A 138,512-nucleotide genomic window follows, 5' to 3' on the forward strand; every position below is an offset into this window, starting at 1 on the left:
CGAGAGTTGCTGCGTGCGATCTGATGCCACACTGTACACGGAGATGATATGATCCCATAAAGGGACAATAATCACGTGTTCACTTTAATCTGTGCGTGCGTATGCTTCTTACAGCATGCAACGGCCGCAGCTGTGCATGCACAGTGTTCGTCAGAGGACAAAAGAACATTAAAATTTCTCTCGGTGCACTGTTTCTTTTCCTTTTTTTTTTTTTCTTTCTTCGTCTTCACTGATCATTCATGCTGCTCGTGTCCATGTGATTCCCGGGCTTAGGCAAAGCTGTGAGGAAATGTGTCGTCTTATTATCTCCTATCAAATCCTGAACGGATCAGTTCAGCCAGAGGAATCCATTCTGGCCTCTGTCCCAGATAACTTATGTAAGATTTCTATATAGAATATGTCCCAGAATGTTTATATAACCATGACTGACACAATACTGCAGTCAGATGATGCACACAATGTGGAGAATAGTTTTTTTAGATTTAGATTAGAGGAGCCCAAGCTAAAGTCTGGATGTGTATTAAATGTGTGTATGTGTGTGTGTGTGTGTGTGTGGATGCCTGTACAATATTTTAATCCAGAGAGAGCTGTTGGCCACAAAAGCATTTTTTTAAATGTTCACCCCTATACGGAATTAAGCGCCAAACGTCCATCCTCTTTCATTTTTGATAACAATAATCTTTACAGGGCAGATTTCACAGAAGTGAATTCAGGAAAAAAAAAAAAAAAAAAGAAAAGAAGAGAAAAGGAAAATAGGGAAGTAACGTGAAAAGAACAGAAAATATGAGGAGAAACCTTTCAGAGAGCAAGCAATCCCTCGAACAGCAGGTCACCTGAATGATTCACAAAATGATGACCTCAGTTTAATAGCTGTCCACACTGAGCCGACTACATGGCTAAGATGTAATGTGAAATAGAATTTAGCACAGTCTTTTTGTATTTTATCAATAAAAGTTTACTTATAAAATTATTTAAATTCAAGACTTCTTTCTAATAACAGTATTTTGCATGTTATTTAGGGACAGACGGGTTGTTTAGTTGAAATGTGTGTGTGTGTGTGTGTGTGTGTGTGTGTGTGTGTGTGTGTGTGTGTGTGTGTGTGTGTGTGTGTGTGCAAGTTGGACTGTATGGCCCCGACACTGGCTCTGATATATATCAGTCACATGAGTACCTGACAGTGCTGTGTATTAATAAATCTATAGTGCTGTCCATGGTGCTGATGTGACAGACGTATGCATCTCAGTTCCCTCGGTCACATCTAATATTCGCTAAACTATATACTATAAATACTCAATTCTGCACCATATCGTGGCCTAGATACTCTGTACTATGTGCTGTATAAAGTACAAAATGAATAAATAGCAATATGTAGCCGTGAAAGAGCGAGAGGATCGCAGAGACGCACTGCTGCCAGCCACAGACCAAGCTTCCTTCCTTTTTACAAAAGATGTTTGGTGTAACCTCTGGGTGAGGAAGATAATGTGACCGACAGAATGAACACAGAATATGTATTCATAACTTTAGTTTTTAAAGTTATAAGAGTCCTCTTTGTTTCCAGGCTTTAATGACAGTGCATGAAAAAAAATGTTTTTGTTTTTTTTTTGTTTTGTTTTTTTCTTTGTTTAAAATCCAGTCATACACCATCTGTTAGAATAAGGGATTATTGTGAGGTAAAGTGATGATCTGAGGCAGCGTGCCTGCGGCTGGTTGGTGGTGGTTAGGGTGCAGCAACATCTGTTTTCGGTTTAATTGTTTTTCTTTGGGTTTAAGTTTTGATCATATCATTGTGTTGGATCTTTGTGTTGGAAGGTTTGGGTCAGAACATTAAATCACATTTTTTTTTGTGTGCTTTTTTTCGTTTTTAAACTGATGATTAGCACCGCTGACAGCAGAATCCATCTGTTTCGGCGTGCAGAGAGAAGAAAGGTGGCAAAAATTGTTGGTGTTTTTATCAAATATGTATTTCCAAATGTGGCTTATGCAAGAAATGATTAATGATGCATTAAATTGATCCTGTTTGAATTTTAATCTGCTTTCTAATGATTGAGTATGGGGCTTTGTTTTTCAAGCTTCAACAAAATATGAAGAAATAACAGCAAATATCAGACTAGACGAAGCTGAAAAAAAAGTCTGTTGGGGTCAAATAAGAAAATCTTACCAGTTTTCCTTCTCTGGATCTTCTGACCATGTCCGTACAGTGAAGATACCTCAGTGGCAGTGAGAACAGCTGTAATAATGGAAGTTGCCCATTGAAACTCGACTCAGAGTTGAGCAGATCAAACTCACTTCAACAGCAACCGTAGGTATACAGTTATTTTTGGCAGAGGTGGGCTTCCATAGCTCACACACTTAAACTCTCCTTCATTAAATCTCTCCTTGCTTGGCGTGTGCTTAGGGCTGGGCAATAAATCATTAAAATCGATTAATTCAAGTTTGAGGTTTAGGACGATTTAAAAAAAATAAAATCAATTTTCTCTCTAACTTGCTCCTCCGCCGCTCCTCATGGGCTCCTGTAGTTCATGCAGATGTTTTATTTAGTTTACATATCTAAATACTTTTTGTGAACAAAAGGCACCGCTTGCAGAATAAAGCATTCAATGAAAGTTATGCTAACACTTTATGAATACCAATATGGAAGCTGATCTGTTTTTATAATAGCAAGCAATCTGACATGCTAAATTGATGTTTACAAAAGCATTTTATCAAAAAGGTGCACATTCTTTTCAAAATTATGCACTTTTGTTTGTTTTTTCAAGTGGATTCGAAGGTGCACTATTTACAATGGCAGGGCAAATTTGTTTAGAACAAAAGCATTAAAATAAATGCAATGCTTTTAATAATTTCTTTGTCATTTAATGTTTGTTTTAGAGAAGGAAAGAAAAATTGAGTTAAATCATAAATCGAGGAGATTCAATCTTTAAGGCCATATCGCCCAGCCCTGCATGTGCTGTGTACACAGCAGAAGTGCCTCTTCTCACATTTGGCAGTTAACTTGCTATAGACTTTGAAGTGATTTGTGGACATTCATTTCCTCGCAACGCAGCGGAGGACTTATGGTGTGTTAACTTGAGAGCAGGGATTAACTTCTTGTTATTGCCACCAACTCAGGAGACAGCCTATCGCCATCCCCACGGACATCATAAGCAGTATTTACCAGACTGTGGCCGAGTATTCTCACTTCCAATACGCTGCTGATGTTCAATAAGACTCTTGTCAGCTGTGGACACGAACCAGCTGGGTGATTTAAGGACACAGAGAACTTCCCGAAGCTTTGAGATGTGTGGAGGGGTTCACTCGCACACTTTTCAAAGCAGTTTGTCAAATTCCTTTTGTGGTTTTTGTGCCTGTAAGCCTGTGTAATAAAGAGCGGGTGGTATTTGAATTGGAATATTTAATACTGTGTAATTACAACCACTGATGTACCCTTCACCCCGCGATAACCTTTATGTACGTGGTGGTAATTACCTCCAGTATCACCAGCAGCTTGTTCAACAGTGTTTCGGGCTCTTTGGCACCGAGCCTCGGCCTGATTTGTCAGTTTTCAGAGTCATGTGGAAGTGCGGCTTAGCCCCGTGGGGCCGAGCATGAAGGCATGCTGCTGAGGTAACAGAGATGTCAGGCCTATCTGGCCTCGTTTACTCCGGGGTTGTAAACAGTGTTTGCACGAAGGCTCGAACCGTTTGTATTTTTAGCTCACCCTCACACGGGGAGAATGACAGCGCTCAGGGGAAACGTCTGTGAAATGCCAACTTTTCTGTTGCCTGTGTGATCCGGCACAGTTCAGATTAGAAGACTGCAGACTCGCAGGCTTGTGGAGTCATCTGTTCTTCTCGCTGTGCAGAGCTCAACAGACCACCGGCAGTCTGGTCAACAGCAGCAGCAGCAGCAGCAGCAGCAGCAGCTGATCATCATCCTCTCTGTGACCTCCCTCTGATAATACAGCACAGATCAGCTTCTCTGAAAACAGAAATGACTCTCAGAAGTGAAGCCAGAGACTAATGGAAACATTTGATTGCTGTGTGGAATTTAAGAACAACAGTGTTGCAGTTTGATTGATTACATTTCGTGTGTTTTATCGACTGACAGATGTGGCACACATTTTTGGACATTTTAAGACTTTAATTCACTCCACCTGATTGATACCTACTTTGCCACCCTGTGCATCACCGGCGGTCTCAGCCCAGAGACTATACAGATGGAGCTTTTAGCTACAGCTGGCGAAATAAATCAAATGTGCATTGTCGCCGTTGACTAAACAATAAAAACAATAGTCAAACACATTGCAGGAAGAAACAAATCCCACAATTCTGAGTCTGTCGAGCAATTTATGATGCATTTAGACAGGGCCTCTTGTTCCAACATTTCAGTTATTCCCCTTGTTCATCTGCTGTCCCCCCTCCAGCCCTCGCAGAGAATATGTTTACCTGTCTCATCGATCCTTTATCTGACTGAAGTTAGAATCTATCGCTGTGACATGGCTCTGATATATGAATAACTTAACCGTGCTTGATGAATCCACAGGTATATCCACGGTGCTGAAGAAAAAGCCTACCTTGTAATTGTGCCTTTTCCTCTCTCAGGTTTCTCCCTGCTCTTCTGACAGGTATGTCTTGGATCCAGTATTCCCCTAAATATATGCTATAGACCAAATCTGGCTTGTTCTGTCTTTTTCTCTGAGAGGGTCCAAACTGAAACTGAGCTGCTGCCTATCATGTTGTATTGTGAAAATGTGTAATTGGGTACTAGGGGTAATACATATTTAACGAGAATTTTCATCTCACAAAAAATTAAACAGTGATATTTAATTTTTGCCACTATAGGTAAATCAAACCTTACGAAGGGCTGACTTTGGCCTATGGGCCCCACTTTGGGCAGCTCTTCAATCAATACTTGATTCTATTCTACATTGTAGTATGTGAACTTTAAAGAGTAGTGACATCAAAACTGATAAAAAAAAATTTATAGCAACGTGTAGTCGCGTAAGAGTTGAAGGGTCAGAAGACACTGTGATTCCTGCAGTGTTTCCCTGTAATAGTCCTATGATCATTCAGTGAGTTCACTCTCAGACCAAACCACCTCTTTAACAAATACTGAAGAGGAGATACGAGCACAGTTACAGTTTTACCTGTAGGGAATCAGACAATCACATATGTGGAACAGTTCTTTGAAAAAGATCTAAATCGATGCTGCAACACTGCACAGCCTTCTTTCTTGTCAAAACCTACATGGGCCTACATTGCCCACAATGCAACATCATCACTGATAGTTCTCTCAGAGTTTAGCGTGTGCTGTGCTAGTCAGCGGCTGATGTTAACCTCTAGCCGTCAGCCTCGATCAGCTCACGCCAACATCAATAATACATATTTTTCCTCTGGCCTTGAATTTGAACATTTTTGCCTTGATAATAATGGAACAGCCAGGCGACACTTGAAAACCTCAACAGCAGGTTGTCTTTCTAGAAATCATGACCGGGTTATTCAAGATAATCCCCAGACTTTGTTGTGAGCACTACGCAGAACTACTGAGTGTCATGTCTCCAGTGGCTTCAGAAGTCAAAACTTTTATATTTTACCCTAGTGATGTAATCGGGGGCATGATGGATTTGGCTTCAGACTTGAGTTGTAGAACGGGAGGCGCGTTCGGTGGTTTAAACTGGTTTGAAAGATGTGTGCCTGTAAGAAGAATGGAGGGATTGAGTTGCAGTCATTATTGCATTGCATTGTGGGGAATGTAGGGCTTATTTGTGCTGTTGGGGTCATCCTCACTAAGAAGGTGGGATATCCAAGGTTCTGCCATTTCCTGTCTTTAATGAGGTCAACTCTTATGAGTCAACTAACTTTATTGCTGGAGTGGCCCTTTAATTAATCATCATCATCATCATCATCATCATCATCATCATCATCATCACTGAGAAAAAGGCTTAAATTCAGTCATTTTTGGGTTAAATCTAAATCTATCAAAGTGAAGTCTGCTGCTATCTTTTGTTTCGGATCGGAGTGGGAACTTTGGCCCCACATATGTCTAATAATCACCCTGCGGATGATGAATTGTTACAGGGAGATGGAGGGAGGAGGAGAGACAGGGGGAGACAGATATAAGAGAGGAGGAGACAGGGAGGAGGAGGGAGTGAGACATCCACACTGGATGCGAGCGAGCATCAAATCCTCTGACAACGTGACGTCCACGAGGCTGGGAAGAGGGAAAACGCGTGGAATGACGGGAAATGTGGCAGTGTGGCTCCCGGCTGGGCTCGGTGTGGGGCTGCTGTGTGTGACCTGCGCCTCAGCGGAGATTAGCGGTGACAGCGGAGTGGCTGATGGGAGCTCTACCTGAGCAGGTGTGTTTGGAAGCTAGCTCGCGCACCCACCCAGCCCTCCTCCTGTTCCTCCACCTCGCACCCATGAAGTTTTCGGTCGTCCGCGCGCCGCTGCACCCCTCTCACGGACAATGACGACGTCTCGCAGGTGCAGGACCCTGCTGTCAGTGAGCTTGAACTTCTTCGCCCTGTTTTTCTCCATCACCGCCTTCATAACGACGTACTGGTGCGTGGGGACCCAGAGGGTGCCCAAGCCGAAGTGCAGCAAGCTGCGGACACACCAGTGCATCGACTACGGAGTGAACGAGACGGACCCGAACAAGGTGGTGTACAGCTGGGAGACCGGGGACGACCGCTTCCTGTTCAGACAGTTCCACACCGGCATCTGGTTCTCCTGCGAGGAGAACATCAACGATGAAAGTAAGACGAGAAAGTGTGTGTGTGTGTGTGTGTGTGTGTGTGTGTGTGTGTGTGTGTGTGTGTGTGTGTGTGTTGTAGTAGTGGAATGTCACTAAGTACACTTACTCAATTAGTAGGCTGAATATTTGAGGTACCTGTACTGTACTTTCACTATTACATAGCCTACAACTGTACTGCGTCAGTACAGAGACTGTAAACTGCTTTGTGCCCCTGCTCCCTGTCCAGTGAGAACCACACATCTATAATGAAGTGACACTGGATATAAATGTAACCTAAAAAATGAAGTGTTGAGAAAATGGTGCCATTTGAAACCCTCTTGAATGGAAATTACACTGTGAAGCTGAAAACAGGCAGCACAGCACAGCGACACAACAAACAGGATGACTTTATAGATGTGATGCCTTGCTATAGGGAAAACTACTTAACAACATCGAAAGTTCTTAAAATCGGCTCAACAGTAAACATTAAAAATGCATCATACAGTTTAATGTTGCATACTGATTTATTTTGTTCATATGTGGCGGACCCTGCCACCTTTCTAGCCTCAAACCGTTGTTCTGGGACCTAAACAAACAGCTTGTTTATTCAGTTATGGAAAGAAATAAATATTCTTATTACTACCTCATTAATATTGTAATTATTAAAATTTAGAATTACAACATAGCGCCCCTTTAATACACGAGTATTAATCCAATTAACACAATATAATGTAGTAAAACACGGACCATTCATACTTTCACATAAGTATGGTTTTGATTGCAGTACTATACTTGTAGTGGAGTTCCCACAGCAGTATTGATGCTTCTTTTTTTTACTGCAGTATTGTTCCACCAGTGGTGTGCTGTGTACGTGGCTGCTGGGCTTGCTTAACTTTACACATAACCACTTGACACAGTTATTACGGTTATTTCATTTGCTTATATTCATGTAGGAAGTGCAGTGATTTGTTACGCTGAGCTGTTTAATGTTAAATGACTGGCATTTGCTTTTTTTCCCCCCACAGAACATAATGTAGAAAAAGATGCTTGGAGTAATCTGTAGTGTAACTATTCTGTGTATATATGAATCATATAAGAATGTGTATATATGTATCAGCCCATATATGTATATCAGAATGTTTGTACTCCCTAACATTGCTCTCTGCATGAGCACCAAAATTCCAGTATTGGTCAGCCTTCAGTATTTAGAGGACACAGTGAAATTGTTTTGGCAAGGAAAGAACAAAAAAAAAAAACCTATATATTCTTGGTTTTGATATCTTTTTCTATTGATCATTTCTTTTTCTGTTGTTCAGTTGTCTTAAATTGCATTTATTCCTTCATATTGTGCAGTTTCCATTTCACTCTTTTGTTTGATTGCTACAGAACAGATCATCGTTGTCATCATCATCATCATCATCATCATCATCACAGTTATACAGACTCCAGCCATTCACAATTCAAAACACAATACATAACAAACAGTCTCTCATCTCTGAAATCTATCATTATAGCTCTCTCATCTGTCATAATGGCACACTCAGTTCAAATGGAGATTACTGGCTCTTTTTCTTTCATTCCATTTCAGGATAATCACTCTCCATTAATATCAGTGTACTTATCAAATTGCTGGTACAGTTGCTTTGTTTTTTTTTTTTTGGCATGAAACACAGAACCAACAGCAGCACATGGGAGCTGCAGGGTGAAGGGTAAAAAAAAAAAAAGAGAAGGGGGGGACAATCGCACTCCAGATGCAGTACTGTCCTCTGTTCAGGGCTTTAAGTGGATGGTTGTTGCACTTGATAGGAGCAGAACGTGATTGCTTCAGAGCTTAAGCCAGAGGGAAGCAAAAACAGTGAATGGAATTCGATCAGATTGGAGTATACTCATTTAACAACAAGGGGTTTAAGGGTGAGGAGGAGTTTCGTACCATCAGAAGCCACAGGAAGTTCAGGTCAGTTCCAAGGTGTGATCACGCCTGGTTTAATTTCTCTGATTAGTTCACTGCATCTTTATCAAGAACACTTCCAGCGTCCTCCTCAAACTTGATAAAACACCACTCTGACATTAGCCTGTATGTCTTTTAACAGTGCTAATGATTTATAATTTTATGACGCTGAAGACTAAGAATGAACTACACGCTGAGATTACTCAAGCAGGAACTGCTAGCACATGTCTATCTCATCAAGTGGCTGTACGATGGAGGGGGGGCTGAGGCAGCTTGCGTTAATAAGGATTATGTAACGGGGGCCTTGATGAGTTTTTCCTCAAAACAGCTGTTGCCACCCTTCTTCTACCTGATTAAAGCGCTCCACTTACAACAAATCCAGCGACACGTTCCACTCGACAGATGACAGAGGGGAAGTGTCACATCTGCAGGAACGTGCTAACTCAAGGGTCATATTATGATATCCTGTTTGTTAGAGTGATGAAGGCGCTCTTTATGTCTCACAGTGTGTTTAAGGTTTGGCCGGCGAGAGCGTTACTACAGTCCAGAATGATATTTCTGTTCTGTTGATATCATTGTAATTCTATGCAAAGTTCCTGTAATTCAGTAGGACGTGAAGCAGATGTTGAGCGAGCTCTGCCAGCACACCAGCTGGTGACACTGGAGCTCAAAAGCTGTATTTCTGACTCACCTGCCTCTTATTTAACATTCTGTCTATTCAATTTTGAACTTATGAACTCTGAATTTGGTGTTGCACTGTGACCATGGGGCAGGAGGTCATGCTGTTGTCCGAGCCAATCCAGTGAAAACCACCTGGATAGAAATTGGGAATTAAACACAGATTAGGAGCTGGACCGAGGACTGTATCAGTGCAGTCCTAAGAGCATAGATTTTTATTCAGTTTGTTAATCCTCAACCGGTCTCCTCTGACATAGCCTCTTCTATACGCTTCCACAATCATATTACTTCATATTACCCAATCATAAACCGGCCTTGCCTTACTCACATATTTCTGTGAATCCAATAACAAGTATTGGCTAAAGATATGACCGCTGCCTCGCTGGGCGAAATCATGATAACATGTTGTTTTTGTTCTGCAGGTGAGATGTGCCGAAGCTTCATCGACTTGGCCCCTGCATCAGAGAAAGGTGAGTGTCCACCGGTCATCATCAGGAGGTCCTGCCAGGATCAAAAGTTCCACAACAATCCTACCGAGGACAGCCAGGAGTTAGCTTCCATCTGTTTAGTAGAGTGTAAAGTTCACACGGTGAAGTTTCTGATTGAAAGAGGTTAGAAATAAGACTTTTTTCTCTGATCGAAATAAAACTATTTATATTGGGGCAGCTAAGAGTATACTTGGGGCAATTAGATGTCTTTTCTCAGTTACCTGACCAGGTAAGTGAAAAAACGTCAATGTTGATTGAACCCTGCAGTAAGGAAATCTATTGTTCAGATTTCCCAGGAACTTTAAAATTATTGATCGCCTACTTCTAAATGTAATGTATATCTGAAGCCTGGTTTAGAAATCAGTAACAGAAGCAACTGGGGTACTTCCAGTATCCAGTTTATTGTGTCATTAAGACATTCTTATAATGGCTAAAAGAAACACAATTGTTTAAGAAACAAATGAAGTCAAAATTGTGTCTTAAATGTGAACATTCTCTGGTTTCTTTACTCCCCTGTGACAGTTAACTAAACAGCTTGGGTGATGGACACACAAGGTATTGCAGGACATCATCCAGAACGGGGCTTTGGGAAGCTCTCATTGACATTTTTCACTATATTCTAACAATTTGTAGACCAAAAAAACGTAACAGTAGCCATTAACAATAATTAATTTTGATCCACTCACCTATGAGGGACAATTGTTTCCCTGTACTGATAATACTTTGTGTTTTAGTTTGCAGAAAGCACATAGCCGTCATTGTAGGCACTGCCTTGTTAATGTGAAACCGTGGGAACACCGATGCTGCCACACACATTTTTTTTTTTTTTTACCTCAAGGATTTTCAGCTGTGGGGACACTGTCATTTGAGAAATGCTCACTTCCTGTCTCGCTCTCTCTCTGAAGACTGAATAGCAAAAAAGACTGCAGTAAAGACCAGTTACACTTGGCACTATCCACTTACCAGTGTCTATTTTAAGACTGATATTAAAAGAATGATTCACAGTTCAGTGTAATTATTGCCCCCATTCAACATTCGACATGGGTCATTCTGTATAAGTAAACTGCACATGAAGTTAGTGTCATATATTGTAAGTTACGCCACTCTATAATTGGAAATGTTAACATATGATTTGATTTCTTGTGCTTATTCTGCAGGGATGCTGTGGCTGTCGCTGGTGTCTGAGATGTTGTACATTGTTCTGCTGGTGGTGGGCTTCAGCCTCATGTGTCTAGAGCTGTTCAACTCCAGCAACGTCATCGATGGACTCAAGCTCAATGCCTTCGCTGCCGTCTTCACTGTGCTCTCAGGTATTTTCGTTGTTTCGAGCTGAAAGGCCACAAGTGTTTGTTTTTATTGCCCGTGATGCACTTAAGGCAAATGTTTGTGATCCCAGTTTCAACAACTTGATCAAGGACTCCCATCTTGTGGTGAGCAGGGCGCGATAACAAAGCAAAGGTCCTCTGCTTTCAAAATGGATGTAGATGAGAAGAAAAATGGCATTCTTTTCCTTTGTCCTTGTTAATTATCAGGAGTGAATACAAAATAGATTGTGAATGTATGACAAAGCAGTGTAGTTCATAACAGACTGAGTGATTTTGACAAGTCATAAAGTGAAGAAGTGTTTTTCAGTGTCTGACAAGATGAAAAGCTCTGACAGGATTAGAGAGGATATTTGTTTTGCACAATAAACTCTCTTTCAGAGAGAACCAGAGTGCTCTGTTAGGATGGGGACTGGCATCACGTTATTTCAGTGAGTGTGAGTGCGTATCTGTGTGCACATGAAAGGACATCCTCACCCTTATTCTGAGGAATTCTTTGTGCATTTTCTGTTTTTGGACCGTTTGTCATGCAGCCAGCTGACTAACCACATATGTCATTGCAGGTCTTCTTGGCATGGTGGCTCATGTGATGTACACACAGGTCTTCCAAACCACTGTCAGCCACGGCCCTGCTGATTGGAGGCCCTACAACTGGGACTACGGCTGGTCCTTCTGGTATGACTCCACACATCACACAGCAAAACTCAAACATTGTTTACTGTGTTCTTTTCAAGGATGAATGATCTGGCCAAAAAATATCTATTTAACCCTCAGAGACCTAGACAGCTGCCAGCGGCTAAAAATAGCTTTTGTTTTAAAATGTTTAATAGCTTTTGAACCGCTAATCCTATCCATAGGCTTTAAAACCTTGTGTAATGCGTTTCTCAGCTTTTCAGAGTTATCACAAGTCTTGTTGGAGCTTCAGGGGCTCATTGGTGAGCATGATTAAGCCATCCAGTCTGGCATTAATCATAAAGGAAACCCATGTGGAGTCTTCCACAGGGCCAACAGGCCTTGGTTGTGGCTAGGCCACTTGGTGTTCATGTTCAATGGATCATGTATTTCCCATCATCTCTTATGATTAAGAACCTTTCTATTGACTGAACATTTTAGGAAACATGTTGGATGGATTTCGCCTGTTTTTTTCACTAAAAAATACCTTGGATCATTATATAATGAATGGCTGTAACTTGCTTAGGAAATGTCACATGTCGAGAAAAATTCAGTCTAAGAAGTCCCTGAAGTTCTGTCTGAAGCCCACGATAAAAAAATGTACTTAAAGGTGTTATTGGTAACATTCAGCCACTAACTTTAGCATTCCATCTCCCCCTTCCTTTGTATTCATGTCACAGCACTGATGTTGTTTGAGTCATTTGCTCCCTCAAGTGGATACCAGTTTATTGCACTAGCTAAAGAAGATATTGCCAGCTTTTACCATGTTAACATTCCCAACACTAGCTAGTATGTTGGGTGCATACTGTAGAAAGAATGTTTTTTTTTTCACAAATTTGCAACTTCCAAGAGTGCTGATCACTGACAAAACACAATTACCACGTTATAGTAACGTTGTTACACTACTGGCTGACAAAACTTGTCAGAAGCTGACCAAAATAATCATTTTTGACCTGACCAAATGTTTTAAATTGTTAATTCATAATTACAGTAATGTTTTAAAGAAAAATAGATTTTCATTCTCCACCTCTCTGCAAGCTCTGTAGATATGTTACTACTTTTATATGAGTTGTCTCCATAACTTTTTTTTTCCATCAGTTTGACCTTTAAGGTTTTTCTGAATCAGGTGATGTATGGCACTTGATGCTGACTGCTATAATAGGGAGGGAAAAACAACATATACAGGAGTAAGGTGCTCCAAATATTGTTCAAAGTCTGTAAAGGTTAATTGCAATCACGATCTAAGATTCAACTGTAATCTTTTTCTCATTTTTACAGTGGCCTTTGGATTTTTGCAAGAGTCCAAATAAATGTAATGAATTCCTCCATTTAAAACCCAATATTGCATTAAAGATCCTTATCTGCCATGCCGCTAGCTATAACTCTTGATTTATTATTTACAGTATGTCACCCAATGAAGAGTTATGTGAGGTTATTGATCCAAGACATCTCGTTGGCTACATCACTCTATTGGCTTATTCAAGTAGCGCGGACCTGCTGGTCAGGAACAGAAGTGATGGCGCTTTAAATACCACAATCTCTACAACTTGCCTGAGGAGGATAATGAGGAAGCCTTAAAGATCAGTCACAATCTAAAACCATCAGATCTGCCAATCCTGCTTGTTTTGTTTTTGTTCACCAACAGCATATGATGTACAAACAGTCAGCTGCCCTGCTCTCACCTCTCCCCAGCATCACTGTCGCTAATGAAAAAAGCCCAAAGCTCTCATGTTACGGCAGGATTAGGCTTTGGCATCCAAAGCCCCAATACAGGCGTGATTGGAATTGCATAAGGGGATAATATTTCACTCCTTTACAATGCCCACAGTATGCCGAAAATTCCTTTCAGAGGCTAAACAATTCTGGACCTCTTGTGCGTATTAACCGACCTGCATGAACAATACATAAGACGGTGATTGGAATGTCTCATCTCACATGTGGCCTGGCGTGTTTGCAGGGAGCAGAGGGACTTAAAGCGATTGAAGTTAATCTCTGAAAACAAAAATATTGAGGGAAAACTCACTGTCAAAATGCAATTGGGATCGTGTCCCTACATGTCTGCTCGCCATTTCTTCATCACAACAGCCAACAGCAGTCACGTCGTGTGCTGAATTAACTGACTTTTTCTTTTCTTTTTTCCTTTTCTCTATCAGCATGGCATGGGCGTCCTTCACCTTCTGCATGGGTGCGTCAGTCACCACCTTCAACTCCTACACGAAAACTGTCATCGAGTTCAGGCACAAACGCAAGACCTTTGAGCAAAGCATACGCGAGGAGAACGCACGGGAGGCCTTCGGATATTTCCGGGAACACTCCGTGCACTCCATCTCCAAATCGGTGGAGGTTTATTCCAGCCAGACCCCAAAAAGCGGCAGGAAAACCCCTATTCCTGCAGACTCTCTGGACCTGACGGACATTGCAGCATCTCTGGGGGAAGAACAGTGCTGAACGGGACAGGACAGCAGGCAGTGGGATTACTCTTGATGTGGGTGAAAACAGGATGAAAACCTTACAGGATCTTAGACTACATCATTAGCTCCATCTTTTTAACACTGCCTTAATCGTGGGTGTGTCGTTGGCTTCAGTAGTCACACCGGAGTTTCAAACTATTAATAACTGGGGAAGAATGAACAATCTCATGGATGAAGGTGTTTTTTTCCCACAATGTAGATTGTAGAAATATACCCATTGAAGTAGAGTGAGGGTCTCTCAGATCAACTAGCCTTATTAAATCAATAAATCAATGCAAAGACAGGGTGACAGTATATCTGGTTTTCATTAATGATGAAATAAAGCCACAGATTCTTCTCTGCAAATGACGTGCCTACATTTCTAAATTGTAAATAAGTTGTGGAATGTAAGTGTGCAGTATTTTTGTACATAGAACAGTTCTGTAAAATTGTCTCATTTTTGTTTTGGATGTTAACAATCAGTAACTTTTATCATCTCACATGCTGCAACGTGCATTTTCAAAACACATCTGTGTTAATAACATCAGGAAAAACTGATGGAGAAACTCGTCAGGAACAATCAACCGACAGTGTAGCGTCACACATTGGCAGTTAAGTTTGTCATTTTCATTCGATGTCTCTGCTTTGATTGGAGGAAAATAATAATGCTGTGAAAATGTCTCTTTTCAGAGTGTTTCAGGAGAATATACTGGATATTAAAGTCATTCTCCACTCAAAAATGTGTTTTCTGTTGGTCCTGGCAGCGATCTTCTCAGAGATTGTCTTCACCCTGCGTTTGTCTTTCAGGCTACAAATATGCTCTGATTGCGGGCAGATTTTACCTTAAACCCTAATTGAAAGAGTGCAGGCAAGACTCAGTTGTAACAAAAAAATCCCCAAACTAATATTTTTTAATTGATAATCAATATATATTATCTGAGAAGAGTTTAGAATGTTAACTGTCATTGGGGAAAATTCCTCTGTGCTCACCTACAAGTCTGATTTTAAAATGTGCATGTACTGCAGTATCTTGTGACAAGACAATGTTTAAAGCCAATAAAGATACGATATGCAACTCATACAATTATAATGTGAAAACATACACTGGCCAATGGTCCTCTCAGTTAAGTAGTGGAGATCTTGCATCCACTTTCAATTGTGGGGAAAAGGAGTGGATATTATTATTACAAGTAGTTAAGTTAATTATATTTTCTCAGACACAACTTATTTTTATGTCTGAAAACATCTTGAGGGATCTTTAATGACTGACTGTAATGTTTGACAAGACGGTCATTGTGTGGTGGAACCCCATGTCTAATCTGTAGTGTTGTGTTCATAATGCCTATAGATGGCAGTGTTGTCTCAATGAACCATGTGTGCAAAATGACATTTAACTCATTTAATGATGGTGACTACTTTCTTGGTTTAGTTGTTTGTTAATGTAATGCACTGAATAATGATAACTTTATTTTTGTCATTTATTTACTTTCTTTAATCTAAATTTCTTATTTTATCTACATTTCACAGAGAATATTTACAGTATTAGCATCTTATGTTTATGATACACAAAATACATTATAAATGGCACAAGATCATGCCTGGTGTATGTATTAGGGTTGAGCAAGTCTGCGAGTGTGAGTATCCACGTCTGTACTCTTAATGATCTTAAATCCTCTTGGGCGGCCGACTAAAGTTTATTTATTCAAGTTTTTTAAAAAAAGCAAATAGTCTATTTAATAAATAATAAATATAAGAACTTTTGATCAACCTTTATCAGTTTCAGGCTTAAATTAACAGCTTCTTTTGATTTTTTTGAGCACAGATACAGAAGTAATTAAGTAGTTTGAAGAGACACAGATGGTGATGGTGTGCTCGCTCATCCTGTGCTCCACTTCAAATTAACCCTACAAGGCTCGTACACTGTCAATAGAAACATACTGTTCAAATGTACTTGTTCAAAAGGTGCATGAAGAGGTGGACCGGCCCTCTCTCCTGGTCCTGCTACAGCAGCTGTTTTAGTTCTTTGCTCTCCTGCAGAACATCAGGACTAAATGTATTGCAATTTAAAAAAAAAAAAAAAAAAAATCACCCAATTTCTGAACTTGGAACTGATTTTCATATATATAAGTGTCCGTCATCTTAAAGAAGTCCGCCATGTTCTTTTCAGTTCTGTTCCTCTGCCCACGCTAAGATAAAGTTCAGTAACCGTCATCGTACTCGTTCTGGGCCTGCTGCCGGGCCAGCATGGCCTGTATGAGGGCGCTGGAGCCTGCAGGAGCCTGGTTCTGTGGAACCTCCTCTGCCCTCTGCCGGGCCTGCATCACTTGCATCATAACACCCGACACGGGGGATGGCAGGCCATCTGTGTCTCCGTACTCGCCTGCTCTTTGTCTGGCTTGCATGGCCTGTGCGAGAGCGCTGGGTGTGCCGTCGGACAAACCTCCTGTGCTGAAGTACTCATCTGCTTCTTGAATCTGGGACATCTGCCTGGCTTGCATGGCCTGCGCGAGGGCACTGGAGGACGATGAGTGTGTAGTGTGCATCTGGTGCAAATCTTCGTCCTGGTCTTCAGCTCTCTGACGGGCCAACATGGCCTGAAGCAGAGCGCTGGAGGTGGAGATGTCTGAGGGTACGGGAACTCCACCGCCGCTGTGTCTCTCCTCTTCCTCCTCCAACTCTTCAAGCCTCTGGCGAGCGAGTAAAGCTTGAACCATGGCGTTTGAGTTGGACTGACCGCCTGAGGGGTGGTCGTCTGAACGCCGGCTGCTCTGCTGAAGGGTCAGGGGACATTTACAGTGAGGTTGATGACAGCTCTCAGGGTGAAAAGTGATATTGAGTTGAGTTAGCATTAAATATTTCCAACAACTAACCTTTTTCTGATTCTTCTGTTTGGGTTTTTTTGGATTGGATTTCTGGAGGTTCTGGAGCTTTTCCAACAAGAAGGACTTGTCTTTCCCCTCCTGGTGACAGAAAAGAGAAAACAAAGTAAGAGAGGAAACAGAATAATAGTTATAACTGCAAGTGAGAATGAAATACGGAATTAGTATAAAACAAAGGTGCAAATGGACACATTTTTAGGGATAATACTCACGTTAACAATCTGTTGTCTCAGTTGGCCAATAAGCTGCTTGCGGCCTTGCGTGACTTGCCAGAAGATGTATATTATGACCCTGAGGAGGTAAACATGGTCACACACGTCACATCTTGGCAACATACTGACACAAATACATGAATGCAGACACGACCAAGCTGCGTAAACACATTGTCCATTTAAAAGTCAACTAAATGTCAGTAATTGTACTTCAACACTGGAACTGTTTTTATGCCACTGAGCAACATAGTTAGAGTGCCTAATGTCCCAACAAAACTTTAAATCAATGATCTGAGAGAGGACTGCACTGGATGTGACAATATCATATGCTCAAAACACCTAATTTTCCATTAAGCTGACATTATAGCCTCAGTTAATTTGTTGCTTTCTATGATATCTTCGATATGCAGTAAATAAAAAACAATAATTTACTTCCCTTTCCAATCAACACCAAACATTTGCATCATTTTTATATGGCTCATATAATATGCCTACGTTTAAAACCATTACAGCCTTTACATACATTAGAGAAACAAAATATCACTGTTGATCAACCACTTTGGTCCAGACTGAAATATAAATCTACTGCCATACAAATACTCATGGTCCCCAGAGGATAACTCTTTGCTGTTTCCGTGTCTTCTCCTCTGCCACCACCATGATCAGCCTCAGCTGATCATGCTTATCGTGCTGCCTAAGTTAGCATGCTAACATTAGCATTCAGCGCATAGCACGCCTTAGACTGGGTAGGGCCTCATAGAGCTGCAAGCATGGCTAACTACTAAGACACTGAAGTTCTGTGTAATGTGTATCTTACTTTAGTGTTCCGCTGATGAAGATTGTGATACGATCAAAAAGTACAGCACAGCTTCAGCGTGAATCTTGAGGTAAGATTTTTTTAGGGTCAGTTTTATTTATTTTATTTTTATCTTTTTTAAATTAAACTTGTTCATTTACAATCTTCCATGACAACGGAGCGAATTCCAAGCTCCAAAACAGCCAGTAAATGGACTTTGAGGTGAGAACGTTAACTTCTGATAAGCACATAATGAGCCATAAATTGTGGTTGTTTTTGCGCATTGTTGATTTTGATTTGTTGGTAGATTCTATCTGAATCAACACAATACATACAGCACACACACACACACACACACACACACAACACCTGCAGTATGCACTTACAAGATGATGAGTGTGATGAAAAAGTAGAATATTTCACTTCTGATGATATTTTGGTAGATCCAGACGACCCAGTGAGAGCTGGAGATCACCTCAAGCTCATCTATCCAGAGACCAACCACACTGAAGGTATTGTTGAGTCTCCGGAAAGGCCCACACTCCTCTGAGGGAGTCAGGCTGCAGAGCAGGAGAGAGAGACGGATAAAATGAGAACGAGGATTGCAGCTTGTGTCGAAAATTGTTGTTTGCATTTGATTGTGCGTTAATGTAATGTACGGTCGAAATAGGTCACATCCTCGTACCTCCAGGCAGTGTATGCAACCATGGACAGGGCTCCCACAAAGAAAGGGAAGAAGAGGAGGGCGATGAAGATGGTCTGCATCTGAGCTGCTCGGCCTGACCGCCGCGGAGGCTGGCAGTTCTGGGTCAGACTGACCTGAGGAAATGGTAAACAGAAACTGTCTCATTATTTTTTAACTTAATAAACATCGCATTTATTTATCTCCATAGTAAAACACGAAGAACTCATCAGCGCTTTGACGAGCTTCTGCTTCAAAGGTCATTCAGCGTGTTCATGAAACATTCAACAACACCAGCTCCAGCCAAGCTCGAATTACCAATTGTCTTCAACTCATTTACTCTTCCGCGATTAATTGGCTTTTCATTGTGAGCAAAAGGTTTGCGCCATAAATCCAAAGCCCTGCCTGTCTTTTCCATAACACAAAATAAAGCACGCGCTCAATGTGATGAAAGGATTTTGATGAATTATTGAAGCAGGTGCTCACACAGAGTAACGTGAGCCTAAAACAGTGTGTAGAGCAGCTCAGGCAGCGATGGCATTGTGTCTGCCTAAAGCAATGTGTCATCTTGGCAGTTCAGTTTACAGTCACCATGGCCTCTGAACATGAAAGGCTTACCTTCTTTAAGTAAAACACGATGAAAAATTTGAGAATCTGGATGGCAGGCAGCAGAGGAGAGAAGTAGATTCCAATCCTGTGGGCAGAACATTAGGGTTGAAATAATGTAAATTTTATTAGTAAATTAGCAGAGACCAGGAAAAAGAAAACACAAATCATGACTTTAATTGTTCTCACCAGGCCAGAGTCTGTGCGTAGATGAGTTCAAGAACATTTCTGGCAATGTCAAACTCTGGAACCCCCAGACGTGGTAATAATCTTGTCCCAACAACACTGTTATTGAGAGAAGATGAATAAAAGTTAAATCTGAAGTTAACATTTTCCCATTTATATGGCTGTGAAGGATACAAACAAACTCTCAGTGTGTTGCTCACTTGCTTAGAAACTCTCCAAAGAAGGATCCCAACATCAGAAAGAGGAAATCAAAAATGACCAGACGGTACAGAGCCTGTCCCACCATGGACTCCCAGCACTGTGGGGAACACATTGAGTTAATGTCAACTGATTAATATTATTGTTTTTAAAGATTGGAATTAAATGTTTATTTTTGTCAAACGTGCCGAAAACTTCTCAGCCACCACGTTCATCCAATGATAGCACAAGACAGCCAGGATGGACATCTTGAGAAACACATTTCTGTAAGTGTGTAAAGAGGAAAAAGGTGTCAAGCATTAAAGCTTAGAGACATAGTTTGACATTTTGGGAAAGCGCTGATTTCCATTTTTGCTGAGAGGAGGATCAGACTGGACCACTCTCATGTCTGTCTGTTAAATATCAAGCAGTTACTTAGTATTGCCTAGTGTAATAGACACATCATACACATTATATCAATTCAAATTAATCTGAAAATTTCGTATCATTGTATCATATCGTATCGTATCGTAAGGAATCATTGTGTCATGTTGCATTGTCGTGTCGTATGATATCGTATTGACTTATAGCATTGTCACATCCTATCATCGTATTGTAACATATCATCATATCGTAACATCGTGTTGGACCATTGTATCATATTCTATCATATCGTATTGAATGAGTAGGTTTTTGGGTTGATTAAAGGGAGTAGGATGTAATGGGGGAGCTTTTAAGTTGCTAAAGGTCGTTTTTGCTTCAGTCAGAGCCAAACTAGCTGTAACCCCATAATTCAACTCTTTATGTTAAAATAAAGTATGAAGGTAACTCTAGCAAGAAAGCAAAAAAAGTGCATTGCCCAAAATGTCAAAACCGTTTCATTGTTCTCGTGTCTTTAATTCATGTAGCTTACACAATGCCCCCCCCAATAACAGTAACTACAGTTCCTGCTTTCTAACCTGATGACCAGAGCGTAGATCTGCCTCCGCTGGCTGGAGTATATCTCAAACTTGTTGAAGAGGGAGTAGAAGAGCGGGACAACCAGGTTAATCAGAGACACCACAAAGGGGACCAGGAGAGTCTTTGCCTCCTGGAGCAGAGACCAGTTGGCTTCATCTTCTATGTGCTATAAAGATAACACATGGAGGACAGATCAAGATAGCGTTAGACGATGAATACTGTGTGCAATGAAATAAATCAAACCCTGCGCTGCTGGTAAATGATATTTTACACATCACACGTCAGCAAGTTGTAGGTTTATGACGCACTCTGTTAAAGAGCAAATAAGTTATGATGCCATAAAGTCCGCAGTTTCTCTACACATGCACCCAAAGGGAACTGTCTGTTGATATCGACTCTAATAGAACAACAAGAGTTACCTCTCCAAATAGAGAGGAAACTGTTTCTTCTGTTCTCTTTAGTCTTCATCCAACAAAAACAATTACCCCAATTTTAACAAAAAAAGACCAATTATCCAGTCTTCACTTGTGTACCTGCTGTTCATATTGGCAGAGATAATAGATGCTAGCTCCGCAGCCAACAGCCAGGCCGGTGGAGAGAAGCCAGGAACCGAAATGAATCCCGAAGTGCTTCAGCTTCTCGGAGAGGGTGAGCAGCTCCCCCTGGGCCTTCTCTGACAGAGACTCCTGAAGGGATGGCGAGAGGACAAACACAGCGATTAAAATTAATGAGACGTGTGTCGTGCCTTTAAACAGGAATTAACCTCTGAAAGCTAATTGTCTGACATATTGTTAAAATATAATTTGCAGCCGGGGCTTATTATTGAAATGCAGCTCAACGCTTGGAGAAGCATGTTATAAAGTATGAATAAGTGGATATTTATTGTGCGCTGTATGTTAAACATGTCATCCAGAGTTGCCTTCTTCAAATATATTTCAAGACAAGTAGAAGAAATCCCATTGCACCTCTCTCTGTCCTGACACAAAGCAGTTGGTGACACAGAAACAATCACCTGTAGTTGGATGCGCAGGTTGTTCTTGCGTTGTCTCACCGCTCTCTCATTGGTTATACTGAAATCCCAGCTGCACAGGAGCTGCCACGCACTGCTGGAGGCTGGGTCTGCTAGTACGTAGTTCTTCTTGAACGAGCTTGCCATGCTGCATGAGGAAAGAGACAGATTGCAAATAATGATAAGGTGCAATTTTGTTGTATTAAAGGGGCACTATGTAGTTTTGGAGAAGAAATTCATACTCAGAATTTTATTAAAATATTAATGAGGTCGCCAGAGACAACAAAACTACATGCACCTTTAAAAAAAAATACTGCCAGCCTCAGAGACAGATTTAAGGTTAATTTCAAGGAAATGAAAAATATTGTGCTCTGCATCAAATGTTATTACCACTATTCCACAATGATGAAGGCAAATGCACTGACCTGAAGATGAGTGCAATTCCACACAGCACCATGTAGACTGTGATGGTGAAGAAGTAGGCCAGCTGCATGTTGTACTCCACCAGACCCACCAGGGTTCCATTGCTGTAGCCGCCGTAGTACATGACGGTGTAGTTGAAGTAACCCTGGAGAAACCACAATGCGTTTAATATACATTGGGAAAAAAAAATTCACTCATACTGCCATGATCATCTTAAACTGCAGACAGAATCTACTTGTATTAAATATCAAATAATGAAGCGCTTTTACAAATCTATATCTGAATTAAGCCTGCATTAACTGATGTCTTTGCCCACTTTGGAGCATCACTGCAAGCTGGAAACAAAACACTGATGTATAACTAATGTGACAGCACAAAGTTGCCAATTTAAACATCAATGAATCATTTGGCCGCACAGATTCTTTAAAGCTTTAAGCTGACCTTCTGATCTGTAAGAGGAATGGAGCGGTGGTGTGACATCTAGGCAAGGCTGCTGCAAATAAGCGAGAGACCATTGTTTGCCCACCTTTTCATCTTGTGATTCTTAGCGACCATCTGGACATGTTGCAGCTGTCTCTTTGCAACAACAAAACTGGATATTTTCGACAAGACATCAAGACATATTCCAGCTGTCTGTGACAGCAAAACCAGGTATTTCCAAACTCTAGGCAGGTGTTTGTGTCTACACCTAGCCTCAGTTGAAACTCAAAGAGAAACAAAGTTTCTGCCAACATTTATTCTGGCAAGAGGATTGATCATGCACTGTGTGTGCATCTTGAGATTATGCTATTAAGAATAACTGTGATCTAAAACAGCAACGTTGCAAGCTGTAAAACCAAATCAATACCCTGTAAAAAGGTAATAACTGAGCTGAGGGAACTGCAGAAATGACCCCTTTTCACATTAACAATCAAGATAAGTGATTACAACAGCAACAATTATTCACAAAAATGTCTAGATACTCTATTTATCAGGGATCATTTTGACAGTTGTGACTTAACAACAGGCTAAAGGTATGTGGTGGTGTGATAAGAGGTGCCACTTACAGCTCCAGTCAGTAACTCCAGTCCTCTGAAGCTCACATCCACAGGTATGTTGGGTGTGGGGTCGGAAACAAGCAGCGGAATGGTGATGAAGCCAAAGTTGACCAGGAAGGAGAAAATGTTGAACATGAGCAGCCATCTGAGGAACAGGAAGTAGGAGAGGACGCTGGTGCCAAACCTGCCGCCTACCTCCTTGATGATGCCTTGCCACAGCTCCAGGCTCTGCTTGGCTGACCTTACACTGTAGCCACACCTGCGGAGAGACTGAGAGGACAGCTTGTGACATGATAACACACAATCACAAGTATGGTATACCAGCTTATTGTTTTATCATTAATGAAAAACTCACCAGTGACACATTCTCAGTGCAGTCTGCGAAACATGTGAACTTGCGGGATTGTTTGGCAGATTTGAATGCCAGTACTTGGCTCCTGTGGGGGTAAATTAGAACATAATTAGTATGTTGAACATCTATATTTCCTGTTGAATTACCAGTTCTGCTTCACTGATAAAAAAAAAAAACCCTATGCACTTCCATTTAAAAGGTCACATATTGTAGAAAGAGAGCTTTCCATTATAAACCAGGTCTTGGTGCTATATAAATTCTGTGAAAGTATCAAACAGTTTAAGCCATGGAGAAATGCACACAGCCCGTATTCAGAAACTGTGACTTTAAACATGCTGTTAGGACTTCTGTGAGGTTGTGATGTCACAACTACACAGTCAAAATTCTCAGGCAAGCCTCCAGTACGGCCTTGGTTGCAAAAACACCAGCAGAGCTGATGCGAAACATGGTGGACTGTGCCTGGTCAGGCCTGTATGAGCTGACCAATCAGAGCAGACTTTTGGGGGAATGGGGGAATTAAAGAGACATGTATTGAAATAGAGCGTTCAGAGGGAGGATGAATAGGGGTGCTGCAGCTTTTAACAGTATACCAAATAAATCTGGAGTACCCCTAATATTCTATTTTTCTCTTGTCCCTCACCCTTTTTGACAAAATTGAACTCCAATAAAAACTGTCAAAATTATATTTAAATTTACTTTCTTTTGCGGTGTTTTGTTCATAGATGTCTCTTGAAGATGGGGAAACATCTTTTTTAGTAAAATATAATGTTTTAAATAAGTATTATTATGCAAGAAACCTGTGTCCCACAACTTGCATGCAACCCTGTTACCTTAAACTTTTTAGCATGGTAAAAGAAGAAGAAAAGAGTTAGCCACATGATAGACTGGAAGTGACATCTTCAATCAGTTTCCCCCCAGCATGGGTAGAGCAAAGGTATGTCGTCTCTTATATTTTTAATATTTTATAACATTGTCAGCCTTGCTTGAATGTCTCACTTTACCTCACGCAACCCTGTTGTGCATATTTCCAGAATAATCTAAATACTTAAGAAAAAAATAAAACAACTTTACTTCTATGCTTATGTAAGTTTGTCGTCTTGGTAAATGCTAACAGCTAGCTAAACAGCTAGTACAGATTTGTGAGAAAAAGCTAAAATTAGCATATATTTGCAACCCTGTTGGTAACAGGGTTGCAAATACCAAGCAAATACAAAAAATGAGCCAGTAAAGCTTTTTTTTTATAGTTTATTACCTATTATTGATGAATATGTAACAGAAAATTGTAACATAGAAGTTTAATTTTTTGAAAATTCTGAAGCCCAAATGTCCTCCAATTCTGGAATGACACAGCTAACATTGTTGATGTTGCCAATATTAGCTAGTCATTGCCAGCTAACATTAACATTGTTAACGACTGTAAGCTAACATTAAAGTGCCATTCAAGGGCATCACAGTACGCCGGGAACATACTGTAGAACTCAGTCATTCTTAATTTTTTTAAATTATTTTTACTACCAAGACTGTTGAATGCAGGCAAGACATAGATACCATGTTATATTGGCTCAAACAAAGCAATTATTTTGGACACAACAAACATTTAAAAATTACTAATTCACGATCATAATATTTGTTTTAAGAAAATAGATACTATTCTTTACAAGCTCTGTAGATGTATTATTTTTTATTTAAAATTTATATTTTATAGTTTTCTGGTAAACATCCAAATTTAAAGTGTGAACCTAAAAATGAGAATAACATAGGACCTTTATGTAACGTACCTTGAAACAAGATAGCAGGGTAAATATGTGTGTCAGCTTTCATGTATGCAACTTCTCCAGTGATCTATATTGCAACACCACAGAACCGCCTTACCTTTGCAAACAGAAACCTGGGTTTATGGTTCTCAGCAGGGTGTAAAGGTTAACTCAGGACCTAGAATGATACTCACAAGGAGGCACTTTAACCCACCTGATTTGCTTCTTGTCTTCAAAGCTCATCGGAAGGTCCCGGATTGCCCGGATTCGGTCCCGCGTTGACAGGGCGACGAGTTCCTTGACCAGGTTCTGTTCCTCTGTCACACACAAGATGACAAGACAAGCCCTTCATGTTACCTAGTCATAGGCTACCATCCAGGATGCAAACATCACACATCACATTGCAAATACCCACAGCAAGTACTGACACCCGTCTGAGGATCTTACCATTCTCCATTTCATTCCTGATGGCGTCTTCTGTGAAAGCCATATGGGCAGGATCAGCAGTGGGAAACATGCTCATCCGTCTCATTGTGATTCCTCTCCATCTCATTGTCATGTTCCCTGGAAGAACAAACAAAGAGAGAAGAATGTGTTTTGCTGTTCGCCAGTGATTATCACGGATTCTGCATTGAGCTTGTCATTTAAAGGTGACATACAGAGCAGGGTGACGGTCATCAACCTCTGTATTTTTAAATGAAGTTGCTCACACAGTTCAACAATTATTCTTTTATCAGAGCTTCATTCTTGCTTCTATAATTTCATGATTAACAAGTGCACATCTACTTTGAACCTAATGTAAATACAATGATTGAAAGCACAGCTGATAGCAGCACAATACATATGAGCTAATATGGTTCCGTATCACTAACTTTACATGATCTTTATTCCTGATTAAACCTGTTGCCAGCTACTGCAGGCCAACTGCTGTTCAGCAGCCTGACACAATTTCTAAGCAACTACTATAACAGCTGTGACACTGATATGAAATGTGGGTACACTGATACAGATAACCGCTCTCAACAAATACGACTTGATTCCCTTTGGAATCCACAAGCGATGTTGCTATAAAGGAGTGTGCCAACACAAACGTGTCGAGCAGGTTCAATGTTAGGCAGTAGACTAGTTTAGCGCGTTAGCATACTATTTGCTATTTAGAACTAAACACAAAATAAAACTGTGACAGCTACGTTACCAGAATTCATCCTGAGTAAAATGTGATTGTTTGATCCGAATTTCATCAAATCCATCCAAGCTTATGAGACATTTCATTGAACCACAAATGTGAGCCTTAAAATAGTGCTGGAGGAGGAGTGGTAGTAATACGAGTAGTATCCTTTTTTGTGGCTCACACAAACGTGTATACCATAGTTCATGGCAGTCCATCCACTAGTTGCTGTGATAATCCAGTTTGGACTTAAATGATGATGGGGCAGACTTACTGACAGACATTGCCATCCCCAGAGCTGCAAGCATGGTTAAAAATGTGAAATGATGTCACTTCATGTTGAACAACATAAGCTGAAAGCTCTGAAAGCTACAGTCCATAGGCCTTTTAATTATCCACAGATTAAGTTGCAGTACGCCACTCTAACACAGTGTCGTTAAAAATGCCTGCTGATGTCAAAAAAAGGTCCCACTAATCCCCCATTCCCTGTTTTTTATTTTTCTTTGCCAACTTCCTGGTACTCCCTGTCATTTGGCACTGTGAATAGCTGCCATTAATAATTACACAGTTGGGTTTTGTCAAGTTGATTAAATGCCAAGGTCAGCAGGTCAACGTGATTGTCACATTTATTTTGAATTATTACAGGACTGAACAACTTTTTGTGTGTGTGTATCCATAGCAACATTGTAAGAGATTACAAAAGCTGTAAAGACTTCAGCTTTGAATAGGATTATCTGGTGGAGTGGAGGAATGGAGAAAGGTAAGTTTAACGATTACCTGACATGGCAGAAGGAAGTCGAGCGGGTCGATCATACTGAGAGTCTGGGGGGATTTGGAAGGTGCTGTGATCTGAGTGAATGAGTGAGGAGGAGAGGGAGTATCAACACAAGTGTCCCTTAGCAACGCACAGACGCATGAGTCGTCAGCACGGAATAATGTTGCCTTTCTTCAATGGTACAATGCTGTATCAAGTCTTCTGCAAATACGGAGAATTGTTCTATAGTTTGATTAATTGAGCTCGGTCACTCAGTCCTGGTCCACTCACTGTGCTCATGCTGCCATGAGGGGCTCCCGGGGCGCGTTGAGATGAGGCCCATGGGGATGCTCTGCCTCCCCCTCCAGCTCTCCTCCTGCCAGCCCCCCCATGGTACTCTCCCAGCATCGTCTCTGCCCGTCTGACCGCTTAGATGTGTGTCTGCCCCGTCACCCCGCCAGGCTGCGTCTGCCCCGGCGTAAGGGTTTGTGTGGTGGGGTTTCCTGGAGAACCTGGACCAAACAATATGCAAAGTGACAGATTTCACTTCCTACCATTGAAGTTGTACGATTTGTGTTTATGATGCCCAATAGCACCGGGTTTATCAGTTCATGATGATGATGTGGTCACTATCTGTAATTAAGCAAATGAAATGGATATGACTGATGGACAGATGTTGTTTGTTTTTTTGTTTGTTTTTTTGTTTGTTTTTTTTTTTACTTTTAGCCTTTAGACCCTAATTTTCTTCCCCAAAAGAATAAAACCAAATCCCTCTCACAGCCTGGATAATGATAGGACATTCCTTTCGTTCTCTCACAGCACACTTTATACCCTGAGATCACACACAGCACTCACTCAAACGCATTCTTTGAAAAATGCAAGCAAGGAGAGCAAGATTTTCTTGCAGGATAAATGATTCGCTGCTGCGCATCTGAAGACAAAAACACATTTTATACTATCTAACCACAAACCTTCTATCAATCTCCAGAGTCTCGCTGTCATGGTAGGCAGGGTTAAAGATTCCTCCGTTGCTGTAACTTGTCATGAGATCCTTCAAATTGATCCTCTCGCTCTTCTTTGAAAACAGCAGAGATCCTTCAGCTCAGTCGCTCCGGTGTGTTGTTGCTGTTGTGTAGTCCAGTAAAGAAATGTTCCATTTTGAATAAGCACAAAACATAAATGACTGCACCAGTGTGTCACTGGATGGGAGTAGATAAGAGTATTTATTTTTCCTTCGTCACATGTTGAATTTAGGCCTAAATTGCTGCCTAAGTAAACTTTAACAGAGCTTCAAAAGAGTATCATCACATAAGGAGGCTGAGTGCCTGTCTGTGCCCAGAGTGACAGCTACATTATCAACGGGGGAAACATGTGTCATTTAATCCCCTGGTTCCATCCTCATCTGTTCATCATTAATTCACACGGCAGGTTTGGTTTCCATCACATGTAGTAACCCAGATCTGCTGTTCTCACACAGATCCACTGAAGGGGAATAATTCAGCAAGAACCTCATCATAATGTCATAAATGTGCTAACTGGTGCAGATAATTTAAAGTCCTGTGTGGTTTCTCCTCTTAAAAACAACTTACCTGGTAAACAAGTGTAATGGTGAGAAGACAAACAAGAAGGAAGCCCAGACGAAATGTTGCGGTGCTGCCGAGAAGTGGTAACCTGTGAATCAGCCTGAGAACCGGAGTTGGAGAGATTAAAGGAAAGACTGAGCGGCTACCAGGAAGTGTGGGCTCAATTAACCTGGATAGGTAAAAGTCCACTGCTTCATAACAGAACAAGGAAATCCCATGTGGACACTTTGCACTGTGACCAACACTAATTAAAGCCCCTCAGGATAAAATTTGATTGGCATCCTTAAGGAGAGAGTCCAACAGTCTGTGATGCAACCGCTGTAGGTTCTGTGGTGCTCTGTTTTCTGCAGACAGATGGAATAATAACTAAATAAATGAATACATCAATTCAAACATTAAAAAATAAACAGCTAAAAAATATACCAAACAGCTAAAGTGCTCTTGCAAACTGGATATGTTTACAATATATACTGACTGAGGGGAAATTCCCTTGACCCTTAAAATAGCTTTGATATAGCACTAAACTTTACACACTCAATGATTAAATTGTAATTTGTTGCTGGTAAGGGTCAGAGATTATATACATATCATCTATCATATATTCATTAATCTCTTCAGATTTCTGTAAACAGAATTCTTTTAGTATAATTGATGCATTGTTGCCTATTCAGTTTTTCTTCTTCCTTTCATTTCTTCTGTTGGCGTAAACATGCATGCCGCTGCTTGTCAAGCCGCAGGTTACCTCTGCTCTGCCCGAGAAAACTATTGCACAAGGTCTTCTTCTTTAGACAGGGAGGAAAAACAACTGATGATGTCATCAGGGTTATCTCAGCATGAGACTTCAAATTTATTTCAGACAGCAATAAACATGGAGTGGGCGTGGAGTTTACCAGGCGGGGGAAGTCTGACAAACGATGGTATGATTTGTGGAGTTGCATTTTGGGAAATCTAGGATTCAGTGTTTTTGGAGTTGTTCGATCCATTCAGCAACCAAATCTCAGTCTGTGCTGCACACATTTTGACTGCTCATCATTTAATGTGACTTTTTCCAAGTCCCTCCCCATAGATTTATTCCCCTTTTTTCTAACATAACTTTATAAAAGGTTTAAAAGTAGAGTGCGGTCGATAACTTATTTTGAAAAATTTCAATATCAAATACATCTGCTGATATGACACTATATATTTTTTTTCTGCTATTCCTCAAATGTGGCTGAATGAATGAAAAAGATATGTAATGGAGGAAGGATGTTTTACAGTTTAGAAATAAACTTAATTAATATAAAATGACATCAGCGCAGTGAAACAGTGAATTTCACTCAGAACTTCACTACTTTTTCTACATTATAAATCCAAGTTTCCATATTAATATATATTGGACAGCATGTGCACTGACACCAGTATATCTGTGATACGCCAATATCTCTAGAGATTTAAGAGTTTTAATCATTCAGATACATGTTGTTAAACCAGTAGAAATATGGCAGAATGAAACAGCAAAATATACATTAAAATGAAATAAGTTAATCAATATAAAATATTCATAAAGGTTATATCCAATCAAAGGAACACTATGTAGATCTGGAAGAAACTGTAAACAGTACTTAAAGATCTTCATTGACTGATTTATTTCCTATGCCTTAACAAACTAAATACACCATCTTTGTTTTCATGACTGAATAAGCTGAAAAACAAACTGACCTTGAATCATGACACAACTTCCTACTGTTTTACTTTGTTTATATCTGGCGGACCCTGCCAACAGTGTTCTGGGGACCTGATTCTCCCCATGAGAACAGCTTGTTTATTCAGTTATGAGGAAAATGAATACTTCTTGTATCATTTGCTTGTGTTATTACCTCATTAATATTGTTAACATTAAAACTCTGAGTTGGGAGTTTTTTTTCTCCAAAACTGCATAGTGCCCCTTTAAAATGAATATATATATATACATAAATATGACAAAATGAAAAAGGTACACAAATGTATATAAATGAATCAACATTTTAATAAACAACTTAAATGTCCATTCCGTGTGAGAGACAGAGGTCTGACACAGTGCGGTGCAGCAGGTCGGGGCTGCTCCCCTGGACCTGCTGGATCCTCATCCAGGAAGTTGTCTCTGGGAATAGCTGAGTTGTTTCCCTGGCGGCGGACACCGTCAACTCCCTGTAGACGAAGTTCATTTTTTAGCTTTTCGTCACTTTATCCAACACATAGGGTTTGTCATCTCGGAAGAGGGGACGATGGAGGTCGACTCAGGTAAACTATCCTCACTAACTTCGTCAAGTTCTTTAAAAGTAACTTTGGCAGTAGCTAACCAGCTAGTAATGCTAACCTCAAACTACTATCAGACGGTTGCTAACCACAAGCTAACAGCTGAGACCCGCTGGTTAGCTGTTTGTTAAGAAAGGCTTTGTGGAGGAGCTCAAGTTACAGAGTTTACAGAGTTGTTTGTCCAGTGTTTTCTTTAACCTATCGAAACTCAGCTGTTGGCACCTTTTCTGAGTGCTGAGTCTGCTTCTTGTTAGCCATTATCTGGTGGTGCTGCGCAAATACAGCAAGAGACGCAGAGGCAGTCTGTGTCAGCGTCGGTGCTGTGTTAGAAACTCCATGTTAACTCTCTTAAGCTGCACCTTGTCTTACTGTTGGAGCATTTTAACAGACATGAGCTTCACTGGACTGTAGGTGGGCTATACTGTGCTGCTATCCTGCAGGACGGATGTGGTGGTGGCTGCCAGACTAGTTATTAATCAGTAACATCTCTCTCCCTAGAGTTTGTGAATATATTACACTGTGTGGAAACTAATTGCATCTTAAAAAGTTTATTTTTCCGAGCATTAATTACACCAACTCACACAATTGTATTTAGTCCCTGAAGCTATTAAAAAGGGGCAAATTCTCAGTCTGAAATCAAAGCGCCTTCTTAACAACTTGTTTTAACAAAACCAGATTGTAATAGAAGGTGGGACACTGTACAATGTAATGAACACAATGCAGTGATCTGCAAAAAAACGTTTTAAACTATAATCAAATGAATGTGGTACTGAGACAACATATTAAGTGTTCATATTAATAAATTCAGATTGAGAATTTGATGCCTGCAACCCATAATCACAAAAGACAGTGGCATGTTTACCGCTGCGTTTCATCGCCTTACCTTTCACAGCACTCACACAGTAAGTGTTTGGAAACAGTGGACAGTAATTGTAGTTTTTAAAAATGATGCATCCCAGTGTTTTTTGGGGTAACATGTTTGTGTTCCTCACATATGTTATCATTTTATGACAGTCAAAGTTGAAATAGAATGTCCGTTTAAGGAATTGAGTGTTTGTAAAAGGTGGGGAATCATTTTTATCATGAATTATAATTGTTGTAGATGCATCCTGATTTGAATAAAATAAGTTTTGTCCTGTTCAGCTTTCTGTCACAAACCAATAATCTGTTAGGAGCCTACATTTATAAACTGTAGTCCTGCACTGAGACATTTTAATGTTTTACTTTCTGTCAGTTTTAACCGTTTACTAACTGTTTGGAAATGAAAAGTTGCAAAGCCTCAGTCTAATATTATCAAACACATCATCTATCACTTCTCCAGCCAACGATTGTTTTTATTGTTGATTACATTCTCACTCAAATCAGTTAGATGTACGAAAAAAGGATGAAAATGTAAATCAGTGTTTCCAAAAGCATGACAAAATCAGACATTTGGGGCAGATACCGATATTATTGTTTATTAAGGAGACAGTTGACCGATATTTGGAACCAATGTAAATTTGCAGTAATATTGAAATCTTGGTGTCAGAATTTAGAATAGCTAGCGATGGAATGTAATTAAGTGCATCACATCACACACAGTCAAGATAGTATTTCGATTTCTGCTACTTCGAATTTAAATTCCTCTACGTTTATTTGATAACTTAAGTAACTGGGTTTAATTGGCCAGGCTGATAATCAGTCTCTTCCATTATTCAGTTTACTGTCATAGAGGAGTAAGGAACCAGAAGATACTCACATTTAAGAAGCTGGAATCAGAGAATTTGGTGTTTTGATTTTTTTTTTTCAATGACCCAGACTGATTAATCTATCATCAAAATTGTTGGGGATTAATTTAATACTTCACAAATAATCAATTTATCATCGCAGCTCTAAACTCTGATCTAATCTACTTTATTTTTCCATTTCGAAGTCTTCTTCACTGATCGGAGCGGAAGAGTCACCAGTAACCCCCTGTTGGACCAGCTCCCCAGCTACCAGTCGCTGTTGTACCGCAGGAAGTCATCGGCCGCTGGCACCAAGCGAAGAAACAGCTCTAGAACGCGACTCGGCTCCTCCGGCAGTGGGAAATGGGCTGTGAGCACAGTCAGCCGGCAGGACGAGAAACAGAAGACTCAGGCGGAGCAGAGACCCATCCGGGAACTAGCCAGGCCCATGGCTGAGAAACGCATATGCAAGTAGGAAACACACGATCAAAGCTTCCTGACCAGCTTCTTGAAAAGAGAAGTTTAAACATACATCTGTTCCAATATATTGATTAATGATCTGATTGTTCAAAAGGTGTCCTATGATTTTCAACAAACAATGTGTCTGACTTGTTAGCACACAGCGCTTGGCAGAGGCTCAAGGGCTCAGCAGCTGGAGCCAGTTGAGGCAAAGCACCCGCAGGCTTCTGAGGAGGCTGAGGGAGGACGGCCAAGAGTGGGTGAGCTCCCTGAAGCTGTGGAGGGGAGACATCCATCTGATAGAGGGTGAGAGATGAAAACTGCTTCCTCCTCAGCCTCAGAGACATTTATTGATTTCTCCTCAGGATATGGCCAACATGAGTAAATAGAGGGAAAGTTTACAGATCGCTGTTCCTCTCGTCTCCTTTACATTCACCAGGGATGTTCGGCACCGGGATCCTGTCCTACTTCTCCTTCCTGCGCTTCCTGGTCATGCTCAACTTTATCATCTTCCTGCTCATGTTCAGCTTCGTCATGTTACCCATCATTGTTGCTCACCACACTTCAGGGAACATCACCTACAACCCGCATGATGGTGAGAGGACAGTTGTTTGGATGCTTGATTTTGTTCAACCCAATGAGCATAAAACGTTCCGGATCTAAAACTTTTCCCGTGTTTCACTACAGGAAGTGTGTGCAGTGTGTATCCAAGCAGTGCCCGTCGAGGTCTGGTCATCTTTCACGAGCACATTACAGATCTGCTGTCTGGTGGAGTAAGTCGTTGCACGTTAAATGATCTCTGGAAGAAAAAAGAAAGAATTTACATGTGGTTTCCTCACTCTTTTTTTTCTGCTAATTTTTTTAGGGCTTTCTGGAACAGACATACCTCTTCTATGGTTACTACAAGGTGGACAAAATACACTTTCCAAAGATGACCTACAATTTGCCGCTGGCCTACCTGCTGGCCACTATAGGCTACCTGTTCCTCAGTCTCATCTGGATTGTAAAAAGGTACAGAAAGGGCAAAAAAAAACCTTTCATTAAATTAAATTAATGGATGGTTCAGTTTCTGATCAACTTTTCTTTAAGGTCTGCCACAGGGTTCAAACGAAACCTGGTCCAGGATGAGGATCGTTTTCAGAGCTTTTGCAACAAGATTTTTGCCGGCTGGGACTTCTGCATCACCAACGAGAACGCTGCGAAGCTGAAGAGAAGCAGTTTGCTCTACGAGCTCAGGGTGAGTCGATCATTTTAGCCCAACACAACGTTTTGAAGAAGAGAATTCAGCAGGAGCAGTAAAATGAGATAAGGACATCAGTGGCTGTGTTTATATTCTTAGAGATCCCTAGACAGAGTTTTCTTAAAACCTGTATACAATTTTAATATATTTTGGTGTGTAATTAACTAATAGTTCTGGAACTGGTCCAGTAGGCTGCATCAGATTGCAGCCACAACTTTATGACATACTTGTTTTTTGCCACTGCCACAAAAACCGGCTGACAACGTTATGGAAAGGATCCCTACAGATATATACCTTTGTGTTACAGAGTAAAAGCCTATTTGTTTTTTATTTCACGCTTGCTGTTGCCAAATCCTCCAGGGTCCATTTACAGAAACAGTAATAATCATTGTAAAACACATTTCAGTCAGACTTGACAACACTCACCAAAACCATCTTGGCTCGTCATTTCACTGTTCCAACAATCAACTCTGGTTTGATATGAAAGGATTGTTAGTAGGAGTCTTAAAGAGTCTGATATTAAGTGTGTGTAACTTTCGAAAGTACTAGTCAAAGTAAATGATACATGTGTTTACGTTTAAAAATGTGCTACTTTGGCTCTGCTGTGGCATGCAGTCTACAGAGTAACTAAATGTATTAAATGTAGTTAAAAGCACAATATTTGCCAACATTGCAGCTGTTTCTGTTTAAACTGAAAGGAATATACACGAAAGTCTCTCTCTGTAGGGATGCTTTCCATAATGTGTTCAGAAACTTAGAAAATATGGCCCAGAATTCCTCTTCAACCCGCATGTGACGATGATGTCTACGTCTCTCTGTCTCCAGGATGTTTTATTTTTAGGAGCCTTTCAAAAAAAAACTCTTCTCAGCCTCAACTCTCTACGTAGACTGCTGTCAGACGTGTCATTAATAAATCATTTGGTTGTTGCAAGTGTTTGATCTCTGTATCCATCAAATGTTTGCCTGCCTCGTTCTAAAATGACATGTCGCTACATCCCCAGACGGATTTGGAGGAGGAGAGGATCAAACAGAAAATAGCAGATCGCACCCGCAAAGAGAAGTGTCGGATTTACGTCATCCGCCTCGTCCTCAACCTGTTTGTCATCGGCGTTCTGGCTAGTTGCTTCTACAGCATTTATATCGCCACCGTCTTCTCCCAGAAAGCCCAGCTGAATAATATAAAGGTAATGCCATTATCCAATTCTGGTCTTTTATTAGCATCCATCTGTCTGAGAATCTGCTTGTCATGACTGGAAGCTCCATTCGGAGAAAAACTGTCCACATTATCACATTCTCAGTGACTTTATGTTTTGGTTTCAGGTGAATTTTATCATGGATCTCATCTACGAGTATCTACCCTCAATTGTTATTACCATGGCCAACTTCATTACCCCCCTCCTCTTCTCCATCATCATCAATTATGAGGACTACTCGCCCGCCTTTGAGATCCGCTTCACGCTCATAAGGTACAACAAACTTCCGCTCACTGACCATGGTAACTTGAAGAGTGATTGCATTAGGAGACGACTACTGTCAGGTAAAATGTCATGTTTGCCGATACAAGAGGATGTATAATGTAACACGATTTCAATGAAAAAATGTACAAAGCGCAGGGAAGAAAAACATGCCATGATTAGTAACACTAAATGGCTGAATTTCTGTCTTTGAAAACATGAACTCAGATATATTCTTTTTCTTTCTTCCTCCTTTTCCTTCCTCCTTCATGTCTCCACAGGTGTGTCTTCATGCGGTTGACCAGTATCGGGGTTTTGCTCCTCTCTCTCTGGTCTCAGATCACTAAATGTAAAGAGGAGCCCTGCGTCTGTGGCTATAACCATTTGCTTTACTCTGTAAGTAATTTTTCTTGTAATCCAACATTATAATCACTTTATTTCCCGTGATCATGCACAGGTGCCAACATCGACCCTACTTTTAGCTGCGGGTCAACATGCATACCTCTAGCTCAGTCTTGATCCTGGGAAGAGTCTCAGAAACACTTCCCTCCAGTTTAATGGTGATATATTGCATGTGTATTTTTATTTGTGTCTCTGTCTGTCTCTGTGTTGTTGTCCACAGTGCTGGGAGACCCGTGTGGGCCAGGAGATGTACAAACTCACCATCTTTGACTTCATCATCATTCTCGCAGTCACCATCTTTGTGGAGTTTCCCAGAAAGTAAGTCCTGGAAAGGAAAAAGTGCTTAATCTCAAACCAGCCTTTAAATTTTCTACTAGTTCAGTGTTATCATCTTAATGCATATCAGGATGCATATTAGAGGTGGGATAAAATACAGATACAGAAATGTATATCATATCCCTTCCTCTCTTGATTTAATTATTGATATACTGATGCCAAATATTGATATTTTTATTAAAACATGCAGGTTCTCTAAACACTTTATGTGGTGGTAACATCTGTAAACTCTACTTACACAGATTGAAAATAATTCAGTCATAGCTGTATCCTTCCTTTAAACACTTTAACTCCATAGGTGTCCCACTTCCTGGCAGATCAGCCTTTTGCCTGTCAGTGGGTGTTTCAATGAAATGATTGTACACACAAACATGGAAAAGTGGCAGTTAGTATGTTAGTAGGCTTTCTGAACTTCTTCTTTTTATACACATTGCTTCCTCTCAGCTCATGTCAAATTCTATGAAATTGACACCACAATGCAGTGAAAAGATACATAATTCCTGCACTTACTTTCTTAAAGCCTTGTTCAAGTTTAATGTGTTTTAAATCTTGCATCCTGATCAATGTTCTTGCCTTTACCTCTACTAGTTGTAAATCCTAATGTGTGTAAATTTGTCTCATCCTTTGTTTTTGAGTCATTTCTAACAGTGTCTTTGTGCTGCCTCGCTCTCCTCAGGCTGATAGTGATGCACTGTGACTGTGGCCTGGCTAAGTGGTGGGGCCAGCAGGAGTTTGGTATTCCTCAGAATGTGCTGGAGATCGTCTACGGTCAGACCATCTGCTGGATCGGCACGTTCTACAGCCCGTTGCTGCCTGCCATCTGCACCATTAAATACTTCTTTATCTTCTATGTCAAGAAGGTGATTGTTTAGTTCTGACATGTTTTTCTAACATGGGTCAAAGTCAGAGAAAGTTTCTGAAGTTCTATTCCTTTCTGATTTTTGTTCGTAGGTCTCACTGGTAAACAACTGCCGTCCCGCCACGCGTCCGTTCCGAGCCTCCAGCTCCAACTTCTTCTTCCTGGGTGTGCTGCTGATAGGCCTGGCGCTGGCCTGTCTGCCAGTCACTGTTAGCGTAGCACAGTGAGTAATACACTGTTGATTCAGTCTGGTAGCTAATATCACATGCTTTAGTAGAACCATGTGTGTTGTACTGATATCAAAGTTCAGCATTTGTCTTGAACTTTATTGTTTAATATAAATGGAGACCGGATATTTTTTTTCCTCTGCAGTGACTGCTCATTGCCACTGCCTGCATGTTTCTCTTGGCATGTATACTCATTCACGTATCCCTTGTCACACAGAATAAACTGCTCCCAGGCCTGTGGACCATTTGTTAATTACAACACCTCCTGGGAGGTGGTGCCAGCTTCAGTATCCAAGCTACCAAGCGGAGTCCAAACACTGCTGTATGGCCTCTCATCGGAGGCCTTCGCTGTCTCCTTCTTTGTTGTCACATGGTACGCGTTTCTGTCTGCTGGTCCAGCATTGATGATCAGTACAAAACTGATGTTTTAACTCTTGTTGACAGTCTTTTCTTTCTCTCTCCTGCAGTTTGGCCATGTTTTATGTGATCGCACTTGCTGGAGCTCACAAAAGAGTTATTAACCAGCTAAGGGAGCAGCTGGTCATGGTAGGTTGACTTCAGTCTGTGTTACGATCTACTAAATATCTTTTCTTGATCAGATATAGACCATGCTTGATCATCGTTTGCGTTATTACCAAAATGGGGATCTACTATTTGCAGGAGGGCCGTGACAAGCGTTTTCTGATCCAAAAGCTGTGCCAGGCCCAGAAGTACTCAGCAATCAAATCCCCAGGGTCCAGATCGCAGCCCCGCAGCAGCAGCAGAAGCAGCCCCAGCTACCACACCAGCTTCGCCAACAACTTCACCGAAAGCATGTTCCTGGCACACCCGACTCCTGACTCGTCCACACATGTGTGAGGCTAAGGACTGAAATCGCAGAGACAAGGCTGGAATAGAAGACTATAGCTACTTAGTTCATATCTGAAATGTTCTCTTTTTATTGTGCAAACACTACAACTTGGGAGTTTCTGTGGGCCTGCTTTCATTAACGTGTGTTGTTCTGCTCAGTGTTCCTGTTTGTTGACAATCTGGTTGTTATAAAACTATTAAGACGCCACAATGCTCAAGTATTCTTAAACCAAAACAGTCATTGCTGGCCAGATGTTTTTGTGTGTTTTACTGCCATTTTTTTTCCTTCTGAGAAGGACTTGAATCGCTCTAACCACTGGAGTTTAAAAAAAACCTTTCTGAATTGTATGCACTTTATACGTATTAACACTAGTGTTTTCTTACTTTTTATAACTTTTGTGTGAACAGAATAGTGTGTGCATTGTGCATCTTGTGTGTTTTTACATCTGCCATTTATCATTATTAAAACATTCCGATGATGTGTAATAATGCATAAAAACTAATACATGTCAAAATACTCTCTGTAACTGTGTTCTTGTCAACATTATTGTGACATGATTTGTTTTGGGTTTTTTTTAAAGATTTTATTTCAATGTTTTTCAGTATATACAGTCTACATCTTGTACACTTCTTTCATCAACAGAACAAAGAGCCACATTCTCAAAGACAAAGCAAAAAAGGAAAGCAAAGAAAGTTTCTGATGAAAAAGAAAAATCCAACTTTGCTTATACATCACTGCATCTTGTAATAAATCTTGAGTTATTGAAATGAATGGGTTCAAATCTGTCCCGTACTCTGTATCCTCTAAGTGCTCCCATCAGTAAGATATTTACTTTAATGTTAGATGTAGAGTATTTATATAATAACTGTTATTATTGCTGCATGTTGGGAATTTTAGTACTTAAATGTTTACATCAGATTTGGGAGAAAATGCTGCTTTACTTTGTTGTGACACTTCTGTAAGTGACTGCAGTTACTGCCTTAAACTTTTGACATGGAAAATATAAATATTGAAATGTATCAAATAAACTTTACTTTTTGGATTATTTCTTCTCTCCGTTTCTTAAATTTTCTCTTGTCAACTCCCACAAACCCGTCTTGAGCGCAGGATCCTCCCTCCTCCGGCCCAGCAGAGGGCGCTGCTCCGGACTCGTCTCTCGCTCGGTGACAGCAGCTCAGCTGCTACGGAACCGGAGGCAGCGTGCTGTTGCTCGGCTCAGCGACAGATCAGTCAGTCAGTCAAAATGTTGAGAATAACGATCCGGGCAGACGTGGGAGCCCTTTGGGTTTTGTTCTGTATCACATATTCTCAGTTCTTGACCGTCTCTTCTGATGACATAGTGGTGGCGTGCGGGGGATTCGTGAAATCCGACGTGGAGATCAACTACTCTCTGATCGAGGTGAGAGTGCAAACGTCCAGGCTAGCTAGCTAGAAGCTAGCTAACGGCTAGCTGGTTTGTCGTAGTAAGCTAGGTTAAAGGTTAGTGAGGTGGAGACTGGAGGTCTGGTTGAATGACAGTTTGAATGAAATAACCACAACAAATATCTACTTCAACTCACCATGCTCTCTATGTTGCTTCCAAACGTAAAGTAGAGCAATAAATGTAGTTTTATCTTACTTTAGCAGCCTGCTAAGGTGCTGTTTCTTGTTCTTTTTGCACGCAGTCATTGTTGGCCCAAAACCTATATGTTAAATTACCTCAGCTTTAATATAACATTATTTTTGTTACACGTGGCAGCTTTCTGTTAATCCTCAAACCTGTCTGTCAACGAGGAGGACGATACCTGTGAGCCATCAATCCTAATCCCTGCTCATTCACAGGCTCCATGGGATTAGCCATTTGGCTAATTGGCGAAATTAAGTAAATCCCAGATAGAGTGGTCTGTTAGCTGATGACAGGTGGTTCACTTTGCTCAACCAATGTGTCTTCCATTTTACTGTTTAAAACAACATAGACGATAGAATCGACTGGTCCCCTGATGTAAAATTGCAGGTTTAATGATCAGACTGAATGTTGATCAGTTTTTCTGTCTTCTGTCATTCACAGATTAAACTGTACACCAAACAAGGATCCTTGAAATACCAAACGGATTGTGCTCCAATCAATGGCTACTTCATGATCCCTCTCTATGACAAGGCATGAGACTGTTTCTTTTAAGCCCTTTTCATTCTTCTAGTCACAGATGGTGATCGTAATGTATTAACTTGTCTTTTTTTTTCACAGGGAGACTTTGTTTTGAAGATTGAGCCTCCTCTCGGGTGGAGCTTTGGTAAGATCGTATAAAGGCTAGACCAGTGATCATCATTATTATTAATGTCAGCTGTTCTCACATACTTGTTTCTGCGTCTACGATTTATGCATTTTTCCCTCTAACTCTCAGAGCCGACCAGTGTCGACCTCCATGTGGATGGAGTGAGTGACATCTGTACGAAAGAAGAAGACATCAACTTTGTCTTCACAGGCTTCTCAGTCTCGGGAACGGTGAGAATTGTTAAAGATTTCCTGCCCCGTCATCTTGTCATGTCATCTTAAAATTCCTACTCAAGATTTAAACTTATTGCAGTTGTATGCATGTTGAAAAAAAGTGCTAAGGTGTACAGCAGAGTGAGCTGCAGCTCTGCGCAGTTATATTAGTGCTTCTGTGTGCTTGGATGACTGTCCAGTTCTTATCTGCGTAACAAACTCCAGAAAAAACAATTTGATTTCATTTTCGCCCTTCTTTGTAAGCTTGATCTTGGAAAGGTGTCAGTCTAGGAATGAACTCATTTCCCTGATCATGTAATATGCCCTCCATTGTTCAGGTTCTGAGTAAAGGCCATCTCTTGGGTCCGGCTGGAGTAGAAGTCAAACTCAGCCGAGTGGGAACAGAGGAGAAACTCCAGAGTGTTGCCACACAGCCTGGAGGAAAGTAAGTGGGTCACACAATGAGCTTTACACAGGTGTTTCTGCAGTAAACACATGTCTTAACCCCTATTTCCTTTTCCTAAATGTGTCTTTTTAACACAGGTATACCTTTTTAAAAGTACTACCTGGAAACTATGACATCACAGCTTCCCATCCGTCCTGGACTCTGGAGCAGGTTGGTACCTCGCCTCAGTTTTTCGTCAGGTTACGTCAGCAGAGTATGTAGAAACATGAATATAGCGTATATGTAGGGTTTGAACATTACAGAACCGTCTCTGAAAATATCACATTGTCACTATTATCAGTTACACTGACCCTTAAAAGAATATTGATTCTTATTTTTTCCGGGGATAAGTAAACGATTTTGTTATGATGTCACAAAACAATATGTCCAGGCAGACATGAAACATGATGTGATTTGATAGTGTTGTTAAATGTACAACACTTTTAACAAACGTACACGGTTAACATACCGGTTATCTATAATTCAATCTATAATTAATAATTCAATATTATAGATGTACACAGTATGTTAACCATACATTTTCTTCCCACATTGAAACTGGTATACATCACTGCGCTATAATGTGACTTTCCCATTTGGATTTAGGTGTTTTGTTTTTTGTTATGCTGCTTTGTCATTTCCTAGAAATTGAAAGACCGTATTTTATCTGTGGGCTCGAGCTTTGTATTGATGATCTCGCAAACTTTCCTCAAAGATGCACTATGTAAGAATTGTCCTGTCCAGCACTAACACCAAACAAATAGGGGGCAGCATATCACTAGAGTTACTGCAGCTAGCTAGCGAGCTAAGTAAACCATGCAAATAGAGTTTCGGCACACACAGGGAAGTGTTGGTGTTTACACTGCAAGCACAGGAGCTTTGGACCAGGAATGACCAGGCCTAGCAGGCTAGCATGCTAACTTTAGTGGATATCTCTGCAACACAATACAAAGAAATCATAACATTAAAATTGTTATTTTTTTTTAGATTCTGTTGATATTTAGTCATATTTTTTTTTAAATGTACAGTGTGTGCAGATAATGATCTGTTGGCTGATGAAAATCTGATGAAAATCAGCCAACCAATGCATTGGTTCGTCTCTAATTGCAAGAGAGACTTAAGATCATTAAGATTTGTTCCCATTCATTTCTTGGTGTAATTATATGAAATACATTATAAAACTCTCCAGCTCTGTCTTCAACATTTAGCCCAGCTGACTGCCTCCTGATCAAGAGCAAATGACTCTGCTAGACATTATTATCATGGTCAAATCTTAATGTCTTAAATTCTCCTGCACACAGTTAAATTAGCGATGTATTGATAGACTGTCATTTAGATTATAATCTCACATGCAAGGGAGACCTGAGAACAGATTACATGTATACACTAAATCACACACAGAGAATGATGAAATGAAAACAGTGGCTCTGAATATTAATAGATGAACCACCTAATGATGATTTAAAAAAATGGATGAAGGCACTTGAGGCAGAAGTGGGACAGATCAGCAGGTTTGTAACTAATGATTTCAAGCAGCAGTCAGGTTAGCCCTGTGTTAGACATCACTTTCTGATGCATACTTGGGTATTAACACTCTGCTGGGCACCACAGACTGGCTGTTCTCCATCTGAGTAGTGTCATTAATACAATGAAGGATACATGTCTCAGAGGCCGTTTTAATTCTTTTTCGTCCCTGAGTGTGAGGTTATTATTCATCCGTCCGCTCAGCTGATAAGGTTCCCTGTCAGGTTAGCAGGTTTCTTAACTAATGATCTCCAGCAGTAATCACATTGCTCCTGACAGGGCCATTATTCCGACCCTCACTGTAACTTCCGTGGTGACCTTTGCCGTCTTCCTATAGAGCACCACCTCAGTGCACGTCTCCAATGCCAACGCACCGGCCGCTGACCATCTGGTCGTTGGAGGCTACGACGTCTCGGGGGAGGTCCGCAGTGATGGAGAGCCCATGAAAGAGGTCACCTTCCTGCTGTACTCTGCCACAGTCAAGAGAGAGGTAAACCAACAGTGTTTTTACATTTTTAGAAATGGCAAGGAGTGGAGCGACATCGTGATGTCACTGGGCTGCAGAGTTTGATGAAAGTCATTATGTTATCCCTGCAGTATTTCTAGAATATCATAGATTTTCCTTTAGATAATAACCACAAAACTACAATTTACATTCCGCCACATTTGTTGTTGTGTTTTCAGGACGTGGGTGGCTGTAACATGTCCCCAGTGGAGGGAGCAGATTCTGGAGACAGCTCCCTGATCTACATGTGCAGCGCTCTGTCCAGAGAGGACGGGACCTTCGTCTTCCCCTCACTGGCCAGTGGCGAGTACACTGTGGTAAGCTTTTTCTGTATAAACCAGAAGAAGGCTGTCGTCCTTTCTAATCGCGCATAAAATTTTAGATTGTAGCCGTGGTAGATTTTAGGACACCTGCGGTTACCATGGTGACAGCAAGTGCGGTCTGACACTACAGCAAACACTCCTTGAGCAGCTGCCTTGTCTGAAATGCAGCGGAGGAGGATCTGGTGTGTCTGTCAGCAGCTTTCTGACGAAAGAGGAGCTTTTTCCTGAGACATCCTCACAAAAGAAGCCAGCCTGAGTTTCACCGGTCGGAGGCTTTTATTTAACTTCTCTTATTTGCTGTAAAGACAGTGAGCAGTAAACAAGGAGACTGGGATCAGTGCTGTAAAATTTCACTGGATTTTTGTTTATTTGCAGATATTTCTTTATTCTTTATTTTTCTTATTCTTATTCTTATTTCTTATGAGTTCATACAAGAGTATAACCTCGGATGGACGTGTAACAGTTTAACACCCTCTTTCTCTACTTGTCCATATAACAGGGCTGGTCAACATTATAAACATAAACATTACAGTCAATCGCCAGAGTTAACCAAGAGACTGTTTTTTTTTTTTTTTTCATCCGTAGCCTCTGGACGGATGTTACAGAGTCACCCTTAAAACAGAATAAAAGATTAAAATTATGAAGATGTCCCACTTAATCTTGTTGAAGAACAGTATGACATCATGTTCTGTCAACCACAACAGCAGAATGGATTTCTTACCTGCCACCTAGCCCGTACCATGCTTACATAGGCTATGTGAATCTGGCAGGAGAATGTTGGACTTCGCCATCATCACTAAAAACTACTCAATAGAGAAATATTAACTAAATAACAAATACATTAAAGGGATATTGCAAAATATGCAGGATTTGGGTCATATCAAGATTTGGGTTTGATTTTGTGTCATTGTTCCTTTAATCCGCACACTGCATTGATAATGACCGCCGCTCTCTCTTGTAAATATCTGGATTTCTTTCTGTCAACTAAGGAATTTATAATGACTATGAAAAGAAACACACATAGCACTGGTAAATAAACACCTACCAGACAACAACCCCACCCACCCGTCCTCAAAACAAGCTATGAAAGCCGAACCGTTCAAATAGAAACCAAGAGAGAGGGAAAAAAAAATGATTAAGCATGCTTGATGTGAGTATGGCAGCATGGAGAAGAGTAAAATAACAGATCTTCTCCAGTCTTAAATAATGCACAGCTTCCCTAATCCACTCTCCAGTCCTGCTTCCACTTCATCCTTTGTTTACTCCCTCCAGGTTCCTTTCTACAGAGGAGAAAGGATCACATTTGACGTCGCTCCCTCTAGGATGAATTTCAAGGTGGAACACAACAGTTTGAAACTAGAGGTAAAGAGTCAAATTATGTCCGTTTCTCTTACAATGATGTCTTTATTTTGCAAATATAATTACATTTGTTCATGGTACCACATTTTGACATGTGACACTGTTTCTGTTGCTTTGCATGTAGCCCATCTTCCGGGTCATGGGCTTCTCTGTGACGGGTAGAGTCCTCAACAGTCTCGGTGGGGAGGGCGTCCCCGATGCCACAGTGTCCCTCAACAACCAGATCAAAGGTAACCAGTGTAGAAGAGATGTACTGTTGTATAGAAGCAACACAATTCAGACATCGGTTGTTGTCGTTGTTCACACATTTCCACACCGAGGCTCACCTTGATATTCTGTCTTCACAGTCCTCAGCAAGGAGGACGGTTCTTTCCGGTTGGAGAACATGACGGCCGGCACCTACACCATCCGCGTCAACAAGGAGCTCATGTTCTTCGAGCCAATCACAGTGAAGATCGCTCCCAACACACCCCAACTCCCTGACATCATCACAGCCGGGTTCGTCTGGCCCGTCCTGCTTTTTTGTGGACTCGGCCTCAGTGCCCTCAGCTTGGCTTTTGATATTACCACATCTCCGACTAGCTTTATCTAACTTCTAATGTCGGCCCCTCGCAGGTTCAGCGTGTGTGGCCAGATCTCCATCAGCCACCTGCCAGAGGGCATGAAGCAGCAGGGCCGCTACAAGGTCACTCTGTCACACCAGGACCAAGACAAGACCCCCAGCAAGACCATCGACTCCGATCCTCAGGGGGCCTTCTGCTTTCAGGCCAAACCTGGTGACTACAGTGTTCACGTGAGTATTCACATTCAAACACAAGCCTTTTACTAATATATTTCAAAACCAAAACTTTTTGGCCCTTAGACTCACTGGCTAATTAAAGGAAGACTATGTAGTTTTGGGGAAGAAATTTTCATTAGAAGAGAAAGATCCTTTTTTACTGTTTTTTTTTAATGCCTCAACAAACTAGATAAACCATCTCTCTTTGTTTTCATGACAGAATAAATACACTGACTTAAAGGACAACACAGTTTCATACAGTTTTACTTTGTTTATCTGTGGCAGACCCTGCCACCTTTCTATCTTCAGTGACCTTGTTTTCCCCTGAGAACAGCTTGTTTATTCAGTTATGGAAATGATTAATATTAGAGTATATAGAGTTTGTATTGTTATCACCTCATTCATATTGTAAACATTAAAATTTTGAGTTTAAATTTATTTTCCAAAATATACATAGTGCCCCTTTAAATGGTAAAGAAGCTTCCACTCAGCTCTTCTCAGCAACCAAGGATTAGTATTTTTTTTTTCATTATAGATTAATCTGCAGATTATATGATTAATCATGGAAATAGTCTATAAAATGTCAAAGAAATGTGAAAAATGATTAAAGTGCTTATATTGTCATGAGATTTAAAACCTTTCTTGCACGAGATGACTCTGGTCGTGTCTCCATGTGTCCAGGTGTCTCTCCCTGAGGCGGAGGTGAAAGCCGGCCTGGCTCTGCAGCCTCAGGCCCTGGAGGTCTCCCTAGTGGACCGGCCCCTCACAGACTTGCTCTTCACCCAATTCATGGCTTCTGTCTCCGGGAAAGTCTACTGCTTGGGTAATTTTGCGCTTGATATGTTTCCATAACACTACATCCGTGTTCGTATTTCAACATGAACTGACCTTGTGTCCTCTGGTCGACCTCTAGCGTCCTGCGATGACCTGTCGGTCACCCTGCAGCCAGTGAGTCGTCAGGGGGAGAGGAGGGCGGTGGCTCTGTCTGGCAGCAGTGACACGCTCAGCTTCTCCTTCGAAAATGTTTTACCTGGAAAATACAAAGGTCAGAACCACCTTCCATTTATAATTATAGTAATAATAAGTGTCATCTGTATTCTTTTAGTCTGTGTAATGTTTATATTCATTTAGTGTTGTTCAGAGCTGTTGCAAAATTAAAAATGTTGCAGTTTGCAGCATAAATGCAAAGTCAGCGTGCAAGTTTCGACTGGCCGCCCGCAAGCCAGCTGTCATATATAAACGGATTCCTCCGTCCCATTTATATATTTACAGTGAAACTGCACTAATTATTCTCTAACATTTGTGGGGAAATCAATTAGTAATTACCAGCTTTCGATCATAATTGGTATTTAGCAGCAGCTTTCTGGAAGCTCACATTATTCAGCCAGTGTTTCAGCACCTTCTGGTGCTGCATCCATCTCACTCGCTGTTCAATACACACAATCTGTTTTGTGTGCCTGCGAGCTGTCTGCACACACAGCGTCTTTGAGGCATGTTTACTCAGCTCGCAGTGTTGCCAGGCCCGAGCAGTGTGAGAAGTTTACTTTCTAAAAGCGTCTCTGTAAAGATAAGAGAATGATCAGATCTTGTTTGTGAAGGCTTCGACCTTGGTGGGTGTGATAGATTGAAGGATTTCGACAAACATTCACAACTTAGAGTAGAATTAACAGAGAAACTATTTGTTTATTATTTGCTCTCCTCTGTCTTTACACGTCTCAGTGAGTATTTCTCACGAGGAGTGGTGCTGGAAGCATAAGTCCGTGGAAGTGGAGGTTCTGGACTCGGACGTCTTGGGGGTGGAGTTCAGACAGATTGGCTACATCCTCCGCTGCTCCCTCTCACACGCAATTACCTTGGTCAGTAATCAGTTACTCTACAGTAGCTTCGCCTGCTGCTTGTTGTAGCAGATGGTGGCACGCCGACAAATTATTTTTCTAACTCCTACTAAACACATTTTTCATTGCAGGAGTTCTTCCAAGATGGCAGCAAACCTGAGAACGTCGGCGTGTACAACCTCTCCAAGGGAGTGAACCGCTTCTGCCTCTCCAAGCCAGGTGAAGTTCATCCTCCCGACCTCTCATTAGCTAAACATAGCACGAATTAGCATATCTAGAATAGAAAAAAAAAAAAGAAAATCAGTGTACCGACTGTTCCCTTGTGCATAGTTAGAGTGCAGTGTTTTGAACCAAAGGGTCTGTGTCAGACTTGCCTAAATATAAAACTGGAACAGAATAATTAATCATGCCACAATGGTTTGTCCAGGTGTTTACAAAGTCACCCCTCGCTCCTGCCACCAGTTTGAGCAGGAATTCTACACCTACGACACGTAAGTAATGAAAAGCTGTGTCCATTTTTGTGTTCTGCCTCTTATGCAGTTCAGCCGAATGACCGTTGTTAACTTACACCCAACAGCTCGGCCCCCAGCATCCTCACCCTCACTGCAGTGCGGCATCACATGACCGGGCTCATCACCACCGACAAGATCCTGGACGTCACCGTTACCATCAAGTAATGAAGACTCTGCCGCCCTCTGTGCTCATTCTTCAGACACTCAGTGTGCTAATGTGAGCTTAAACGTATATTTCCGTTCCCCTCGGTCAGATCATCCATCGAGAGCGAGCCGGCTCTGGTGCTGGGCCCCCTGCGGAGCCTGGAGGAGCAGAGGCAGGAGCAGCAGCTGCAGGAGATTCTGCTGCGCCGTCAGGAACGAGAGCGCCGCGCCGCTGAAGAGGACGGAGGAGCCCGGGATGATAGCCCTCCTATCCAAGAGAGGGCTGACGAGCTGACAGGACCCTTCCACTACGAGTTCTCCTACTGGGCCAGGTCAGTGCCACAGATATTTCACTACATGCACCAAGTGCATTTTTTATTTTTATTTTTTTATTTTTATGAAATGCACCCTGGTTTGTTGAAGCAAAACTTCCCTGTTACAGTTTTATCTCCACAGGCTCATACTTTTATTGAGTAACTATATATTCTCTCACTCTGTTGCTCTTCTTGTACCGATGGATCTCCAACATCTCTGGAATGAATTAACTGGAACCCCAAATAACTCCCATCACTTGGCAGCTTTATTTTTAGTGTCTGGTTGACATCCACTATTAATAATCATCAGTCTTCTTTGGTCTTGAGCGGATGCGACGATGGTGAGTCAGTATACTCTGTGTGACTGTGCAGGGCCGGAGAGAAGATCACAGTGACGCCCTCCTCTAAGGAACTGCTGTTCTACCCTCCAGAGGTAGAAGCCACGATCACTGGAGGTAGGTTTCTCCACGCATACTCCAATCTAACAAATACACCTGCTTTTTAAGTATTTCATTCTGTACAAAAGTGGTTGGGAGAGAGCTTAAAAACAACAGCGAGCTAAATCAATCGCACCATGTCGACAGAGTCGTGTCCAGGTCGGCTGGTGGACATCGCAGGGCGTGCAGGTCTCTTCCTGGAGGGCAAGGTGTCACCAGAGCTCCAGGGTGTGGAGATCTCCATCACGGAAAGAGGAGCTGCTGCACCGCTCATCAGTGTGGCCACTAACGAGATGGGAGCATACAGGTAGGAGAGCCCAGCACCTTACATGAGAGATGAGAACAATGTGCATCAAAACTAGATGCGACACAAAGAGCTGAAAACAACTCAACATTTCAAGCCACACAGCAGTGTCGAAACAGCAGCCGTGTGTTGGTTCTAGTTAAATCTCTGGCAGTAATGTCATTCTCTTCAAGCCCAAAGAGTAGCGAGTGCTGGTCAGCCAAACAAAGAATTAAATCGCAATCTGTGTGCGAGAGACCGACCAGTTTGTGCGGTCTGTTTGAAAGGACTTCAGGATAAACACTGTCAAAAGGGCTGACGACGTTGAGCTCATGAAGTGCTGCATCTGTGCTGTCCATGCCATGAAAACCATATTGAGATCTTTGACTGACCACTGGGGACGAACGACCGAGCCAAACAGATGTTGTACATGTACATGCAGATGAGCAGCTTGGTGAGAGTAGCTTTTTAGCCGCACAGACTTTATGTACATTTTTAGCTTCAGCGTGACTTCCACTTTCTGAGGACATTGCTGTCTTTGATGTCAAGTAAACAAGTAAACATCAATAAATCTGCTTGGAAATTACAAGAAAGAATATGTTTTTAAGTTTTCCTCTGTATTTCTGTACAGATATGTGTAAGTTGAATTGCTAATGGCTAATTTTAATGGTGGCACATCCCATGTCATTACTCACCTAATTCATAGCACCTTATACTTCCTGTTTTACATCCTCTAGTTCCAAAGTTGTTTGTCTAAAACTTAAGACAAAGAATAAAGCAATAAAACCTATTGATTCATTTGTTTTTTTCATGCTACATTATAAATATTTGTTTGATGCCCAAATTACAGTTAGCCTACATGTGGTTTTAGATGTCAGAATGGGTCTGCAGTTTAATTTTCATTCATTTTCTGACCTCAGCAGTTTCCTTAACCAGCAGGGACATGCTAGTCTTTTCAGTTAACTTTAAAGCCAGTATGTCAGTTTTGCAACATTATCCACTTAATGTGCAATAATGCCCTTTTTTAAAAGTGTCTTCCCTTCTTTGAATATTAGGGTTTTAATAATTAATTAAGTGTGTCAGCTGGTGTTGATATATGGCATATGACACATAGTTGATAAAATGCACCTGCGGACTCCTAACCACCTTTTTGCTGCTCTCTCTCTGTCAGTGTGGGTCCTCTCCACAGCGACCGGCAGTATGACATCAGCGCCAGTAAAGAAGGTTTCGTCCTGAGTCCGGTGGAGGGAACCCAGGGAGACTTCAAAGCGTTCGCTCTGGCTGGTGTCACCTTCAAGGTACATGTGACCGGCCTAACTTGCACACATCCGAGTAACCACCAGCCACTGGTACATTTACTGTTATTATATGTTAGTGTCTAGCTGACGCTCTGATCCAGAGTGTCTTCTCATCATCGCTCTTTGTTCAAATTTCACTGATTATGCCTATTAAATGGAATATGAAATGACGTGAAGTGTTGTTAGTTCTGCTGCATGTTTTCACTAAGTATAATTAAAAGAAACGATCTTTGATGATAGTTGAATCAGTTTTCTGCTCGGCTGTGTTTCGCCTTTGTACTGCCTTTGTTGAAAAAAGGTCTGAAATTATCCACAATGACAATGAGATCCCGACACAAATGATCAGTGTTAGTTTCCTGATCGTGCTGTGTAATAAATTGCTTTTAAAATCTTTTGTACAGCGTCGGAATACAGAGTTTTGAGTCCTTTTTTAATTTTTTTTTTTTATCCTCCCTGACACAAAACATTGGAGATGGTAAATTCGACTGTCAGCCTGATTATATCCACAATTTCACGATATGAGCCGTGACTTTTCAAGGTTTCTCTGTGCTGTACTAGCATCTTGACAGCGAGCATTTAGTGTGCTTAGGCACAGCACATTTTGTTTATTTTTTAGCTGTGTCTTTTATTTTTTTAATACTTATGCACAGTCCAATTCCAATTTCTGAATAGTTTTAAGAATTAAAAGTTTTTCTTTGAAGAAATTGCTGTGTTAAGTGGAATTTAATGTTTAAAGGACAAGAATATTGTTTACAGCAATTTTTTTTCAGGTACAACATCATCCACCAAAAGTAGTAATTGTGGCAAACCTAGAAGTCCTCACAGACACTTCAGAAGTGAAATAAATGAGTTACTGACATGATCTATAACCTGTACTCTCCCTCTCTTTCCTGCTGTGTTGTAGATCAAATCAGAGGATGGTCACCCCCTGTCAGGTGTGCTCCTGTCTCTTAGCGGAGGACAGTTTCGCTCCAATCTGCTGACCCAGGACACCGGCCTGCTCACCTTCAACAACCTGGTAGGGATCCAGATACACATCCATTTGCTCTTGCCGTCTTAATGTCCCTCCTGTGATGTAAGATATCACGTCGGCTGTGAATATGATTATAGGGATGCTTTGACTGGTGTTGCGCTCAAGCTAATGTGTGTATTCTTCTGCTTTCCATTTGACATAATCACTGTTTTTCTCTCCTCAGAGTCCCGGTCAGTACTACTTCAAGCCGATGATGAAGGAGTTCCGCTTCGAGCCAGCGTCTCAGATGATCACAGTGGAGGAGGGTCAAAACCTCAGCATTGATATAACCGGCATCAAGACTGCTTACAGGTAAAAAAAAAACATGTGCAGCAAGTTTTACAGTCGAGTTCCACTTGAGTGTTTTCAGTAATCACTGCCTTGTTGCTGTCTTGCCCAGCTGCTATGGAGCAGTGCAATCTCTGAGTGGGGACGCAGAGAGGGACGTGGCCGTGGAGGCGGTGGGACAGGGAGAGTGTAGCATCTACAGCGAGGACACCGTCACCGACGAGGAAGGTCGCTTCAGACTCAGGGGTCTGCTGGTGAGTACACTAGGAACAGACCGGAGGGTTTAAAAGTAAAATAATCACATTTTGTAGCTCACTGTCTTGTTGTAGATCACTGGGAAAATTAGTGACTTGAGCTTTTTTTAAAATCACATTGTGTAAGCAGTTCTTGATTGTACACAGCAAGATTATTAAAACCCTCATGCTGTACTCGTTTTTTAGCTTCTAAGCTTTTCTACTGTTCACGTTAAATGACGCAATTGTTGTGATGTTTCTTTGCAGCCTGGTTGCAAATATCTCATTCAGCTGCGAGCTGAAGGCAACGACCACATCGAGAGGGCCTTACCACAACACAGAGCTGTAGAGGTAAGACGCAGGCTTTGTTTAAGGTCATCAAGCCTTCCCGCAGCTGAATGATGAGCTCAGTAAACAGTCATTCAACTTTTGGCAAGGTTGGAAAGAATTCATGTATCATTTTTAAAGAATTAGAATATTAAAGGAATCGTTTAATTTAAGAAACTGTCAGATTAAGCATGAGCCAGATTTACACTGTTCTAACTCAGAACTCACTGATAGCATGACAAAATGTTTTTCATTTGTTTCATTTGTTTATTCCATGCATTCTTATTTCCAGTCAATATCTGATTCCTACATGATCCAAAATGCAACTGCAGGCAGTATAGGGGAAGCTGCAACCTTGTTATGCTAATAGCAGCCCTGATAAGGGCTGTAGAGGTCTGGTGTGGAGGTTCTAAGTGGAGATTCAGACCCCGAACAGCTGGGTGGCTGGGTGTTGTTTAAGTTAATGGTAGGACATGAAACATGATCCAAGAAGTCCAGATGTGGAAACAGATGTGTGTGATTTAAATTTCTACCAGACTCCAAGACACTGCAAAACAGATACGGACATACAGGATTTCTACAGCTTGAGAGAGGAACAGTAGAAGAAGCCAGATGATGTTGCATACTGATGCGGCAAAAACTGACCTTGGTTCACACTTCTAACGGGCGACCCAGCATTGTTTTGCTGCATTAGCACCCCAACTGTGTCACCAGACCGGTCTCAAGGAAATTAATGAGAGAAAGTTACATTTAAAGGTGAAATCTGTAAGAATGTAGAATGGAATGTGAAGACGTAACAGTTTTGATGTCACATCCAAGGTGTCTATGTTTTGTGGTGCAGAGGTAACTTGTATCTTCAGCCCACACCGATGATGACTCAACTAACATCACTTGAGGACATTTATCAGTTGTCATACAGCTCCCTCTGCATCCACAAAACACCTAACACAACTTTGTCTTGCATACAGTTTGCAGTAGAACTCACCAGGGGCTGTAAACGGACCTTGATGTGTTAAATCAATGGAGTTCCCCTCCAACCAACGCGAACTGCCACATATGTTTATTTAGTCTCCCAGTTGTGCAGTTTTGTGAGATGTTGCCAAACAGCTACACATTTTTTCAATGTCACAGTGTTCTGAAAGGTTCCTATAAGCTGTGCACTGAAAACTAGATAGGAGGGTATGGAAAACCTTTGTAATTGAATTGGTAAAATAACTGTGGGAACCCTGTGATTATGACTTATCAGCAGCCTTATCACATGGCTCCTTTCTGTACACAGAACAAAAGCAACGATAATCCCATTGCAAGTTTAAACCTCTCTGTTCATAATTTTAGCTCGTCTGAAGAGTGCAGGCCCCCTAATCTCTCTGGCAGGGCAGGAAATGCCTTAATTCCACTTAATTCTCTGTTATTATCACACCGTGTGACTTGTAGAAAAGCTTTATACGCCCTTCACATTTTCTTCAAGAGTCCTTGGTTTGTATCTGTGCATTAAGCCCCTGTGCTCCTTCTCAGGTGGGCAGCAATGATATCGACGGGGTCAACATCATCGCCTTCAGGCAAATTAATCAGTTTGACCTCAGTGGAAACGTCCACACGTCTCCTGAACATCTCCCCACGCTTTCGGTAGGACTGCTTGGCTTACTTTATCTCTGGTCCATTTAATTGTTAACCACAGTTCTACTTAAACTTTCACAACTTTTCCTTTTGTCCAGGTGAAGCTTTACAAGAGTGACAATCTGGACAACCCAATCAACAGTGTCTCTCTGGGACAGTCGCTCTTCTTCCACTTCCCTCCTCTGGACAGAGATGGAGAGGTACCCACTTGTAATTCTGCTCTCAGAGGACACTATTGGGTCCAAGCTGTGGAAAGAACAGTCCAAAAACCAGAAATCGTACATTATTCATCGGCTAAAAGTCTCCCTAGTGTTGACACACTTGTGTATCTCACCTTCACCTTCCTCTGTCTGCTCCAGAGCTACGTGCTGATGCTGTACTCCACGTTGTCGCGGTCGCAGTATGACTTCACTCTGCCTCAGGTCACCTTCACCTCCAGTGGCTACCACAAGCACATCACACTCACCTTCAACCCCACTGTAAGATACACAATAAGTTTTCCTGACTTATGTGAGGCGTAATGTGACTGGTTTTGTGTTGATTGGGCTTTTTCCTCTTGTGTTAATGTTTGTGTATTCCCTACAGCGTAAAGTGCCTGACCAGGATGTTGCCCAGGGCTCCTATATAGCTCTGCCCCTCACTCTGCTGCTCCTTTTAGCTGCGTACAACCACGAGAAGGTACGTAACACACTTTTTTTTTAAAGAGCTTTCCTTGCTCGACTATTAAATTTGGAATCTTTTTAGTTGGAATAAACCTCACAGGAATTTGGCCTTATCACGCCTGAGCCTGAAATTTGGAATGACATCAAGAAGAATGTTCTACTTCCTGCAGTTTTCATGTTGTATAATCAGTACTTATCCGTGTATTAATTCCTGGTAATCACATTTTGTCTTTTTTTTTTTTTTCTTTCAGGGATTTTCTTAATATTTCAAGTTGGAAACTGTTAATCCAAACAAGCATTTGGTTAATACCTTTTTGTGGACCTGTTTTGCAGGTAATCCCCCTCCTGTTACAGCTGGTGAATCGTATCCAGGGAGTGAGGAGCATGGCCCAGGCCAGCGGGGACAGCGCCGCTCTTGATGAGGCCAAACGTCAGGCCAAGAGACAGAAGGCCAGGCGTACATGAGGACGCAACCACGGCTCACTTCAGACCACATCAGTGTATGACAAATACTACACCTGCACCCCTGGTTACAGCCTCAGAATAGAGTATCAGATAAACCTCCTAACATTTGGAGCGGCTGTTAATCGTTGGTACTTGTGAACTATTTAGCTCGCTAAGATGTGATTTGGCCCAGAGTGAAGCGCAACACGAATCGCTCGGCGCCCGTTACCACCACCACCACCTCATCATCAGCCATTCAGACTCACTGGACTGATAGCTGATATTTTACAGGTTGTTTTTCTTCTGTTATTTTTTGTTTCTTTTTCCAGAACACACTATGTCTAAGAAAATTGTTAATATTTGTGATAGAATATGAGCCATTTTTATACCTTTGTAATTTATCTAGGTCAACTCAAATCTTTTGTGTGTGTGTTTTGAAAGCACTTGAATGCGTTTGATCAGTCCGGACGTAGTTTAGGACCATCAGGCACCGCGGATTAATCATGTGTCACACCTACTAGCATTGGTGTCAATTCAGATAATACACAAAGGGGATAAACACACAAAAAATTGTCAAATAGACTGAAATTCAATAAGACCTATTCATAACTAACAATTTCAAATTAACGACTTGACTTCAGGATGTCAAGTTTTATATCTACTTAGAGATCAGACAAGAGTCACAAGGATTCGAGCTTGTGAAATGATCATCAGAACTTGTAAACCTGTCAGGAAATAAGTTTGTGAGTATGTAGTGGAGACCTGTGGTTGTAGAGAATTTTGAGAATGTCTAAATGATATTTGTTTTCACCACAGCGTTTACACAGTGTCTCTAAGAAAAATGATATCCCAAGCAAAGATTCAAAGCACAAATCTGTGTGAAACTCAAATCTTTACACACTAAACTGTCTTCTGTTCTGAATGTGAACCCGAGCGTTCACAAAAGCTAACCTGGACTACAAATCTTTTCTTAACATCCACATAACAATTTAACAGGTCTACGAACGAAAAATGAACTTTGAACTTTTGTAAAACTTCATTTCACAAGCTCCAAATCTTTTTGGCCCTTATTTGACCCCATAGGTTTGATATTAAAGCTGCACTATGTAGTAAGACATTTGTAAATTAGACAATAATGAAGAAAGGTGGCAGGGTCCGCCAAATGTAAACAAAGTATAACGGGATGAAATTGTGTCGTCTTTTAAGGTCAGTTTGTTTATTCCGTCATGAAAACAAAGAGAGTTTGTGTATCTAGTTGGTTTAAGCATGACAACCAGTCAACGAAGATTTTTCTCTTCTGATGGAAACATCTTCCAAAAAACTACATAGTGCACCTTTTAAACTGACTCGGGTCCCCAAACTGAATTGAGTCCCATAACACCGTCATAAACGGGGGTTTAATTCTGTAACCACTAGCTGTGATTGAGGGACAGCCAAAGACAAGCTCATAAAAGCTTTGTACAATTGTCAGCCATGTCACTTAAAATGCAGAACACCCACACATTACTGTAATGCACTCCACTTCTGATGGTGTTTTATAAACTGTTAAGTGTGATGCTAGATTGACTGTGTGTCAGGTTCTCCATCAGCTCAGGAAAGTGGTGGTTAATAGGATGCCAGAAATGTGGGTTTAAATGCTGTGTGAAGAGATTTGTTTTTTGGGCTGGGGGAGCTATGGGGGGGGGTAACTGATAGTTGATTAATTTATTAACATATTGCTAATCAGATGTGAATGATAACCTTCTTTGTATTCTGGGAAATGTCTTTCAGATGCGTGCTTGTTGTTTGGACGGTGTTCTGTCAGATGAAGCGGGCGACAAGCTTTTTTTTTTTTTTCTATTTTATAAAAGACATTAAATTTTAAGAAGACTCACGTCCACAGAAGTGCAAATCGAATATCTACAGAGGCTTCATCTCGACCTTGAGTCAAACTCCAAAAGATAAGGCAGAATTCTAATTTCACAAGCTCATTTTCTTACCACCAAGCTGTGTAATGCACTGACAAAAAAAAACTATGGAGCCCAATTATTGCTCTGTATTTAATTCATCAGCTCTCAGTTGTGGCTTCTGAAAGATGAGAAGGCCACCGACTATTTACTGAGTTGAAAGATATTCCAATTAGTCTACATTTATGGGAAGTTGATTAGTTTGGTTGGGGAGGGAGAGGGAGGATAAAGGGGGTGGGGTGTAATTGTCATCTGGTCAGAATCTGTTCTTTTTTTTTTTGTTGTTGAGATAATGAATAAAGTTTGACTGAGAGGAAATTAACTGGACTGTTTGTGGTTTTGCCTCTAGGGGGCAGTGTAACTTTATGCATGATTGTTGTAGATCTCATCCTGTGAGTGTTTAACATCAGAACCCCTATATTATATTGGTTCTTTGTTTAAAAAAAAAAAAAAAAAAAGAGGACCCAAAGAAAATCAATACACACCAGACTGACTTATCTCATTATTCCAACTCCTCTCGTAAGCAGCTTGTGGTATAAGATGCTTTAGGGCACATTAGACTGCAGCCAGAACGAGCTGATGTTTGACTAAGAGAGGTTAAAATGCTGTGATGGTGTAGTATAGAGCTGACTACAAAGGACCACTTTACCGAGTTCCAGCCTAAATGGTACATTGTAATGTGGATGCGTGTAAGTAACTCCATCTACTCTGTCTGGAGAGCTTTGCCCCACTAGCTGCCTTCACTGCTCACCAGATAATGTGAAATGTGTCAGGGAGCAGAGATCCTAATGGACTGCAGTGGGACAAAGAAGTCCAAGGGAGACTGGACATCCAAAACTCCATCTACCATTTAATTAGCTCAATCAAAGCCTGATATGGATGGATATACAGCGGAGCATCAGTTGATGACCAGACAAAAAACGACTCCTGTGACCAAACGTTAGGATCCGATATTTGTAGTTTTTTTAAAAAAAAACAAACCATAGCAAGTCTCTGCATGACAGTGTTAATTGGAAGAAGAAGCAAAAAAAAAAAAAAAAAATCAATTTCCTGACCAGCTTCCATTGTTAGACAATAACAGGCTAGGCACATCATTTATCAACACTTTGACCACAGGAAATTACATCGCAGCTTGACACAAATCTGTCGAACGTCGCCGGGCGGCGTCATGAGGTGGGGTTGGGTCGGAGCTCACAGGGTAGTTTTTGCTAAAAATAGCCGAACAGTTCCGGTGTGCGGCTCCTGAGCTCGGTTTAATCACAGAGTTTATTGGGCTTTATTCGAGATTCAACTGGCCGGCTTTTCCACAGCAGATATTCTGACGTGTCATGGCACAAAAAGCGCAGCTGGAGCTGACGGCATTAATGACGGCATCAGTTCACACAGGTGTGACTCTCACACGGCCCTGCTACACCATTAGCAAGCTGTTGCTACTTACGTGTTAGCAAAAACTTGCCTACTAACACACAAGCAGCGCCTCTCTCCACCACGGAACATAGCAGTTAAGTCTGATATTCATTGGTAGTTGGGTTTGGAAGTGCACACACTATCTGGGTTGTCTAATTTAAAGCTGAAATATGTAAGAATTGGCCACCTTTAAATTCATACTCAAAACAAATGAGGGGCGGTGTATCTGGTAAATGCTCCCTGCTGGAAAAACCAGCATAGACCAGCATCAAAACACAACATAGCTGGTCTTACTGGTGACCAGTCACTAACAAGAGCAGCATATGTGTTGCGGAGTCCGTCTATGCTGTTTTTTCCAGCAGGGCTGCTAACCGTAGCTGCCCTTTGCTAGTTAGCTCAGTTAGCGGTTTAGAATCAGAATCAGAAACGTCCTGCAGACAGGGAAATTTGTTTGTCCCAGCAGTGACAGAATATTACAGAACAAAAACCAAGAGCGAAAATAAACTATACAATTAAAAAGGGAAGAAATAGAATAGAATAGAATAAAATAGACGTATGTACATATTTACATGATATAGTGATATAGATAGTGGTTTCGAGCGGGAGCGTTGGTCTTTACACAGCTAGCACAGGAGCGTTGGAAAAAGGAAGGGCCATGGCTTGCTGATTAATACGCTAACTTCAGTAGATACCTCTGCAGCAAAATGTGTAGACAGCATATTGCCAGTAATGCTGCTTATTCACATATTACTGTTCATTTAAGTTGAATTTTTTCTATATTCTCAACTTGCAAAATTAAATGACGGTGAAAACTGCTTAAGACACTTCCAGCATATTACTTTCATAATATTAAATGTTTCAGGCGTACTGCTGCCGCTGTTGTTCTTTCGACTGCATGTACTCTTTCTTTCCTCTGTTCTTCTCGTCCTGGCGTTTCTCTGTCCAGATGTCCAAGCTTTTGATACACTGTACAGTCAAATGTGAACACTTGGCTTATTAACAAGGAAAAAAATTAACCTGACTGAGGCTTGTTAGCATTCAGCACCATTGAAGGTGTGACAATAGCTGATACTCATGGGGCATGTTGATTGTTTACTGCCGGTGCACAGTCTCTCGTGTGCGAGGGCCCGTGAATCCTCATCATGTGAAATTAATTAAATAAGTCAGGATGATTATGTGAATTGTTACACAGTGAGAAGCTGATATCATACTCATTATCGACTTTACAGCCTACTGCAGGGGTTGCATGTCTATGTGTGTGATCATGCAAAAGATAAATGTGTTAAAAGAAGAAAAACTAGGTTGTATCAAATTCAGGAAGCGAGTGGGAGGTAATGTTCAACGCTGACTTGTAACCCTAAAGCATGTAACATCTGTCTGTCTGTCTGTTGCTCGCATATCTGGAGAACCGTTCCATCAATGTGCTTCACGCTAGGCAGAGCTGCTTTTTCAGGATCCAAGGGAGTGCAGTGTTGAATTCTGTGCAATTTGGACAACGTTCAATATGAGGCGTACACAAAATGGAGATTAGCAAGGTGCAACAACAAAAAAGCAAAAGCTTAAACGAATCTGGATGAGTGGGGAGACACAGGTTTTCTATTCCTCAGCGGGAACTGGATGTGAGAATATAGATTTCTGTCAACATTAGTATGCTATCTAAAGTTAGCTCCGAAGACTAGACTGTTCACCGTTTATTGGCAGCACCTTCGGCTGCTCCAGGATGGCCAGGACCTTGCTTAGTTGCTATGGCAGAAGATTTTTGGGGCATCGGAATTCAGCACTATGCAAGCGTAGGATGCATTATGCGCATGAATGGTAGGTGCAGTTTCAGCAGTAGTATTAGGGATGTGACGGGGTCAGTAAGCAACGAGCTGGCGTTTGCCGTCGAGTGGCATCCTCCAGCAACACACAAAGTATACAGGCAGGTATGTGAAAAGCTACGTTTACGATGCGGCCAAAGCATACCTCCGTCCTGAGACTGGATCTGTTAGCCCCCTCAAATTAGCAGTTTTTGCCAGACAGAATGTTTTGAACAGACACCGCATGACTGCACATGAAATCCTGAACAATACCAATGAAATGCCATTTAAAACTAATTTGCTTATATGAGTGCTGTAGATTGTTGAAATGACTTCCCTCAAGAGTCCTAATGAGGAACAACAAGGAGATTTCTGTTCCTTCTGCAGCCATCAGTCTTCTGCTGCTTGTCTCCTGTTCATTATTGTCACTCCTGTCTGTTATCTTCAGTCTGAGCCTCAAGAAGTGAACTGGTGGTCCCTTTTTTTTCTTGCCCATTATTATTTCTTATCTCTCTGTTCAGCATTGTTAGTGTCTGCCTTTATCCACTTTATCCGACACAGACACATTTGAGACCACGCTGTCCTGCGTAGCTTACGAGGATCTGCGCGTTCTGCCCACCCCTGTGGATTGAAGTGCCGTTGTCTGAGAGCCCCGTCGCTCTCAGCCGCGCTCACCTTTTGACGGCAGCCGAGACGCTGGACCGAGCTCATCCGCCGGCATTTTGTCTTGATGAGATGCCTCCAATTAGTTCGAGCCACTCTGTCTGGAGCAACCCGAGGACTGAAGGTTTCGCAGCAGCAACGCACACCAGGGTCATCAGAAAACCTTGTCGCCGACACTCAGCAGCCTGAGTCACAGTTATCCATTTCTTTCAACTTATTTATATTGCCTGAGAAAACTGTATTTCTTTCTGTTGCAGCCATTTCCCCTGCAGGGATCATTATGATACAATTTGTCACCATTCTAGCATGATTTTCTGCAGACAGCTGTTTCACCACATGTATCACTCACTGTCATTACCGGCACTTTCAGAGCACTATCTGTGCTTTACACAGCCTCTGAGTGGCTCCCACTTTGTACTTCAGGGACCCTTGAGAGCTTATAAGAAGGCCCCATGAAAAAAAAAAAAAAAAAGTGGATTAGTGAACCTTTCTTAAACCCGATGATGTGAAATATTTGTTGTCTCATGAGAAGTTTCCAACACCCGCAATCAAACTGCAAAATCCTTATCACGCACGAATATTGTTGTCTCACTATAAGCGACTTTCTTAAACGCAAACGACCGCAAGGTCTTTTCTCCAAAGTCCGCTCAGCGTCGCGGCTGGTCCCGCGTCTGCTGGATTTGCATCAGTGTGTCACCTAACATAACCCCTCTCCATTCATGTCACCCCACACTCCAGTGGCTCGCTGCCCAGGCTGAGTCACCTCTGCTAGTCATAACGCATTGGCCAGGACACAAGTCATTGTAGAGCAGAGGGGGGGGCTGGAGAGGGGTGCAGCACACCGTCTGTGGCACATTAATACCAGACGTTTGATGAGAGGGCCAGGGAAGGGGAGTGGAACTGAATATTCATAGGGGGATGATGACAAGATGGGCAGCGGTGAGGCTGGTGGGTAATAGTATCTACTGGCTGCATTTTGTGGGAGCTCTAGTCTCTGCTTGTGTGTGTGTGTGTGTGTATGTGTGGAGACACGACCCAGACGGACTCTAAGTGCCAGTTTCTATCAGAGGGTGTGTCGTGTCACCCTTTTTATGAATCCTCTTGCCAACTCGCTGTATGCCAGATCGGATGATAGCTGAGGTGGCCGTGTCCGCGTTAATGTAACCAGAGAGATCAAGAGTGCACGGAGGGCATTAAAAGTCTCACATCACTCATGCACGCTGTGACTCAGAATAAGAATATTACAGCGCTCTTGAACGCACCAGCCTTCACAGCAGCAACGCTTTCTAGGTTTTCATTGGTTGGAGACGACACATAGATTTAACTTTGGTGAACTCTGACATGCAAATTTGCACCGTTGATCAATTGCAAACAGTCTTGACAAAGTCGACCTTTGAGGGCACGGAGAGACAAGAACCCAAAGTGAAGTATATCACATAAGCTTCCAGCTATGTGCTTATGGCTGCACAGATAGCATCCAAATAGCATCCTTTAAGGAACTATCAGCAGCTGGAGACGGCAGCTGTGAGGTTTAGGTGTGACGACCAGCGTGTGGATTGACTGTTCGCTTGAAAACAAACGTGGTGGCTCCTCCAGAGCATAGATGCTGCTAGCATCAGTTATATCAGAACTGGAATGTTTATTAAATGTTTTAGAGCAGAGAATGTCCCTTTTCTTTTTTCTGACTGACCTCAGTAAATGTTTGATTGACCAACTGGCTCTGCTGGCAGTCGCTCTCTCCCACTGTCGATCTGATTGGTTGAAGTTAGCCTGTGATAGATGGTGACAGACATTCAGTCTGTATTTTTTGTGCCGGCCCTCTTCCGAACAGTTTCTAGCAGCTCCTCTCCAGATGGTCTTATGAAACAAACCATTTTGTGAAACAAGTCATCTGGCCTGTCAGGTTACATTAGCTGCATTGCACATCCAATTTTATATACCCCTGCTGTGCTGCAAAAAAAGATGGTATGAATATGTTAACTTCATTATATTAAAAATGGATTGCTTTACTAATTCAGTGTAAAAGGTTTTGTCTGTATTTATTAAAGGTGCAATATGTTAGAATTTAAAACGATAACATCCCAAAAAATGCACTAAAATGATCAAGAGAATTTGATGTTATGACCCCTTTGTATTGTGTTGAAGTGATATCTGCTAAAGTTAGCATGCTAACCAGCTTGCCCTGGGCATCCTGGCCCAAAGCTCCTGTGCTTGCAGTGTAAACACCAACACTTCCCTGGTGGTCCGAGCTGGAGCACAGGACCACTGGCTTCATGGTTTACTTGATCATGGATTTGACGGGCCAGTTGTTACATAGTGCATTTTTAACCCACAGCGCACTATAACCAAGCTCTCTATCCCCACAGCTCTACTACGGGGCTTTGTAATGTATTTCTGCTCATTACTCTCATCAGTGTTGATCCACTAGCAGAAGGCAGCTAATTTCAGCAATACAAGAGTCTACAAACCAACTGTAAGCTACCTTCCTAGCACCAAACAGCAGAGCATAAATGTTAGCAACTAGTTGGTGAACATATTTAGCAATGAAACCAAATAGACCAAAATAGAGCAAAGAGAGAGAGAATATTGTACTCTCCAGAAATCAATGCTTTCAAATGTTCTATGTTTCCACTGGAGGTTTAAAGGTGCAATTTGTAATAAGTAATTAAAAAAAAAAAAAAAAACAATCTTGACATTATGATGTCCATGCAGTCATGCAGGCTGGTTAGCATGCTAACTTCAATAGCATGCTAACCAGCCCAACCCAGTCCATTCTTGTCCAAAGCATCTGTGTTAGCAATATAAACATTAACATGTCCCTAGTACTCGAAGCTCTCAGCCTGGGCTGCTAGCTGCACAGCTAACTGCGCTAACTAGCTACTGATAGCGACAGTTAGCAGGAGTAAGCGGTTATTTTGGTGATGTTCTGTTTGTTTTGAGTATGATTTCACCAGGATGCCAGTCCTTGAAAATTGCACATTTAAACAGGTGACTGTTTGCTAACAAGTTCGCTATTTCAACTTAAATAATTGATAATACTTTAGCATTTCCACTGCAGCCAAATGGCCCAAAAAATTTGACAGAGAGCACAAGTTGTTACTCCAAGCTTTTTGTAATCTCTGTTTCTGTGATTAAAGCCACATGAACGAGTTCTGCTGTCCCCAGGAACAGCAGAGCTCATTCATGTGCAGCTGTTACAACAGCAGCTCTTCTATATCAATAATTAATTCAATAATCAATCTGCTTCACACGTTCCTGCTTGGACACATTTAGCAGTCTTTGGTGAGAGGAAACGAGATCAGGTTTGAGCACCTACATCAAAACATCTTTGATCATATTTATGTAAGTGAGGAACATTTTGAATTTATATCATGCTCTCCTTTTAGATGTAAAGTTCTCCCCGACACTCTGAACCCATTCTGTTAAACACTTAATATTACAGACTTTAGAGGTCAGCTTGATTTGAAAATGTCTGACATTTATCCAAAACTTTTTTTGTGCGTGTCTCTCTCTGCCACACTCTCTCTCCGCTCTTTTCATTTTTACCCAGAGTCGAGCGTTGACATCTGAAACACGTATGCCTCTCTGTGTCAGCCACGGTGCCTCTTCCCCCGGCAGTTCAGTGTAAGGTGAGCCAGGTGCGAACACCTCTAATCCTCTGTCTTTCCCACAAATCTCTCCTTGAACACGTGTGTCACACTGACCGCCTCCGCTCTGCTGTCCTCAACATGCCGTCCGCTTGCCTTCCCTCCGTCCCGCACTGGGTCGGCGAGGTGAACCCTCCTCCCTCCGGCCCTCTCCGACCCTTGCGAGGCCTCGTTGCGCAGGCCTGCTCGCCGTTCAGCAAGGTCTCCACAGCTGGTGACCCGCTGGCTATAAGAGATTTTTGTTGGCGGGAACGGTGATAAAAGCGCAGACATTATGGTAATAAAAAGGCTGACAGGCTCTGGAAAAGGACTGACTCGCTTTCTCTCCCTCCCTCTCCCTCCATCCATCTCGTTTTGTCTCCTATCTCGTCTCCCTTACCTCATCGCTCTCCTCGGCGCTTGGTTCCGATACACTGGTGCTGTAGTCTATACTGTCATCTGTACGGTCAACGGAGCCTGACGAAAGGGGAGGAGGCGGCAGAGAGAGACGGAGGGATGTCTGCTGTGTGCATACGAGGGAGAAGTTGATCAGACCGGAGTTGTGGAAGTCCTTGAGCAAAGTCACGTTGTGGAGGAGGACAAAGGAGGTGGGCACGGCTGCTCCGACACCCTGAAGGAAGCCTTGACCAAGAGGCTTCCATATACCCAGACCTTTCCGGAGTACATCAGTGGGATGAGCTTTGAATTGTTAAATATTTAACATCAGCTTGCAGCGCTACCCATATCGATTAATGCCCAGGCAGTCATTAAAACTGCCCTTCCAGTGTGGGCCTCGCTTAATCCAAACACGGCATAGTGATGGGCAGACGCAAAGTATTTGTGTGAAAAATGTGGTTTTAAATTAAAGTTTTGTGTAATTTATGAGCCAAATTATTCATTTTATTCAACTTCGCTGCATATCTTGCATGGATTCCCGAAAAATGTCCTGTGAATCGTGTGCTCCGCCTCGGTTATCTGTGTTCTACACAGCCAGTGAATATGGAAGCACTATTGTAATGAGGTTTAGTTTGCTTCGAGGCACAGCCGCCGCACACATTAAACAAACAAACAAGATGCCGTCGCCGGACTCATCAGCGGTAATTCGCGCGTCTGTCAGCATCAAAGCGAGCTGTTGGAACTTACTGGTAAACGCTCCGACTCAAAGATGATTGAGGATAATGAAACGAGGAGGAAAACCCGAGTTAAAGTTTCATCGTCTCACCCTTCACACTCCGCCGAGCAGGGGGGAGGATACTGATGATGATGCTGCCGGATACGACACACATGTTGGGATTAGGCGGATATACCTTTTCTGATTAATTGGATTAATTAAGTGGGTGAATAGTCACCCAAGTGATAGCATGAGATGGGTTTTGTGTGCAAATTTAATTTGATAGGTGTGCTCTGCATACAATTAGGAGAGCCGTGTACATGTGGGTATGCAGCAGAGAGGCAGCGAGCGAGAAAAAAAGAGGCAGATTTTGTGTGTGTGTGTGTGTGTGTGTGTGTGTGTGTGTGTGTGTGTGTGTGTGTGTGTGGAGAGAGAGACACAGAGCGAAATCCTCACTGACCTCCACTGTTGGTTAGCCCGAGGATGAAGAGATGACACAGTGGGAATGGGTAAGCTGGTGTGGGCGGTCTTTGGTGCAACAGGGAAGACACATGGACGGAACGCTGTCAGAATGTAAATGCGCCGTGTGGAGCTTTTGCCATCAAAAATTCATTAGCACATTAATTTGGAGACATTAATACATTTACTGTGAGCAAATCCAACAAATAAAAGCTGAAACAATTAGTAGCATCTTCAAGCCCACTGTGCTGCATTTTTAAAGCTGTGCTGAGATCTCAGTAAAGGCAGGCAGAAGAAGATACTGTGCATCTCGTGGGAGTAGAGATAAAGCTTATAGAAATGTTTAGCAAAGTAGTTCTTGCCACTTGCCACTGTGAGGTTCAAGGTAACCAATGCAGACACAGAGAGAAAGCACCTGCTCGGCTGTATTATCAAAACTTCTCATTTTCACCAAGCATCAATCTCAGGGGCTGAAAAAGCGAAGCCAGTATGGAAGTACCAAAGAGTTCTGAGGATGGTCACTTGAGGCTGGCTCCAAAAGCAAGTCAGTCCTCTTAAGAGTCTTTATTCAAAGGCCCAACTTCACAGCGGGAATGTTTGCAGCCTGGTACAAGAAATGGTTTGTGTTTCTTTAGTCCATTACCTCCACTTGTGACAACTGTACAAAGGTGAATTTTTATAAAACTCAGTCATTTAAATGATATTAAGGCATAACGTTACGTATGATTAGGTATATGGCGGCTCTGAGAGGCAGCTGTCTGCTTGGCTGATTAATCATGATTTCTCGGCCGCATTTGTGGCGTTGATGGCTTTTCAGTGCAAATGTTGAACAACTAATACAGTTTGCTTTGAGGTTAAGTTGACAAAAAGACCTGACCTGACATCAGTGCTCCATCTACTGTCAACCAGCAGACAAGAAAGGGCATGGGCAGAGCTCGGAGCTTCTGGAGGAATAAACACTGCGAGTCATGGGACACGCATAGTTTGTTATTTAAACGTTTGGGATTAAAAAGCAGATTCATCTTCGCTCTTGCTACTCAAGCTGTCAGCAGCGACGAGCCACAAAGATGTCAAATGTACGAGAAGAAATGGGGAAAAGCAAAGACACTACAGGGTGACAAGCTTAACTAGCATGGTAGCTTCCAGCTGGAAGCTTGTTCGGCTAACTAGGCTGATTTTGCTCCACCTGCACTCCGCCTCTTAATCCATTTTTGATTAGCTGGATGCAGTTAGACGACTGTCACCATCTTGGCGACAGTCGTCTAACTGCATCCAGCTCAAAAAAGGCCCAATTTGAGCTTCATTCTTGCTCTTCAGAAACCTATTTTTACTATCAATGTTTCTGTTTGTGTGTGGATTAAAGAAATGAGACACACGTCAATTAGAAAAATTAAGTCACTTTTTATTTATTTTCTTTTTGGGGAATTCCATACTCACTCACCTACACCCCACTAATTCATGCCATGGATCTTCTTCTGCAGTCATATTATATTCGATTAATGAGACCTTGCAAAATCCTTTAGCTGTGGTCCAAATACTTTTTAAGTTATGAATTTCTCAAGTTTGGCCATTGGAGCTAGATTTCATCATATTTCTTTTGATCCTCTGTATGTTTACTCTAAGCCTCACCAATTGCCTTTTTTTCCTCCTCTGGATTGGGTTGAAACGTGTTCTGAACATCAAACAAACCCATAAGGCTCATTTGAAACATGTATTCATTTGATTAGTTGTCGCAGAATGTTAACAGTAATTGAATCAGTTATACAATGAATCATTTTTACCCAAAGTAATATCTCCTCTAATTTTAATTTTCTTCCACCAAATTTAGATTTTTTTTGAAGCATTAACGTTAGTGATGTGGTCCTGCATCAAAAAACACCTTTTTGAAGATATTTTGACAGTATAGTATTTCTGTAGGGATTATTTTCCTTTGCCTGAAATGACTGTATGTGAATGTGTTGACAGTCATTGCATACAAACGGTATAAATCAACTAAACTACACAGAACCAAAGTGTAATTATAATAACATGAAAACCAGCAGTTGAGTTGAATCTTGCTCATCGTCACCTAGCACCCTAAAGCGTCACAAGTATTTGACAACCTGGCAATGTGAGTCAACTATAAAACTATCTTTCTTTTGCCCCTTTGAGCGTTCATTAATTATGAATCAACACTGTCATTCATTAAGGAGTCATATTTATGAGCACCTGATGAATGTAAGTTAAATATTCACCATCTTTTAGCTCTGTTTTTGGTCGGCTCCAGCTCCTAAGGGGGGTTTTTTGGCACTTAAGTTGCTAAATGCTCCCCTGTGTTCACTAGCTAGCTGCCAACCTTGCTTTTTGGCGCTCAGCAAGCAGTGGGCAGTGGGTTTTTAGAGCTTGTTTTGATGAAAATAGCTGCCTGCTGTGGCACATTGGGAGCAAAAAGTTAACCCAAGCAGCAAAGCTTGAGCTGGACGGCTAAACAATCAGCTAAAATAAAACTATAAAGCTCCGCGGAGCTTGAGGAAACTGCAGAGTTGGGTAATAATCTCAGTCACAAAGTGGGTTTGCAGCCTTATCCTCATGCCTGTGCATGTTTTCAATTAAGTCCAAGGTTTCCATAAAAAACTACCGCAATCATAAGAGAAGTTACTGCAGAGCTCAGCGGTCTCCACCCCTGTGCCACTGAAATCATGTTTGCGCACCAGCCAAACACAAGTGCAGGTGATTGCACTGATTAGATCCTCCCTTCTGACTGAAGGTGTGCTAATCAGTGAAATCAAACGCTCAAGTGTTTGCCACGACCACAAGCCGCTTAACGGCACACGGCGTGCTCCACCATCTCCCTTCTAATCTTGCTGCTTGATGTCTATTTGTCCTTACATCTCTTTATCTCTTTCTCACATGTCGCTGCCCCCCCACACGCTGCCATCCTCACACCTCTCTGCCTGCTACAGTCCCCTAATTCCTCCCGTTCCTCCTGCCAACCCTCATGCTGCGTCGTTCCCCTTGTCTTTCTGTGTGAATAATACATGGCCTCTGGGGCTTTGGATTCGGGCAAAGAATAGGATCCCTGGCCTGGGCTGTTTTTCTGTCTGCTCACTTCCTGGGACCCTCACGCTCATGGTGTCTGAGCAGCTGCTGAGAGGACTACTGAGTGATCTACACACACACACACACACACACACACATTTCCAGGTTTGCTAGGTTCACAAATACACTCCTCATGAATCAATCGCATGAAATAATTAACTGTAGCACTTAATAGTCAATTAAACTTTAGTTTATAGCTATTCTGTCGACAAACAATAAAATGCATTATAAACCTTTCATTAAACGTGCAATGTGTAAAAATCCTCGATGAAAACAGAGATATCTACTGAAGTTAGCATGCTACACACTTAGCCTCCTGTGGTAGTAGTGTAAACACCACTACTCTCCTGGACTCAGAGTTCCTGGTCCGGACTGCTAGCTGCACGGCTAACTGAGCTAACAACAGCGGTGATATGCTGCTCCCCATGCTCTGAGTATGAACTTGATTTTCCCATATTGCACCTCTAAGCAGTCGTAAAGGTTTACAAGCATCAGTTGGAACTTTACAATAATCACTTAATAAATGGTTTATAAAGCATTTCATTTCATTGGTTACCCTGGTGTTCCCTAATTAGCTTACTTAAAAACAGGCAGGCTTTCTTAATTTATTTAATTATCAGTGGACAATGCAATTATTATAAGACGGTAAATGAATTCAGATGCGTTTTCATCCTGTCAGAAATCATCATTTGAGCAAGAAACATGTTTTATTTCCATAACTTCCCTTCAGTGAATGCGTTTTAGCTTTCGTTTGTTAGTTATTACAAAGATTTATCCAGGTTTCGCCAGGTGATTTTAATAATGCAATGTTTTCTATTGTTGCTATGGTGATTGCCATGGACTCTCGATCACGGCAACCACGTATCATGCACATTTGAATCATTGTCTTTGTGCTGTTCTAAGTGCTCTATTATATGCAACAGGGTTTGTGTCAGTTTCTTGGACATGTTCCACCCTCTCTTCTAACTATAACTGAAACAACTCTTGTTGCCTAGGATATATCACTTATCATGACCCAGGTGACCGAGAACCTTCATCAGCACGTCTTTGCGCTGCAGTTATCTGAGCTGTTATGTTATTTATGTTATTGGTATATACCTTCTTGATAATGTTCCAAGCAAATATCTCTAAAAAAAGAAATTTGTAAGCAGAATCTGTAGAAAAAGGACAAGCTTTCAATATCTGAAGTGTCAATTTCGAGTTGTGGTTTGTTTATAGTGCCTATGTTGACCAGTCACATCTCAGTGGGCTCTGGTTGCATGCAAGTTTACGGTCTGCGTGGGGAGGAAGGGGGGAAAACAAATAGTTGGAATATCAATAACACATTTAATGCAGACTAATCCAACAAACAATGAGTGGAGGACAGAGGAGGAGGCCTGGATATCCATCATCCAGAAGCACCAAGACATAGGTAGGTAGCAGATGTGATTGTGGAGAAAGACATATGCAAACATTTATTTATTCTCAGTGCGTGCATGTGGTTGAGATCAGAGTGCAAATAAATGCTATGAACTTCCCGGTTCGCCGTGTGGTTGATGCAATTTTATCTTTCTCCTGATAATGGGCCATCATCGCTTGTAGTCTTGTCTGGATAATTTATTGAGCAAATCCCGAACCCTTCTTTGCATGGGAAACATCTGCTCACAACTAAACAGCCCATAATGGAACACCAGCTTCTGCATCCTTTAATGAAATGACAAATACAAATTCACAACCAGCTCCCCTTCCCCAGAAGCCCTTTAGAAAACACGACATCATAACGGGGACAAATGAGAGCAAGTCTCCCTCTAATTGATAACCTCATTACCTATGTCTACCAAGCTATTAACAGCCCCCCGCTCTGTAGCGCCCGGGTCACTGGGTCACCACTGGGACTCGCATATGAGAGCAGCCAGCATTAAATTGGTACAAGCTGGCCCGGCCTCTGTGTGCTACAGTAGCTGTCTGCTGTCAAATGGCTCCGCCGGACAGACACACACTCAGCGGGGCTCCGCCTGCCACCAGCTGCTCTTTGATGATACAAACAGAGAGAAGGACACACAGGGATGTTGGACAGAGGGATCTGGCAATGGAGGTGTCAGGTGTCTGAGATTGTTATCTCCAAAGCTGACAATGCCTCTGTACTTCCACTTTGTCTGGCTGCGCTTCAGGAGAAGTGGCTAAAGAAGAAGACTCTATGAATCACGCAACTTTATGTCCCATAAGTGTATGCAGGTAGTCCGCCGATGTTGAATAACAACATCTGACCTGCGCCATTGTGCGCCTGGCTTCTCTGACCTTTGTTAGTACGCCAGCATGATGGGTTCTGTGTAAGGCTGCCAATAATCAACCCCTCTCTGCAGTCGTATTTCACCAATCATATAAAATAATTTACCTATCTAACTAAGGTGTTTGTGTTCACGGAAAATTGTTTGAAAGGTGTTACAGTTAAGAATCGGTCACCTGCCAAATTCATACTGTAAACAAATAGGGGGCAGCACATCACCAGATCACCAGATCACCAGATCACAATACTTCTTACTGTAGCTCCTAATAGCTTTTTAGCTCAGTTTGCTGTGCAGCCAGCAGTTCTAACTGAGAGCCGTGGGATCAGAGCTAGCTGGTTAGCATGCTAACTTCAGTAGATATCTCTATAACACAATACTTTGGCATCATAACCTCAGAAAGGCTATTTCTTCACATTCTGTTGATACATTTGATAACCCTAACCCTTACATTTTGCACCTTGAAATCTAAAGTGATTGATTTTTGGGGTCACTGTGGGGCAGTGAAAGTTGATTTCATTCAAAGATTTAATCGACAGTTGCTTATTTTCACATGCATGCGGACAGAGAGGAACATTGGTATTCATTTGGAGCCGAGAGTTTGAACAGCTAGTAAATGTCCGGGTCCAATATCCCTCTCTTTTAGCTTTGTTCCTGTCTTCACCAAATCCTCTGGGAAATATCCCCAAATTTGTTTTGCTGCTAAAATAACTGTTAGCTACCAGCTACTTGCCAACTTTAACTGTTGTTTGGCATTGGGCAGGTAGCATGCAGTGGGTTGTCCATTGTTTTCATTAAATAATCAGTGTGAGTGAGTGTTCAACATTTAAAACTATAAGAGCATTATGATATATATGTATATATATCACATAGCCTGGTTACACTTATTTGATTACCTTGTGTGTATCTTCATCACTTAGTTTCCATTGTAAACCTTGTTATGAAAACAATTCATTTAGACAAAAAAACCTAAATAATATAAAATAAAGCTTTTATTAAGAGTAATACAAGATGTAATATTGATAAGACTTAACTGACGGCAAGGCTGGATGCTGGCCTTAGTAGATGAAACTATATATCAGTTGTCTTATTGGTGATTCTTTTTGTAAACATTATGGAACCACAATATAAACTCTTCTTTTCTGCCCATGTAGACAACACCATCTTCTTTTCTCTTATGTTTCTTGACATTGATGATTTGATCTGTATATTTCTCTACTCAGCCAGCACAAATTATGTGAGCACACGTAATGACCACGTCATTAGCTTAATCCTCGCTAGAGTTAATTTAGTGAAATTGATCCGAGCCGTTGTACAAAGTCAAACCTAATGAAGCGTGACTGTCATTGATAGGTCTTGGTTTTCAAAGCGGAAAACTAGCAAGATCCTTAAAATGAAAACTAAACATCCACCCATGCATTTCCCAAACAGCCTTTGTGTATCCTAAAACAAGATTTAAAAAAAAAAAAAAAAAAAAAAAAAAAAGATTTGATTGAGGGAAAATTAAATTTGCTTTATCCCGTCAATCACATGCCGTTTCTTAGCGGTTCAAATTGGCTGTATGTATAAGACTTCCTGTTCATGCGGCAGTGATCAAAGCTTCTCTGAAACTGTTGGAAGTTCCATGACTTAAAAAACTGTCTAAAAGCTGTAACATACTTGTATTTGACTCGTGATTTGATCTCTTTTACAGATTTTTGCCCAAACCTGCATTCACCTCATCAGTACCGTGACGGCTCAACTATTTTCCTCCCACAATCAGAAACACAGCAGAATATCTGTATGCAGCTCTCCTAGTCTGACAGCTGTCCAATCAGGCTCAATCACTGGCGCTGACAGTTTATAGGTTCACTTCAAAGTCCTTAAGATACTGAAACTCGTATGGGAATTCATCAAAGCCAGCACTGTCATTAGTGATGAGCCTTTTTTGGACTGAGTGGTTCTCCCATCTACACCAAAACTTTGACTCTTCTCATGATTTAAGTGTTATTTTAACACTCATGTTGACAGATGGATGGATAAGATTAAATAAAAAAATGCTGTTGACTGGCATAGTGCGGAATGATGTGTGAATGCAACAGCAAATGTTCAAGTTGATGTTTGTGCTTTCTCAACAAACTTTAAAGTTGTGATTTGCGAAATGTGGCCTGAATTGGGAGGTATCTCCAACAACAAAGGGGGCAGTATATCATTGGAGTAATCGACAACTGCTGCTCTTTGCTAGCCATCAGGGCGACAGGGCTCACTGCAACTAGATTTGGTAGCCAGGTGTGAGAGTGAAAACAGCGAGAAACCTGATGTAGGACTGAACAAGTACAGAGGTGATTTACAGCAGCTCTGACCAAGACTTTAACTTGAGGGACAATGAAACACATCAGAGAGAGACGGGAGAGGACTGCATCCAAGCATTTTCTTCTAAGCCCTCCCCAGCATTTTTGTCTAGTTTGGAGCAATGTTATGCTCTCATCCCTGCCCAGCACCTAGACAAAGTTAGCTATAGCTGAACATTTAGCGGCTACAGACCTAAATATTACTTGTCGAGACCTGTCACCAAAACAGAGCAGAGTAACTATAAGACTTAGATGCATCAGTATAGTATCAAGTTAGCCATTACTGCAACATAAATATACATCTATTTACAAGTTGACAACGAGAGATTGGGAAGAACTTGCACAGACAGCCAATCTCAGTCGTCTCTTCGACATGCAGTCAGACTTGAACGTGAATGGTGATCTTGGATATATACAAATAAGATCAACAAGATGCTTACGGAGTGTTTTGTGATGGACGCCCACAGGAAGGTGGACTTGAGTGGCAGCTTGGCAGCCAGTGGTGGAGAGATCCATCATGTCATGACAGGAAGGAGAGGGCTCTGACGTCCTGGCCTGCCCTGAAGGGCCAGCGGCTGTCAGCTTAATGAGGCTCTCGCTGACAGGTGATGTGGTTGTTAGATTGTGTGTGTGTGAGTGTGTGTGTGTGAGTGTACGTGTGTGGGTGTGGATTTTCACAGAGGTTGAACAAGTGCCTCGTTAGCATGACTTCCACAGTCGGAACGTCTGTTATTTTATCAAGCGCGTCTCCAACAGCCTTGTGTTCCCTCTTTGATTTGTTTCCCAGACGCTTTTGTCTCCATTTATATCTCTTAGATAAGCTTTGTTTCCCTCTGTAGTTCAGCTCGGTTCACCACTGATATTTGTGCAGCCACTGTATCCACCAGCATCTCAATCTAGAGACTCTCAACTTCCCCAAAGTCGCTTTAACCTAAGTCACTCCGGCCTGTTTGAGTGCACCAAAAACTTTGTGTATAAATAACTCCTTCACCTCTCCATCTCTAACTTCCTTTTCCCCTCCAGTGCTCCTCCCTGCTTCTGAAACTCCCTCACCTCTTCCCCTCCAACCACCCACTCATCTTCCTTTCCCCATGTGAGGGTATAAGGTTCACACAGTAGAATATAGATGAATCCAGCATGGACACCTCTATTGATTTCTCCCACACCGCAGACACCGGGGATAATGAAAGGGTTTTCCTTGCTTCCCCCCAAGTAGCCCTGCGTCATATTTCTTCGGAAGGTCTGAAAGTGGAAGACAAATTGAAAGAACTGGACTCGATACCACTGATGCGGTAGACTGCGCTTGTCTGATATGTTCAGTATAAGGTGTGTGGCTTGTACTGTAAACAACAACAGCTGAACCAATGATGAAAACATTTCATTTCAAGATTGGTTTATTTTTTTGCCATTTCTGCTTTATTTTGTGTGACCGCAGGTGGCAGTGGCGTAACATGGAGCAAACCATGCCTGTGCTGCTGGAATCAAACCCTGGCCTCTGCAGTAAGGACTCAGCTTTAATACATGATACACACTCTACCAGGTGAGCTACTGAAAGCATTTGTACTGTTTTACACTAGTCAGTTTCTCATTTTCACATGACACATACGCAGTGCACACTGATAATGGTGGATGATGAAAACCTGAAATGTAAATAATGGGTTCTTGATCATATACACAGGCCGGTCTATCATTTCTGAATCATGACAGTGAAATCTCTTTCAGGAGACATGATGTCTGTTTTTCGCTGTATAAAGCTGTAGCTAGCTATATGCGACAAACAAAGATTCCAATTCTACATCATCACTTGAGTAGCTCCGGTCGGTTAAGAACATTTTCTCTGGCTGCATTTTTCATGTTCCCATTGGAACAACATTTGCAACAACCTACTGCTGGCTGCATACATGATATTTTGTCAAAAGGCTTAGGCTAAAGTCAGCAGTTTGTGAAATATGACCAGACTCCTAGTTCAAAACATAAAAAATATATAGTTGCAACCAAGTATGAAGAAACAACAGTGTTGACGTCATGTCAAAAGTATCAATGCACTGGGTTGCAGCCACAGATTTTAAGGATACTGTCTATTGGCCTTGCACTAAATTATACCTGGTGGCCACTCACGGTATTGCAGTAAAAAACCCTCCTGCGGCCCAAAAAGCATTTTCCCCATGGACCACCACTGTAGAAAAGATGTCAGTTATCTGACTCTTTCTATTATGATGATGATGATGATGATAATTTGGGATCCATGGAAGATCTATATTTGTAAAACTTTCCTAGAGCCGAGAAAAGCAGTCTGAAAAACAGTGGGCCAGGAGCCAGGAAGTTAACCCAGAAGCTAGAAAACAGTTTTGGTGCACACACTGTAGCCGAGCAATTCTCATTGGATCAAAAACTCATCTCTGTGTCTCTCTATTTAGTTCTTCTACATAAATCTATGGTTAAGGCTAACTTCACAAGCAGCGAACCATGTCTTGTCTCTCACGAGCTCATTTTGGTTCAGCTGAGAGAGGTTAAAGTGGTGAGATAACTACCGTACGTGATAACTTAACCTCACCCCACAAACAGGACTGGCCTTGAAAGCAGGCTAACAATAAGTTACTAGCTACTCTAGTTTTTTTTTTTTAAGCTAATTTTCAAGGATGTTACAGTACAATCTGTCAGCGTGGGGCCCATAGTGTGCACACTAGAGACTTCCTCTGACCTAGCCAACGCATTGGAATCGAAATAAAATGATTTAATCTTGCATCTTTTCTAGAGAAAAACTTTATTGGACTGGATGACCTAGCTAATGATAGTCAAACCAAAGGGGGGTTGTGACACTCAAAATCACCTGTTTTACAGCCGCTTCTTTCCTAATGTTATCTATTTTTGGGCCACAGTGCATCACGTGACCTTGTAATAACATGGTTTGGCCACTTTTGTGGCTTCAAAGCCTGGTGCTCTTCCTGTGGGCTTGACCCAGACATGCTAACAAGTTGAGTTTACCTTCGAGCAGATAAACACACTGTGTAATCCAGCCTCCATATAGTTTTGCTTTGGAAATTCTTAGAAAATACAGCAGCATCCAAACTGTTTCAGCAACTTCAGTATTGTTCTTATTAGAGCCCTATTAAACAGCCGCTGTTCAGCGGAGGGCGAAGGGTCACTTCTGGGTGATGAGATTTCTTCTGTGCATCATTATCTGAACTCACAGCATCTGCTCTTCTGCTAGATGTTGCCAAGAATGTGATAGCACCTAAAAATAAGTTATTGTTGTCATATTCTTAAAAGCAATTTATCAGCCAACAAAATAAACTCAAAAGACAAGTAAACACATTCCCTCAAGAGCTTTGGCACCATATTTTTTGTGAGCAGTTTGCTGTAAATACAGTTATATGACTGTTGTTAAGCAGCCAGCTGGGAAGTTTATGTCACTTTAATAATGATTGGAGGGCGATTCAAGTCGTATGTTGCAGACTGATGGACTGCCCGAAGCGATGGCGGCCATTTGGGAGCAGCGAGGGGCTGATTTCTCTTCTTTTAATCTGGTCACACTGGGCTGGGTGTGTCCTCATTTGGTTGCTCAGAGCTCTAATGGTTGCAACACTCTGGAGGACTTAATTACTACCCAAGCAGCGCTCAGAGATACGCTTGGAATGTTAAAGCCACTTCCCTTTTAATTGCTGCCATTTCTTCCCCTCTAAGAAGAAGCCTCTCTTTTGTCTCCATTTGAAAGGAGTTTGGAGAAGGACAGAGCAGGAAACACACAAAAAGGCAGAGATAAACAATAAAGATAAGATATGTGGGCACATCTCAGTTTTGATTGCTTCCAAGATTTTGTGTAAGAGTCTGTCAGATTACGGCACTGAATGAGAGACATCGCTTGTGCAGCATCGAATACTGTATATGTATAGACATGTTGTGTCTTTATTGATTTCCTCATGAAGTTCAGCTCAGATGGAATATTGAGCTATTCAGCCTGAGTCTGCAGAGACTGCCCTCCCTCTGACTTTCTGTTTCTCTGCACCCAGAGGGGCGCCTGGTATCCATAGCACTGAAGGAAAGGACTTTTATCGCGGTGAACGTGACGAGCGGGTGCGCGGCGCTCGTGAGCGTTCAGTGCCACCGCCCGCGGGAATAGAACTCTTGACCTTTTCTTCCGCCCTGACACCGCAAGAAGCGTGCAGGCGTGAGCTGAACAGCCCTGACGAGCAATCTCAGGTTAACACTGATGAGCTGAGATTAAACGGGGAGATACACGCTACGGCGCTTATTCACACAGTTAATAGGTCCGGTTTTGGTGCCGCAGAGGTAAAAATACCACAGGTGTGCAAAAGACGAGGTGTGGGGTGAAAGCCGTCACCGCTGTTTCCCGCTTATTACAACCTAACCGCATTGCATTTCAAGGGTGCACGAGACTCGTCCTGCACGTTTAAAAATAGCATAAACTGTCCATGCAACCTCATTTAAAGACTCCTCCGGGGGCTCTGATATCATGAAATGATTTATCAGAGTTGACACATCAATTTCTTTGCACTCACAAATTCCGCCGCATATGCTCGCCGCATATGCTTTTGGTCATGAGATTATTTTCTGACAAACGCCGTCACAGATGTAAATTTTGACGACTTCCCTTTTTTCGAGCGGCAAAACGCTGTCACTTTCGATCAAACGAGCGCATTTATCAGTTTCGAAGCTTTGAATACAAATCCGGCCCGATCTAATACTGTACATAATTAATATTCATTGTAGCACATGCATCTATCATTCAGTCCCCGTTAGTGTGCAACACTACACTGTTCACTCTTCTCCTCACTAACGCAATTATTTCATCGTAATTATGACAGCTGCACACTGTCGAGGAATGACACATGTGACAGGCAACATTTTTTACAACTTTCTTCATATGGACTGTCTTATAAAATACATTATATGCATTTCAGAGGAACCTAAAGCTTTATGGTGATGTGAGTGTCTCTCAGCTCTCATCCACTTCTTTTTATCTGTCTTTTGCCGCCTCTCCCAGGCAGCTGTCTCTCGGGTCCATATAAAAGAGGTTTGGCAGACTGCAGGATGGTAGAGGAGTGGGAATTTAATTCCTCCATGGCTTTTGGTCAGTTAAGTTCCCTCACTGGAACCCAGATCGGGCCACTTTTCCGCTGCCACAGATTTTACAAATCTCCTCCATAATGTCACGACTGCTGTTCCAGGAATGTGGGATTCTGCTGGGAGGTTCCACTGGCATTTTCTCAAAAGGTCACTTGAGCCATTCGACGTTCGGTTAAATGACTTTTAGAATATGCTTTCTCACCAATATGTTCGATAGTATTGGCACGTTATGGATGGGCCGAGTCTTTAAGTGTTAGGGTTATTGATTGGAGAGAAGCAGGTTCAGGCGGAGTCCTTACAGCATATGTGACATTTTAAAGCTGCTAAGCTTGAACTTTCATCACTCTCAAGGAAGGGACGCCAATTAGAAGGAAAACTACTATATCAGTCTGTGAGCTAGTTTGTGATGATTTAATTCAGCTTCCTGGTGCGTTGCTTTATTTTTTTGATAGTGAATGAATATAACATTTACAAATGCATTTGGCAAATACCTAGAACGCCAGCAGAACTGAAACAGTTATCCAGACCAAAGTCTGATACATATGTGGCAGCAGTCAAACGGACTCTTTATTGGGTATTCTGTGATTATTCATTGTACAACACAAACAAGTAAATCAGATTACTGTAATTACGGGTGCTGGATTAATGATTTATAATCCCTCTTTTCAACAAGTAATTAGTTTTGTTGAGAAACTATGTGGCCCAAACGTTACAGTTTGCACACTGTATATATGGTTCTGAGATGAAAACAGAAATGTTTTTTTTTTAAATCGAGTTATTCTTGTTTGATGTACTTTTTGTGCTGGGACGGTCTGACTGGAAATTTAGGACCAGACAGGAGCAGCGATACTGGACTGTTGAGCAAAACTCCTAATGACTAAATTCTTACTCTCTTCAATACTGAACTGCAGCTAATTTTGGCAAAAAAAATAAATAAATAAACAAAAGTGTATGGGGTTAGGGCCATCTTTAATTGCAGGTTAACAGCCAAACTCATTTCTGTATTGGCTCTGAACTCTCACCATGAATTGTGCAGAATCATCTAATTTGTGTGTAATTCCTTGGAACAGTAAGCTGTTTTAAACCCCACTGTGTTACATTGTTGCAGTGTAGTTGTTTTTCTGTGAGTGCCTGAAAATGAAATATGTGTAACTAGACTGGCACTCAGTAGAGCACATACCTCCGCCCAAGGATAACCTGGATAATCCTGGCCATAGTTGCGTCAGTTCAGAAAACCTCTTTTTGAGTGCATGGACAAGCAAAGCATGATAGTCAGATACAGTCTCTCTTGTGATTTTCTCTGTGAATGGATTAAAAAAAATGGTAGACAGGCAAAGTCAAGCTGTCTTTACAGTGTTTGGTTTGATGCAGAGAGCTGTCGTAGTAAGCTGTCTCCGTGTGAAGAAGAATATGAGAATTGTGCCTCTTGTTCAAAATGCACCATATGCTTTGGATGCACATGCTGGAGACAGCTTCTTTTGTTACCTAAAGCTGCTGTGAGGGCTGTCATCGTTTCAGCTAACTTCCTGTCCGATCATTTCCAGAACATTACTTTTCTCTTTTACTGCGTGAGTGTGAGAAGGAGAGACATGGGTTACTGTTGGAATATAGAGCTGTTTAATACTTAATTTAATTAAAAGATATCACTTACAGCAGCTTTAAATGTTGAATGCCATATACAGTCCATTCTGTAGGCATAGCAACAAGTATCTCCTAACATAAATTTGTTTTGTTTTTGCAAAGGCAGTGCTGATGCATGTTTACAGGGTGTCATAGCTGCATGCAACAAGCTCATGCATGATAACTTCTATTTTGACTGATTGATTTTTGATTGTTATTCTTTTTACCCTGCTGCCATCTGGTAAAAGATACAGAAGTATTCGCTGCTGTACCCGTTCCCCAGTGAGACTCCTGAACTCTTCGTCAGCACTCCCTTGTCTCAAATAGATGTAGCAAGGAAATATATTTTCCAAAGACCTTGATAAAAAAAATGTTCGCTGGCCATGAGCATACAGTAACATTCAGAGAGTGCAGTGGGTTTGCCTTCACAGGCCCTGCAAAGAAAAATGTATTTTATCTAAGAGGCGGAGAGGTGTCTGTGCTGCATCCTTGGCCTTAACTGTCTCTCATAGATATTATGTCTGGCACATTCTTTTGGTAATGGCTCCATCTGGATCACACAGCATTCTTAAATACCAGCCCTTTAACCCCTCCACAAACTTTTAGTGATTGGCAGACCAAACCAACAGCTCACAGGTTTTGTCCATTGCGTGTGGGGCTGTGTGCATGTGTTTGTGTGTATGTATGTGTGACTGCAGCATGCCCGTTTATGCCACAAGTGTGTGTATTTGATGTGTGATTTCCTTTTTTTTTTTTTTGAGCCCAATGTAAATATATGAGATTGGACACACAAATGTGAATGTGTGCGCACACGACTGGATGCGCTCAGAAGTAATTGGTTCGGTCCGCGGAATCACCAGTGGAACAGCAGAGGACAGGAGGAGAGGAGAGAGAAGGAAGAGAGAGGATGCTTTGTTTCAGCTCATTAACCAACGCCTGTTAGCTTGGAAATAAATTGGGTGAGATTCCACCACTGGAGAGGCTGATTAGTTCATTTTTCTCCACCCTCCGACTGATCCGTCGTAGGTGTAGTGAGGCAAGGCCGCCTCTCTCTCTCTCTCACACTCTCTCTCTCTCTCTCTCTCTCTCTCTCTCTGTCTGTCTCTCCCTCACTCTGTCTCACTTACACACACGCCATGTGAGCCCAAGCACGCATACGCTCAAATCAGCCACCCATGGGTCCCGGAGCAGATGTGAATGAGACAGGTGTCAGATGACTCGCAGGCTGCCACAGCTCAAAGGTCACCTAGACCTACAGTATCTCTCTCCGGCTGGGCTCGCCGCCAGTGGTCGGGGCTCCATCCAGCAGGAGTGATGGCTGACAGAAAACTTCAAGAAGCAGGCAGAGTGATGGGGATCGCTTCGAGCACCGGGGGGGAAAACAACACGAAAACTTTCCTCTGTGATGCCGGCGGCTGGTGCAAAGATGTGGAGCCTGAGATAGTTCGGGTCTACAGATGGCTCCTAACATGTGATTCTGAGCCTTCCCTGTCATTAAGGCAGTGGCGGAGAATGCCTCCTCTGCAATGTCTCAGGCATCGTAGAGCATAAAAGCTGAAATTTGGATCATATCTCGTCTGCCTTGGCATGTGGTGAACATTATTAGCATGCTGTTCAAAAACACTGGATGAACACTTAACCAGGCTGAAAGAGCCATTGTCCTCCGGAGTAAAAGCACCTCAATTTGGCAGGAAGTGCAATGGAGAGGAAATGATTAAAAAAAAAAGAAATCACTGCAGACATGGACTAGAATGTGTTTAGCTGAGTAATTCCCAAAACACCAAAGCACTCCACTGACAGGCTCCTTCACGCCGCTTGTTTGTCAACACACACTGTACACGCATGTATGTTCACTCCCTCATCCCCACTTACATGCCACTCATCAGAAGCAATGCATTAACAGGCATCAATAGACACACTGCAGGCATGACTGCACCGCCGAGCACAAATGTGTGATCAGGTGCACATTAAAATGTTAATTTTGTGCACAGACACATGTGACAGAATGGACTTGTTCAAACTTGCGCGCACACACACACACACACACACACACACACACACACACACACACACACACACACACACACACACACACACACACACACACAAACACACACACACACTCACACACGTTAGTGGTCAATCACAAAATGGCCTGTCATCTCCCGGCTGCTCCTCCCTCCTTAATAACATCATTAATCAGGAGTGTCAGTGCTGAGATATGGGTCGATAAACAATTTGGTGCAACATGCCTAATGGACACCGGAGTCATTTAATATATTCACCTTCTTATAAATCCTACGGATTAGACCCTGCTATCTGGAACCCGCCCAACAAAGGTGTTATGCAATGCTTCTCGAGTATGGGGAGAACATAAAGAGCGTTTAAAGAAATATGAACACTTACTGTGAACTCTATAGGTCTGTATCAGTTTGTATACCTGACTTTAACACCTGTTACACACCTGGAAGTCTTAGAGGGGGTTACCTTTTCCAGCAGTGAATGCAAGTTTAATTTGAATGGGTGATTTACCAGTACAACAAATGAGTACTCTTTGAGCCTGCACGGACATCCAAACCATCAAAAGTAGCAGGTGTTTAGTCAAAAGTGAAAGCATGAGTAGCGACATTCCAAGTATCACTGCTCCCCAACATTTTGTTGGTAGAATTCTTTGTATAAATGTTAATAGAAACTTCATTAACTACATTAAAACTACATTAAAACAATCCAGTTATTTTAATGACCGATATACACCGCAGTTATTAATATGGCACATGGGCTGGAAAGTCAGTATTGACCAATTGGCTTCATTAATCTAGATAATTAATTCAGCAAATTTTCCATTAATGAAATATGAAATAATGAATGAAATAATGCACCGTGATGTGCAGCATCACGGTGCATTATTTCATTCATTATTTCATTTGGTCCTCTGTCGCTGTAGCTTCCAGGAGAGAGTCAGGGAGCAATGACGGGAGTCAGCAGTTATGTCTAAAACATCGCCGCGTCAATGGACATTTCTGCCTGAGTTGTGTAGATTTTCATCAGCAATAACGACAACACAGTCCCAATGATCCCAAACCTACTCACATCTTTTGTTCAGTTTGGATTTAGAGAACCCAAGCGACAGAAAATACGTACTGTGCATTTAATGGCAGGGAAATGCAGAGAAAGGATTTGTCTTTGTTTGTTTGTTTCTTTCTTTACTTTCTTTATTTATTCTGAATCGTGTTTCATGTTCTGTTTGTCATCATCTTTTTATATTCTCATCTATATCACTGTTATTCAGCTAATATGTTCAACATTCAACACAATACACAAGGAGGGTGGACAATACACACAAGAAAACAAGTCACTATTGCACTTCTTCCTATATATGGTTTAATATAATATAATATAATATAATATAATATAATATAATATAATATAATATAATATAATATAATATAATATAATATAATATAATATTTCAGATATCTATAAATCCTATTTCATTATTCATAATTGCACTGCGATAGAATTATAATATCCATATCTGAGACTGCAATGGGACATGGGACATGAAGGAATGATAAGTTATGTCATCTCCAAATGGCGATGGCATTTTAAAAGCACAAAGTCATTGTGGATATATAGTTTATATGACTAGTCAAACATTAATTGAAGAAATCAATCAAAGTTATTTTTACTAGACCTTTTTCGTAGCCTTCCTTTAATAATGTATATGAATATCGGAAATATGGAGTTAGATCTGACTGGTCATCATCTTATATTTCTCACTGATTAAGACCTGTTTCTAAAATTTGGATTTAAGACTAGTATACTTGTACTATAGCATTAGCACATATTCTTAAACTGGAGGTATAACCACAGTATATACTGCAGCAGAGGACAAGGACAAAAATAAATATGGCAGAAAAGGAAACATAACTTTCAGAACTTTGGTCACATATTTCAGCAGCATCTGTGGTTGATGATTAATCTCAGACGCAGGCAGCAGCTCACATGGGAATGAAATCACGCTTTTTATTTGCCCACATCACACCGTCCAAAATGGATGCACATAAACCACCACGGGTTTATGGAGGCCACACTGGAGGCTATCCCCATTGTAAATGCCACACTGCTACACACACACAAAAGCAGAACATCCAACTTTGTGGGTTACTGGACGACACACTTGTGCCAGACTGGTGGGGGAAGAGTGTTAACTGGATTAGTCATGCATACACAGTTTCTACAGTGTGTGTCTCTGTGTCAGTCCGTGCATGTGTGTCCGCTGGCTGCCGTTTGAAGCGTCACTCGCTGTCACAACATCACCACAGCCTGCTGGGCTGCGAGGCCTCATCGTGCCGGACACTCATGTTTGGTAAAAGCTGTAAAATGTATTTCTCTCCTCCTTATCTTGTCATCCCCACCAGACGAGGTACAGATAATAAACACACACATGTACGCGTCACACACTTGTGCGAGAGAGGCTGTTGTTCCTGACTGAGCCGATGTTGAGCTGGCTGCCTCTCTCACGTCTCTCCATGTCAGCCCCCCCTGAGTGACATGCTGCCTGAGTGGACATGGCACCGTCGTCTGACTGGGGCCAAATGAGCCATGAGCAATGACAGGGGACACCCAGCCCATTGGCTAATTGTCCTGAATAATGAGCCCGGTTCTCCGCTCTGATTGGTGTTGGAGGTGGGAGGTTGGCAGTTGGCAGATCTGTCCACGGCACACAGCACGCCGTCTCTAAAATGGATTTGTCGGATGGCTGCTGGGGTGGCAGGAGTCAAACCTCCATTTTTCCATCCACCCACTGCAACACACTCCATAAGCCCTCGTAGACGACTGCTCAGCTACTGTGCAGTACAAGAATATCCCTCAGAGACAGCTTTTGTTTCAGGTTTGGCTTCAGTGGACTTACAATCTCAGGCGTAGCTGTTTTACAGAGCAGAGACAATTTGATTCAGAGCTTCTCTGGGCTGTTGTCAGGGAGTTAGTATTTCCCCGCTGCCCACACGAGGAATTGCATGCACCTGTGCTTGAACCACCTGTTTTCAGAAACTGTTATTTTGCAGACATTTTAACCCTGGCAAACAATAGTTTCACGAGGCAAGGTACACCTAATATTCCTGTTTTAAGTGCGTCTACCTCCTACTGCTGCTGCTCCTGCTGGTGTTCTTGATTGGGTTGTCAGAACGCAGCCAGTCGCTGTGGGACATGCAGAACACAGATCTGATTGCACTGGGAACTAGCACTGACTAAAGTTGAGGGGGTTGGGTAGGAGAGGATAAACGAGAAATAGAGGGGTAGGTTTCATAATTCAGAAATGTCGATCTGGGAGTGTTTGTGTCTCACATGGTTTGATTTTAAGTGATGATCTAATGCTGTCATATGGTGGGACATGCTAAGGAGCAAAACCGATAATGAAAATATGTAGGCTTATTATAGTTTAGGGTGATGTTTTTTTTAGCAGCACAACACAAAATATTAAAATATTAAAGGTGCCCTGCAGGGTCTCTTGTGAGTTTTATTAATGCATATTTGAGGTCTAACAACCATGTTTGGTTGTATTTTCTTCCTCATAAAGCATTTTCTTTTTTTTATAAATTTGGGATTTTGCATTTTTTAAGCTGCACGCTAGCTGTTCCCTTTCACTCCCTTTGGTCACATATCCGGTGGTGTCTAGTGTTCTGTGTGTTGTGATTTGTTGATATGGCCCAAACCAGGATACCTTTGGTGGAGATCTCATTCATTCATTCATTCATTCTGACTAAACAGGCAAATAAAATAGTGAAATAAATCCTATTGTCAATTATGATCCTAAACCTAAACTTGAGCTCCCACACTAATTAAATGACAAAGAAACATTTTGGCGTACTACACAGTGCGGTTAAGATTGCAAGCAAACATATAAATGTAATTGGCTGAAATACAGAAATGTCTGATAACAATGGTGAGTAGTAAGATAGCAGAGGGGAGAGGTAAAGGTGGACTTCTATAAGGAGGAACCATGGGAGGGGAGAACAGTTGCACATGTTCTACATTTTGACTCTTAATGTGTAACATGTCAGGTTTTAAGTATTTACACAGATTTTGTCTGATTATACTATTTATTACACATGTATGCATATAGAGTGGTACATTCTCACACAAATCAAAATCAAAACAATCCTAACTATATATAATGACATCCTCTGTCTTAAGACCCTCGAGTCTAGTAAAAAAAAAAAAAAACCATTGATCAAACATGTACATCAAATCAGATCAAAATCACATTTTGGAATAACGTAAAACTGATAGCAGGGCTGTGTATTGTGTGTGATTGTATGTATATCACTCATGTTCATGAATGTTTGTCCTCGAGCATGATACAAACAAAATAGCAACCTACTTGTAACAGCATTGCTCCATGGTGCTATTAGTGGTCAAACACTTCACATGCCACCTTTTAAAAATATATAATGATAGGCAACTTTATTCCCCAATTAATATTTTTGTGGGGCAAATGCCCTTGTATAATGTGACTGGGGCAGTTCCACAGCAGAGCTGTTTTGGCTTCTTTCAACTCACTGTTCACTTTCATCGCTGTATGTGTCTGCTGCCATCTGATCCGATAAGTAGGGTTTGTTTTCACCAACCTTATCACTCAACAGAAACATTTTATATTGGATAGATCTGCAAAACAACTGATGTTGACGGTTGATTGAACTGATGTTCTTTTACAACATTATTTTGACACTCAGTTTCAGCATTTCTTTGAAATATATCAACACATGGCAGCTACAGTATGATTAAGTTAATTAGAGCTCAATGAAAATATCAGATACACTATGGTTATGAATGAGGTTAACAAAATAAAACTCTTGGTTGAGGTTGGGGAAGGATGTTTTTTAAAAGCAAACATTAATTGTAGATCTGCAGCAGGTCACGAACCCTGATCACCCACATCCAAGTCCTGCTCCACACCCATCCACCATCCCGACCTCTTCACCCTTGAATCCACCTGGTTAAATAAAGGGGACCGAACATTACTGAGGGATCTAAATTGTAAGGTGCAAAGCAGCCTAATGATGGGTATTGTGGATATACAGCTGTTTGTTTTTTTTTTTTGCTGTTCCTATTTCAACTGACCTATTAATTTATTACTTTTTTATGTTTATGTGTACAGTGACAAGTGCCTTGCAATGCCCATCCCTGGATAGGCATTAAAACTTAATGACAGATACACAAAAGGCTAAACAAAACAGGAAGTTAACAATAAATGCACAAAAAACAAAAGACCAATACAAGACACAATGGCTACATAACTGGTCACACTTTAAAGGTTCAAAATGTAATATGTCTTAATAACCAAACATTAATTAGCAACAGAGTGGGAAGAAATGACAGTGTTGATGTCATGACATAGATGTCGATGTATTACTTACTTACTTACCTTACTTACTGTAAGGTTATCTAGCTAGCATCAGCACTGTTAAGGTTAGCCCATGTCATAATTTCAAGATCAATAAATCAATATTAACACTTGTTTGCTAGCTGACATTAGTAACATCAGCAATGTTCTCTAGCTTTAGCAACATTAGCTAGTTTTATCAACATTGGCTAGTGTATACAATGCTGATTAGTGCAAAAACTGGCAATTGAGGGGCCGATGCTTTGGGCAACATGTTGTAATGTGAATGTAAGGAAAAGGCTGGTGATAGAAAGCCACATGCAGTCGCAGAATGTTATCAGTAGCCCCTTTTAGACCAAAAAGGCAGCACATGTGCTGCAAGGTAAAGAGGAAGGTGTAATATTCCTCCTTTTCCAAAAGCTGCCACTTGGCCGCTACTGGGGTCGGCGTAAACATATGATGTGACGTGAAGCACTAAGTTAGGCAGTGAACAGTGACAACAAATTTGTCTTCAAAATAAGTGCTTTACATTGCACCCCATTGGAGTTTAGAACTGGGTTCTTAGCTGGGGGCTTTTAATTTGAAAGTAGCAACTGTTAGTAGCTTGCCGCTACAACAACAAGTGGACAGTGAAGACAGCTGCAGAGACCGAGGAGACGCTATCATCTCCTGGATCTCAGATGGTCATCTTGATGTCCGCAGATGAAGTGATGGACTGACTGCTGTGATCAGCTGTGGGGTCGCACAGGGGTTCAGGTCATAAACACCTCCGCCCATCTCACGCAATTGCTGGCACATTGATGTCTCGGATTTAGATAGCAATGGAGGCGGAAATATGTGTACCCACCAAGGCGGCAAATTGACAGACAAAAACAGACCCCCAATTTACCACCTTCTGTCTAAATCCGCGGACCTAGCTGCAAAAAGGATGGCCAAATTGGCAGCTTGCTGCCCAGTGTAAAATCGGCTAGTCAATGATGTGATTGTATCAGCAGCAGCGACTTGGCTAACAGGAACAAATTACACTGTGAGGTCAAAAACAATGGGAAAGGTAAACCCTTCGTCTGGATGGGATGATATCTACTGTAGGTATCTTTAGATTTACATTTCCTTTCCATTTGAGCTAATCTCTGGCTGGCCCCCTGACAGCGATGTGAAATGACAGATTCGGGTAAATAAATGCAGATCTGCAGACCACTCTATCCATCATGCTGTTCACGACTGGCACCAGTTTGCACCTTTCATGGTAAATCAAAGCCTGGGTGTCATATATGCTTGGCACGGTGTGTCAACACAAATACGGATTTTCTCAATTACCAAAATATCAAGTCGTGTCACGTGACAAGTGTATCAGTGAGGTGCTGTCATACTTGATGTCTTTTATGTCATTCAGCCCCTCTCTCTTTTTCTCGCCCCCTCTGTGCTGAGGCTTGCTGGGACTTCACACAGCCCACTCTCAGTCTGCTCATCAAGTCAGCTATACACACACTCACACACTCACACACACACATATTCATGCACCTCGCCATTCCACAGACCCTTGCAGCACAGCGTGTCGTCTTCGCCTGCCTGTCAGCGCCTCCCCCAAAACATACCCAGAGCAGCAGTGGTATTACTCTATCAGCAGCCGGCTGAAGCTGGCGAGTTCCGCTCTCAACCCTCCCGCTGAGCCCACCCACTGGAGCGCGACCAATCCAGGTGGGAGACAGCCGCATAGTGTCAACTCTGAAAGGAACTGGTTTGACTCATTCTCAAGTCTACATTTATGAATTTTGGTCTTAAAATACCTTACAGAGATGGGTTTAAGTTCAAGTTGAACTGACCTGATCTCGTTTGATATTTCCTCTCTCATTCTAGACACAAGTCAGGTGTGCAGGGCTTATGTGAGCACAATGTGGTTGTGGTGGCTTTGTTATCTTGCACTGCCACACTTCTTGCACTCTAATTGTGTGTTAAAGTGACAGCTGACAAATCCTCGAGGCTGTATCAATTTCAGCAATATTTGGAAATATTGAGTTGACAGGTTGCATGTTTTATACCCACTATTCTCAAACAGTGGTGGGCGAGCTCTCTTTGGTGGTAAGCTGGGGAATCACATAAATGTGAATACCACATAGCAAGCAGAGGTTAAAGGAAAGGTTTGAACAGAGAACACTGGCTACTTAAGCAGCAACATGAAGCATCCACAGCACCTGCTAATGTTAGCAGCAAACAGAGTATAAACCCACAGCCACAGAGCAATGTTAGTAATAAATTGGAGTTGTGTAGCTGTCCCCTCAGCTCTGTTTTTGGTCCCTACCAACTCCTGAAGGGAACGTCTGGCTTTTTAGCAGCTAAATCTCACTCTGTGTTCACTAGAAAGCTGCTGGCTTTGTCAATATACTCCAATATTAGCTTCTCACCTGTTAGCTTGAGTCCTAGTAGTTGTCATAGCGACTTCGACAGTGGCATATGGGGAGTAAAAGGTCAGCCGATACAATGCTTATTAGTTGTGTGTATGTGTGTGAGTGTGATCATGGCAAAATGTGGTCCAAGAGACACCTATTGTGGTGGGAAGTACCACAGAAGCAGTTTTGAGTATTTTGCCAGGTGTTCATATGTCTGTCTGTCAAAACCTTACAGGTGTATAGTTGAGATGTAGATGAAAAACCCAGTTTGAAGACATGTGCAGTCCAACCCATGAATACTGAGTATGTGCAAACATCTTGTAATGAGAAGAGTCATTGGTTAGAACCCAAACATGCTGACCGGTATCGTGGCTGTTGTGGTGCCGTCACAAGATCCAAGAGAGATCCTGTAATACATCATATCCATGCAGCGGCTTTTTGCCTGCGACGTCAGGCTGAGGGTGTGAAGTGCAAGTGTTGTACTGTTGTGCCCCAGGTTGCAAGTTGTTTAAATGTAGAAAAGTCTGACCAACTGTTATCATTTAACTGCTTTCTGATTGATTACATAATAAAAATAGGAAAATATTAAAACAATTCAGAAATATCAACTCACATCTTGGAACCATTTTTAAGCCCGGACTAAAATTTACTGGATGTAATCGAACTAAAATGTTGCTGCGTAAAGGTGGTTGAATGCTACTTTTAGCTAACAGATGATCAAATATGTCGTTTAACCTTATCATCAGATCCACGTCCCATCTAATTTTCACGATCCAGTGTCTTTTTTGAAATGATAACCATTTATCAGATGCTCTACATTTAAACAACTAGCGACCTGGAACACAGCGATGTAATTATCCCAACATAAGCTTCCCACCCCGAACGTGATGTCTGATGAGAATGGCTGCCATGTGAGTACGGTCTATGGCGTGAAAACATGTCCAGGCTGTTTCTTTGCCTTCCACCCATGTAAATCAAGTTCTTCGTCTCGGTGTCTCTAATTAGCAACAAGTGGTTAAAGCCAATTGATTAATTAATTCTCAGTAATGAAATGTGAGCAGGGGAGACCACCCCTCAACTGGCGGACCCACGATGCTTTGCCATCAGCCTGTATCTCTCTGTGTATCTCTGGGTTTCCCAGTCTGTGCGTTTGGGTCACCTCCATGCCCGGCTCTACTTGTCTGGATAATTAGCTGCCCAGCCCTTGCTGCCAGACTGTGCGCCCCATGGATTTATGATGGTGATGGCTGGCCTGGTCTCGGGGGGGATGGTGTGTGTTTGTGTGTGGGTATGTGCCAATGAGGCCAAGGGAAACATGGCTGTCCTACTAATGAGGGGACACAAGGTTATTTACGGCAGGCTGGACCGGTGTCATGGATATGGAGATAAGGCAATACCTGGGTAATAAATCATTAAGAATATGTGTGAGTTTGGAGGTGTGTGTGTGTGTGTGTGTGAGTGTGTGTGTGTGTGTCCAAGCACTGAAACCATCACAGATGGGTGTGCTATTCAGTACCAGCCTCTTCCTCACACTCCTGCTGCAAGGACGAGAAAGCTTCCACCTTCGTGATTCAGTGTGTCTCCTCACTAGTTATTCAGACACTTAAATTCAGTGGAAAACATACCTGTCAGAGGCATTTCTTTACATTACATATCATACTTTTCATTTGCTTTGCCGTGAACAAAGCTGAAAAGCTCTCTCCACTCCTCCACTGCAGTGACTCATCTCTTCTTTATTTTCAGTGCATTATGGCGCGATTCACAGCGAAAACTGGACAACCATTGGCTGCAGGTCAACTGCAGACAGGCGACGAATTAAGCTTGCTTTTTGTAAATGTTGTAACATTTACATAAACATGTACACTGCTTGCATCAGAGCAGCTATTAGGGGAAGCAGAGGTATTTCAAGGACGTCAGTGTCGTCAGCATCCAAGGGAAGCTTGGATGGTTGAGAGAGTAAATCAGAAGCAAAGGACACTTTCGTCTGATCTATGATTATGAAATGCATTCTGAAGGTTTTAAAGCAGGCCCTGTGGACACAGTTTATTGACAATTTGAAAAAAAAATCTGCTGTTTTTGAAGACAACTTGTATGGTGTGGATGTTTAAAGTTCTCTATATGGAGAACGCTTCTTGAGTGTCTGACTGATTCAAGGTCTGTTTAAGACATCTGCTCCCTAATTGAGAAGATTAAAAATAACCTATTGTAGAATACTTGCCTGTTGCTGTGTGGACATTTTTCTAAGCGCAGACAATTTTCATGTAGCCAGCAATTTGACCCTTCGATCGATGTCTTTCTATTAAAGAGGAGTGCATGTGTGGCTGTGGATTGGCTGCGCTGTCGGGCCTGCCGTCTGGTGACCTTGTAAACCAGAGCTGACCCACGTCCTCGCCTCACTCTTTCTCCGGCTTCAAGCCAAATTTGTTCTCCAGCAGGAGCACAGACCTCTGACCCCGTGTGCTTTTGTAATTTATGTTTTTTTTTTTCAGTCTGACTGTTATGCCATGGTGTTTTTGTTTCAATGTACAGAGCATTTTTATTTCTCCCAGTGTCAGAGTCGGCCGCCCACAAGGAAAATCATCTTGTCAGGGCTAACACAATACAGTAGGTATGTCACACTCCATTTGTATCCATCTTACTGGTCACCTACATTTCTTGTTTCTTTTGCACTTAGCGGTCCCTGCTGTCAGACCTCATTAACTGTATTATACAGCACTGTCATTAAATAACTTTTGTGTGCTTGTACAGATGCCAGTCACCATCTTAAATAGCACCTAAATACAGTGCTGTGAAAAAGTATTTGCCCCTTACAGATTTCTTTGTTTTGTTGCTTTTTTTCTCACACTTACAGTTTCAGATCATCAAACAAATCTTAATATCAGAGAAAGATAACCGGAGAAAATACCAAAAGCAATTTTTAAATGATGATTTCATTTATTAAGGGAAAAAAGCCATCAAAGCAACACATCATGCCCCGATCCAGATGAGACACAGATGAGAAACAAAGTCATTGACATCTATCAGCATGGAAAAGGTTACAAAGCCATTTCTAAGGCTTTGGGACTCCAGTGAACCCCAGTGAGAGCCATTATCCACAAATGGAGAAAACAGTGGTGGACCTTACCAGGACTGGCCGGCCTACCAAAATTACTCCAAGGGTGCACTGACAACTCATTCAGGAGGTCAAAAAAGAAGCCTGAACAACATCTAAAGCATGGCAGGCCTCACTTAAGTGATTCAACAATACGAAGGAGACTGGGCAAAAATGGCATCCATGGGAAAGTTCCAAGGCAAAAACCACTACTGACCAAAAAGAACGCAAAGGCCTCGACCTCCAAGCTTATCAGTGACTGCAGCTGTCTTATAAAGCTAACTTCAGCTGCTATGGGTGACACAGGTAGCCGAGTATAGGATCTATCATGTTAGTTGGTTTGTTGGTTGGGGTTCGTTGATTGGTTTGTTGGTATTGGTTGGGGTGGGTTGGTTGGTTGATTGGGTTAGGGTCTTCGGTTGAGTGGTTTTAGTTGGATAGATAGATAGATAGATAGATAGATAGATAGATAGATAGATAGATAGATAGATAGATAGATAGATAGATAGATAGATAGAGTAGAAGGGTTTTCAGTTTACAGCATCAACCAATCGTCCAATCATACAAGGCTTATGTGCAGGTAACATCAGAAGCTTGCAATCAAACGTTTGTTTCTGTGATGTTTGTGCTATAGCATCATTCTCTCACAAGTTGCTCCGGGCACACTATCACGTCAAAAATAACATGAAGAGAGCTGCACCCTTTCACTGAAATAGCTCAACGGTTTAGCATGTAACCCCTCAGGTTTGCATCAGGTAATTCCATCAACATACTCTGTCAGATTTCTTCAAAGCTCTTCAAGTAGAAGAGGGCAAGAACAGAAAAAAATGTAATGTAGCATTGGTAGAAATCAAGGCAACCGCTTGGGGTTTCAGCTTGAAATAGTCATGGTAGTTTGTTTTATTTCTTGTTCATGCAAAAGGGACCTGTGTTAAAAGACAAGAAAAGCCAAACTTGGGGGCTGATACAAGTAGCTGAACATCAATATGAATGTGACACTGTCAAAGAGCGTCTTTTCTGAGCCACTTAATATTCCCGACTGGCATCCGTGAGCTCCATTTATGTAGATAGCATTTTGAATGGCTCAGTGGGAAAATGCAATGTCAATGAATTACATCACATTATCTTAGCCACCTAGCTTTGTCATTCAGTTGATGGGGCTGTTGCCTGTATATGCCTGGACAACTCTGGCTGTTTGCCAGCATGTCCTGTTGATGTAGCCAACTTTATCCCCTTTGCCAGTGAGCTGTGACTAATATCAAAACACATTTGACATCTGGCTTACTCAATCTGCTGGTTTTAAATAGATGTTGGCTCGGTAAAGCATTCATTCGCTCTTCTCTTTAAGGGGGTAGACATCTGCCTGCACAGTGTCAGGGGAAAACGCAAGAAAAGCTTCTCAGAAGGTGATATTTACACTGAAAGTGTTATGTCTACATATGCATATGGAGGCTATTGTGACCTTTTTATACTGTTTTTACAAGTGCTGTGGGCTTTTTTTGGGAAATGGAAATGATTTCCCTGTTGCTGTATTGGGATCTCCTTCTATCTGGTCAGGTCACCACCTTTACACTGGTGAACTCCTCCGTGTCAAATGAAACAAAAAATCTGATGACCACAGATGTAAAACAACAAACATACCTTTTGCCAGTGGTTCCCAACCTTTGTGCATTATGAGCACTATCAGAGAAGCCAAGGCTAATTGTGAACCATCGTCAAAGGTCATGGCCTCATCATGGACATGAGTTCAACCAAAGTATGTATGTAATTCTTACATTTCAATTAAATTCGGGATAATTTTGAACACGTATGTCTTATCCCGTTTACCACACTGTAACTTCTGTTGGACCCCTTGTAGGGTCCCTCTGATCTTCAGCCAGCATGCCAGCAGAAAAGCAGGACTATTGGAAAAAAATATAATAATGTAAAGAAAGGGGAGTGTAAAAGATGGCACATGGATGAATTTTAATTATTAGTGTGTGTCAGTTCTGATAATAACCATCATATAAAAAGGATGACAACATAAGTTGTAACCTACACAACAATTACCATCAGTTTACTGAAACACTTTACTTGGCTTCTTTACACACCAGTCAATACATTCTTGAACTTTAATCTTTTCTACTTAAAGCTTTCACATGATACATTTGATTCAATCACTGTGTTCAAGTGAAGGGATCGCTTTAGTCAGATGCTCAGGCGTCTTTCAGCTCGTTGTTTTGTTTTGCTAGCCCCCGCCTTTACTGTTGTGTTTCCCTCTCACTGCTCTTACAGCGCTGTTTTTGGCAACAGGCAGCTGTTGTCAGGGATAAAACAAGTGTATGCTGCCTGTCAGACAGCAGATGACGAAGTTTGCAAACATGCTGGTGAGTATAAGTGCAATATGCAGCAGCTGAAGAGGCAGATATTTCCATCAGGAATATGTGGAATGCTGAATGGTTCAATAGAAAATTGAATAATGGAATATTCAGTAAACAATTGTGCCTTTTTATGGCGATAATATGTTGGTGTGTTTATGGCTTGTTTCCGCTGCCCTAAAGTAGCTAAATCAAAAGCCGATACTTTGCCTGGTTTTAACTTAATCAACTTTACAACTTTACCTTGCAGTCGGTTAAAAAAAACAAAACAGTTTCGCCGTGTCAGCCCTTGACCTCTCACAGCTGCTGGCGCTGTGTCTCAGCATAACTACACTGCCCTCATACTGTGCTGATTTTTCACCTAACTTACCGGGTGAACAGCAGATGCAAAGTTTCGCCCCTTCCCCATCAGCTCTCTTTACAACTTCTTACATTATTTTCCGTTCAATTTGTGGAGCTCAGTCGCTGATTAGGAAAACTGTTAAATAAAACAGAATATCCTTAAGGCGAAGGAGATGGTTTGATGCACGATTCCCTGCTCACAGTGTCTAATTACTCCTCCTATTGTACATCCGCCCTCTGAATCTTTCCCTCCTCTGTCTTCTTTACGACCTCAGGAAAAAAACGACAATAAAAAAACTCAACCGCTTCGTATCCCTTTGTTCCACTTGCCTTTTTTTTTTTTTGAGAAGAAAGAGCTCATTCATCAAATGCTTCACATTTACCCTGTCCTCGGGCTCCCTGACATTAGACGAACCTTTTGTTTTTGTTCTCCCAGTTATTCACACCAAACCTACACTGTGCATGGAAGCGCTATTATTCAAACTCATGTTTAATTATCAGGCGGGAGGTTGTGGCTTAGGGAAAATAAATATGTATCTTGGTACTGTAAATTAGGCAAAACTTGAATAATATTCACTCCTTTAACAAACATCCGCCTGAGACCATCAGGGCGCTAATATGAAATTAAAAAAAAATTGCAGCACTGCTCTGCTTATCCAATCAGGAACTGGAGGTTAAACTCAGGTACCATTCGTTTCATATTGGTGTCATGTATCTAAAAACCCTTTGCAGATGAATAATTAATTGACCATTAACTGAAGTAGTGGATAATTAGTGCACAGTCATTGTACATCCCTGGCCTCAGGTTACTCCTCCGAAGACATCCTGCAGTGCCAGCTAAAGACAAAGCAACGGTCTGTGGCTACATTTTTACAAATTCATGCTTCCGTCTGCAGAAGCAGCTGTGGTGCATTCAAGGACTCCTTCAAAACAAGGTGCAGCTAAAAGTCCAATGTGCAGGATGTAGGATAATCTATTGGCAGAAATGGAATATGTTTACCTTATGAGCCTTTTATATCTGCAGAGGGAGCAGCCCTCATCTTGGACAGCATCCTGTCTTCTGCAACCTGCTGGACAGTGTCCAGTTTGGAATTCACCACAGAGCTGGCCTTTTTGGTGATTTTATTTACTCTATTCCTATCTGCTGTGTGTGACCCCTCTCCTTAACACGCCACAGCAAAGCACAGTGCACTGGCCACTGCTGAGTAGTAGACAGTGTGCAGTAGGGGTTAACAGATGTTGAATGACCTCAGTCTCCTCAAGAAGTAGAGTCGGCTTTGCCCTTTTTTGCACACTGTATCCACATGAATCCGCCAATCCAACTTATTGTCCAGCTGCACACCAAGGTATCTGTGGCTGAACACAACTTCCACCTCGGTGTCCTGGATGTCAGTAGGTGCAGGCGCAGGTTGGATCCTCCTCCTAAAATCTACCACCATCTCCTTGGTCTTTATGGTGTTGCAATAAAGATGGTTATTGTCACTCCAGTCTACAAAGTCCCTGATAAGACTCCTGTACTCATCATCCTCACCTCCTTTAATAAGACCAATGATGACTGTATCATCAGAAAATTTCTGGAGGAAGCATCCACTGGTGTTGTGTTTGAAGTCTGCTGAATAGATGGTGTACAGGACCGGGCCAGGACAGTCCCTTGTGGTGCCCCTGTGCTGCTCTGGATTGTGTCAGAGACCCCATTCTGCAGACGTACAAACTGTGGTCCGGAGAATACATAGTCCAAGCACCATGAGACCAATGATGGGTCCATCTGCATCCCTCCCTTCTTCAAGTGGCTTAAGGTGATCCAGTTCCCTTTTAACCTGAGATGGATGGAGGACAATAGGTGGAGATGCTGGTGGGGCAGGACCTGAAAAGGGATAACTCTGAGGAGATGATGTCACAGGTGTGAAGGTGGCAGCCTTTGATGGAAGCGTGATTGGGATTACACCACCTGTTACTGACGAGCAACATCAGCCCCCCTCCATTCTTTTTGCCGCTTGCTCTGGCGTCCCTGTCGGCACGTATTGTCCAAAAGCCGGTGAAGCTGGTCTAAGAGTCCATGATGCTGTCCATCAACCACGTCTCGGTCAGGCAGATGAGGCTGCTTTCCCGATTCTGACCAGAGTCTCCAGCTCCTCTAACTTGTTGGTTAGGCAACGAACATTACCCATTGTGATGAATGGTATAGCAGGTTTAAATGTCTGTCTCCATGCTCCCCCTCTCTGCCGCTTATTCCTCTTCACCCCAGCCCTGGTTCCCCGGTGTCTCCTCCATAAAATTTCCACAGGTACATCATGTCGGACCCTGCATTTTGAACGCTGTGCCAGGTTAAGCAGTTACTGTTGGTTGTATGACAGATCAGGAGCTCCATGCACACACACAGACTGCACCTTCAGCCCAGTGTAACATGCCTTCAGGACTTATACAGTCCAAGAAACAGGCATGTCGGTAGTTTCATGTTTTGTACATTCCTTGGTGTTGCAGGTATCCCACAGACTTTTTGCTAGTAAAGAATTAGTTAGCCTCTCACTCACATACTAATCTCTGAGCAGAGTTTTTCTCTGGGCAGTGGTAATTATAAGGTTGAACACAAAATACTGGTAATTCATTCCAAAAGGAGCGGCTCAGTGGACTGGGACTACTGTATGCTTGGTAAATGTTTAATTAAAAGCCTGACTTCATGTACTAACAGGTACCATGTACTCCTGCCAGTATCGCCCATCAGGCCCAATTAAATTGCCACATTTAATAAACAAGGCTGGAGTGTGTCTCTCCGCGTATGATGGGAAGCCAAGTACTGGGGCTACACTCAGGTTCAAACTATCAGTAGGAACACTTTGTTGTAATTAGTACATGAAGAATTCAGCGCTCTAACTTCTTTCACTCTGGATATTTTAAACTTAAAGGGTGATGGTTTCTTCTCAGCATGATGGTTATAGTGATTTGCAAACAACTAACAAAAAACTTTTGCATAATAAGAGTATTTCCTGAGTTTCACTCTCATGGCAGCAACAAGCAAATGCAGAACATGAATCGGACAGTGTCCTCGGCGGCTTTCAACTTGCATACAGGAAAAAGACAAGCACAGTGGACTCAAACTAGTGTTTGGGTAATAATGGATTCTGCTACGGCCAGCAAACAACCCACCACCAGACAAAGTCCACTAAAAAGTCATACTATGAAGAAAACAGAGGTTTTATCAGCAGCATGTCATGAGTCGAAACGAAATTATGACCAAAGCCGGGCTGGCACCCGAATAAACATCAGATACGCGCTTGACTCATGGAGGCAGCTTCATCTTGAATTGGGATTGCAAACAGATGCTGACATGCCTCATTTCCTAGTAACCAGGTAAGAAAACATTACAGGTCATGCTTAGAGCTTGAGATCAATTAAATAAATGAGATCACAGAGGACTCGTAGTGACCTAACGTGCAAAGTAGCGTTAGCTGCAAACATGTAAATTAGTGCACCGCTGTGTAACACTGACTAGTTACAGTTACAGTGACTTCATCGCTTGACATGATGCTGTTTGCAGTTATGGGCTGATGGCTGCAGCGACCCTAATGGCCGCAATGGCCATCATGTCACTATTGAGTCTTATTTCTTGATCCTGCTACAAGTTCCTTTAAGGACTACAGATGATGTCATGCTGCAGAGATGCAAGTGTCACTTCAGAAAATGTGCTATTACCCAGCTAGTTTGCATGTGGGTTTTATACAACATAGACAAAAAACGTGGGGAATGGTCCCATAGCAGTAAACAATGTAATGCACTGACTTGGTATTTCCTTCTCTTCGTCAATTTATCTGCTGTGTCGACTGATTGTTGGCTGTGGTTACTGTGCAGCAGAACCTCTCTCTCAGCCTTTGTTGTTGATGATTACATTTTATTTTTCCAGCTCCACAAAGAAAAAGCTGTATATGGCTCAGTTCACTGTGACACATATACTAGTCTTGCGTTTGAAAACACCAGTATGCCAGAATAAGATTGACTCAACACGAAGTATGTGAAATGCAAAGCGCCAGCCGTTCCAGCTTGTCCTGCTGCTGCTACTACTGTGAATGACAGACGCTGTAATGACAGATGGCAGTGTGTTCAAGTGTAAGTACCTTTTCTTTGTACTCCAAAATGACATGCTAAGGCTGCGCCCGTCACAGGTGCGAGAGGGTCAGAGTTCAAGGTGCATTGTCATGACGAAGTGGTGTGTCCCAATTGTGTGCATACTGCATGCAACAGTATGCAGTATGGGCAGATGCAGAACATGTTAAAGTAAAAAGAAAAAGTATGCCACTCTCAATCTTTGTTGCCATGGTTGTATAACATCCTCTGATGCCTCCGCAGTCCATCTGTCTCGTTGCCTCAGGTTGCCTTCTTTTGCAAAATCTTCTAAAAGTGTTCTTTGGGTTTTGGTTCTGGCGACAAAACGTTGTCACTTATGAATCTTTTTCCAGGGACATCATTCTACAGAAATAACAAACTCTTGGAAAAGCTCTTGGAAATGAGTTATTTGCTATTTCCTAAGACTGACCTCTGAGTAGACAGTAATCAGACCTGCAAACAAACTGACCGGACAGCATTAGTCCAAACCAAATTCTGCAAACTGATCTAAATTTCACCAGATAAAGATTATTCAGGTGGCACTTGAATAAGAGCATGCCATTTGAAATCCGTTTGAATATAGAGCTATTAACCACTCATTTTAATAAAAAATAATATATCACTTGCAGCAGCTTTAAGATAAAAAAAAATGATTAAATGTACTTCAAAGAACTTTTCAGTGGTTACGAAAGAGACACTATTAAATACAGATGCCTCGATATGACTAAATGAAACCATCAGTTAGATGATTTCTGCATTTATTATGGTTATTCTTATATCATATAAGGTGAGATCTCTATGTTTTTTATTGGTTATAAAGCAGATCTAAGTGCTATATAAATACTATAAAATAGTATATATATTCAGACACTGTGCCATTAAACGAGCCGTAAGGAAATCCACCAGCACTGCAAAAAAAAACAGCAGAGCCAATGTGGAAGCATGGTGGGCGGTGCCCGCTCAGGCCTGTGAGAGCTGACCAGTCAGAGCAGACTTGTTTTTTGTTGGGTTTTTTTTGCAAGAGGAGCTTTAAAGAGACAGTTGTTAAAACAGAGCACTCAGACAGAATGAACATTATGAGAAAAATGGTGTGTTTCTAGGACATTAAAGCACGTAAATATTTTCAAGTGGACACAAATCATAGACCTGAAAAATACATTCCTGGTGGTACGTCAGGGAGAGCAGACGAAGGCATTTCAAACAGCTTTTAAATCCATGTTGGGAAGAGGTCAGTTATTTTTATTTTCATGGATTTGGCGGATCCATTACATGGTTTGGCATGATACCGGGTTGCACAGCCTGAGGAAAACGAAGCTGCTCTGTGGTCTGGTGGTACAGTTTGGTACAAAAATGAAGTGTACTTTCTTCACCCTTGTCATCTTTTGTCTAAGAGGGCTGCCAGAATCAACAGAATCTTCCTTGTGGTGGCTTTGAAACAAATACATCATCTTACCATCTGAAAATATACTTTGGATCAGCACATGAATCCAAATCTGCACCGAAAACCAAGCACATGTCCCACGGCATATTCCACCACATTTCACTAAGACTGTTCACTTTTTTTTCAATATCCGCCTAACAAGTCAAATGAGACTGAAAACACGATCTCCTTGACAGGGGAAACCCTGAACAAATGAAATGCAATTCCCCTCATTATTTTAAGGGATTAAAAGCTAAAGGCGGATGAATAAAACAGAAGTATTGTAACTTAATGCATGGTAAGATTACACGAGCATAACCCAACGTCAACAATAGAGTAACACACGTATGAGGCAGGATTTTAAAAAAAAACAACACATACATATCCGAGGCAATGGCTGCCATCTGACAGCAAGAAGAGAAAGAGAGGGAGGCGGAGTGGAGGAAGAATGGATGGGGATGGAGAGAAAGAGGCCAGTGTAGTGATCTTTCATCATAATCCTGTTACTGTTGAATAATTTAAGTATCTCCTTGCAGACATTAATTTCCTATCATCTACTCTGCCTCTAATTCACTGGGAGAATTAATGAGGATTGACATGGCCGCTCTTTCTTGTGCCGTGAAAGCCAACATGGAGCTGTTGATAAGCGGGACGCGGCGGTGGGAACAATGGGCAGCTGGTTATAGTCTAATCGTTTATTTTACATTTCATCCCAGCTTTCATTAGCTTCCAAGAAAATAGGGCATGGAAATATGTGAAATAATGTTAATTATCGCCGGTGCTAATGATTATCGGAATGATCAAAGTTTTTTTTTTCTTTTTTCTTCCGTTTAAAGAAAAAAAAAAGTCAATTTACTTTAAAGTGAATTAAGTATATATCATTATCTTTAATGTGCATTATCTCTGAAAGGTCACCTCCATGCAGACATGTCGAGGACAGAGCCATACCACTGATAGGCCATCTGTTTCAGAGATTGATAGCTCTCTGCCGCTATCAACGATACGCCCATGTGCCTCTTAGCATTCTGTAGATCTTCATTGTTTTTTTCTTCAAGGACATCAGGGGTATACAACACCCTATAAAATGACGTCTCTGAATAATAGAAAGAGAGACATGGGAGAAGGAGAGTACGGTCCCAAAAAGGCACACCACTGTCAACAATGTTGGCACAATTGGTTTGAAATACAGTGCAGTATCAGCGAGCGGCTCTTAGAGCTCGTCATTTCAGGCTGGGAGGAGGAAGGAACATCTCAGGGAAGAGTGGGGGTGCGGCTTCAAAGATCTGTCATGTTCCAGGCCGACTTTAATGGCTGAGCGGGGGAACGGAGCTGCTGTGACATTCACATCATGGAAGCCCAGAGGAGTTGTACCGAAGATAATAAAAAAAAAAAACGAAGGATGTCAGCATCTAGATATAGAAGGGTGAAGGGGAATTACCTTAATTTTTATTTTATATGTTTTTGCGAATGGACAATCACGCTGTTCCTATCCGTCTCTTTTCTAAGAGCATTACTGAGACTGTTTCTGGCACTTCTGTCCTCTCCTGCTTTGTTTGGAGACATTTCCTTTCACTTTTTGAAGTAATTCAAATCCTTCAGAGAGAAGTAAAAAAGAGAAATCTAAAAGATATGAAGTCAACAATACTCTCGGCACCCGTGATAGCGATTTAATTGAAATGTCAGTTGAGAGACAGGGATGCCAGATCCACAGAATCTGTGTATCTCCGCTGTCCTCATCTCTTTCTCTTCTCTTTCTCCGCTCTGAGTTACAACTTCATCTTTCAGCCGTAGCTGGGGATGGGGGGGGGCGGGGGGGCGACGAGCTGTGCATCAGGTAACGCCATCAATGCCGCACTCATTTGACCCATCACCCCAGCGATGGAGGCTGACCCTGAGCTGCTCCTCCAATTAATCACCTAACCTTCCCTTCGCACCACCGGCCGCCCTGCCTTCCCCCTCTCTGTCCGTCCGGGTTGACCCAAAGCGTCGGAAAAGAACCCCTGCTGCTTCCCCTGCCTACGAGGGTCGAAGACAGTCCTCTGCCATTCCGCATGGCTGCCAGTATAAATCTGACGGAAGTAATTACCCATCACCCTCTGGGGGGCATGAACAGGCTTCCCGCCCCCTCTTCAACTTCAACGTGGTTCAACCTTATTATACTCAGCTGGGAGGAGAATTGCGGTGCATGAGCGGAGAGAGTCGTATTTAGAGTTAATTGCCTCTGGCAGGTGAGGACATCAGTTCCACCGTGTGCCCAGGCAGATGGCTCGCTGGAGGCAGGTTCAATCAACTAATTGTAAAGTTCTGATAGGGCTTCGGGGAGGCATTGACCTAGAGCCGAGGTTGAGGGACACGAGACAGTCTAAGCGGCGCAAGGTCTGCGCAGGGCAGAGTTTATTTTTCACTGCTTCCAGAAAATAAATCACCCCCTTCCGACGTTTGTGTACATCTCAAAAGTGTGCATGTGCAGACTGTTTTTGGATATTCACAACACACACCGGTGCGTACAAACGCGTACACGGCGAGGTCCCGCTCAAGCACGTGTCCTTGCGGTTGCCTTGAGCTGTGGCCTTTATTGCTGCGGGGATTGGGGGAGATGTAAATAAAGTTGTAGGCGGAGGTGAAATGACTTTGCTGGCAAAAACAATAGGTAAGGAAGCCAACATGGAGGGAGGCCAGAGAACGAGAGAAGCCAGAGGTGACAGTCAACCAATCAACGCCCACAGCTGTCAAATGCCACACGTGAAAGAAGAAAAGCTGTACTTTTATTCCCCCTTTTTGATATATTGCACAGTGTATCCACTGCCCTTAGCTCCTGGAATAAAAAAAGGTACAAAAGTTGCTAACTGTATAGAAGCCCAGGCCTGAGCAGGACGTTCGGACAAGATATGAGACAAGATAAAGAAGGAAGAGACGGAGAGGGGCGAGGTGAGATGGATGGAGCGTACTTTAGAGAGCAGAGGGAGAGTGATGACAGGTCAGGTATGCCCATGGGGCTTGTGTCAGTGAATAATCTTCGCATTAGCGTCGACTCATTTGAATAATATGGATCACTCAGCAGATACAATGTTGCTACAGGAATATTAAACCCTCAGCTGCCTTTAGACAAAGTTATCTGGAAAAGCACACTGTGGCTTGATGGTTAAATACCCAAACACAGTGGCATGTTAAACCAAGTACTGCAATATTCAAGTAATGTAACCTGATTACTTTCGGTCACACTTGGATAACCTCAGTACCGTACATGCATCCATAATGTTGTGATCCTGTCAGTATTCCCCCTTTTTATTGAATTCTTTTGAACGTATCTGTAATCTGTAAGGGAAATTACCAAATATCCCTTTGTCATACTGATATGTCATTCTTGCATGTGAAACTTAACAAGTATATTAAGATGTGTTAAGAGTGAAAACATTGTGTCGTTGGGCCTCTCACGGTTTAAGTCATGTGACAGTTATATGGCTGCGGAGTGTGTGTGTTATAGGGAGGGCTGACAAACCCAGCATCGATAAGACAACCGACTCTTGTTCAAGGACTCCAAGCAGTGCATGCTGAAGAGTATGACTGTAACCTTTCTATTTAACTCCTCCTTATATGTGTTCTGATAATGGTCGATGTATGAAACAGAAATTATGGGCTGTATGTGCATGTAATCAGAGGTATGCTGAGACAGTGGCAGTATCAGGATGTTTGAGGGTCAGCAGCGACACAATAAAAACGGGTGAACATGGTGCTGCCATGTACAAAGTGCCCTCTTAGACGCCACTACGGTAGATTAAACATGATAAAGGGCCCTCTAGGGTGCCCCTCCAGTCGAACAGGTAATAGTTCCCTGTGAGTTTTGTTACCGATTGAGGGGAGCTGTAATTACATAATATATTTTTCAACTTAATCAGGGTGCACGGAATAAATGGCCTGAAACCAAATGAATTCTGTCTTATTATCAGGCCATCTCTGATTAGTATGATGTTCAAATTACTTACTGACTTACTTACTTACGAGACATGAAAATCACTAAATCAATTCAGCATTCCCTTCCTATCATGTTTCATTACTCAGGTTTTTTTCCGCAGGACCGCAGTGCAATTACAAATCGCCGCTCTGCTGCATAAAATGAGAAAACCTATATGGTCTTTTGAGCATGAAGCTCGCCGGTGAAACCGAAGGCAGGAGGTCGTGGATGAGTTCATGTTCAAGTGGTTGCTGCTTCGAGTAACAATAAAGCGTAATGGTGTTTTGGATACACAGTCTTTAATTGGGTTTCTTGGGGTTGCTGCAGCCGTGAAGGAACACGTTGACTCTGCTGATGTCGGGATAAAGTTTTTGCCAAACATATAAAAGTTGTCTCGGCTTTGAGTTTTCTCGCTGACAGTTTTTTATTAGAACGTAGTCAGAGGAATCATAAAAACAGAAGTGTGACAGGCGCCGGGAGCGACTTTGCTCGGGGAAAGTCCTTTTGTTTACTGTGATGTCGATCAGCCCTTCGGTTTAGATGGAACATGTAATGCCTCTAAGCAGCTGGCGGCCCTGCCTTCGCTCTGACAGCGTATCCATCATAAAATGTGATGGTCTTTCATTCCTCACCGAGACACTCAAAGTCAGCTTCCCCCTCGCTTGCAGATTACACATTCGATCCACTTTGGATCTCTCTATTCGTCATGTGTGAATCGCCGGGCTGTTGACTGCGCCGTGTTGTGGTGATGCGGTTGATAAACGCCGGCGGGGGCGTCTGCTAAACCTCACCTTGGTGGAAAAAAAAAAAAACATAAGAGCCGAAAACTGCTAGACATGACTGAAGCCTCACCTTGACTTTGATGGGTCACAACGGGAGCGAAAGAGCAATGAGCTGCTGTGGCTCCGCCGCAGAAACAGCAAGTGAGAGTTTGAGGGATGAGTCGAGGTGGCATTATACTCATCAGGCACAACGACAGCTCTGGTGGATTGGATTTGTCGCCTTCTTTTTCTCCAGCCATAACTCATCCTGGCCGTGCAGCCACTGAGCCGCACTAGACGGAGACAACCAGTGTCGTTTCAGCGGGTTATTGAATTGTTTTTGTCCTCTTATTTTTGTGCAAATGAATTCAGTTCATATTTGAGTGCAATCCTTTTAGCTCAAGCCGCACGATGAATGTGTCAAATGAAGTGTGTTACACAAGCTCCTTGGGCTTAGGAGAACTGCGCTGCGTTGTCTGCACAATCCTGCGTATGTGTGTGTGTGTGTGTGTGTGTGTGTGTGTGTGTGTGTCGGAGAGAGTTAATGGTCTCTGTGTGTTTCAACATATGTACTGCATGTAGGCTGACAGTGATGTGCATTAGTGGGCAAGCAATAGGGATCCAAACTGCTTTCACAGAGGTGAGCGTATTGAAACTTGGTTGCCACAGCAACCGTGATGGTGACTATAAATCACATTAATGGGGCCTCTCATTGTGCCTCCATCTTGATCAAATTCAGGTGTTGAAGAAATGACGGGGCCCTGCCCGGAGTGCAGCCTACGCTGTCAGAGAGAAAGGAATAATGACGGCAAGTCACGGTGACAAGTTGGTCGCTCCACGTGCATTTTTTGTCAATACAGGAATCTCTCTCTCTCTCTCTCTCTCTCTCTCTCTCTCTCTCTCTCTCTCTCTCTCTCTATTTACAGGTTGCCCATCACCACAGATGTGGAAAGAAGAAGTTCAGAACTGTTAGTGAATTTGCGTTAATTATCCATAGGTTGTCTTGAACTGCAGCAAAACACAGAAGCAAATAGGATGTATTTTAAAATAATCTTATAAATGTTTCTTACCTAATTCAAGATCTTGTCTAAGGATAAACATGGACTGTCCTGCGAAAAAGTGTCTATAAATGAATCACCTCTTCAACAAGGTCACTGACTGAAAGAAAACTAGATACTCTTGTTTATACCCCTTTTACAGAACACAGGAATATGAATGATTGATTCCTTTGGTTACATGGGGGCAGCAGATCAAGCCGCTAACACATCGTTAACATAGTATCAAAGTCAGCAGGCAAGTCATGCCACCTGACAGCCATACCTGAAACACCCCAGGGCACTTATTTCATGCTAACAAGTCCAGGTCCCTATTTAAATGAATGGGGAAAGAGCAACGTTTAACATGACATAAAGTCTGTGTGTACTGAGTCGCCCTATGTGTCAAACAAGCGTCATCTGTAGCGTTACAGCTTTCTCTATTCAGAACACCTTAAGTGATTTCTTGTAATGCCTATGTAAGCCCTATTCACACGGACCTATTATTATCAGGGGACCTAATGTGATTTAGCAGCCACGATAATAATATAGTTATGTGCTGTTTGACCGCTCTCTGCATGAGTTACAAGCATAAACACACATTTGTAGCTCATTTAGATCTAGGTAGAAATGCTAACATATGACATTCTTTTGTTGCTCTGAACCTTCTGTGTCATCACACATATTAACTATCAATGTATTGATCTCACAGAAACAGACGTTTAAAAAGAATTACAACCACAAGTCACCTACATGCTGCTTCATGCAGCGCTGATATCGTCACATGTTGTGTATGGCAAATGTTGATGTAATGTGTATTGAATTTTTCACCTTACAAATCACAGACATTGTGATGAGCTTGTGTTGATATGGCTAAACATGGGTTTATATACCCTAACAAATAAGTCCAGTATTTGCAATCCTTCTCGCTCTGTTTTGGTCTCCACCAACTCCCAAGAGCAATATAAGCTGCTAAATTTTCAGTTATATTCACCAGCTAGCTGATAACTTAATCGCTATAATGTTAAAATCTGTTGTGCTAGCGGGAACAACAGAGTCAATAATGTCACAGTTAACAAAGTCTGACATACTGACTGTTGGACTGTAGGCATCTGTCATCCCCCTTCTTTTCGCTATCTGCGTGTACTGTTTCCATAATCCCCATCACTACATGAAACATCAACAACAACCTCCAAGCTAGCCATGCAAATTACTCATATAATAATAAACAAGCTAGCAGCTGTTACCTTTTCTTTTGCAGGGATGTAGACATTTTAATGACAGGGCTCACCACCACATGCAAACCAATTTCCACCATTGTTAATACAAAAGTAAATATTGATTTGTGCAGCCTTCAAGAGAAGCATAATCCTAAATAAAATACATCAAAATATATCCATGTAAAATTGGTCTAAGCAGGAATACATGCCCCTCACATTTCCTTTTCGCTCTGCTCCCATGGCTCATGGGAGTGACCATGACCTCTCATTCGGTTCAAAGGTACCGGGACAAGATGAACTTTTCAATTTGAAGTCACACATTGTTTACCTCCACCTCATCCTTCACCACCCTACACTGCTGTCTTCACCGAGGCAGCAGCAAAGCCTCAGATACACATCTGCACGCAGCCCACATCCCGCGCCCCCGCAGTTCACTGTAAAATATCAGCCGCTCAATCTGAAAATTGTTACTTTTTGCTGGAAATCCTTTAAAGGCAACGCATCGTTAATCTTTAATATGATCAGTAAATATGGTGTGTACACTGTATTTTATCTGTATCATATTCTTGCTGCAGTAATAACTAAATTCCCCCCGAGGGATCAATAGAGTTCATTTCATCTTCCTCCTTTACCTCCTTTCACATCAAGGGAGCGGTAAATATGTCCTCTGGAACCGGTGATGCAGGCCCCCCATCGGAGCTAATCAACAAACACAGAAAGAAATATTTTTACCTGGAAAATAGTCCTCGGTAATTTCAATCATAAAGCCATGAGATGCATCATTTTTGCAAGTTCTCCACTTGTTCAAGATTGAATCTGCTGTGCTCGACATATAATCAGTGAGCATATTATTTACAGCCTAATTGGGGGGGGGGGGAGCTATTATTTTGAAATTGAAGGCACAGTTTTTACCCAGAGCAATCTGAGTGGCGCTGTCAGACAAATAGGAGAGCAAACAGAAGGGAACCCACAGTCCTCAAGGGGCAAGACAAATGTCTATGTTTGTACTATGCTGAGTGGTAATCCAGGTCTAATATGTCAGCAGCGCTGTGGGACTGTAGAGTTTCCTTTATTCTTAGGGCCTTCATTTTTACTGGGAGCCAAAGCACTCGCCCGGGTGAACGCTCACACTTGTGCTGTAAGAGCTGAACCATGTACCGTGACTCTGACCTCCCCCTGACACGAAGAGGGCAGCGGTACCGAGGCGTGTCCAGGGTTGGAGGGCATGAATCAAGATCACCATAAACAGAATTAAAAAGAATAAATACTTAGCTATCATAGAGGCCGAGTGATTTATTCCACACATTCACAGCGCTGGCTCAACAGCGGCCCCCGAGAAATCAATATGTAATTATAGACATCCTACCCAGGGCCGTTCCTCTCTCAGCATCCACCTCCCACCACCTGCCCCGCACCAGCACCACCCTCAAAACAAATGTCAGAACAGCACTGGGCCCGGAACAAGAAGAACAAGAAATAAAAAGGCTTCTCCCTGGTGAGCACAGCCGTGTGTTTTAGTGTGTATGCCGATCGTCCGTGCACGGTGTTGTGTCTTTGAGGCGTTTTGCATTTTCCTTCCTTTTGGATCTGATTCAACTCAGATGAAGTAAGCGATGCAATAGAAAGCAACAGTGGGTCCACATTATGAGGTACTGCGTCACAAAAAGACATGCAGTACTGTTAGAACAGTGATTTAGGTCATATTCTTGACGTACTAGGGCTACGTCTAAAGATCGTGTGTGTGAGATTTTGGGGAAGAAGTGGAATAAAACATTCAAAATGATGCCAAACGCATATGACTGCAGTCCCCAATCTCCGATATCAAACATTTGAACACTAATTTGATGCTGTAATTCAATTTTCACTTAAAGCTTATACAAGGAACTTTCACATTGATTCCTGATTGTGGCGGCCCCTGTGGACAGAAGTGGTATGAGCACCACCTCCTCCTGCCCTGCAGGCCTTGATCTGGCTACCGTGTGCGTTTGTTTGATAAGAGAGTGAAAGAATGAGGCTACACAGCTTTGGCACTGTTTCTTTTTTAAAAGCAAGACTAAAAACTGTTACGTGATTATGATGAAACAGAGTAAACTTTGCAGTAATAACCACACCGCCTGACTACAGAGCAGCTTCTTTTCTCCACCTGGGAAACCTTTTAATTCACCCTCAGCACTCTGCCATGAAAACATGTTTTTATTCTATATCTTGTCTGACCCCGAATAAGTCAGAGTCCAGTGACAGGTATGAAGTGTAACTGTATAGAAATAACCACTCTTCTCTCTGTGTGTCTTGTTTGCTGATGCAGGTCACACAGAGGCATCCGTCATGGTTTGAGGTTTTTAGTTCCGTTATTTCTTGTAGGTTTAATCCTCATGTGTCATGTTTCTTCTGTTCCTTGTGTGTTTTCCCACCTTTATTAGTTCCACCCGTGTCTTATTAGTCTTCCCTCCCTGGTGTGAGTCTGTGTTTTTCCCTTACTCCTCTGGTTTGACCGCTGTTGCTGCCTGTGTTGTGTATCATCCCGATTTGTACTTTTACTGCTCACTTTTTGCTTGTGTTATTTCGGGTTCATCTTGGTACAACTGATGTTAATAATACTTAGTAAATGCTTAATAAATGGTTTTGTATAGCACTTAATTAACTATAGATTCACCATGTATTAATGCTGGCTATATTTCTGTATGTTAGAAAAACAATAGAGGAATGGGTCTTTGGATGACATCTAGGTGCATCCTGGGCTCAAAGTTCAGATGACTCTTCACGTTTTGGTCGGCGGTGTCTCCTCAGAGTCTGCTGCGGTCACAGAGACGGGGCCCCCCGGCAGGCGCTGTATGGGCCCCGACACATTGATGAACAGCTGTACAGGCCTGAACTCTGCTCGGCACTCGGCGCTCACTCCCTGCTAAATCAATGGGCTAACCAGTCAATTCTTGCCCACACTCAGGCTACTGCCGAGCCCTTATCTGGCCCCAGCAGTTTAACAGTGACCCCCGCACAGGTAGCAGGAGACACACTAATCCATCTCTCCCAGGCCCAGACAGACTCATCTCATCACATCCCGGCTATCTCCACCCTCTCTATCTCTCCCAGCCTCACCCGTTCAGTTACTCAAACACATTTCCTCTCCTCTGTTTCACTTTCTCCCTTCGTGTCTCACACTGTTTCATTCTCCCTGTATCTATGTACTCATCCATTTCCCTGCCGCTGCATTTCTCTGTTCCCTGATCCATCTCTAAACCCCCCTCCACATCCGAAGCTCTCTCCCCGGCCTCCCTGCTCTCACCATGGGTGCCTCCCGGTCTGGCCACGGGAGACGGAGCTCTGGTCAAATTGACACACACATCATTGCCTATCAATATCTGCTCTCAATGAGGGCTGAAATGATTGGGAACTGGAGCTGTTTTGATTCGCCTCCCCCTCCTTCCGCCTCGGGCTCCAGCGTTTGATTACAAAGAGCTTCTGTCGAGCTGCACAAGAATGTCTGAAAATATCTTCAGTATCCATAATAGCCATATGGAAGTGGAGTCATTCGATGCAGCACACCTCTCAGATTATTACAGAAAAACAAGCGTTAGCAGCAGATTGAGACTGCAGCAAAGCAGCAGACAGTGAACGCTGGCAACGGCTATCGCTCACGGCATCGTGGAAACAGTTTGCTGACATGAGAGCACAAAGACGACATCTTAACTAAACACTGTTTCAAAAACATTCACGTCACATGAGCGTTTTATCTGTGCGAGACTATCCTTTGACCACGAGGCTCACTGTAAGGGACAGTATGAAAACGACTGGCGCGGGGAGAGGGGCGAAGACCCTCCCCAGCCTTATTTATAATTTCATTCCACCTTCCTTTTGACATTGAAAAACAACACGATGCCTGCCCCCGCCGTGATCCTAAAACACTGTATTCACAGCAAACATAACAAAGGGGTAAAACCACATCCATTCTCTAACGGTGAATAGAGTCAACTAAATAAATTAGCTCACATCCACCAAATTTGCAAACCGTGAACCCTGTTTGCACGCAGCCGAACGAGCAAAATAAGAACGGATACCCTGCAATTTCTGTCGCCCCTCTCAGGATAACAGATAAATATACAAATTAATGCGAACTGCACCAGACTGCGCTGTAGCCCGCATGAGGTCAGATATCTGAGTGTCATAAACCAATTACATGAAGTTTGAATTGCATGAGCAGGCGTGCTGGGGACAGTATTGGAGAAAATTGCAGTAACAAGGGAGCGGTTACATTGAGAGGCAACATTTATGTGCTTAAACCCTGTCACTGCTGTTTGTGATGGTGTTTTTTAGTTTTCATTCCTAAGTAATGAGCAAAAATGGTGCAGGCAGCAGGCAAAACCCCTCAGTTTGTTCAGTATTTGGAAAAATGTCCCATTGTCACGAGGCGCTAAGCCATTGTTTAGAGATGCTAGGTCCTCATGTCGAGATTCTGAGTCATTTCTTTAGAGAAAATTTCTCATTATATTGACTTTTAGGATCTTTTGTCTTCTCCACATTGGGCTTCCTTAGAATGGAGCTCTGTTTGACATCAGTGAGGTCCTCAGTTCATTGTAGCTCTGTGATCTTGAGGGCAGTCGGACTGCAGAGGGGCGGACATGTAGCATTTAATAAATCTCCAACTATCTGCAATGAGCTGTTTTCCTCATTTCAGCTCCGTTCAACTTTTCTTTTTCTTTTTTCCCCTCTGGATCATTGTGCATTTGAAACGGAATAAGTAAATGTCAGTGTCGCGGCGTGAAAGCGACACTCAGGCGATGTACGCCAGTCAGAATGATCTCTGGGCCTGCAGACTAATTTCCTGAACTGTGACAGTTATCGTACAGTTCAGTCAGTTAATCAGACCACATGTGGGAAATAAAAAAGATTTCTTTGATTCTCAACAAGCAAAGAAAATCTTTCTTTTATCTGCGTCAGCCATCTATCCCTTTCATCCATCCATCAATTAATTCAGTCAACGGAGCAAAAAACAGGAAGGCTCCACTTCTGTTCAAGTAGAAAATGTATTTTTTGCCCAAGATGTATGATAAACAGTAAAAAGGCGAAAGAGAGTATTCATGCTTTGCCAGATTCTGTGTGTAGGATTGGGATCTGCATTAGTGCTCTTATCCCGCTCCCTCCGCTTCAACTCTTTACCTCTCTATGGAGGAATCTGAAACGCACATCCATCCCTGAAGTATCGACGGAAGCAAAGACTTGCCAAGAGAAAAGCAGAAATAAGCTGTTTGACAGCGGGAGCTTTAAATACTTCCCATATGGGACAATCGGGGAAAAAAATGTCTAGCTGAGACTAACAACAGGTAAGGTGAAAGAGAGTGTGTGAGAGAGAGAGTTTTGGAACGGAGTTCACTGTGCATCCAGAGTTTTTTAGGCCGCCTCTCGTACAGGATGTCTGAGGACAGGGGATATGATATGCCGAATTGAGCAAGAATTAAAGGGAGAGATGTAAAAAATCGAGAGTTTTGGAGACAATGAACTGAACAAGAGCGGGTAAAGACACGGACAGGCAGGAGGGACGGGTGAAGGCGCTGTTGGATACTTCCGATCTTAACCAGAGTTTAAAAGTGTTTTACTGTGAGCTGAGGCCCCTGCCCATCAGACAGCCTGAGTCCGCCACTGAGTGAGGCTGCGGAGGCCGTATTGCCAGTAGGCATTGGCATTTAAGATTCATTATGTGCGACCGCGTCTGTTTCAACAGGGAGAATCTCAGCTGTCACCGTGATATATGATACCAGTGTTTCCCCCTAAAAAACTGACGGCCCACGGTAATTTGGTATTTAGTAAGTGATGTTTATCTGCCCTCATTCTCTCCCCCTCTCACTCTCGGTAATAGCGACGTGTTGACTCTCTGCTTGGCTTTAAGGAGCTACTGTAAATAAGCGAGATGAAGTCGCGGTGGATGTATTTGTGTTTTGAGAGGGATGGTTTACTACAGCCTCTCTGTTATCTGATGAAGTGACATCAGGTCCCATCAGCAGGTGTGCTGGGCGCCGGCTTCCCGGGGTTTTAAGAGAATATCTGCGAGTGCTAGTCTCAGTGCTCATTCACACAGGTGGTGTGATTTGAACAATCTATAAAGCTGGAGCTGCTGCAGAGAGGAGAATGTCTGAGTCAGTGAATGTCTCTCAGAGCGTATTAAGCGTCTATTTGAGACATCTGTGAGCTTTGAGGACCGGCTCTAGCTGAAAGTCAGGTGAAGGACGTCAAGGTAGCAAACTTCTGCGACCATGTGTCCCTGTTGAAAGATGTAGCAGCAAGGGTTTTTGGATGCAGTACATCATAATAGTTTGTTTGCAGATCAACCAATATTTAACCCAGCGGTCCTGGCCGACACCACTCCACTCCAAGCGTCATGGGTCCTGGCTGACGCCACATCAGCCAGTGGCCCCCAGTTGGCTTCCTGGCCGACCTCCAGCCATGGTTCTCCATCGGCCTCCCACTAGGCCTCCAGAAGACTTGTTTTGTCCCTTGTTCCAACCTACTGGTCGTCCCCTGGTCTAGATCTGTCCCTCGCCCTGACCTCCTGCTCGACCCCAGACTGATTCTGAATTGGCCTTCTGTGTAATTCATAGTCAAAACAAATAGTGGGCAGCGTATCATATCAGAATAACATCAAGTTGCTGCTAGCTGTGGCTGCTGTTAGCCAGTTAGCTCAGTTAGCCGCGATGATAGCACTCTGTTTAGCTGACTCTGCCTGGACTGGGAGAGGCAGCGTTTCTGTTGTTGTTGTTGCTGTTGTTGTTCATTGGCACAAAGTGGACAGGGACTAGCTGGTTAGCCTGCTAACATCAGCATATATCAGGGCAGCACAATAAATACACACTTTTGACATTTGGTCAAAACCCTTATTTGCCATAATGTTGATAATTTGAATAATTTTTCAAATGCATGGAACTAAAATTCTTACACACGCACCTTTAAAGAATCACTGCCATGACTTCAACACTGTATTGGCAATATGAGGAACAGCCATTTTATTATAACACAGAGACTAAATATTTCACTGAGGGTACATATTTCTTACTGTCAGGCTTCCTGACAATCATGCATCTTGCGTTATCAACCTTTAAACCCTTTCTCAGAATCTGCCGTGCTTGCTGGGGTCTTTTTATAGCCCGGCTGACACACCACAGCCTCGGCCTGAACTCGGCCTGCCAGTGTTTGTTTTGTGATAATGTGAGCATGAATAAACGTTACGATTGTGCTTGCGTGTGTGTGCGCGGCTGTGCAACTGAGGTTATGATATCTACATTCACCTGGCATGCACAGGCTCGACACAAAGGGTCTCTGTTTGTGCCCGCGGAGTCCTATCAGCTATTTCAGCCTTGTCTCTCGAGCCTACATCAGATTCATCCGGCGCTGTCCACTAGAGGCTCTTCCGCAACAGATCTCTGTACCAGTGAAGCAAAAAGGCCTCAAATCAGACCAGCTGCATCCTCTGCTCTGGGCTATGTGGCATAGATATGAAGGCGACTCCAGTCTTCCTCCATGCAGGCTGTTTTCATTCACCCCCAAGCAGAGTGCCGAGCACAGCCCAGCATGGCGAGTCTGCTGGTTGCCTCGCGATTTCTCATCATCATTCCTCACCTGGGGAGCTGGATCCAGCCGCGGATGCATATGTGACGGGAGGCTAGGAGAGAGAGAGAGAGAGAGAGAGAGAGAGAGAGAGAGAGAGATGGGGAGAGGGAGATGAAACTTTCATGAGGTGCAGGGTTGGTGTGGGCAACCACAATGAAAATGCAAAGATTGAACTTTTCTCCAGGACTGAGGGCGGGGTGATGCGAGTAAAGACAGCCGGGGGGCACGTGGGTGAGGGGAGGGGAGGCAGGTGAGGGGCTGGGAGAGTCAGGGAGTGGAAATAGCCTCTGGATGTGAGGAGGGATGAAGAGGACAGGGTTTATCGCTGGAATTCTAATCTCAGCGCTCCCCTTCTTCTCCCACCCTGTAGTATTGTTTACCCTCTTTAATCTCCTCCTGTCTTTATTCCCCATCGCCATCCCTTTTTTTCATTTTTTTCCTCCATCCACTGTCTCATTCTAAACCTCCCACTCCTGTTATTCCCCATCTCCGCCGACGCTGCACCATCCTCCCGGACGTGGTGGGCGCAGGGAACGAGAACTCTGACCACAGGCTGGAGGAAGCGTCAGGAGGCCGGCGACTGGGAGGTGGCAGGTGTCTGGGTGGAACCTCGGAGGATGCCACAGTCCCCAGAATGTCTCCCGCTGTATCTGTACGCACACACAAGTGCCCCGGCTCCGCAGTTCTCCCTGTACGCATCATCTCGTCTCCCCTTTCCAGGAAGTGTGCGGTGCAGCGTTATGATCGATGGGCTGCGTTCAGAGACGGAGCAGCCCCCACTGTTTGTTTGTCTCTGTTACGCATGGCTGCAGAGTGACAGCTGGGACCGGTGCATGGTTCTGAGTCTGTCTGGCACAAGAAGTTGGGCCTCTTTGGTTTAACTCGTCTTTTGTTCCCAAGGAGGAGAGAGAAGAGGGTTTCACATGGCTCAGATATGAATACCCTTTGGTAAACCATATTCACTGCGGGCACTTGAGGAATTTTGAATATTACATGCTGCTGCCGGAATTTATGTCGTCCAAGCTTGATTATGCAGCGAAAGAAATCAGAGCGATGTTAGCTCTGCAAGTGTGTGTGTGAGTGTGTGTGTGCGCGCGTGTGTATGTATCTAGGATGTTTGCCATCAGACTGAGTGTTTGAGGAGGGAAAAGAGAGCAGGGCAGGAGATGTGTGTTAAGCGTGTGTGTAAGGGGGGATGAACAATTTAAATTATTGCTCATCTCTGTGTGTTGTTTCATCTCCTGTGTGCACATGCTAATCCATCCTCTGTGTGTGTGTGTGTGTGTGTGTGTGTGTGTGTGTGTGCGCGCGTGTGTGTGCTACCAAGGCATAAAAAGCAGAGCAATCAGCAAAAACAGAAGGAGATGTGTTTTCGATCTGGAAGTCTAACTCAGGAAATGAAAGGAGGCTTATCTGAGTTCATCTGACGATAAGTTCCACTTTTATGAAACCAAAAATGACGGCATTTCCTGATCTCGACTGGCGATGATTCTCTGAGTCACTCATTACCATTATCTTGGCATGGTGCACTGGAAATTAACCAGAAACTCCACTGATAAAGCCCCGCACTGCAAACACTGTACCACAGCTAATCTGACAACATTTCCTCTGTAATCTAGTTCCAGAGGCAGTTCTTGTCTGCCCAATTTGCGAGGCAGAATGATCACAAAAGACTGCTCTAATACCTGCCTCGCTGGCGACAAAAGTTTATTTTGATAGTAATCGACGTTTTGTTGTCAGAAATGACAAAACAGAGGAGAAGAGCGAGGGATGATAAGCCTGAGGGGTTTTTGAGGAGGTGTTCTGCTTAAAGCACTGCTTTTTTTATGCCTAAGTGTTTTCTGCGTGTCAAAACACTGCAACATCCTTTGAAAAATGATGACACCAATTATACCAATTCTTGTCACAGGCTTTGTTTTACTCTTTTCTAAGTTCTCCAAACTGAGCTTCAGTGTGAAAGCCTCTCGATGAAAGTGAGCGATGAGTGTTAAAGCTGAATTATCTTGATTGTGGCCACCAGGGGCAGTGTGTTTAAAAAACAACCCAAAAATACTACCATGACATACTGTGTAACTAATATACCATCACTACACAGCATTTTCTGTTGTTAAGAGATTGGAAAATGTCTGAAAATATCCATTTAGGCTGAGTTAAAGGTGCACTCTATAGTTTTAGGGAAGAAATTTGAATCAGAAGAGAAAGATCATGACTGAATAAACTGAATAAACAAACTGACCTTAAAGGACAACATGCTTTCATCCTGTTTTACTATGTTTATATGTGGCGGACCCTGCCACCTTTCTAGCTTCAAACAGTGTTCTGGGGACCTTTTTTTCCCTCTGAGGGTCAAAATCAATTTTTTTGACTTTGTATTAAAATTCTGAGCTTGGATTTCTTCTCCAAAATTACAAAGTGCCCCTTTAAAATAATTTCACAAGTCATTGTGCTAAAGGTGCTGCCTTTCCTGCTGCAAGATGTTACGACGCTCACTGCAGTTTTCAATCAACAAAAACATCCTTCCACAACAATAATAAAATTGAATTGCTGCTCAAGATTGAAATTGAAGAAACTCAAATGGGCCGCCAGTTACTCTTAAGAGTCCCACCCTAATCTTATCGTCGCATTGATTTTTTGTATTATCATTTCTGCATCAGCTCTAAGACAGATTTTTTTAAACTGAAGCTGATGATATCAAACCTCCGAGCGGCGATGAAACACCCACACAGGTGTTTCCACTTGTGGCTAATTAGACCTCCGCTCATCATCTTCAGCTGTTTTTGGCAGAAGATTTTATGATGTTTCAATATGTGAAACATTCATTTTTATCAGGAAGCCATTCGAGTGTCTGGAGGAGAGTAAGAGAAGGAGCCCCTGCTGTCAAACAAACACGTTCGCTGTTGGTGATCGAGCTAACACAGCTACAGCTATCGTTCTGCACTGGCTGTCACTGGTGAATAAGAAGACTTTTTTACATTAAAATCAATGTTTTACATTGATTAATATCTTTCCGCGTAAACATATGGGTGCTTTTCCATTGGCACTTTTGGCAAGCAATGCCACGCTGATCTGCATTCCCATTACGAGGTTTAGCAAGTTCCATCGAGTCGCACCTGAGACGCAGCATCTCCAGAGTGGGGCCAAAGTGACCCATCTCCGAGCCAGGTGCGATGCTGTCTCGGCCAGCCCTTGATGTTGCCGCCCCCCTCCCTTCTCCTCCCGTACAAGCCTGTGTTGCCTCAGCTCGTGTCTGTGCAGGAGGGACCAGAGAGAAAAGACGATTTTAAAAGCCTCTGTGTGCTCAGCTCCCAGTCCTTTCATAGCTGCCAACTGAATCTCGGTGGTTTGAAGTTCAGTTTATCTCCTGTGTCCCCGTTTGTGCTTTCAGGTATCTGCTGTATTTCACCGTTTCACCGTGATCGAGTCGTGTTTGTGCTGGTGCAGCGTTTTGCTGCCTTAATAATGAACGCTCTTAAATAACAAAATAACTTTTAACTTGAACGTTTTTAAAAGCAAAAGCAAAATGAAAGCATTTCAAAATCAAAATTTGTTTTTTACCAAATTAGCTGAGCTTTGCTAGCAGTGATTGTAGATAATACTGCAGGGGGTTTTAAAAGAGTGTGTCATCCCTGCCTACAACCCACGTCAAGCCAAACCAGCATGTGTGTATGGAAAAGCTCTGATAGTCCACTGTAGTTTCTCACAGGCCACCACCTACCAAACACAAGTTAACCAGCACCTTGACAAGTAGGACATTTGTCAGAAAAAATACTTGTGCCTATATAGCAGCACAGTTAAGGTCCGCTACATGAGAGGTATGTTGACCATTGTACGAATCATGTCGTGTGAGCCAGCATCATCATTCACACTGCTCTGCACTCTGCACCTCAGGGCTGCACCGTATTGTGATGGTTAGCAAGCCTTTGCATGTCTGTATTTATTCATGGTAATATTGAGACAACAGTGCCATCAGAGACCAAACAGCAAAACACAACGTAACATTGCTCCGATTTTTTGACCCTACTGAGCAACAACTTTTGATGATGTTTCAACATTAAACCTGCGGGACATTTACCTAGAAATGAACATGGGTAACATCAAGCCCTTGTCAAACGAGTCTGCAGTATGTGGATGAAGCCTACAATGACTTTTTAATTCTGGACACGTGAATTTCCCACACTGGCGTACAGCTAGCAACGCATTTCACTGCCGATGTGGTCAGCAGCGACTGGTTTAGCTTGCCTCGGAGGCTGCATGCTTTGGGCTATCATTAGTTGTTTTTTGCTGCTGCCACAACTTTGCTGCTTTGTGCTACTTGGGCGTCGACTCAGCGACCATCTGTCACTGCCACTGACTCTAACTTGTTCTTTGGCTCAGGGGTTGTGTGCTTTGTGCTGCTGAGATAGCTCAGGTGGCTAATGAAGAGCAGTCTCAGGTGCTGTGCCCTCTGAGCGCAGCACATGTCATCGCTAATCTCACCCAACTACCTAATTTCTCCCTCAGGCTTACCATATTGAACATAAACAAATATTGCTATTGTCAGTACTCTACTCTTTGGAAGTTTTGGAACATTTTGGCTGCACTTATTCTCTTATTTTGTCAGGTCTTTCAATGCATTGATTGCTATCGAGGTGTGAAGAAATCGCCTAGAAATATAACAATAACAAACAGGCAGAGTGTATTTGCACAATTGGTGCATATACACTGTTAGCTACATATATATTATTTCATACCCTGGTTGTTTGTGGCAAATTAAGACCACATAAACACTCTAACAGTCAAGTATGTGCACACACAGCTTTGTTTTCAATCATCTTTAGCTTTCCTCAAGGGGGCTAAGCAGTCAGGATCAGGGCCAGTACCATTTCAATGATGCAACCAGAAGCAGTTGTAATCCTCTGAAGCTACAGTGGGATTATGGTGATGCACCACATCGGTCAGCAAACTAGTGTTTTTACTGAATTATTCACAGGATTTCAACAAAGAACTGGATTTTTGCATCGAGACTTTTGCACCTGGAAAAGAATTCATAAAACACAGCAGTTAAAAAAACAGACAATAAAAAATGGATCCGGCCAGCGGAACGGCTGAACGTACAGCGGCCCCGAGCCGACTCACCACCACCCGCGTCCGCGGAGACATCAAACGATTCCTCATCGCAGTGGGGAAAGTTTCGAAGCTGGCTGGAATTATACCGCTGAACACAGTTGTTGTATCATCATATCATCATCCTCATGAAACATACACAGGGAGGTGCTGGCTGGCACGCAGGCTTCACACTGCTTTTCGTGGATGGATAATGTATGACTGGGACGGCGCTCCAGCTCAACATCCTGCAGTATTAAATAGTCTCATCATGGCTGTATACTTACTGTTCATTTGCATGACAGATGTTCTTAATTGCATTTACATATTTGCCTTATTAGATATGTGTACACTCATATACATAAAACACGCTGGTAATGCATTTGTGTAAGCGTGCGTATGCATACATTATACTTACATGCGCACAATTAACACCCACACAATGGAAACCATATACGGGCGCACAGATAATGACTGTCACCACCTGGTGCTCCGGCCGGAAGATAACAGTATGCGGTGTGTTCTCACTCACTTATAAATATAAATACGAACACAAGGATGCACTTATATGAACATGCGGTAAAACGCACACACACACACAAGCGCGCACACACCTGTGTATGCAAATAAACCCCTCGCCCCTTGAGACCCGCAGACATAAATACTTGCACAGGTAGCAGCAGAGTTGCCTGGGGTTTTTCTCCAAACCTTTTCGTCTTAACCTTGATGTTCTCTCCAATTCCCGCACATCTGCTTAACACGTGTAGCCCTGAGCATTCACTTCCACCTGACAAGAGCGAATGGAGAGATGAGAAGAGAGGGAGAGAGGGATTGGAGGGGGGGATCAGGTGTCTCCAGAGACTCTGATTGGCATTCAGGAGCGCGGCTCCCCCATCCTCGTCCTCGTGCCCTGCATCCCTTAGAGGTCCACCAGGCCTTCATGAGGTGTCGAGAAGCGGACCGGGAGTCCTTCGATGTTCCTTACAGATATCCTCGGTTCTCCTCTGACAGGAGTTGAGTGGCTTTTCAGCAAGAAGCACGACAAATGATAATGATTCTCTGGTTTATCGGTGATTGGTTTTGAGTTCAGTTTCATTACAGGTGGGGAATTCAGTCGTGAAGTTAATTGGTACAGCTCTTAATCCACTCAGATCCTGACACTTTGATCACCAGCTTACGAGCCGCAGTACATTTGAGGCCTTTAGTGTTTGCATCATTGTTTTGGCACACACGCGCTCTTCCTGCGCAGCATGTCTCTGCTGTAATATGTCCGGCGCACATGTCTGGATGTCGAAATGCAAAAAAAAGGTTAAATGTGGCTACATTTTATTCTCGACTGTTGGTTGGAGAGACGCGTCTGAAGATTGCTGCTGCACTTACCGTCGTGGTCGAGGCTGACCTTTCATCAGTCAGGGAAGAAAGAGGTAACCTTTACAGCGCAGTACAAAGTACATATAAGGGGTTTTCATTTTATCTGTGCTGAAAAAGGTTTCTTGCAACCCAATCGCAAGAAATGAATGTTGGCAATGTACGTTTCATTTAAATGTTCTCATTTATGTTGTGACAACCCTGGGCTTATACTACTGGTTGGGTTTAAGTCCCCAAATCCACTTGGTTAGGTTAAGGAGAGGATCATTCTTTAGTTTAAGACACGGCTGGAAATGATCTGGAAGTCTCCTTAAAAATACAAAGCTTTTCATACTTTCTGTCACTGGTTTCGCAGCAGTCTTTGCCTATAAGTCAGCCACATCCTCCTGATACGAACGCCGGGTCACACATACCGCAGAACGTTAGCTGCCAGCATTTTATCCTGGCTGGCGACTTTTTCAAATCATATAGATGACAAGAGCCTGTTTACGTCCTTATTACAGCCAAGCCCACAGAGCTAAACGTCTCATTTCAAATATCTGGTGACGCCTGAAGAGCTCCTCAAAGGCTCGTACATACTGCGTCTGATTGTTTGAACTGTCTCCAAGCTGCGACTGTTGAGACTGAATGTTTCCCTCTGCAGAAGGTTAGGGGAGTCGACATACCTTCAGAACAACGGCGGATGTTGTTAAACGACCCTCTGAGTGCCTCCAAAAAAATGATGGGTATGTATTTTCTGGCGGTTTCTGCTTGGATGAGCTCAGACTTCAGTGTCCGTGTCACATACCGAAGCCTTAATGCCTTGAATAATACCTACTAAACAGCGCTCAGAGAGGTATTTATTTCAGCCCTGGGAGACATCACAGACCTGGAGAAGCGAAGATGAAGGGCAAACATTTCTTTTATTTCTGGTCACAGACGGAGAGAATCAGAAGGAAATATCTTTGGTTACAGGAAGAACAATCCCTGAGTATTTCTGCCACTGTATATGCGTGTGTGTGTGTGTGTGTGTGTGTGCACGGTGGGGGTGTTATTGCTCAGGGCAGAAAATCAAAGGGAAGAGAAAACAATACAGGCTATTCTCTCCGTTCCCTCCCTTGGTGGTTTGCAGAGGCCAGCTTCTCCTCGGAGATACGCCGCCTCCTCTCAATATTTCCTTCCCTCGTTCGGCTCTTCTTTTCCCGTCTTTCTGCTTTTTCGTCTGCGTTCTCTCCTCCGCTGCCATCTCCGCATCCCGTCTTTCCCTCGCGCTGCGTCCCTCTGGAGAAAACGAACCGCAAAAAAGCTGTCTCGGCTTACTCAGGGGTTTCGCAGCGTGTAAGAGAAGGCTGCTTGTACCTGTAACTTAAAGCGGTGCCTAAAGTGAAAGGAATTAATAGTGACATGCCCCCAATGCACACACACACACACACACACACACACACACACACACACACACACACACACACACACCTTCTTCTTCAACTCATTTAGAGCATGCACATTCAAGTCATGCCCCCCTTGTAACAACACATCCTGGGATAGATGTTCCTGCTCTCAAACCACTTCACCCCAACTCCCAGCACGGATAAACAGCGCTTGTCATCTTGTTAAATATCCTCTATTGCTCTCTGTTTCCCGTCTGACTTTGACTGAGTCCTCACTCCATCATTCTCCCACTCCATCAGCGTGATGTGACTTTTAAAAGAAGGTGGAGGAGGAGGAGGAGGAGGAGGGGTGGCGGGGCCCCTCGTGGACAGACTGGTTCCTGTCCGACCATTTGTAGCTTCCATTAGCCCGGCCCATGCAGCCTCACTGGTTTCACACTACATTTCCCTTCATTCACTTTAACACTCCATTGGGTCCCAAAAAAAAAAAAAAACAGAAAAAGAAAAAGGGGGTTGGGTGTAATTGCATTTTGAGTGATGTTTGTGTCATTACCTTGCTTCAAAGTCAGTGACAACAACAACAATTTGGCGACACGCGCTCAGCCTGCCTTAAAAGTCGCAGCTGGCAATTTGGAGCGGAGATGGTCTCAGCCGAGAGATGAAGGCTGCGGGTTACAGGAGTCACTTTCAGCAGAGCTTAATACTGATCACACATCCTCTCCAGTACATTAAAGTTCAACAGGAATTTAAAATCTCATTTTTTGTGGAAAGAAATGTCCATTATGAAACACTGGCCTGTCTTTACACGATATTTTCACTAAAAGAACTTGAAGGCAGCCGCCGCAGTTGATGTGACCGAATTCGATCAGTCCCCGGAACTCTTTCCTCCACATCTGAACCCGGTCCAACGGGTCCTGAAGGATGTTTGCCCTGGCTGCACACACGTCAGTGGAAGACTTGTGTCTGTATTTGTTAATATTTGTTTCATACACAAAAATACAGTAACACAGGGCACAATAAGTATGTTTATCTGCTCTTACTGCTTAGAATAGGAACAAATCACGTTGAGATGTAAGACGCTGAGATGTGAAATGTTGAGATGTGTCATCCTTTATTGCATGACCACTCAATCTTTCTGTGACAATGATTGAGGTTGGGGTGGGTCTTCAGCATCTCGGGTTCACGTGCTTTCGCAACTTCGTGTTCCAGTCAGCTGTCCAGGCAGAAACGCAGTCCCTGCTCAGGGCACCACCAGCACACATTACTTTCGGAAAAGCCTCGCAGGACGCCAAAGTGGTCAGTGTAGCGGCTCTGTTGCCACAGGACATCCCACTTTACCTCCTGGTTGTAATAAACTCAGTATGTTCATCTAAAGACATGATGAACTTTGATATCGCTTCACGAACGGATGTAACCTAGAGATCACGGTGCCTTCCGGGTCATTGAAAAAAGACCTACGGCAAAATCTCGTAATTATCGTAATTTCCAATTTTCGATTCATCAGCATTTTTTGACTTCAAACCGGAAATCGAATGGCCGCAGCGTACACGGACCCCAATGCTAACCATTCATGATACATATAGATGTGCAACATGGATGTGCGTTATTTGAATTTGGACAAAAGAAAAGTAAAGAGTTGAGATTTCGGACTTCACAAAGGAGCAGGGGCAGACTCAGGACTTTTGAGGGTCAGAGCCAGAAAACAATAAAAAGGGCACCATCGTGCACCCTACGGTTTATCATGTTTTATTTACCATACAAGCTTTTGTAAACCCTTTTTTGAACACTGGGGACACTGGGGAACATTTTAATTTTACATGAAGATGACAAACACATCAAATAGAATGAACTGAACAAAACCCACAGACAACACGAGAAATGCATGTTTCTCAATTTGCGATCGTCACATTGGTCCACAGTGTCGAGCACTGTGGCTCTGAGTTCCTCTCAGCTGTTTTTAAGGCTACATGATGTGCTGAATCCACTCGGGTATTGCATCTGACAGCAGGGCCCTTTTAATCTGTTTTACTTGAACGCTGCCATTGTTTTGTCATTTGCGATTGTTGTCACACGGCCTGTTGTTACAACAGCGATCCCGACTCACTCCACCGCTGCTCCTATTACACATGCCTCCGATTTTTACAACGTGATTTCCTCTTGGCATGATGATGCACAACACTTTAATGGCTGTGTTGACGCGAGAATTCATTTATAAGCCAAGCAGATTCCAACAGTTGCATAAACACAGCTGTTGTTTGTTTTTTTTCTTGACAAAGGCTTGCGAGTGCCAATTGTTCCGCCGTTTCAGATTCAAAAGATAATAAAATTATGTGCTCAATTTTGTACTCCAGAAGAGGCGCGGAGTGCCGACCAGAAATAGACTGCTGTCTGTCAGATTAATGAGGGGGTCGTCTGCTGAGGAGGGAGACGCTCGGCTGGACTGACTCATCAAATAACAACATTCCTGCCCAAAACACAGCTTTGGTTCAACCTGTCAAAAAGTCAACAATCATCTCATGCTTCTGACGTCCTGCGAGCGGCACGGCGACCTGGCACCCGTCCATGCTGCCGTGCGTGAGCTCCGGCCTGCACGAGCACAGACCGTTTGACTGCGGTTCTGCTGCGCTGTGCTATGCTAATCTGCTCAGACAACAGGACCAGCCGTGTCCAGAGGCTATGGGCTAAGGACAGAAGGACCTTGACAGCGCTGAATCTGTGAGAGCGCGAGGATGCCTCCACCCACACTGACTGGTCGACCTCTCTCACCGCGTGACTGTCAAGACAATTATGACTGCGCCTGTAGCGTAGAATTAGATTTTTTCTTTTTTTTTTTTTTTAACAAAAAAAGAAGCCTGACCTGGAACGTAGACGACCGTCTCACACGCCGGCTTGGAAACACATTGGGTATTTCCGCGTGGATGGGAGCTGACTTGAACCCTTTCGTCGGCATAAAAAGATGAAATGAAAGACAGGTGGGCTTAACTGAGTGACAGGACGATGAACACGATAGCAGCGTGGCGCCAGCGCAGAGATAGTAGAGGGCGGCGATAAAACGAAGAGAAAGGGAGCGAGTGAGAGAGAGAGAGAGAGAGAGAGAGAGAGAGAGAGGGCGATATGGGCAGGCGGCCAGTGGTGGCTCTGGAGGGAGGCCGGCGGTTGAACAGCACGTCAAGCAGCTGGTCAGTCCGCGCCATTTGCTTTATTGGCCTTAAAGCACTGCTGAGATGAAAGCCTCCCATAACCCCGACCCTCACACACACACACACACACACACACACACACACACACACACACACACTTCCATATGCCATCCTCTGAGCACATTCACCTGCACTCCTGTGGCTAAAAGGCAACTACAATTATCACATAATAGATCTTTGCCCCGTCGCTGGAACCGAGCCACCTGGATATCAGATGAGCTTCCTCCTCCTCCTCCTCCTCCTCCTCTTCTTCTTCTTCTTCCTCTTCAGGTGGATGTAAGGCCAGAGAGAGTGCGGGGGAGGGGTGGGGGGGTTCACTTTTGTGGGGTCAGTCCAATATAAGTCGTCCACGTGGAGCAGATATCACATGCATCAGCTGTAATAGCCCTCATTCATCACAGCGCTCACCGAGGAACACCGAGCTCATGCATACGGCGCCGGCCAGCCAAAGACGTATTGCCCGTTGTCAGTGCGAGGGGCACTCCACAGATTAGATTCATCACTGACCTCATCAAGCGCACAAAGAAAACAAATTGGTGGAAAATGTACCATGTTTGTCATTAGTTGACATGTGGCCTATTTTCCCACCTCTCTTGTCACTCTCTAATTTGAAGCATCGACGACGCCGCCACCACCACCGCCAAGCAGTGTAAAGAAATGCAGCAGTGCCACTTCGCCGAGAGCGTGCAGCAACTTGTATCTAGACAAACAAATCGATAAGCAGTCCACTCTGTTCCATTATCAGGCAGAAAAGTTAACCACCAGCTCTGGCAGCGGGAACAGAACAGCAGTGGAGGAGAGTCGTGACAGGGAGGAGGAGGAAGAGAACAATATGAATTCCAAATTCATTTGAGAGCAAACGCTTTACATCTTTCTGACTGAGGATGAGTTGGGTGGAAACTGTTAGTGCTTAATGCTGAATTCAGCAGCGGCTCTCCACCACCACGGTACCTCTGCCAACAACATCATGGCATTAAAGTTTGACCCGAGTTCCATCTGAAGATTGGAGCAAAGTTTGAAAAATTGATAAGGTATTTCTCTCCTGTGTTCCTGTCATCTCCAAGGTTGTGCTTACTCCAGATATCAAGAGGCAGGGTTTGTCTTTCAGGCCATCTGTTGTATATATATATATATATATATATATATATATATATATATATATATATATATATATATATATGTATATATATATATATCTTGCTTTTGATTTCATATTGTCGTTCATGAACGCAGCATTTGTCTTGGAGCAACTCCAGAACAACAGATTTTGATGGATGGTTTCCCCACAGAAAGGTACAAGAAGAACTCACTGTTGCATAAAGACAGAGAGAAAAAAAAAGAAAGAAAAAAAAACGGCCCATAATATTCAAATTAGAAAACTTTACAGTTGGAATAAAGCTGTGATCTAACTGTGGTAATTTGCGATGTCGGAGCCTCTGTAGCAGAGGTCACCACTAATCAGCCAAACCAGCAGGGGCACATAATCTCTCTCACCTACGCAGCTGAAAGTTTTGGGCTGCTCTCTGAGCTCCTGTGGCTGGCACATGCATCTCCCAGGCTCTCTCTCCCTCATTACCTGCCTCCTCACCCTCTCTCCCCCTTTATCTTTTGCTCTAAACACAGTCTCTTGCCTCTCTTAAATCATCGCCGCTCTTACTATTTTTACCGATCTAACAGGGTTGCTTGGTCACAGAGGACTGCGGGGAGCTGCTGCGAAGGGAAGGAAAAATGTTTCGTCGAGATCGAAGGCGCAGACGTGCTGCTTCTGTTACGCCTGCCCCTCGGAGTAAAGGGCCCTGGGGCTGAAAGTGGAGCCCCTCGCGAGATGGAGAGGAAAAAGAAGACGGAGCGGGCACAGGAGCCGCTGCCATCCTCACGACGGTCGGACTCTTAACCTTGAAGACGGATGAAAGGAATCAGCCCAGAGTGGAGTGAACAGGAAGAGAATCAGGGTTTAAATCAGGGTTGTGCGGTGTCGTTTGGGGAAGAAGAGCCGAACCTTTGTAAAAGACTTTGATGTACTGAATGAAGAGGAACTACTGAGTATTTGAACTGATCTTAGCCTCTCATCACCGGAAGCATCAGCTGATCTAATGATTGTTTTGGATTTGTGTCATCCCTCTGTGAATAGAGCCGGGGCTACCTGCTTCCACTGTTGCTCAAGAAAGTGAATGTGCGCATTTCCCAAAATGTTGAGCTGTGCAATAAAAAATAATTTGGTAAAGCTTTCAGTCGTTTGATGAGATTGTGTACCATCAAGTGTAGTTCAGCCTCTACTTAAGGTTATAGTTATCTGATTAAACACACAGTGGGATATTTTTCCATGAGCAGTCTCATGAGTCATTGTCCTTATTGTCAAAAGGCCATCATTGCTTAGAATATTTTGTTTGGTTTGGTTTATTTAGGAAGGGAAAGTGCACATTTATTAAAAAAAAAAATGTACATGGGCAAAAATGACAGAATTGGCTAAAATGCTAGGGAATGCAGTTTAGAAAAGAAATAGTTGGTACCAGTAAAAGAGGCCGGTAAAACCAGTAGTGACAAACAGCAAATATAGAACAATGTTGCAAACAAGGAGACACACATAGCAAGAGATTATAGTGATTAAGGGCGACATATTATGCTTATTTACAAGTTCATATTGATTTTGTGTTAATACTAGAATAGGTTTACATGGCCCACCCTCATGAACACCTGCTCTTCTCTGATTGGTCAGCTCACAGACGCCTGAGCCAGCCCTGCTCACCGTGTCTCCTGTTGGTTCTGTCGTGTTTTTAACTACCAGTAAGTTTCATTACTACCTTGAATATCGCCATGAAGCGTGCAAATATATGACATGATGGTATATCGTGAAGTCACAGAATTGGGGGCGGGACTACTGACGAGGCATTTAAGGAGCATAGTTTTCTGTGGGAGATGGGAGCTCCTGTTGGCGCAGACCTTTCACTTGGTCAAGAACATACTGTATACTCAGCACTTTTGGGAAGGGAACAAAATAAAGCACAATAGGTCTCCTTTAAAGTTCTCCCTGGAAGCTGTTGCAGGAGGTGACCAAATGAAACATCGTTACTCTGAGTAAACTTTTGAATCTCTCTAGGTTTGAATACTGGTGGAAATCATTGGGACAATGTAAGTACAAAGGTAGTTTTACACATTAGAAATGCAGAAATTCTATATCACATCTTTAAATATTTAGGATCATGTGTATACAGTATATCAACAGAAACAATAAAGCTGTTAAATGTAGGTGGCCATAGTGCAGGACACACTGTAGATGAGATTGCTCATTTGTGGTTTGAATTTACAAACTGGCCATTTGTTAAATTACAAAAATCAATTGACATACAGTGAACCTGAGGCTTTAGGGGCCCCTCAGGGCAATGGGTAATCCAGTTGGTGTCAGCAAGCGTTATATTCAGCTCTGAGGCAATTTTTTCTTTGTGAAAACCTGGCAAATAATAAGCAAACCACAATACAAAGGTACCATGTTATACTTGGTTTTGAATGTACAAAAATACAGGTAAAATCATGCATGGCTTATGAGGAGGATTTTGCCGAACTAGTTCTCGGCTGAGCTCAGTAACTTCCAGCAGTCAACATGAGGACAAGAGAACTGTCATCATCAAACTGATAAAAAACACATTTTCCAAAATGTCAAAATATTCCTTTGATAATGTGTTTTTAAAATTGTGTTTATCTTTTTGCTACTTTGATGCACTGGCAATATACTATATTTCCTGTGGCCTGTATAATGTCTTAGCAATATAGTATTGTCTATGCAAGCTTCACAGGCATGAGACTGTAATAGAAAAACACACAAACCTTGTTTGAGTCCAAAGTATCATCCCTGTCTGTGGTGATGATTTCATTTTTAATGGAAATGCTGTGTGAGCTGGGCTCTGAAGGGCCCAGGTCATATGAAATACAATATCCTCCTATTTACATAGAGGTCACACACAGTCCATTTGATATAGTCCACTGGCTTCCATGTCATATGAATAACTCATGCTCAGAGGAGAGGAGCAGATGTCAGTGAACAAGAAGTCATTTTCAGTCAGTCTGTCAGACATGGAGACCCATTCAAACCTATTTAACTGTGCTTTATATTATGTCCGCTCAGCAAAAAAAAAAAAAAAAAAAAAAAGAGGAGGGGCCTGATCTGGGAAGGATGAATTATTCAGTGCTTTAATGAAGGTGCGCAGGGCTAAATTTGCTCTGCAAAATGGTTACGTCCCCCAGAGAGGAAGTTCACTGAGTGACTCGGGACAAACAGAATAGCTGTAAGGTCACAGGATATCAATATTAATAGATGTAAAGCTACAGAGAGCTGTGCTATTCCCTAAAGGTTAATGCTGCTGACAGGTTACATGACACGACATCCATACAGTCTGGCTAGGAGAGGAGGGGAAGGCTGGTTTTAAAGGTGCCCTCTTTCCGGGACGTTATTCCATCATGGTGACAACCTGCAGGGACCAATTAGATCCCAAATAGACAACGTGGCTGCTGATGGACAAAAGCTGCTAGATGTTCAAACACCATTTAAATCGTATCACAAAAGAAAAGCCTGCTGTACCCTTCTTTGTCTCAGCTCTGCACGTGACTCATGAAGGATTCAGGGGAAACTAATGCTGATAGAGGGTGTTTCATTCTGTTCACCCTGGTCATGGAATAACCTGCAAAGACTTCTAGACGCATTCGTATGTATTGATGAATTTAAGGGCGTCATTTGGAACGTGGCTCATGAGACGTCACTGTGTTTGAATATCTGTTCTCCTGTCTTTCTGTGTATCACATTTCATTTCACTATGTTGTGATTTTGGCCAGGTCTCTACTGTCAAAGAGATATTGATCTCAATAGGAATTCCTGATAAGTTAAAGGTAAAATAAGAATGAATAAAATAGCATTATATCCCAGTTTTTTGCAGATTTATTTAAAGCAACTGCATCGTGGGATACCATTTTGCTCCAGGCTGAAACATCTCAATACTGTTTTTGTTAAATGTCTCAACAACTATCAGATTATTGCTGTGAACTTTTGTAGGGATATGCATGACTCCCAGAGGTTATATTTTATATACTTTGGCAATCCCCTGACTCTTCCTGTGGCACCACGAGCAGCAAACATTTTCACCTTTCGGATGAATTCCAAAGTGTTCACCAGACAATCATGTTCACCCCTAGATGAATGCTCACTTTGATCCCCTGACTTGACATCTTTTGGCAACATCCTATAAATGTGACCAGTGTTTTGGTTTATGACCAAACCAACTAAAAAACTAATGACATTTCCGTTAGCATCAGCTGTCCTTTTTGTTCTAATAAGAAAATGTCAGCCTGCTAACACGCTACCAGCCAGTGTGTTAGTATTGTCATTGTGAGCATGTTCCCGTGCTGATGTTAGCACTTAGCTCACTGTGGCCAGCTATAGTCTCGGCGAGCTTCTGGGATGACCTTAGACTCGTGGTGTTTCTCCTCATTCAAACAGACCAGCATGATGGAAATATAACAGACACCAGTTGACGGTCGGTGTGTTGGAGACCATCACTTGATGGACGTGAAAGCCTCTGATTCCACTTGCTGCTGTCAACGCTAAGATAAAACCCACAGCGAGCTGCTCTGTTAATGTGCTCGTTCTTCCACTAGTGCAGGGGAAAAACATATTTAATGGCTTCATGGCCACAAACTGTTCACATCAAGGAGAAAATACAAATCAATTAACAGAACAAAAGACAACCTCTGATTGCTTCAGTCACTCTGGAAACCATAGTCATAATCATCACAGTAGGTAATCCAGGTCTGCTCACGTCGTTAAGTTCCACATTTAGATATGCGCTGCTGACCCTCACTCTCTTTTGAGAACAAATGTAAGATGTAGTTTCACCAAAGTTTTTTGTTTTGTTTTGTTTTTTTCCTACTAAACCCACCTACTGTTTAATGGCTATTGATGCAGTAGACCACTTTGGAATGAAACTTCATTTCTCATCGAGTGAGCATTGCCAAAGCACAATAGCAGTGTAATTTTACTTGCTTCCTATCACCCTTAACGCGTGACAAGGCTCAACCCGCTGATGTATTTGCAGTCGAGCCTCATTACGTTTTTTTGAAATGAGCGCAGATTACATGTGATTATGTTCCTCCACCACAAATTCAATTATGGGAATGGGACACAAACTAGAAACGCCCTTTTCTCTTGAAGGCCGTGGTGCTGATTCTGCCTTATTTCCTCTCATTTGAAAAGGAGTCATTTCAGAAAGAGCTTCTCTCTGCAGGGACTGGGTTTGGTGAGGGTTTTTCGGTGCATATTTGTGCTCTCGCTCTGCATGCTTTTGTTTTGCCTTTTTTTCCACTGCTACTGGAAGCCCTCTCACTGTGAAATGAAGCCAAAAGGTGATGGAAGATGAAAAAGATATTTTTTTTAAAAAAAGGAAAAAAAAATGCACTACCCTCATTCTCGCAGGTAGACAGAAGCATGAACAAAGGAAATAGAAATAGTGTACACACTGCCTGCACTGCTGCCAGTGTTTACAGGTGATGCTTAATTAAGGATGTGTAATTAAGCTTAAAAAAATCACCCATATGTTTCCAGTTTCCTGAAACACTTTAGCACTGAGAGCCTGCCTTCAAAACAGAAAAACAGAGATGATCTATTTATTTTTGACGTAGATTTTTTTTTTTTTTTTTTTTACACAATTTGACTTCGAGGAGGCATGACGCACATAGAGGAAAATTGGCGGAGAAAACATTGATGAGAAAAATACTCCGATTAGATTGAACTGTCATTTAAATATGAATAGCGCGCCAGTTATCAGTCTTGTCATTCGAGGAAGTAAACAGGAGATTTCACTTAAAAGGAAGGAAATGTCACAATGACCACGCTATAACCGTGATGCGCTGAACCGCTAACTTGACAGCGGTTTTTGAATGGGACACTGGACCCAGAATGATGGAGATTATGTCTACAAAGGGACTTAAAAACACCTTATTACTATGAATTTGGAGATCAGACCCATTCCAGACAGCACATCAAATCGCCCCTCTGATGTGCAAATATCTTTCTACATCTTGTGATGGTCTTCCACTTTGCTAAACAAATGGCGTAAAAGCACTGTCTTGTAGAAATGTTCCTTCAGCTGACATAATTTTTTCCTCATCTCTTTGCCCTTTTGAAGCTGTGGCTTCGCGTTATGCTGGCTGGTCTGTTTTCCCTGGTGGTGGTTTCAGCTTTGTACCTGATAAGAGGTGCTGTGTTCCTCCAGGATAAGCTGTCTGATGTGAGAAAAGCTTAGTATCCTGGAATACATCCATTTCCTCAGGAAACACATTCATGCACATGTGCACACGTGCCAGTGGAGACTGACATACAGCCACATGAGATAAGGTAACGGACATCACATCAGCGGGCTCAGCCACCAAATGAGCCAATCGCAAGCGGCGAGCTGTCACCAGTTTGCTAATGGCACTGACACCTCAAGGATGTGTAATATACTGGTAATGTTTGGATTCACACCCCCAACCTTTAAAAAGCTTTGTAGCGCCCTCTGTGACCCCTGACTGTGGTGGCATCAGGGACGTCGAACAACGGTGCTGGTGTCTGCAAGTGCACCAACTGACAGTTTGCCCACCCCCACACATATATGCTATGTTGTTAAAAGTAATGGGTGTACCATCAAAATTCACAGTAATTTTTTAAACAGTTGATCTAAACGTTGTAAAAGTTGATGTTGTCAGCTGAAATAACAACAGTTGCGAGTACACTTTATCAGCTGTAGCCTGTTGGTGAATGCTTTTTTCTTGAAAAAGAAAAAACCCTAAAACAGATTTAAAATAAACTCATGATGGCGATGAATAAAGGCTGCAGAACATGATGCAGTGCTAGAAAGCTACATGTCACAGGGGGAAAAAATGGTAACCCTTTGGTGAGACTTTTCATATGTTGCAGTCATTGCCATTCTACAAAACAAAATTTGATATAAATAAAATGTTTGATGCAAACAGTGTTTTATGTTTTTAACAATTATGGTAGTCTGAAGAGTATAAGGTTTGGTGCCCATCATAGGTAAGAGCCGTCTGAGAGCTGAAAGAGGCCATTCTGCATGCCGAGCTGAGCCGAAGGATCTGGCTCCCTACAAACAGCCAGGACTCCCACCTCTAGTAATTAGGCGGTAATTACCAATCCAAATATTGGAACATTTCTTTAAAATTACCCCAAAATTACCACAGTAATTGCCACAAAATGAACTAAAAAACACTATTTAACAAAAATATTCTGCTAGATTCCAACTAGATTCCAGCACGCAGTTATTAAAAGAATCTGTTAACACATTTCCAGAGAAATTCTGGTGGACTTGCTTCTGTCCAACTTCTGCAGGTCAGTAAACTGAAGTACATGTTTAAACATCATATTCTCCGTCTCTCTCTCTCTCTCTCTCTCTCTCACACACACACACACACACACACACGCACACACACTTATAATACAAAGGTACTTAAATGGTAAGAGTGACATTTACCTTGAGTCGTGTGAAGTCGGTATTACGAGGGTTTAATTATAATTATATAAAAACAAACTTTATTTATAAAGCACCTTTGAAAACCAGAGTTACAAGGTGCCTCACAGGCAGACATTACAATACACAGGATAAACAGGCAGATAAAAGACAGCTATATTAAGATGTTATAATAACCACAATAAAAACAGGTAAAATAAATAGAATTTAAAAAGCACAACAGTCTGGACCAAGCCCTGAGATAAAAGAATGTTTTAAGGGATGATTTAAAATTGTGACACAGACTTGGCTGATCTCAGATCCTCTGGTAGTGAATTCCAAAGTTTAGGGCCCGGACAGCCAGGGCTTGTAAAAAATTAAGACATCACAAATGTAATGTGGTGCCTGAACATGTAGGCCTTTAAAAACAGGCAATGAAAACTTAACATTAATTCCAAAACTTACTGGTAACCAGTGAAGGTCACCAAGAAATGTGGTAACGTGCTCACTTCTGCCAGAGCGAGTTCAAATCTGAGCAGCAGCATTTTGGATAACCTGAAGCCTATGAGCGTTTCCCTTACTGATACCAGAGTACACCGCATGACAGTAGTCCAGTCTTGAGCTTTCATGATGAGGATGATGATGATCAGCAGAAGTTAAAAGAGAAACCAGTTGGAAATTTCCTGAAAATGGTATGTAAAAAAAAATGTAACCACTATTTGGAAAATAGCAGAACATTATCATTAAATCATCATGTGGCGGTTCTCAGTAAACTTTGAAATAATTATTGTGGTAGCTGGGGGTTGTTTCAAAGAATTGTAACGTAACTTGGTAATTACCACCTTCTCAATGTAAAAAATGCAGACCTGTGAAATGAAATGTTTCCCAAAAACCATCGGCATCCTCATGTTCCACAGCAGACTGCATTCAGCATTGTTCCTGTATTCCAGGATAGAGATATTCAGTCCTTGTGTACAGTATCATGACAACAATGGTTTAATATATTCCTTGGCTGGTCTGCCATACAGGTTAGACTCACGGTTGAATGTTGCTGTGTGTGTCACTCGTATAAGGAGGAAGATCTGACGATGAATATTTACTGACGAGTTAAGCAATCTATGCCTAAACTGTCTAAAGAGCGGGACGGAGCTGTTAACGTGACTGAACTCTGATATAGTGGCATATTGGCTCCCACACAGTGGATGTTCCTGTCACATTCTTTCAGCATCTTTTCATTTCACAGGAGTGTACAATAAGCAGCAACTGTGAGTAAACATACCAGCCTCACAGAGCGCTGAATATCCTCTTATTCCCCGTCCTGTTCCTCCACCCACATGTGCCAAAGTACACAAAACAACGAGAACAAAAAAAGAAGCAAACACACAAAAGTTGTGTATGAGAGACGCAAAAAAAACACAAAAAAAAACTGTGACAATCGAAGTAAAAATAACATAATGGGTCCATAATTTATGATGTGCCAGAATCTGCAAAGGCTGCCAAACACTAACTGTTGACGAAATAAACATCTTGGGGTCTGTGTTCAGTCCCAGTTTGATGCCCATCCGTGTTCACCATCCGGTTGTTAAACCTTGCTGAGCTGAGAAACGTTACCCTGTGACCTGGGGTCATGGTCCAGGCAAATCTCACACAACCGGCTCAGCAACCAGCTGAGCCATGAGCTTATTTGCCATCAGCAGCTATCTTCAGCCAAGGATAGCTAGCGAATAGGAGTGGCTTAGACTCCCATTTCAATTTCAAAACTGACTGAGCGAAGGTGTGAATTCCAGAAATCACACTGCCGAAACAGATCAATCCTTCATGTTGTTGATGGTTGTCCTCGTCCTGATCGGTGACGTTTCTTACTCAGCACCTCACTCAATGATATAATTAGCTTGTAAATGGAGCAGTACTCCTCGGTAGCACGCCAGTTAGCCAGGCGTGCTGACGCGTGCTCCTTAGGTTCGAACAGCTGCTGAAAAAATCCTCCTGTGATTTTGTTTTGAAAGGTGAAAAAGATACGACACCCTCCAAATGTATTAGCTCCCCGGGCACATCATCAGGACAGGCAGCATAATCTAAAGATTGATGCCCTGCCAAGCTACTGTTGCTAAGTGATGATCAGACAATGGTTGTCCGGGCGGGTATTTCTATGAACCCAAGGATGGCAAAGTCATGCTCCGACCGATGAATTCAAACCCATTCAAACCCACCCTAACCCTTAAGTTAACCCTAACCTTTCTTGATTTGGCGTTGGGGATATTCATTGACTGTGATCGGATGAACAGTGCTCATTAGCTATTCATGACTTGACTGTCCGTTCTAGGAAATAAAAATGCTAGCAGCGGTATAGCACGTGGTCAGTTAAAACAGTTTTACACTTGAGCCCAATGAGTCCTTGACTCTTCAGGGCCGTGACATTTTGACGCGCTTTGACACAGCCAGCGCAGACTGCGTGTGCCCCTCGGCTGCCTTCTGTTATGACATCTTAAACATTGCATGAACCTCCTGGCAG

At 42.5% G+C, this 138,512-nt stretch overlaps 3 protein-coding genes and 1 long non-coding RNA gene across 6 annotated transcripts; 3 read left to right on the top strand and 1 right to left on the bottom strand.

Annotated features, from left to right (window-relative positions):
* The first annotated feature begins 6,039 nt into the window (after positions 1–6,039).
* On the top strand, positions 6,040–16,388 carry LOC119026233 (germ cell-specific gene 1-like protein). The gene is made up of 5 exons (XM_037110432.1): positions 6,040–6,736; positions 9,763–9,810; positions 10,986–11,138; positions 11,714–11,825; positions 13,976–16,388. Exons 1-5 carry the CDS (start codon positions 6,448–6,450, stop codon positions 14,268–14,270), a joined length of 897 nt encoding a protein of 298 aa, XP_036966327.1. The 5' UTR covers positions 6,040–6,447; the 3' UTR covers positions 14,271–16,388.
* On the bottom strand, positions 15,948–28,416 carry tmc5 (transmembrane channel like 5). The gene is made up of 20 exons (XM_037110423.1): positions 28,239–28,416; positions 27,559–27,779; positions 27,291–27,362; positions 25,793–25,909; positions 25,560–25,662; positions 23,595–23,676; positions 23,249–23,509; positions 22,205–22,347; positions 21,783–21,927; positions 21,304–21,456; positions 20,770–20,936; positions 20,020–20,095; positions 19,834–19,931; positions 19,637–19,732; positions 19,460–19,535; positions 18,845–18,978; positions 18,546–18,719; positions 17,364–17,442; positions 17,143–17,232; positions 15,948–17,043 (listed from the first exon to the last, which is right to left on the bottom strand). The coding sequence occupies exons 1-20, from the start codon at positions 28,310–28,312 to the stop codon at positions 16,471–16,473; spliced, it is 2,934 nt and encodes a 977-aa protein (XP_036966318.1). The 5' UTR covers positions 28,313–28,416; the 3' UTR covers positions 15,948–16,470.
* Positions 28,417–30,876: 2,460 nt separating this feature from the next.
* nomo (nodal modulator) lies at positions 30,877–57,328 on the top strand. The gene is given in 48 exon segments (XM_037098846.1): positions 30,877–31,109; positions 33,037–33,301; positions 33,447–33,595; positions 33,729–33,884; positions 33,977–34,062; positions 34,155–34,300; positions 34,379–34,526; positions 35,531–35,713; positions 35,850–35,995; positions 36,265–36,379; positions 36,606–36,703; positions 37,398–37,581; positions 37,673–37,803; positions 38,025–38,180; positions 38,275–38,353; positions 38,468–38,659; positions 39,828–39,884; positions 39,886–40,056; positions 40,705–40,794; positions 40,882–40,927; positions 41,039–41,139; positions 41,460–41,566; positions 41,665–41,737; positions 43,428–43,580; positions 43,775–43,912; positions 45,191–45,280; positions 45,402–45,507; positions 45,625–45,775; positions 45,893–46,070; positions 46,737–46,878; positions 46,969–47,100; positions 47,775–47,911; positions 48,022–48,109; positions 48,318–48,381; positions 48,468–48,563; positions 48,657–48,878; positions 49,233–49,315; positions 49,445–49,604; positions 50,752–50,878; positions 51,783–51,896; positions 52,075–52,202; positions 52,291–52,432; positions 52,679–52,762; positions 54,254–54,364; positions 54,454–54,555; positions 54,715–54,834; positions 54,941–55,033; positions 55,351–57,328. Coding segments are annotated over 48 exon segments (5,988 nt in total). The 5' UTR covers positions 30,877–31,093; the 3' UTR covers positions 55,483–57,328.
* A 1,455-nt stretch (positions 57,329–58,783) lies between these two features.
* Positions 58,784–73,859, top strand: LOC119024526. Of its 3 annotated transcripts, none has more exons than XR_005076498.1 (3): positions 58,784–58,908; positions 64,827–64,914; positions 73,508–73,859. It is a non-coding gene; the product is annotated as an uncharacterized LOC119024526 (long non-coding RNA). The 3 variants fall into 3 exon arrangements; XR_005076515.1 differs by lacking the exon at positions 73,508–73,859 and adding an exon at positions 65,349–65,784; XR_005076506.1 differs by lacking the exon at positions 73,508–73,859 and adding an exon at positions 65,349–65,784 and having other exon boundaries at positions 64,827–64,905.
* Positions 73,860–138,512: the final 64,653 nt, after the last annotated feature.

Source organism: Acanthopagrus latus, chromosome 1, assembly GCF_904848185.1.
Source record: "Acanthopagrus latus isolate v.2019 chromosome 1, fAcaLat1.1, whole genome shotgun sequence".
NCBI classification, from domain to species: domain Eukaryota; kingdom Metazoa; phylum Chordata; class Actinopteri; order Spariformes; family Sparidae; genus Acanthopagrus; species Acanthopagrus latus.

Excerpts from the sequence above, each read along its gene's own strand:
- LOC119026233 (XM_037110432.1), top strand. The coding sequence starts at position 6,448 with ATGACGACGTCTCGCAGGTGCAGGACCCTGCTGTCAGTGAGCTTGAAC. Across the intron at positions 6,737-9,762 it reads GGAGAACATCAACGATGAAA|GTGAGATGTGCCGAAGCTTC; the intron begins GTAAGACGAGAA and ends TTTGTTCTGCAG. Across the intron at positions 9,811-10,985 it reads GGCCCCTGCATCAGAGAAAG|GGATGCTGTGGCTGTCGCTG; the intron begins GTGAGTGTCCAC and ends CTTATTCTGCAG.
- tmc5 (XM_037110423.1), bottom strand. The coding sequence starts at position 28,312 with ATGACAAGTTACAGCAACGGAGGAATCTTTAACCCTGCCTACCATGAC. Across the intron at positions 20,937-21,303 it reads TCTGCCAATATGAACAGCAG|CACATAGAAGATGAAGCCAA; the intron begins GTACACAAGTGA and ends TTATCTTTATAG. Across the intron at positions 18,979-19,459 it reads TCGTGTTTTACTTAAAGAAG|GTCAGTCTGACCCAGAACTG; the intron begins GTAAGCCTTTCA and ends CCATTTCCTCAG.